Source organism: Mytilus trossulus, chromosome 6 (assembly GCF_036588685.1).
Source record: "Mytilus trossulus isolate FHL-02 chromosome 6, PNRI_Mtr1.1.1.hap1, whole genome shotgun sequence".
Lineage (NCBI taxonomy): Eukaryota > Metazoa > Mollusca > Bivalvia > Mytilida > Mytilidae > Mytilus > Mytilus trossulus.
Window position 1 is genome coordinate 77,173,937 of NC_086378.1, and position 133,476 is coordinate 77,307,412.

At 32.2% G+C, this 133,476-nt stretch overlaps 7 protein-coding genes across 15 annotated transcripts; 4 read left to right on the forward strand and 3 right to left on the reverse strand.

The window, feature by feature from the left end:
• The first annotated feature begins 4,743 nt into the window (after positions 1-4,743).
• On the forward strand, positions 4,744-10,392 carry LOC134721898 (galactoside alpha-(1,2)-fucosyltransferase 2-like). 2 transcript variants are annotated; one of them, XM_063585172.1, is made up of 2 exons: positions 4,744-5,017; positions 9,021-10,392. In XM_063585172.1, the coding sequence occupies exons 1-2, from the start codon at positions 4,987-4,989 to the stop codon at positions 10,067-10,069; spliced, it is 1,080 nt and encodes a 359-aa protein (XP_063441242.1). In that variant the 5' UTR covers positions 4,744-4,986; the 3' UTR covers positions 10,070-10,392. The 2 variants fall into 2 exon arrangements, with proteins under 2 accessions (XP_063441242.1, XP_063441243.1); XM_063585173.1 differs by lacking the exon at positions 4,744-5,017 and adding an exon at positions 7,161-7,988.
• Positions 10,393-13,816: 3,424 nt separating this feature from the next.
• Positions 13,817-19,452, reverse strand: LOC134721899 (uncharacterized). Of its 4 annotated transcripts, none has more exons than XM_063585174.1 (4): positions 19,351-19,452; positions 18,520-18,635; positions 17,368-17,418; positions 13,817-15,388 (listed from the first exon to the last, which is right to left on the reverse strand). In XM_063585174.1, exons 2-4 carry the CDS (start codon positions 18,610-18,612, stop codon positions 14,168-14,170), a joined length of 1,365 nt encoding a protein of 454 aa, XP_063441244.1. In that variant the 5' UTR covers positions 18,613-18,635; positions 19,351-19,452; the 3' UTR covers positions 13,817-14,167. The 4 variants fall into 4 exon arrangements, with proteins under 4 accessions (XP_063441244.1, XP_063441245.1, XP_063441247.1 ...); XM_063585175.1 differs by lacking the exon at positions 19,351-19,452 and adding an exon at positions 19,240-19,348; XM_063585177.1 differs by lacking the exon at positions 17,368-17,418.
• Positions 19,453-33,755: 14,303 nt separating this feature from the next.
• On the forward strand, positions 33,756-36,737 carry LOC134723759 (neuronal growth regulator 1-like). The gene is made up of 3 exons (XM_063587307.1): positions 33,756-33,855; positions 34,685-34,990; positions 36,571-36,737. The coding sequence occupies exons 1-3, from the start codon at positions 33,813-33,815 to the stop codon at positions 36,624-36,626; spliced, it is 405 nt and encodes a 134-aa protein (XP_063443377.1). The 5' UTR covers positions 33,756-33,812; the 3' UTR covers positions 36,627-36,737.
• Positions 36,738-44,669: 7,932 nt separating this feature from the next.
• LOC134723760 (uncharacterized) lies at positions 44,670-47,492 on the reverse strand. Its single transcript, XM_063587309.1, has 5 exons — positions 47,406-47,492; positions 46,951-47,088; positions 46,518-46,634; positions 45,682-45,799; positions 44,670-44,984 (listed from the first exon to the last, which is right to left on the reverse strand). The coding sequence occupies exons 1-5, from the start codon at positions 47,452-47,454 to the stop codon at positions 44,762-44,764; spliced, it is 645 nt and encodes a 214-aa protein (XP_063443379.1). The 5' UTR covers positions 47,455-47,492; the 3' UTR covers positions 44,670-44,761.
• Positions 47,493-56,868: 9,376 nt separating this feature from the next.
• LOC134721901 (uncharacterized) lies at positions 56,869-90,463 on the reverse strand. 5 transcript variants are annotated; one of them, XM_063585184.1, is made up of 5 exons: positions 90,373-90,463; positions 78,944-79,030; positions 60,746-60,865; positions 58,654-58,767; positions 56,869-57,069 (listed from the first exon to the last, which is right to left on the reverse strand). In XM_063585184.1, exons 3-5 carry the CDS (start codon positions 60,851-60,853, stop codon positions 56,986-56,988), a joined length of 306 nt encoding a protein of 101 aa, XP_063441254.1. In that variant the 5' UTR covers positions 60,854-60,865; positions 78,944-79,030; positions 90,373-90,463; the 3' UTR covers positions 56,869-56,985. The 5 variants fall into 5 exon arrangements, with proteins under 5 accessions (XP_063441254.1, XP_063441250.1, XP_063441251.1 ...); XM_063585180.1 differs by having other exon boundaries at positions 56,869-57,072; XM_063585181.1 differs by lacking the exon at positions 90,373-90,463 and adding an exon at positions 90,206-90,306 and having other exon boundaries at positions 56,869-57,072.
• LOC134721900 (uncharacterized) lies at positions 65,198-77,184 on the forward strand. Its single transcript, XM_063585179.1, has 2 exons — positions 65,198-65,438; positions 74,776-77,184. Exons 1-2 carry the CDS (start codon positions 65,399-65,401, stop codon positions 76,755-76,757), a joined length of 2,022 nt encoding a protein of 673 aa, XP_063441249.1. The 5' UTR covers positions 65,198-65,398; the 3' UTR covers positions 76,758-77,184.
• Positions 90,464-101,963: 11,500 nt separating the features above from the next.
• On the forward strand, positions 101,964-107,541 carry LOC134721902 (DNA replication complex GINS protein PSF3-like). Its single transcript, XM_063585186.1, has 3 exons — positions 101,964-102,137; positions 105,288-105,562; positions 106,552-107,541. Exons 1-3 carry the CDS (start codon positions 102,038-102,040, stop codon positions 106,783-106,785), a joined length of 609 nt encoding a protein of 202 aa, XP_063441256.1. The 5' UTR covers positions 101,964-102,037; the 3' UTR covers positions 106,786-107,541.
• The last annotated feature ends 25,935 nt before the right edge of the window (positions 107,542-133,476 follow it).

Sequence of the window (133,476 nt, forward strand, 5' to 3'; positions counted from 1 at the left end):
TTTTATTAATTGAATAAACAAGTTTAACTTAGTTTAAATTAGAAAATATACTAAAGGAATAAACCTGGTAAGACCCCTTTTTTGCCTTTTTTGCCCCTAAACTGAGCATTTTTACAATATGTTTAAAATATAAACTTATTCAAAAGAAAATTACTTTAGAAACTTAAAAATGGGCTGTTTTATTTACAATACTATGCACATTCATCGGGTAATATCGTCATGAGTTCTTCATAATTTTAGCATTTTATAATATTCTAGTTTTTATACGCTTTTTGTCTAAATTCAAAGTGGCCACAATTGAGTTCAGTCTCAAATTTTTAAAACACGTTGTATTTGACAATGATTCATAAAACTGTTTAACCTTTAAAAGATTGAGACTCAACATTAATGCATCCCCTTACAATTTAGACAAGAAAAACTATCGTAAAAGTACTAAAAATTCTAAGCACTTCTCCTTCAGATGAAATTGGGGGAATTTCTTTTCTAAAATAATATGAAAATGCAGACAAAATTGTACGAACTGCGAAGCCTTGTGCATTTATGTTATCTATTACCAGAAAAGAGGAAGATTTGATAGTTTTGAGAATATCATAGAATTGTCCCTCTTTTTTTACTGTTTACATAATATTATGGTGGTCTGCCGTAAAAAAAAAAAGAGGTGCAAAATGATCGAAATACAAGTTTTTAGTCATGAATGAACATGTTGAAGGTATAGGCAAAAAAGAGGAATAAAATTAACGGTACCAATTTTCTTGCACCAGATGCGCATTTCGACAATACATGTCTCTTCAGTGATGCTCGTGGCCAAAATTTTTTTGAAATCCAAAGCTTATATAAAAGATGAAGAGCAATAATCCAAAAGGTCCAAAAAGTATAGCCAAATCCGTGAAAGGAATCAGAGCTTTGCATGAGGGAGATACATTCCTTAATTTATAATAATTTCTAATATTTTGTAACAGCAAATTTTAATAACACAAAAAATCCGTATTTTCATGCCAGTACCGAAGTACTGGCTACTGGGCTGGTGATACCCTCGGGAACTAATAGTCCACCAGCAGAGGCATCGACCCAGTGGTAGTAATAAAATTAACGGTACCAATTTTCTTGCACCAGATGCGCATTTCGACAATACATGTCTCTTCAGTGATGCTCGTGGCCCAATTTTTTTGAAATCCAAAGCTTATATAAAAGATGAAGAGCAATAATCCAAAAGGTCCAAAAAGTATAGCCAAATCCGTGAAAGGAATCAGAGCTTTGCATGAGGGAGATAAATTCCTTAATTTATAATAATTTCTAATATTTTGTAACAGCAAATTTTAATAACACACAAAAATCCGTATTTTCATGCCAGTACCGAAGTACTGGCTACTGGGCTGGTGAGACCCTCGGGGACGTATTGTCCACCAGCAGAGGCATCGACCCAGTGGTAGTAATAAGATTAACGGTACCAATTTTCTTGCACCAGATGCGCATTTCGACAATACATGTCTCTTCAGTGATGTTCGTGGCCAATTTTTTTTGAAATCCAAAGCTTATATAAAAGATGAAGAGCAATAATTCAAAAGGTCCAAAAAGTATAGCCAAATCCGTGAAAGGAATCAGAGCTTTGCCTGAGGGAGATACATTCCTTAATTTATAATAATTTCTAATATTTTGAAACAGCAAATTTTAATAACACAAAAAATCCGTATTTTCATGCCAGTACCGAAGTACTGGCTACTGGGCTGGTGATACCCTCGGGGACTAATAGTCCACCAGCAGAGGCATCGACCCAGTGGTAGTAATAAAATTAACGGTACCAATTTTCTTGCACCTGATGCGCATTTCGAGTAAAAGTTTTGATAGATCTGAAAACAATTAACAAAATTAAGTCATGAATATCTATTTTAACAAAATATCAAACAATTTTGCAGTATCAGAGTTGAGAAAATTTTGATTAAAACAAGCATTTTGTCCCCAACCCAATACAAATTCATTGTAATGGAACAAAATTTTAACTTGATCTATAATTTGTCATGGTGTAAACAAAATCTTCAAGCATAATGAAAAAACTTGTTGAATTCTGACTAAGTAAATTTCCTATGTCCAAAGACCACAACTCTGCACACAAATATCAGACTTGAACAAAATTGAACCACCTAATACCAAAAACATCCAAAATTTCATTTTGTCTTTAAACTAGAAGCTATCAAGAGCCTGTGTCGATCACCTTGATCTACATGTGTAAGTGAATATCAAAGAAAGGACACAGATGGATTCATGACAAAATTGTGTTTTGGTGATGGTGATGAGTTTGTAGATCTTACTTTACTAAACATTCTTGCTAATTACAAGTATCTCATTATCTATAATGAACTTGGCCCAGAAGTTTCAGTATAAATAGTAGACCTTTGAACAGTGAATCGACTATCATTATATATGGAAAATGCATTGCCTTGTATCGTTTCTTTTGTTGACTAGTACATGTAAGTTTATATTCCTATTTTTTAAATTTGTCACAAGATGTTTTAAACATGCTTTGCATTCACACAAAAAAGGACCCGTTCAGCTGAATCATAGTTTTTAAGACAAAACCAAACAAAAGATTTTCGAAAATGAATCTTAACAGCGAGACAACATTTCGACAAATAACACAATATAGCCAAAAGTAAAAAATATCTAGTAGGGGAAGTCTAATACAATGTAAATCAACATGTCATGCATGTTCGAGAACAACTATTGATACGAAAGGTAAGTTCTTAAAATAAAAGTTCTCTGGATGACGGTCATGGAAATTTGGACTGCCTCTGCTTCATTGGATATGGTTAGAAATTTTGCCTTGCTACCTACGTACACCACAAAGAGTTGTTGCAAGGATTCTGCACATGCAGATGGTGTGTCACTTTTTTTCACAAGGCTTCAGATGATCTCGATTCCCCATTCTGACTGGACGAGGCTGTGTACTTGTACATCCCGCACGGCCTAACGGTTGCCAATTTGTGGCAAGGTTTATATTTCCTAGTCAACCTCGGGAGTTCATAAATTAGTTGTTTGTGGTAAAAAGTAATTTAAATGTTTTTTAAATGAAAACATGTATATAATTTAATTTCATCACGTGATTAAACAGAATTGATTTTTAACGGCTTGATAACTTTGGTTAAACAATACAGACTATTTTGAATTCAATATAAAAAAAAGAAGATGTTGTAATGAGACAACTCTCCACAAGAAACAAATGACACAGAAATTAACAGATATATGTCACCGCAAGGCCTCTAACGATGAGCAAAGTCCCTATAGCATAGCTCTGAAATCAAAAATGTAAAATAATTTATACGCGCAAACTATCGGCCTAATTAATGTACAAATAAATCAACTAAAACAAAAAGGTAACACAGCAACAAAAAACAAACAGGTAACACAGCAACAAAAAACAAAAAGGTAACACAGCAACAAAAAACAAAAAGGTAACATAGCAACAACAAAAAGTAACCACTAAGATGCAGGCTCCTAACTTGGACATGCACATACATCCAGAATGTGGCAGGGTTGAACATGTTAGCGGGATCCCTAACCCTATCCCTTACCTAGGACAGTGGTGTCACAGTACAACATATGAACGAACTATAAAAATCAGTTGACAAAGGCTAATTATCGAAATTGATGCAATCGATGCCTTAATGAATTATAAAACTTACACTACCGATCGCAGTATCCATATTCGTCATTATTTTAGGACAGTCGCAGTTTTCAGGCTTTATTACATGATCCACAAATTATGTTTTTTATTAAGACTGACTATTACTTATGCCATCCTTGGCTGTATATATTCTAAAACATGTTTGGACAAGGTTAACTTAGAATAAATTAGCTTTGTCCGTCACCTCGAAAAAATGTGAACAGTTTCACTTTTTGATCGACAACTACATAAACTGTTACGATTTGTGTGAAGATTGTAAAACATCAACGTTATTTTGGGCTTCTACAAATTGATATGGTACTTTTAAGTATAATTGCTTTGTATTTTTATTGTTTGGTATTTAAATAATCGTTATCGTAATAGAACTAACAACTTTCTTATTCTGGTTCTTCCACTTAAATTTGGAGGTTGCCTCTACATTTCTAATTGCACTCTCGATTTTATTTCATTCTCTTATAATATATGAAAATTTGATATTTTTTTTGTTAATCTTTATCTATAAAAGGGTACTGGGAGGATCTATGAGGTCAGGTTTCTTTTAAAAATTACATCCAGAAATATTTGATACAAGGAGCTTGTCCATTATAAATATTGTACAATAATTGTAGGTTTTTTTTTTATCAGACAGAGCATAGAAGTATATGGAAGTATTATATTTATATTTTATATTTTCAATATAATACTTCCATAAACAGAGGTTCCCATCCCGTTTGGAAATATGAAATTGCACTGCTGCAATAATAAGTTAATTAAGCCTGTAACAATTCTTGCAGTTTCACGCTGAATTTTTCTAACACATGTTTGGACAGTCTAACATCGTTTTTGTTGTGTGTAATGCCTTGCTTTATTGTTCAGTAACTGGATATGCAGATTGCAAATCTAAAAACATTTAAGATATGCTTTTGCAATTTAAGCTGTTCTTCTTTCCTAAAAACAAAAGGGGGACACCGGCTTCTGTTTGAATTTATCAGTTTAGACGCTTGTATGAGGAGGCAAATTTCTGTATCTATAACTTGACATGTCTCGTTTCATGACCCTGTACACATGTGTAAAGCCTTTAAATATTATAGTTTTATTCGAATGTGACGCTGTTTAAAATACGTATGTCTACCCGGTTTAAAATTAAACTATTTAAAAAATCTATTTATCTTTCGACATGGTTGGTTGCACTTTTTACCTGTAGACGATTAAACTAATAGAATGGAAACTTGACGAGAAACATAGGAACAAATCAATAATATTGTATGATGGCGTTTCATTTTAAATTGTATAACATTAAACCTGCATTTACCTACCCGTGACTTAAGATGACAAGTGACGGTACAACAATTATGGCGGGTATGTACTTATTTTAAAATGCTTATCTTTAACATTTTACATATTTTTTAATTTCTTCCCTAAATATGGTCATTGATCTGCTTTGAATATTGATGTCAAGTAATAATCAGAAGCATTTACTATTGATTATTTTATACACTGAATAGTCAATAGCTTTTCAATCAACGTTGTTACCTTGTTTTACTTTTGAAAGGGTCAGGCATGTTTTGTTTTTTAATCTATATAAAGAACAAGAGATCACGGTTTCTGTCGGTATTAATCGCAACCCAATTGATCGTTTACCCTCAATATAAACCGAGTGGGAGATAATTGAATAAACGTGAAATTGTGTCAGAACATTTTCAGACGATCTTTATTAATCAATTGTACCTGGTATACTTTTAAAATACAAACAACGCAACGACATTGTTAGATATAAATAACAAGTTTGCAAATCATAAGTTTGTAATTTCTATAGAATATCAAAGTTAACATTATGTTCACACACCCGTAACGTGTATACGTGTACTATGAATAGTTGACCCTCATAGTTTGCATTATTGAAATGATAGTAGCTCTTTTTTTATAAACCGCATGATTTTAAGAATATTACCCCGCTTTAAGATATTTTTGAAAACAAAGTACATAATAATATTTCATTAATTTTGGACTCAATATTTTTCTTTTTCTTTCTCAAAAATAGCCATTGGCACTATTTGTTGTAAACATTTTGATTACAATCCCTTGTTTTCTCTCATGCATAGATTATAGTATTTAATGAAAATAGAATTTGTTATAACAGTATTTGTAATTAAAATCTTTTAATCGAAGATAAAAAAAAAAACATTTATTAATGAATTGTCCTGTGTATGAAGATTTGCGTTGTTATTTGTTTTATAAAGCATCTCTATTTTATGTTAATTTTATGCATAATTGTCTGATGACGAACAATTTATATTTTTATTCACAGATGAAAATATGTACTTTTATGCTGCCAAAATCTGCAATGACATTTTATTGAATAGTAAATGTATTTTATATAGCTAATTTTGGTGTAAACACTGTATATACATTTTAGATAGTCCTTCATAACTCTTTTTAGAGTTGCTCTTGTATCTTTTATGATGTTGTTTTATCAACTGTTTTATATAATGAAGAGATGAGACTAAAATAAAATATTGTCTTGTCCTGTCTTGTCTTTTCTTGCATAGTTACTTAAGTAATGAATAACGGGCGATCTATGAAATGTTATTATTATTATTATTGATGTTTTGGGAGGCGACTTTCCTGCTATGGAACTTGCGCCCTAATTTCACTTATCGTTACTGTTTTTGAAGAATAAAAAAAAACTTAGTGTTTCGTTTTTTGTTCACTACACGTGAGTTCTGAAGTTGTGAGTTTTTTTTTTGTTCTTTTTTTCTAAGTCTTTAATGTATTGTGGTTTGACTTTTGTAGAATTCTGTAGATTTTTTTTTTAAATATTTATTTTGTAGTTCAAACTTTTGTTTCGTTGCATGGCTAATTACTTAGATTGCTTTGATTTGTATGGTAGTAGTAGCTAATTAATATACATGAGTGTATAAAATGAATCTTAATGTCCATCGCTGAAGATAGAGATTAGATAATGCTTCCCGATAGCCCGGTGTCAATTATTTAATGAAAAATTGCCAAATATATGTATGCGCCAGGTAAAAAAAGACTGTCGCATACTTATGTCACCTACATTGGGATTGATAAAAGAATTAAAAAAAAAATAATTATATGTTAAATCCCCTAGATACCAATTAAAGAGACCAGTTTGAGTCATGGTCCCCTTGTTCAGTGAGGATTGTCGTGGTCTGTGTATTGACCCCGACTGCCCTCACTGACCATGAGACCACCGAAAAATCAATCTGGTAATTAAATTTTGAACTGTAACCCACTATTGACACCGTGACTACGGGAACTACTACTACCATACTGTTTGGACCCAGAGATTGGCGTCCTGTGGCCAATGAGGCATAGTGTGTGCAACTTTGCAGTATAATGTATAATGAAAGATACATGTGCGACCAGCAGTATTATTTTCATTTGTTATGCAGCATTTTAATTTTAAAATCTAAAATAAGTTTAACAAACATTTTATCCATTAACAAATTTTCTTTTTTTTTTGTGGGGACAGATCTCAATGAGTTCTTCCTAATATAGGTAGACCCCAATTATTTTATGTAAAAGATAAAATCCATTTCCTGTACAAGTATTATAAAAGTAATACTTTTAGAGTATCATTCTATTCGTGCTCTTTACGTATGTATCAATTGGTAAAAAATTATATCCTGTTAGGATATTTTTTAATTGAAAGTTCTGTATTTGTAACTTTCTTAAACTGTCAAATAAAATAGATCGTTCTGCGTTATATAATTTGCAGTGTAATAAGAAATGTTCTACTGTTTCTTCAACACGACACTCCTCACACAATTTAGTGTCAGATATGCCTATCTTATAAAGATGTTTGTTCAATGGTATATAACCAGTTCTTAATTTAAAAATCAGTCTTTCTTTGTATCTGGACATTTTTGGTATTTTTATGTCAAAATTAATTTTTGGACTTATTTGATACAATGCTCTATCTTTCTCTTTATCCCATTCTTCTTGCCACATTTTTTTCATTAAATTTTTACACAATGTTTTAAAATCATCTTTGAACAACGGTACAAAGATATAAATATTTTGAAAACTTAATGCCTGTTTAGCATGAAAATCAGCCAACTCATTGCCTTGTATTCCTATGAAATGGTTTTTACCCTTACATTATGTAGTTATGTCATAATTGATTTTTTTATGATTACTCATTAATGTCATGGATGACATATTTGTTCAATAATTAAGTGACCGTGAATGACCAGACATTGAGTTTTAACTAATTAGGAATTCGAAGATTTATAAATAAAGCAAACATACACAGACACATTTGTGAGTTTGAGAGGTACTTGTGTCCAGATTTAAAAGATGGGTATGTATATATTGTGATATCGAAATGTATACTTCTTTACATGTAAAGTTGATCAAACACAGCCGCTGTGGCAGCTAGGTGAATTGCAATTGTCGTTCTGTACAGTTTTTCTTCAATTTCACTGTTAAACTAAAGCTGTATATTAACAGGTATGTATTTTATTTTTTATATAAATGAACAGTTGTATGATGTGTTTTTTAAAAAGTGTCTCATAAGTCTATTCTCAGGCTGGATATTTTATCTATGTTTGTATTATGATTAAATTGTTGTTGAAATTATTTTGTCTGATCAAATATGTGACACTATAATAAAATAATTATTCATTTTTTTTTATGTAAAGGAAAGTTTTTAATTGGCGAGTTCAACAGTACTAGTGTGAGGAAGAAATTGTGTCGCTATATCAAATATCATTCCAGTGGGCATGACCAACTAGACCCTGGAAATGATCGTGCACATGACCAACTAGACCCTGGAAATGATCGTGCTCATTTTACGTTATTGACATGACGTTGATCTTTGGAATCACCAGTTTTGAAAATATTGCGTCCAGCGAAACTGTTTCGAGTCCAAAAGGATTCATGGACTCGCCTTATAAATTATTGTCCAGAAACCTTAAAAATCTTATATTGAATATGACGTTTGAAATATACAGAACTTTCAAACAATGCAACCAACACTGAGAAATTAGAAAAAAAGTTTGTTCAGAATTTTATTTCCTACAAAACCTTCTACATTCTTTCCCGTCATATTTGTGTTTTCTTTTTAAATAAACATTGCATGAATCCAAGAAAACTGTGGTCAAGTTTATACGAAAAGTCTGTAATATTGAGTATAGATGGATTACCCGTGTGACAAGTTGTCTTGTCAATATTATATTAAAATACATATGGTAAGTTATCCTGCACAAGACTTCAAAAGTACACTGTTATCCTGCATAAGACTACGAAAGAACACTGTTATTCTGCGTAAGACAACAAAAGAACACTGTTATCCTGTGCATATTTTTATCTTTCCTTTTTTGTATATTTTCAGGTCATAACGATTTCGGAAGATTTGTAGTATTGAGTCTGACGTTCGGATGTTGCTCCATCGTATTTTACGTCTTCACACAGCAGGATGTAATAATACACAAATTTGCGAAAAGCTACTTAGTGACTATAACACATTCTTCAAATGAAACACATTTCACAGGAAGAAACAATTATAAGATTTCTGAAAAGCCGTTAAAATTACAAAATATTAGTACAAAATCGATCAACACTTATGTAACAATGAATTTTAAAGGTCGTCTAGGAAACGAAATATTTGAATATGCATCATTGTATGGTATAGCTAGATATAATCATATGATTCCTGTCGTGGACGATAAATTTCGCCTAAGAAGAATTTTTAAGATATCTCTCACTTCAGTGAAACCATTGGCAAATATCAAACGCTTCAAAGAGGCGAAAGCATGTGCATTTGACGAAAAAGCTTTCGTCTTGGACAGGAAGTATAATTGGACACTTTCAGTATACCTTCAAAGTTGGAAATATTTTATTGAATATAGTGATGATATAAGGAAAGAATTACGTTTTCAAGACGCTATACAGGCTCAAGCGGTGCAAAAGTTTAATGAAATTGTGAAATCTAGAAATGTAACAGACAAAAACAAATTAACATATATAGCGGTTCATGTTCGCCGAGGAGATATGCTGAATAATAAACCTAATGTCAATTTAGGATATACAACCGCAAACGTTAGTTACGTGAATAATGCCATGTCATGGTTCAAGAAAAAGTATCCTAGTGCCTTTTTCATTTTTGCCTCAGATGACATAGCTTGGTGTAAAGCTAATTTCAATAAACCAAACACTGCATTTATAACTCAAAGGAATTCTGCAGAGGTTGACATGGCAATACTTTCACAGTGTAATCATTCAATAATTACAACTGGAACTTATGGATGGTGGTCAGCTTGGTTTAGTGGCGGTCAAACTATATATTATAAAGATTTTCCAAGGAAAGGATCAGGACTCGACAAATTGTTTGATGCAAAAACTTATTTTCCACCAAACTGGATAGCGATGTCACATTTATGATAAAATTGAGAATGGAAACGCTGTATGCGTTAAAGGGTTAAAAACCCGAAAAAAAGGCCACCTATGGGTCTTCAAAACTGCATGAATATCCCGCACCCGGCGGCGGGCTTCAGCTTTTATTTATTAAACTAAACATTGTTATCTGTTGAATATGTGTTATTTTCCGTATTTAAAATAGAAAAAAAACTTCAAAAGAACAAACAATCCAGAAAAGCAGTTGCTACTAATGGGTGGTTATTTTAGAATAAGAAAAAGGCGGTTTTAATAAGACCGGAGGACAAACTACATTGTCTACCCTTTGAAATAAAATATTATGGGTTATTTATCTGTTTGAAAAGTCCATTCCTGTTGGCTTGTGTGACATTTGCTGGTAGAACGGCAACATTTGGCCATGGTTTTGCGCTTATTAATCAAAGGGACATCAAATTCATTTATATTAGCTACGAGCGTTCTACATATATAAAAGAAGATTTGGTATGATTGCAAATGAGAAAACTGTCCACAAGAGACCAAAATGACACAGCCATTAACAACTATAGTTCACCGTTCAACAATGAGCAAAGCCCATACCGCATAGTCAGCTATACAAGGACCAGATATGACAATGTAAAACAATTCAAACAAAAAAAAACTAACGGCCTCATGTATAGTAAAAATGAAAAAACAAAAAAACAAATATATAACACATAAACCAAACAAACGACAACCACTGAATTACAGGCTCCTGACTGGGGACATGCACATACATAAATAATGTGGCGGGGTTAAACATGTAAGCATGATCCCAACCCTCCCTAACCTGGTACAGTAGTATACAGTACAACATAAAAACAAACTATAAAAATCAGTTTAAAAAGGCTCAACTCATCAGATGCACAAAAATACAATTGGGCGTGGCCGGGTACATCCCGACAACAAAAAGACACTTGGAACAGATCTGAGAGTACTCGCAGTTATCTGACATTTGAGACAAAACATGGATATTTATCGTCACTTTGGAGATTCCTGTAAGAAAATATAATCCTTTTTTTTTTCAAACCAACACCAATAATGTCCTTTATCCGGCCATTATTCCATCAAATACAATTATAGATCAAACCAAATCATATCCATCATAGGACCGTCCATCATAACTTGAGAAACAATAGATCAAATCGAAGTACATCTTATAAACGGCCATCCTTGCTTCAGAATCAATATGTCAAATCAAAGTAAATCCTATCTACGGCCCCATTGCGTTAGATTCAATATGTTGAGCATATCCTATTACCGCCTATCATTACGTCAGATTCAGTAGGCCAAACCTAAGCATATCATTTCGTCAGATGCATTATATATATGTCAATTCAAAGGATATCCTATGATCGTTCATCTTTACGTCAGATAAAAAATGGCAAATACCAAGCATATTCTATTGCCGACCAGCATTACATCAGATTCAAGCAAACAATTTGCAACAGCTTCAGGAACAAAGTGCAAGACATCACGACGAACAAAATCCTTCAGGTTTATTTTGTATCGATAGCCAAGTCTGCTTATCATAACTGTAAAATATCATTTGCGAGTTAAAGTATGAATATTTGTATCGAACGAGCACAGCACACGAGCTCAATAAATAAATATAAGAAGATGTGGTATGAGTTTCAATGAGACTCCTCTATATTCAAGTCACGATTTGTAAAAGATCAAGCATTATATGTCAAAGTACGGTCTTCAACACGGAGCATTGGCTCACACCAACCAGTAAGATATAAGGGACTTGATAGCGTGCCGAGCTGATTTTGCCCCACACCATATGATCATTGATTGGTTTGATTGTAATTGTGTCTCATTCATGATTGAAAACTGTAATGTTACAAGTAAACAGAAAAACATATTTTACATAAAGTTTGATCTTGTCTATTCAAAGATATAAGCCATTAAGAATTTGTGTCGCCAATATGACAGTTGTTGTCCATGCATTCGTTTGATGTGTTTTATCATTTGAATTTGCCATTTGATTAGGGACTTTCCGTTTTGAATTTTCCTCGGAGTTCAGTATTTTGTTATTTTACTTTTGAAATTTTAGATTAAATACGCCCTCTACGCTCCCCTCTGGATCCGCCACTACACACAGTTACTGACAGCTTGTTCAAAGCCAATAACAACTAATACAAAAAATCAAGCCTCTAAGACTAAATTCTTACCAAGATTTCTGTAAATCAGTGTTGATTGAGACCCATTGTAAAGAAATGCACCACTATTATTCTGTGTAACAGATTGTCATTGTTGCGTCAACCAGATTGATTTCTTGTTTTACTTCGTTTGAATTTTAAAAGTGTAAGATATATTGATTTCTTGTCCAAAAATACCGTATGTTGCACTTATAAACATTTCTTCCAGTTTTTAAAACATGCTAAATGTTTATAATTACATGATTGTGTAAATTTACATTCAAACATTAGATGAATTGCATTTATTTCCTCATAACAATTATGTAGAAATAGTGGTGAGCAACAGTGATCAACAGTTTTCTCACTTGTTTTAACTGGTCGGCAGATATCCAAACTCAAACACCTGATTTTCGTTTTGAAGATTGTCTTCATGACTGTTTTCATATTCATTTTCAAAATCCTGTAGCATTTCTTCAACAAGTTCATTCTCCTAGAAGTTACATACTTTCCGTCAGATTTACCGTTGTCCCATTGAAAAGTCGCCATTTGAAATTTTAACATTGCAAAATCTGGTCAAAGGGACGTAATTCGTACAAAACGTCGCAATATTTCGCGGAATCCGCTAGACGGCGTTCATTTACTGTTACTTGACCTTAATTCTCTCTAGATTTTTTCATACATGTAACGTTTACACCTTTCTGTCGAAACACTTAAGATTTTCTTACCCAGGAATAGATTAACTTAGCTTAATTAAGCAAAACGTTTCTGAATTTTGATTACTCGATGCTCTTTAACTTCGTATATTTTACATGTTTAACTCTTTAATTTGAGCGTCTGTAGCCTTTTGTAGACGAAACGCTCGTACGATATTGATGATGAGTTTATTGATAAGGATAAGGCAATACAAATATTTTGGAGATTTCAAATATTATGGAGGATCAGGTCCTTAAATCTGTCAACTAACATGTACAGGACGAGTTCAATTGAACCTCGCGAGTTACATTGTACCTCTACTTACTCGGGTTTCAACAATCCGAGCTTACTTAAACCGCTCGAGGCAAACCCTCGAACCATGATTCCAACCCTCACCAAGCCAGCTTTAAACTCGAGAAACTCTTGAATGACGTCAAACCAATGAGATTATTTCATTCTTGTTTTCTTGGTCAGAACCTTACCTAGAGTTGTTTCGAATAGCAACTCTTACTCGCGTTCCCTTGATACTCTTGCCGGAAACTCTGTAGTCGATTCTAGAGTTTCAAGTGAACTCGAACACACACTGTACTTATCTTTCAGTCCCGATCTCGAACGATTAGGCCTCTAATCTAAATCTGTCCAATATCATACTGTACTGGCAATTTGGGTCAGCGTTTTTCAAAATATCAAGACGGATTAGGTTTGAAATATTATCAAACGGTATAGCCCGATTAGATGGGCAATGGACATATTGTTATTTTAAGTATGTTTGCTGTTCTTGTTTTTGACTTTTTGACTGATATTTGGAACCCTCGGGTTCTATCCATCACAGCTGCAGACTATAATATTGTACTTTTTATAACCTACATAAACTGTATTGATCTAGTAAGTAAAACAAATATATATGGAGATAACTTTTATTACGTGGCAATTTAAATTTCTAGTATAAAATTTGAAAAAAAGACTACCTGTCTACAGTCTCTTTATTTTACACTTAACATTAAATGTCCCTAAACTGTCTTTCTATGGCGCACAATACAGCCCTTGGTCTTTGTGTGCTAGGGAAAACATCGAGATACTGACATTATAAGAACTATACATATCTCAAACATTCTTACATCTTTCAAATTTGCAATAAGACGTAAAGGTCTTGCATATAATTTAAAAATGTAAAAATTTCGAAAGAGAATGATGTTTCGTATCCACTCCTTCGCGTCACACACATATAAGTAGAAGAAACATCTATTCAAATTCAATCTCTTTCGTCGTAAGTAGGCACCAATCTTTTTAGATAGTATTTCTTAAAAATGCCTGCTTTCTTCAGAGTCTCTTTGTTTTGTTTTATAATGTCTGCCTGGGATCTTTTAACAATTTTGTGCTTTACCTCCACGTTATTATTTTGATTGTTTTTCTTTTTCATCAATTCCAATTTTATCTTTCTGTCTAGTTTTTCTTTTCTTAATCGGAGTACTTCCACCATTTCATGTTGCCGTTTGCAAAACTTAGCGACTTGTGGTCGTTTCATTAAAACCACTTCTTTTGCCACAGTAAAGTTAAACTCATAAGGGAGACAATCTAAATTTCCGGTTTGAAAATATATAAAATCTTGTTGGAGATCGTTCAGCACGTGTTCATTGTATTTTGGATCGGACAAGTTTGTATTCCATTTTTCTGCTGTCCATGAACCTAAATCTACAGTTTGGTGTATAGCTGTTATTACATCAGAGGAATCTATTGCAGTGTGATTGAATTCGATTGCATTTATTAAAATCCAATTGTCTATTCTCTGTTTTCCCACGACAATTGGTGGCAGCATATCCCACGTATAGTACGAGTCAGTAATGAAGTAATCTTGACCCATCGGTGAATGGCGCTTAGAATGATCCAATTGTATTTGTTTTATTTTCTCGGTAGACGAAAAATCTTTCGTTGTAATATTGTCAACGTCATAACGAGAACCCGATATAAATATTTCATTTTGTTTTTCAACAAATGGTCTGTATTTTTCCATAAGATTTAAAGTCTGAACTAAGTCGTCGTTAAAAAGAATATCTGCGTTAGCATATCCAACATACTTAGACCGGAAGTGTCTACTAATAGCTGAAAAGAAACTTTTTATAACCGGAAACCCTTCCGACATGACATCAACAACGGGCAGCACAACCCACCCATTATCCTCAAACGTTCTTTTTACTTCAGTATATTTAGATTCTAGAAAGAGTACGGGTAACACATCTGATCCCAAACTCTTCCAATTATCCCTAGTATTGTTATAAACAATTTCTCGATGACTTGAAGGAACAAATGTTGTACACAAAACCAGAAGCCATGTTTTTGTATTATCTTCCCTCGTCTCTCGGTGAACATGTCCAGTGGTAAATATATAGATCACAACTAATAATGGTAATGACAAAATCCAAAATGCTTTATTGATGGAAAGAAGTATTCTGGCCACTCTTTGAAATGCGTACACCTACAACAACAAAAATAGTAAAGTTATATCAATTAGTAACATTTTATTTAGTAACCTATATAGATATAGGAAGATGTGGTGTGAGTGCCACTGAGACAACTCTCCATCCAAATAACAATTTAAAAAGTAAACCATTATAGGTTAAAGTACGGCCTTCAACACGATGCCTTGGCTCACACCGAACAACAAGCTATAAAGGGCCCCAAAATTACTAGTGTAAAACCATTCAAACGGGAAAACCAACGGTCTAATCTATATAAACAAAACGAGAAACGAGAAACACGTATATATTACATAAACAAACGACAACTACTGTACATCAGATTCCTTGATTACTATTTGATAGTCGATATTTATATAATTTAACAACATTAAACGGTAAGGATACAGGATCTCTGTATAGATCGAGCTAATAACCGACTCTGATTTTGAACGGATTATTTATCAGGTTTCGTACATTGGGAATCTTTTCTAAATTGATTTAGCATGATAGAAAGATTTCAGTTATTACAGACACGGGATAGCGATCATGTTGTGCTATATGTGTGAAATATACACACCGTGAAGGGGCTAAAGCATATTCCCGTGCAAAAAGGGAAAATTAACAATTGGTAACGAAAACCGTCTCTTTTGTCGTGAATTTTTGTATACAGTTTTCTTTTTTTGATATATTAATATCTAAAAAACAAAAAAAATATCGCCGTAAACTCAGTAAAATAAGGAAATTTTAAAAGCAAAATGTCATCAAGGTAATGTTTTAAAATTTATTGATAAGTAATTCATACTGATCTTTACTGAGTGTGGCCATACACTGTGGTTCATAACAATACAGTATCAATAGGTACCAGGATTATAATCTGTTATTAAAGGGGAGCAATTGGTGCATCTACTAATACCTACAATCTGTCAATTCATTTTATTGCCTAGACGTACACAAGTGTTTCCAAGAAGAATATTCAAAGCTTTAATTATCTTATCATAATTCCAGTAAGTATATCTAGCATTTATACCTTCTTTTTTTTTATTACAGAATGAGTCTTTATATGAGTTGCAGTAAATACATTTGCAACTATATTTTTCAAAGGACTATCTAATGCAATACAATGATTTCTCTTCTGTTTGATGATAGTGTGTAAAAGTGTAAAGATAGTGTATAGAGTCAAAAAATCATAACTGTCAACTGAATAGAACAGATCATCACGAAATGTATCAAATTGAAATATCCAAGGAGTGTTTCACACTTCAAAAATACCGAATTCAATTACATATATTTTCATATGCATTATTACAAAACATGATAACTAGTTCTTTAAGGGAACTAGTAAACAGTACAGCTTATGTTTGCAATTGTATTGCTTATACCGACTCTAAATAAAGCTTCATGTCTTACGTCTAACATAGTGCGGAGACTCAATATAAGTATTACACTAGCAGACTGTAGGTTCACAACACTGGGTAATATTACACTAGCAGACTGTGGGTTCACAACACTGGGTAATATTACACTAGCAGACTGTGGGTTCACAACACTGGGTAAGAGCATAGTTACATTACTTAATATGCATATAAGTACTATATATAATCATAAGAAGGCATATCTTGAACTATCCAAAGTCATAGATAAAAGTATGTTTTTAAATATTTTTACACATCAAAGATTCACTTGTAATCTAATTTTTCATTTCAAAAAAAAATTAAGCACGCTTTAGTACTATTCCAATTATAAATATACGATGCAAAAAGTTAGTACTGCCATTATTTGATAAAACTTTTACACACGCATATAAGGTTACTGAGGAACGAGGAATTTAGTGATGATACTTTAAAATGACAGATGTTACCTTGTATATGGCACTTTTTGTAATGACACAAAGAACAATAAACAATTTGAATCAAATACAGACGCAACAATGAGGTGGGGGAGCAGAAATGCCCTGGAAGGTATGCCCTTCCTTCATCATGCACGTTATGATACTTACCGAGTGTAATCTTTTATATCGTTTTGACTTTCTAACTGTTGGTGGAATATGCTGTGAAAACATGTATCCATTTTAAAGAAATTGAAATAATTTTAAAAGTAAATATTTTAAAGGACTTACGTTAACATGGATATTTTCTTAATTTACGAACTCTTTAAACAATATCAACGTAAAAATTATGCGATATTTTGAGAGTTTAAATTTCAACAGGTGCAGCCACTCTTCAAACCACTTTTATATTTGATGTGGTTTGACACACCTATCCACAAAAGCCCAAATGAAAAAGATGTGAGAAACAACATTTTATTTGTACATCCTTCGACAATGAGCAAAACCAGTAACGTATAGTAAACTAAAAAAGGGCATGGAATAACAAAATATGTTAAACTTAAATGAGAAAAATCTATTAAAATATAAAAATATTTACTTAAGGTTGTCAGTAAATTGTGATACGAAACCCTTGTCGTAATGATTTATAAATTATACGAAGACTGTCTTATTTAAAATCGTAGATGTCACACAAGCAGACTGTGTACCACTTAAATCCCTATTTGTAATAATGTTATCCTATAAATTTTGTATGCACAACCTTCATGCAGTCTTTCGTAGCGATTTAGCAGTGACACTAAATATCACGCGATTAACAGCAAAAAAAAAGGCAATAACAGAGATAGTGCTCGCATCAAAGTATAAAGGGAGTAAAAACAGCAATAAATATCGCAGCCATTCAAATATATTTAGGAATATTGTTATTGAGATATTGTTTTTTGACACAGAAAGTTATAAACAAAAAGTATTAGAGATCTTATATTCTCTCGGGGAAAATGAGGAGAGATGTCTAAAAACCTTCTGCATAACTACTGAAAATATTTTATCAATAGTTGAGATGACCACGTGACAATATGTTCTTGAAGCTGAAGGTATAATATCATTTGGTCTGCAAATTCGACAAAAACAAAGGTTGTCACAGTCATTTTGATATTACTTCACCTTTATAAGATTGATTGATCACTGTTTGTTTACCGTTCAGTGACAAATAGTTCAGGTATGATCAATACGATATCCTCAAAAGATTAAATCACTAAAATACACAATTATAGTTATGTTCGCGATGCAACATAAATTATGATTTACATAAATACAATAACCTACCCTCTTTTCTTTTGACATAAGTTTATTTTCCATTAATTTGCGTATCATTTTCTTGACTATAAAGATACCAACGTGTAAGTAATGTTTCTTCATTCACATACTAGTGTACTACGAGCCTGAAAAATAAATGTATAAATGATATATGGAAATTCTAAAATTATTTAACTGTCGTCGTTCTATATGCTGTTAAATTTTATAAATATAAGCAAGAACTAGTATGTGCATTATATTTTTGAAAAAGTGTACACGAAAATTACCGAGAAAACATTTTTTAAAAGTATTGCATTCCAAAGCTAGATTAACCTTCATCGAGAACACCTAAATTTTAAAATTTGAAATTTAAGGATGTACATATAAAAATTTGTACATATTTTTTTGCACATAAACTATACAAATGTCCCGTTTATAAATCCTTAGTTCTGGTAAACAGATGATTGAGTAATATTTCCACAACGAAAGTATAATTCATTGTGAGATAGTTAAAATGATACAAGTATTAAAATCAATTTTCTTTTTAAGAATGTTCGATAACATGGAAGAAAGAACTGTCACATGAACTCCTAGTAGTTGTCTTATTGCCATATAAATACCACATATTCTTTATATTGTAGGATATAAAAAAAACTTGATCACATATACGTTTGTATTTCAATCACATCACAATAACCGGCAACATTTAGAGTATCAAAACTAAGACATTTTATTTGTTTAACTACTTACTAGACTTCAAGAAGAAAATATGGTTCAAGCAAAACGACCATCATAGTTTACACATTAATAAAACGAATCGAACGTACAGAAAACAAAAAATAAGTTCAATGAAACACCCACCGTATGTATATATATGTTCCGTCTTTCTCAAACATACGTGTTTACTTAAGTGCTTAGATGTCATGAATAATAAAAATCCGGTAGCTTATTGAGATTTTGTCGTGCATGCATACTTATTTATAAAGTCCGGTTACACAAAAGATCGGTCACTGTTCTATAATATATCCTGTGTCACAGTGTAGGAGTATTCAATGATATAAGTTGCTTAATAAAAAGGGGGGGGGGGGTGCATTAACGATATTTAGTTATAGTTTTATGAACGGCATCGGGGAACTGAAGGTCTCAAATCACATTTAGTAAGATGCATGGATCTTGGCTGTATACCAGCTTTGATTATTTGTAATATCTTCAATTTTTCACTTATTCTTACAACATTTGTATAAACTTCAAGATTATAAAAAAACGGTTTTTTTCTAAAGTGAACATTGATTGGTTAAATATTTCTCAGTGTGTTTGAATTTGTTTGATAGCCTTTTGGTCATGACTGTTTGTCTCTAATATTTAATTAACTGTGCATTTGTATTCAGATATCGCGATCAAATTTATTCGTTCTTTGTGTAATGATACGTTTTTTGATTGAGTTAAGTCTGCTAATTGATATTTTATCGTATGTTTTTATATGTTGTGATGTTATGCTATTGTTTCAGAAAAAGGGAGAAGGTTTGGGCCCATTAAAACGTTTAATCCCGCTGCAAATGTTTGCACCTGTCCTAAGTCAGGAATCTGATGTACAGTAGTTGTCGTTTGTTTATGTAATATATACGTGTTTCTCGTTTCTCGTTTTGTTTATATAGATTAGACCGTTGGTTTTCCCGTTTGAATGGTTTTACACTAGTAATTTTGGGGCCCTTTATAGCTTGTTGTTCGGTGTGAGCCAAGGCTCCGTGTTGAAGGCCGTACTTTAACCTATAATGGTTTAATTTTTAAATTGTTATTTGGATGGAGAGTTGTCTCATTGGCACTCACACCACATCTTCCTATATCTATATAAACTGTATACCGGTTTGGAGTCATTTTGGCCGCACTTCGATAAAGCTGCTTAACATGTTTGCTTGATGTACGAATGTAGCTGTGCAGTATTATGAATGCATCGATGGAAAGCAGATCTTTATTCTTCTTGAAATACAGAAAAGAGTCTTCACAAAGATAAGGTCGTTAGTTTTCTCATTTGAATTGTTTTACATTGTCATTTCGGGACCTTTTATATCCGACTACGCGGAATATGCTTTGCTCATTGTTGAAGACCGTATGGTGACCTATAGTTGTAAATTTTTGTGTCATTTTGTTCTCTTCTGGAGAGTTGTCTCATTTGCAATCGTATATACCACAACTTCTTTTTTTATAATTATGGAACGCTAACACGCTATTAACGATTCAAGATTACATAGTAGAACGACACTTGTGTAGAACGACATTCTATGAATTTATTATTCTACAACGAACCTTTCGGAGTGAACCTTATGTTTTATAGCGAATTTCGTGGATCTGATTATCTTAGACGAATCGTTTGGAGTGAATATTTACGGTATTATCGTATGACAAACCACCTGAAATGAACATCATGTTGTCGCTTATAGTAGACATGATTTTCTAAAACGAATTATTTGGAACGAACATTTTTGCATTATCGAACCTCTTTGGTTAGAACAAATCCCTTTGAGTGAATATGATCCCTTTGAAGTAGACATGATGTTCTTAAACAAGTCACTTAGAGCGAAACATGAGTTATATCATCGAACCGTTTGGTGTGGGACAAACCCCTCTGATTGAACATGGTATCAATATTATCATTTCTTCAGTACATTTAGTTTTTAATTGCAAAAAAACATAGTCATTGTTTATACTGATACAAAAGTACACATTATACTGCAGTGGCGGATTCAGAAATTTTCATAAGTGGGGGCCCACTGACTGACCTCAGAGGGGGCCCGCTACCGTCACGCTTCAGTGATTCCCTTTATAAGCAACCAAATTTTTTCCAAAAAAGGGGGAGCAGGGTCCCCTGTCCCCCCTAAATACGCCTCTGTACTGCACACTAGATAGTTTTCAGTGTATGCAGGGTTTGGTAAACACTGGTTTGACTGTTTATAAGAGATCGTTGAAGCTGAATGCAACTCTCGAATACATGCAATGACCGCGTGCTTCTTTTCCTCCGTTTATTTCCGTCTTTTCACAATACGGAACTGACTTATTTTATAATTTGACTAGTGATACATGTACATAATGTTAAACTTGGTATATAATCTTCAATACGTGTAGACGAGTACGTATTTCCGTCTTAAAATTTTACATATCTTTATTCCTAATAAGAGATCGTTAGCGATATAAAGAAAAAGGAAATAACGGGGGTCTGTTCAATTTTAGTCGGTTTAAAAGGGTATACAGAATCTTCTCATTAGAAGGGTAAAATTGAAGAGTCAATTAATTTTAAACTAAACATGCTAAAATAACACTTAATCAAATACGACTTTCTGACTGACTTGAAAATATTTTCAGAGAATGCTGAAGAATTGAATAATTTATGATTCTTAGATAAAAACTACAATTTTGATAGATTTTATTTCATGAATTGACATAATTAAGATAAAAACGGGGAGAAAAGGACATACTCAATCAAATCAAATATTTTATAGAAAGTTATGCTTTTTATTGTATCTTAGAGTTATAGAAATATTTTTTTTCTTTTTATTATGATCTTATTTACTAATATTGCAGTTTTCTGGTATTAACTCTGTGTTGAAACAAATACAAATTGTGACTTGGATGGAGAGTTGTCTCGTTGGCACTCATACCACACCTTCTTATATCTATTTACATAGAAAAGTGGATCGTCCTGTTTATTTTTCATATTTTTACAATAATATTTTGGAGAAAAAGTATTATCAACATTACCGTTTCAATTTTTTATATTCTTCCTACTGAATTACATGTGTATTAAAGTAAGCAGATGTGGCATGACTGCCATTGAGACAATTATGAGCTCCCACTTGTCAAATTAGTGAATACAGGCAATTAAACATATCACTGAAGGGTCTTTAAAAAAGATGAAAAAACGTATAGTCGGCTATAAAAGGCACCGACATGTAAAAATGTTAATCAATTCAAACGAGAAAAGCTAATTAATGGTTTAGAACCAACGGCAACCTCTGAACAACAAGCTACTGAAATTTGATAGGCACACTGTGTGTGATTTCTTAACAATCCTCTTTATATTGGAAAGTGATGTTACAACAAATACGATTTGTCTGTAAGACAAGACTACTTCGAAAGCAGAGTAGTATACCTAACCTAATACTTATTACATGGTTTAGATAACCAAAGATATTACCTTTACCTACACGCTCAATGCACTTTGCTGTGAACAGTTAAATCCTCTGCATTTGTTTGCACCGGTTTTTAGTAAGGAACCTGTTGTTAAGTGGTTGTCGTTCACTGTGTTGATGGGGTTCATAATTGTTTCTAATTTCTTGTTTTTTAATTTTGATTATACCGTTGGTTTTCCTGTTTGAATGGTTTTACATTGGTCACTTTTGAGGCCCTGTCATTTGAAAGTTAATAAATAAAGGATATAAAGTAGAAAAAATTAATGGTCCATGCGTGTTTTAGAGATATATAAGCCATTGAAAAGTTGGCGGGAAATAATTCTCTCTAAATTTTTCATGTATTTAACAATGTCCGACATTTTTCCTTTCAAAAGTTATGAAAACAAACCAAGGATTTTATATGAATTTCAAATAGGGTCTTTTAGTTTATTTTTAATTTTAGTTTCTTGTGTACAATTTTGAGTTTAGTATGAGGTTCATAATAACTGAACTAGTATATATATTTGTTTAGAGGCCAGCTGAAGGACCCCTCCGGGTTCGGGAATTTTTCGTAGCATTGAAGACATGTTGATGACCTTCTGCTGTTGTCTGTTTTATGGTCGGGTTGTTGTCATTCTCAATTTTATTTTAAACTATATGTACATTTTTTTTTTATAATCAATGTATGAATAGGAAAGTAAGGGTTAGCGGGGAAATTATTTTAATGGCACTACATGGATAAAACCAGAAGATATTGAACATCTGGCAAAAATTCAAAAACAAGAGGTGCAAACATCCTAAACAGCCAAAACAAGAACAAACTGTAAAAATCAGTTGCAATTATCCTATTAATAGCTTAAAAGATAGACAAAAACTACCAAATAAAAAACAGTAGACACAAATCACTGATAAAAGAGTACTCGCAGTTATTGAGCGTTAGTTGAAAGCCAATTATTACTGATAAATAAATCATATTTTCCAAGACAAAGTTATTAATCAGTACACATCCAATGAACTTAGGATAAAGACGCCAAAACCCACGACCTTGTGCAATCCCATATTCAGAAATTAATGCGATTTTTTTTTTATTATTACGAAAAATGCGACAGAGTTGTAAAAAATTAAACTCGCATTGACATAATCGTAAAAATTAAAATCGCATCGTAGTCTAAAATGTCAAAAACGCAATAATAAATGCACGCAATAATTTCTGAATTTACGGTATAAGTTAACAGTAACATTTGAATGTAGGATCACGAGTTTGCATACAGTAGTATATATCATTATCACTGAACTAGTATATATTTGTTTAGGGGCCAGCTGAAGGACGCCTCCGGGTGCGGGAATTTCTCGCTACATTGAAGACCTGTTGGTGACCTTCTGCTGTTGTTTTTTTTATTTGGTCGGGTTGTTGTCTCTTTGACACATTCCCCATTTCCATTCTCAATTTTATTCAGTAAAAGTTGCAAAAATTACGCATCGTTCGTCAGTGTTAAGTTTAAACATAAAATACGTATGTACTATCATGTTCCCTGTTTTTAAAACCATGTGAACATGATTTAGCAAATGCAATTATATTTACGTTTCTTACTGAATACAATAAAACGCGAACACATTGTTGTAGTCCGATATTACTCTGACGTCCAACGGCGGTTTCGCCAGACAAGCTGGGGCCGTGGGACGACAGAGCTCGTCCCGTATCAAAAAATGGATATTTGCCCACCCAAAATAGATGCGCTGCGTCGGCATCGATTCCGCCATTTTGCCTTTAATTTTCAAAGATTATCACGTGACCACGAGAAAACAGTGATGATTTATGCAAATGACCATAATATAACACCTCGTTCATTTACGATGCAATTTATCTTAATGTCCGAGAGCCGATCTCCTGTAAAGGAGGTGAAAAATCGTGGTTAGCTACTAAATGTTAAACATTGATCTCCTATAATGGAGGTGAAAAAATATAAGTATTTGCATATTTTGAGTCTCGAGACCACGAACTCTCTCGTAACTTGACGTCCATTTGAAAGTGAAAGTCAAAACGCCGAAATCGATGGGTCTCTGTGAAAACTATTAAAATATGGCAAAATAAAGGTTGGCAGGTAGGTGAATCTTACATAAATGAAGAGATACATGAAAAAGGAACAGATTGATGCCCGATTTATATAATTCCATGGCCGTAAGTCGACACCAGAAGCGACGAAGCAGCGCATCTATTTTGGGTGGGCAAATATCCACTTTTAGATACGGGACGAGCTCTGACGTCCCACGGCCCATGCTTGTATGGCAAAACAGCCGTTGGACGTCAGAGTAATTAAAATTAGAAGTCTCAATTAACACAAAAGAATCTGCATAGCAGAATCCTGCACGTGTTCTGTAACAAAAAATCTACAAAATAAAAACAACATATTAAAATAGTTATACTTAAACAATATGAAAACAAAATATATAAATATTTTTAAAATTTCAACTTTTAACTATGAAACGTTTGCTGGTTTTGTCACTCCCCAATCCTCGATAACTCAAAATTCGTGCAGTTAACGTATACACTAACCGTCAAACCGAATTTTAACAATTGATACACAACCTATGTACACTATCATTGCGCAAATCTCCCACTCATCACGAATAACGCACATTATTATCAATTGAGATATCAAAATAAGGCAACCTCATCATAAACTTTTGATTACTATGGCAGTATTTTACTCTGAGTATATGTATACAGACAAACCTGTGCACATAGAGAAGTTTTTAGTCTTGGCAGGAACTGAATGATTGAATTACAAATGTATTTTAAAGAGGCACTAGCTGTTAAATTCATGTTCACTGATTTGACTCAAATTCTTATATTTGTATTTTTAACATTTCTCTTACCTATCGATCGTCTTTATGAACGCTGATAGAAATTTAAAATTTCCAATTACGGCGCAAAAATTACAAAGATATGCCAAATGAAAATAGTTATATTCGATGTGAACTGGCACAACTCTAAATTTCCGAAGGTTGTGACATTTTAGATGTTATAACTGCATTGAGGACAGTCCTCAAACTAAAAAATCAAAAATGTCCTAACCGATCCAAGTTGGTATAACATTTTAAATTTGACAACGGTAGGACAATTGCAACAGAAACTACATATTTAAGCCTCCCAAACGAATAGCAGTCTAATAATGATTAGAAAAATAAGTTTTATCTAATGAGGTAAACTAATTGAACGTGGCTACGTACTTATAAATCCATCCCGAATGAATGGAGCCCTGTAACTTAAACTGGTATTTAAAAAAAATCGATCTGTCAAAGCCAGTTCTAAAGCCGGAGTTACTGGAAACATGTGATGACAGGAAAATAAGGGACTCGTTCTAAGTTTGGATATATATATAAAAAAAATATGAACGAGTCTAAATTGAAAACTACGTTCAACCCTATGATTGCGTTGGATAAAAATAGCAATTCCTATACGTGTGCATGTAAAACAAATTTCGTTGTAGAAGGGTCTAAAAACAGCACAAACAACATTTTCAAAAAGACCAAAAAAGTGAAAAAAAGTATATTTTAACAAAACGTATTTGACTAACAGGTCGAACAACTGATGTTCTTTCACTCTACTGACTGCCATTGGCGATTGCCAAATAAAATTGATCACAAGATGTAACACAATGGATCTTAATTTAAATTTAATACTAAACAGGAATATTTTTTTTTTAACTTTGGGCCACGATGTTATGCCACAAACATACGGTGTCAATATTTTTTGTACACCAGATCCGGATTTTGACATTAAATGTCTCTTCAGTGATGTTAGGGATCGAAATTGTATTTGAAAGGCCATATAAAAAGTCCTCTCATTTTTAGAAAAAAGTACCCTCATTTTTAGATAAACTCTTAACTTTTAAGAGTCAATATAGGATGAACGGATCGTATAAACCAGAGGGAAAATATGACACAAGCCTAAACGAAAAAATATAAACGAGTCTAAATTGAAAACTACGTTCAAACCTATGATTGCGTTGGATAAAACCGCAATTTTATACGTGTGCATGTAAAACAAATTTCGTTGTAGAAGGGTCTAAAAACAGCACAAACAACATTTTCCAAAAGACCAAAAAAGTTTTAAAAAAAAGTATATTAATAAATATATATAGATTAAAACTGACGTGGAAAGGTAACACATGCCCACCAAAAGCTCTTTTATTGAGAGCCCAGGTGGTCGTGTGGTCTAGCGGGACGGCTGCAGTGCAGGCGATTTGGTGTCACGATATCACAGTAGCATGGGTTCGAATCCTGGCGAGGGAAGAACCAAAAATTTGCGAAAGCAAATTTACAGATCTAACATTGTTGGGTTGATGTTTAGACGAGTTGCATAAATATATATATATATATATATAGATTAAGCTTTATATTTTAATAGCTCTGTTTAATTTTATATTATAGATTAAAAATATATGTTTATCATCGTTTTTACCTGTAAAAGAATTATGTTTCGTGGGTCAAATCAGTCAATCAAATGATTTGTTTCAGTTTCAATGTTGACATTCTTTTCCTTTAAATAACTTTACACGGACAAATCATGGATTATCCATCACTAGCTAAGGGTCTTAATTGAAGTTCAAACGAATACGGATTCAATGAGTTCGAATTATTCACTTATTCATCATCAATGTTTAATAGCTTATTTGGACAAAAATTGAACCGTACTGCCTGCTTAAAGCAAATTTACTTTCACTATTTCACTTTCATTAAATTAAAGGATTAACAATAACAATCAGATTTTAGATTTTTTTTATCTATCTCATAGCTAGTGCCACTTCAAATTTCGGAAAATTATAAGTTTCATGATTTTGCCTTTTCAATATTTTCATTCCTGCAGAAGGTGCCAAAAATAAACTAAGTTTGGAAAGAGGTTTGAGAAGTTCTCCTCATATAGAAATGAGAGTATAATGATCCAAAGAATTACAGAGGTATAACTATTACCAGTAATTTAGGCTGGTGTATAGCTATTGTTGACATTTCACCTATTATGACTGCATGTTTTGTTCACACAGCGTTGTCAATATAAACGGAATTTTATGCTACTGTCATACAAATGACAGGTTTAAGGTATTCGGCCCATAATAGGCCAATATACAACAAGCAAAATAATTTACATTTTTATCAAGGATTGTCTAAGCGTTCTTACTATGAAAAAAAAATCCGCAAACTATTTCAGGTTAACAGCAGAGCTGGGTTACAGTGCCCCCTTTTTTGTCCTCAAATGCCAAATAAGGGGTTTAAATAGCAAGTAATTTAAAAAAAAAATCTATATAGTATAATTTACTAATCTATCTTTTAAAAGGAACCTTACATGTAACCTTGTAAAATTGAACATAAAAAATAAATTGTATTTTTGCTATTCTATTTTTAGAACTGTGTTATTGTTACTAATTATAGAAAAAGGAGAAAAGTCTAAAAATTGTCAATTTTATATCTTCACTAGTTCAAAAGTGAATATTTTAGCAGAGCATTAAAAAATGACATTTAAATTAACTTTACATATTGTTCCATCCTAAAAAAAAATTTGGAAACTTTAACCGTACCAATTTTGAGAAATTTTGATTAAGAATGTCAAGGTCACAGTTCGTAAATGGAGACTTGGTATCCCTGTTCTGATGTTTTTTGGTATAATTTATGTGAATATTTAGCAAAACTAACTATACTTCATATAATCTTATTATAAGAATAAAATATGATATTTATGACATATAAAGTTCAAAAGGTCAAAGGTCAAGGTCATTTTTTGGAGCTAAAATGAACAAAAATCTTCTTTTTTGCTAAATTTTCAAAAGTGTATCTACCTATTGGTCCCATAATCTTCACAACCTTTGTAAATAAAGACCATTTGATGATATTCAAAAGATCATGGTTTAGTTTCAACATTTAGGGGTCAACAGGTCAAAAGGTCAGGTAATTTTAGGAGCTAAAATTAGACAATGACCTTCTTTCTTGCTCAATTTTCTATAGTAAACTTACCTTTATGTACCATAATCTTTCATTTCATTTGTTAATTATGATAACTTTATGATATGCATTAGATATAAGATTAACTTCAACCTTGAGGTGAAAAGGTTAAAGGTCAAGGTAATTTTAGGACCTGAAATCTGAAAATTCTCTCGTTTTTGCTCATATTTCAATAGTATATAATAAAAAGAAGATGTGGTATGATTGCCAATGAGACAACTCTCTACAAGAGACCAAAATGATACAGAAATTAACAGTTATAGGTAACTGTAGTGTACAGCCTTCAACAATGAGCAAAGCCTATACCGCATAGTCAGCTATAAAAGGCCCAAAATGACAATGTAAAACAATTCAAAGGAGAAAATTCACGTCCTTATTTAAAAAAAAATGATAAAAAAACAAATATTTTACACACAAACAAACCACAACCACTGAATAACAGACTCCTGACTTGGGACAGACACATACATACATAATGTGGAGGGTTTAAAAATGATGGAAAATATTTATGATTTTGCTACATTTCTTCGATTTTGTCCAATGTGCAACACCAGACATCATATATAATATGACAGCATTAGGGGTTCAGACTGAGGATGCATTGTCTTATATTTCACACCAGCATTTACTAGAGCTTATTAAAAAATACCCCATCATTCCTGTTCAACATTGAACTCAGTTAGGTTACTTGTCTGCCATGAAATATTTCAGAAAGTATTTATCCTACTTCATGCACATCTTCTTCAATGATATAAATAAACTCTATACATGTAACATTTCAATATTTATTTGTACATTATCATGAAAGTATAACATGGTCATGATGGTTCAAAAGATACAAATAAGTATTATTATATCTATATATACAATGTACAATCAATATTACATCTTTTGTATATTAACATTGATCAATAAACGATGACAATGAGATCAGGATCAATCATATACGTAATGCAGCAACAACTTTTCTCTTTAGTCTAAGGTTGGTCAAATCCCACACAATTCCTGTTATGTCTTCATCACCTCATGGTATTGGAGCTTTAAGTACCACACTATATCAATACTGGCTGCCAGTTTCATATTCTATCTCATATTCTATGAGAGATAACCGAGCTGGAAGTAAAAAAGTAAATTCATTACAAATTAATTAAAACTTTCAAATTTAGCATTCTGAAGAAGAAAATTATCACTATACTAAGTATATGGTTGAAAGCAATCTGACTACTAAATGTGTTTATGTGTTACTATACTGAGGGATGTTCCAGAAATAAATGTAAAGGGGAGAGGGGGTCAGAAGACACTTTTTATTTCACCCCCACCATGCATATTCTTTCATTTGCCATTTCAGTGCCTTTTATAGCTGAATATGCGGTATGGGCTTTGCTCATTGTTGAATCTTTGGCAATCATACGACATCTTCTTTTGTATATAAAAAGGGGTTATAAAAAAAGATTGTAAAGTTCTATATTTCTTCTTTTTTTTTTATTAGAAGTCATTGACTTTCAAATATACACTACAGTTCAGGTGGATTTTGCTTTGTCCACCCGTCCACAGTGGGAGTGGGCAAACTTTCTAGCTTGTCAACTCTGCCCACCCATAGGAGTGGCCATGCAATATCTTTTGTTTTATCAAAAGACTTGCAAGTGCAATCAATTGAAAAAAAGCAGATAAGTATTCGATATCAATATTTTAACAAAAAAGATATTATAGCTGGAGTGGGCCGGTGGAAAAAGCAAAATCCACCCAGGTTGTTGTGTAGCACTGTTCAAACATAATTGATTAAACATTAGCTAACAAACTCAATCAGTTGTTTCAAAGTCCATTACAATGAAGGATGTAGATGTATTCATAGGTCCCTCAACATTTGAAAATGTCTGCTTTGGTGTGGTATTTGGTATCTGGTGGATATATCTGCATCTTGATCTCACAGGCTAATTTCTACAAGAAGCAAATTATAGTTTAACGAATATGTAAACAGCAGAGTAATCTGAGTCCACTTAGTAATAGGCATTTTTAGTTTGATAATGGGTAATTTTTTTAATAAAGTTCAATCTAGTTATCCCTGCCACATTCTGTATGTGCCCAGTGATATTGTTGGCTTTTTTCAAAACTACCTCTACCCTTTTTTATTGGGAAAATATGCGTCATTTTCATCAAATTGGGAAATTTCTAAATTAACCCAAAATTTGAATGAAACTTCAATTTACAGACCCTCTTTCAAGAGTCTACCCTTGCTACAGTTATATTGCCATGCATATAAAATTAGAAACTTAAAAGCCTTAAGCTTAAAGGTATCTGGAATAAAGACAATAATGCAATATCCCGAATTTATTGACCTTATAATCAAGTATATGTTCCCATGAAAGAAAACCGACAAGTACGAACATCTGGCCTTGCAATGGGAAAATCAAAAGCACAGACACATCCAACGAATGGTTAACAACTGTCATATTCACAAGAAAATACCTGTACCAAGACATGGCAATATAACTGTTTATGGTTTTTAAAGTTTTTATATTTTCCTTTGAATGTCATGTGATTTCCTTTGACAAGGAGCCCGTTCTATGTCTCTTGTTTGGCCTGCTGGCAATACCGTTATTTTCTTTTGAGAGTGCATTTCCTCAGTTGTGTTTGTAAAAGAGGATTCTGGTTTTTACAGTTTACCTTCCATAATCAATTTGTCTCGTCTTAGACAAACTCTTTCACATTTCTTAATTGCGTCTTTCATTACAGGATATAATTTTCTTTTCCGTTCTTCTATTTCACTTTCTCGTTATTTTTCTCTATAAATAGCAATTTTGGTAAATCATATAGAAAAACTATTTGCATATCTAGTAAACTATGTGAATATAAAGTAAACTATTTGCAAATCAAGTAAAGCTTAACTATGTATATATCAAGTAAACTATCCGATATCAAGTAAACTTTGTGCATATATAGAAAAAGTATGTGCATATATAAACATATATACAAACCCCGCCACATTATTTATGTATGTACCTTTCCCAAGTCAGGAGCCTGTTATTCAGTGGTTGTCGTTTGTTTATGTGTTACATATTTGTTTTTCGTTCATTTTTTTACATAAATAAGGCCGTTGGTTTTCTCGTTTGAATTGTTTTACATTGTCTTATCGGGGCCTTTTATAGCTGACTATATGCGGTATGGGCTTTGCTAATTGTTGAAGGCCGTACGGTGACCTATAATTGTTAATGTATGTGTCATTTTGGTCTTTTGTGGATAGTTGTCTCATTGGCAATCATACCACATCTTCTTTTTTATATATGTTCACATAAGTCAGATACGGCGTTCTAAAGTATTGACTTAAATGAACAATAGACATCTGTATACACACAATAACTAATTTAAACTGTGTAACTGAGTGGAGCGTATCAAATGAAACTCGCGTGTGTGTTTATTCTGCTATTTCCTGCAGAATGGAATAAAATGCACATAAAAATCCAGGTAAGATTTTAATTTTTTAAAACATAACCTACATAAAACTTTTATATATCTATAGGTCCTACCATGCCATAAAATTTTCATTCAAAGATGCGACAGTTTGTCTGTACTCATATAGTAGATTGTGTATAGAAATACGGTCATATTTTCCAATTCCCTTTGATGAATCTTAAGTCAGCCATTATTACTCACTTAGTTTTTCTGTTGTTTTATTTTTTCAAGTTAAAAGTCAAATTTGAGCAATAGATTGATTTGTTTTATATATATATATTTGCAAACAAAGGACTTCATTAGAAATAAGCTATACTATAAAAGCTTTTATGTAATATATCAGGTCTTTTTAAGCACTGTTTTTAGAATATATTATGATACTATTTTAAAAGTATGTATATGCATAATATAATATGTCTTATGATGCGAATTTTTGTATATGATCTTTTTGATGAAACTTAAATTGGAATTTACCTGAATAAAACTATACAATTGTTTGATCTGCAGGTATACGCGTATGTCTAACAATCAGAAAGAACATAGTCAATTGGATTTTTTTGTCAACCTTTCAAGTACACACAAAAGAGATATACTAGAAATACTTACAATACAAATCTTTAAATGAAGAAAACGTGCTAATATTTTAGCACGCATCAAAAAATTATTATAAAAATCAGATATCACTTGTCATGTACGAATCAGACATTTCTTTTTATGTATATATCTATGTATCAGTCATCATGTTACAAAATATTAATTCTGTTTACTTGGTTTATACTTTTATATTATTTGAAAGATGCATACCAAAAATATTTGAAATGCGAGCCTATCATATGTTCAAAACGTGTATTAGAATTTTTGTTATGTTAAGGGGGCATTACCGTTAAATTTTGTATTCAACGATTTGACTCAAATTCTCATATTTGATTTATATCATACTAAAACATATCCAAATTATAAAAAGTACAAACAAAATGTTTACAAGTCATGGACACGATGATATTTGTCATCGTTTCGTGTGTATTTAAGTTTACACGCCCTCCAATTGACATTCGAAGACTGCAGACGTCAGACATACATGTAAGCGATTTAAATATAAAGGCAGATATGAATAGAAAGAGAACTCTATAAAGTCTAGAGTGCTAGCTTGACAAATTGCAGGCGGTGTTGTATTGATATCCCAATAGCATGAGTTTGAATCCTGGTGAGTAAAGAACAAACATTTGCTTCCACAAATTTTCAGATTTGACATTGGCGCTGATAATAAGAGTATTAGGAATATAAATATTATTTTTTAGCCTTGTATTATCTTCACTGATGATCAAATGGATGGAGTTGTGGTAGAGTTATCTTTGTTTAGATAAATATGCACATACAAAATGTCTCTGACACTTATTTATGATTTCTCATTTGAAATAAATTAGTTTGCTCCTGGCAAATAAACAAATAAAATTGTGAAGCATGCTAGTATCTTAAACAGAAGTAATTTTTGAAGGAAGTGATCAAAAACTGATTTTAAAATACAAGTATCTAAACTATATTAGTTAGCGGATCTACAAATGAATTATGATTGAATACAATATTTGAAGTGAAAGGATGTTAAAGGTGTCACTTGTTGGAGATGTATGTTATATGTTCTACTTCTTATTCCAGGATTTTAAATTCAAGAAGCAAATGAGCACAACTTGGAACTTAAGCATTTTCATGTGAATAATGGTCATGCGATTGTTGCTGATATTTCTGACAATTGTGGAAAGTGAGAATTATGTTTTTGAAAATCGTATGAAGACAAAAATTCCCTTTTGATTTTTGCATGAGTTCATTAGACAATTATTTTAATACTAGACTACTGTAGTTAACCAAAGTCGAATGAATTGAGATCGCCAAAGTATAAATGTATCTGATATAATGTTAAGTCTATTATCTAAGCAGTTTTGGTGACCTTGCAGTTAGGTGTGACCAAAGGCCGTACTTTAATGGTTCACTTTTTACAAATTGTCACTTGGATGAAGAATTGTCTCATTGGCAATCATACCACATCTTCTTATATCTAATTTATCGTAATCAGGTTGCTTGCCAAATTCAAATAAAATCTATGTGGTCGCCAATTTGCATACCTGTTAATACATGTTCTTAGAATATGAACTGAACAAATGATAAGTTTAAGAAACATTTTCCTTTTGTTAACTGACAACTTTAAAACGAGTTAGTTTTCTTATGTTATTGTTATCTTTTTTTATTGAGCTTCATACATTTAGGAAGATTATACATGTATATCATCTATGTAGTTACTAAACAACTAAAAAAAGTAACAATGCAAGGGATATTTATTATGTATATAATGTTTATAGTGTAATCAGAAATATTAGGTAACAATAAGCATTTAAAGGAAATGAATAACACGAGGCAAACCAATATTTTATCAACATTAAACAAAACCTGTAGCAAAATAGCAATCACAAAATGCATAACAATGTATACTATGTAAAGAACGTATATTAAGGTAAAAGTTTCTTTTAAGCTTTATGAAACACTAACTGAGGTATCGTTATATAATATTGACAACTAATTATTTGTTTTAAAAGTCGTGACAGGTGCATCATGGGAACAGAAACCAACCGATGTCTCTGCATTAATTGGTAGTACTGTCACATTAAGATGTAAAGTTGTGGGTGATCCTGGTTTTGTGACGTGGAATACAAATGGTAATACACTTGCCGTGGGAACCAGTATAGTATCAAGTGATACTCGTATTACTGTACCGTTAGCTTCTAAATTTAATTTTCAGATAACCAATGTGCAAAAAGGCGACGATGGCGATTACACGTGTAATGTACAAAATATACAGCCAGACTCTCAGAAAGCTGTGACTGTTCACCTGACTATTCTAGGTTAGTATCTGCCTATGAGTGTACATAATGAAACAATGGGAAAACAATTTTTGAAAGTTAGTATCTGTGTTTTACATTTATTCCACCCAGACCACTTGATTACAAGGAAACTGGTGCAATAAGTAAAATCTCAAAAATACTGAACTCCGACAAAAATTTTGAACGAGAAGTCCGTAATCAAATGTCAAAATCAAATGTTCAAACACATCAAACCAATGGATATCTAACAACTGTCACATTCCTGACTAGATACAATCATTTTCTTATGTCGATTAAAGCTGTTTTTATAGCTCGCTTTACCTCTCAGTTGTATAACAGTCGCAAAAAAAATCCATTAAATCGACAACGATATGTGAACAAAATAAAACAGACGTAATAGGTAAAAATGTCAAAAATAGGGTGAATAAAATTCAACATTGTGTTATTATCTTTGTCACTAAAAAAAGAAATATGGCGCGAAATATCTATGATCAGTTAAGCAATCAACTTCATAAACCAAATCCATTATGTTGAACGTACATAAACGTATATTGTAAGAAGAGAAAATGGTTCTGACTTTATGAGAGAGAAAACAATCTTAAGAATGAAAACATTTTTGACAATGTCAAAAATAGAGGTACAGCAGTCAATGTTCTGTTATTATCTTAAATCAGAAGTAAATTTAAGTTAAAGGGTACTAGATACGAGAAAAAAAAAGTGTGATTTTTTAGTGGTTCAATCATCAATGAAAGTTAAATAGTGACATAATAACTTGCGATGAATTATTCACTTGAAGTTAATTCGACCTCATTAAATCTGAATTCATGTGAACTTCAATTAAACCCCTTAGACATAACGCATGTAGTAAGCGTGTTCGTTTATTCAAAGGAAACGAAGGTCAACATTGAAAGTGAAACAAAGGTTAACCTCAATACTCTTCAACTTTGTTCTTGTTTGGCTTTATAACTATTTTGATATAAGCGTCAATGATGAGTCTTATGTAGACGAAACGCGCGTCTGGCGTACTAAATTATAATCCTGGTACTTTAGATAACTATTTATCATTGACTGATTCAATCATCATAAAATGGGCGTGTTCGCTTTGTATTTAGATCTATGTCTGTGTCGCTTATATGACCATTGGAAGTCTTCGGAAATTAACTCGACAGTTAATTAGATGGCATGAAGACTAGAAAACACACGAAACAAAGCTACATGTTATCGTGTTCATGCCCTGTAAATTGTTTATGTTAAACATTTTATAATTTGGATAATAATTTTGCATGGTTATAAATCAAAAAAGATAATTTTATCAAATCAGTGAATGTGAATATGACAGCTAGTGCTCCTTTAAAATGCTAGGATTAAAGAAATAGTATGGTATTTTGTAATTTGTATCCGACTGTATTCAAGAAAATATGCGGATTCTCCTTTTCTTTATTTAGTGTTTACTTGTACAGAATTTTACGAAGATATTACATTAAAATAACATCAGGGTGTTTAATTTGTAGTGTGAAATTATTTATATGGCTTATTTCTTTCACCATTTATTATAGATATCAGAAGATATAATGTTTATTATAAGTATTAAATTTTTCCAGGTAACTCAGGATCTACATACATTCTGAGTGGGTCTACTGTTTTTTTGCACTATTAGTATGCTTTTTGAAAAGATCGAGTATATTTTGAAGAGAGAAAAAGAAAGAGTTTTATTTTTCTTGTTGTATATAGTTGCTATGAGAAGTTGTGTAGGTTTAGAAATTTTTATTGGCAGCCTTGCAAGCTAGGTTGACTTTTTACCAAAAATATGCTTATATATCCATTTTATGTATTTCATTCATGTATTGATATATATTATAGTTTTTGTAACATTGAAAAAAATGATTATGAAAGATAATACAAGTTATACATATTGACTTGCTAGTTGATAATTAAATTGTATTACGACATACATCGTTTAATTAGGTCTTACGACAGCTTTTAATGCATTTATTTATTTAAATGTCGAAAATAACATACGATGACCTATAGTTGTTAATGTTTGTGTCATTTTGGTCTTTTGTGGATAGTTGTCTCATTGGCAATCATACCACATCTTCTTTTTCATATGTTAGAAAACAGCAATTAAGTACGGTAACATACATTGGGCATTTTTATTTCACAGTCCCAAAACCCGTGAAATACCTTTGTCCCCTTTTTAATTCAGAAAATTATATAAAAATATCTGCACACCAGAAATATTCTTTTGGATGTATTTAAACGTTTATACGGTATATCAACCTCTTTAATTTTCTTGATTAAATTTTTATTATAGCAATAATTTCTTTTGTTTTTTGCTTTTTATTTCTATTTTATTACAAGTGTGGATATATGAATGATAAAAGTTGAACAATGGAAGATGTTTTAAGGAACTGACTAGGCCTTGTGAGTTTCGTTATTATGTATGAACGAATGACCAGTTACACACAGGATTCTTCAGTAGAAAGTAGAGACTATTTAAGTATCACAGCTTGTCATATCTAGATAGTATTGTCATCAGAGTATAATTTTTGTGGTTCATGAATAGCAGGCTCTGTTCACCCCTCCTAGAGTACCTGCAATCACCACAGGTATTTGCGGGATTCTCTTGTTACACCGTCCTTGGTTTTCGTTAATGTGCTTTTTGTACTGCAGTTTGTTTTTCTTTGTGAGCCGTGGCGTTGTCTGTTTATTTTCGACGCATGAGTTTTAATGTATCTTTGGTGTCCTTGCCTGTCTTCTACTCGGATTCGATGTAGTGATAGTCACTGACACCGTCATACACGTAGATTTGTTCACATTATCCGGGGAAATTACTATACAAGTATTGTAATAAAAAAGGTGGCTGTTCGTCTTGTAATTTGTTCTGCTACTTGTTCTTTGTCCTCAGCCTCTCAACAGACGAACGACATCTGTGAGAGTTGGGTCTTGATTTTTACATGCTGGCGATGTCAAGGCAGTCCGGCGGGCTTTGTTGCCGATGTAGAGGCAGGCCGGGATCGACTAGCTGACACCTATAAGATTCAAAATTCAAACTCTTTTAATAAAATAAATAAAAACAAAAATAATACAAAACAGTTACAATCACAAAAAAGTAAAACAAATATTGGCAATTATTTCTTTAAAAGAAAACAATGGATATTTTATTAAAACTTTATTTATGAAAACTATTAATTATCTCTATTTCAGTTAAACTTATTTAAAAATAATTTACTTTTAATCTTAATACTTTTTAAATCATGACTTACCTATAAGTTTCAAAATTCAAACTTTGACGTCTCAAAGCAGAATTTCTACTTATATAGCAATCATTTAAATGATGTTATGCCAACGTGGCTTTCTTTGTCACGATTTGATTAGAAATTATCTACTATGTTTATTGTCCGAAATAAGGTCAAAATGTTGCATAAGTGAATGTACCATAAATAATAGAGAGGTCAATTTGACTTTGTTGATAATAAATAATGTTTAAATGACCAGAGAATTGTTTACATTATTCCACTGTATACATATTGATTAAGATAATCAATACCTTTCTTATTTAAATAAAATTTAATTAATAATTTTAACGTCAGCTATGTCCAAAAATGTAGTTCAAATATCTGTCACAATACATCACTCTCCTTAGAAATTTTGGACTCCAAAATAAAATAAATAATAAAGAATATTTTAGAGAAATTGTGTAAAATTTTATGTTTACTATATTAATTTGAAAATGGATTTATAACTTTTAATTATTAATGTAAGTAACTAATCAATATCCATATTAAAACCTCAAAACAATATAGAAGACAAGCAATTGAGTGGCGAAAAATTAATGGATGTATAAACATATAGCATTTAGAATTTGATTTTAAGCGATAAAAATTTTGAACTTATTTTTAATATTTTTCTTTTTTTTTTTTCTTTCTTTTTTTTAGATTCCTTAATCATACTATTCAATTGGTGTTTTCTTTTTCCTTTTTTCTTTTTCTTTTTTAATTTAATTGATGTTACAAGTATGATGATAAAATACTATTAATTATTAATAATAAATCGTTGTTATTGAAAGTTTGTTACCCACATGCTTACAAAAGAACGTTTATCTTTACAGTTGATGAAATGTAGTTATAAATATATGAAAAGTGTTTAAACAAAATGTTGCAAAAATATATGAAATATGAAATTTTGAATAAATCTTAAACAGAATTTGATTTTGCTTATTGCAGTCTCTAATTAGTTATCAAAGGTACCAGGATTATAATTTAGTACGCCAGACGCTAAGTCACTGTCTTATCATTTTGATGGTGTTCCTACTCCTGAGGTAACCCATTTGTCAATTGATTGTGGCGTCCCTGCTCCTGAGGTGACCCATGCATTTATTTTTGATGGCGTTCCTTCTCTTGAGGTAACCCATTATATCTATTATTTGTGGCGTCCCTGCTCCTGAGGTGACCCATTATCTATTATTTGTGGCGTTCCTGCTATTCAGGTAGCCTGAGCAATATGTTTGCCTACATATGTATTTATTAAACTATTATAACTTTGATTTTTCAAAATGTACAGTAAACGGCAACAAGAATTTGACTAACTTGTTCCTAATAGGTAACTTACAAACAAGGATATTTACGTTACGTAACTCTTAATGAAGTTTAAACCTATTCTTAAAGACGACTCATTGCAAATATTAATATTGACATGCGTTTGAAATACAAACATTCAGTTCTAATTAACATCATTCATTCTGAAAAGTTATTCAATGGATGATTTAAATGAATTAAATTTTACAACATTTTATGAAAAACATAATTTTAATAATTTTAATATTTAAACAGTCTTTTAGAAAAGTTTATCTTAAAATTTTAAGACATGAAACGCAATAAGATTTGTGAAATGAAAATGAACATTTTGTTTCATATTTAAAAATTTAAATTAAAAATTTATATTTTAGATAAGCTTTATGGTGTACTTACAGTTTCATGCAAATATATGTTTACAATCAAAATACACAACAATAATAACTTTAGAGTTCTTAATGTCACTGATATTGATAAATGTTCACGTATAATAAAATGTTCTTTGATAATCAGCTGATGTCGTTGTTCAATGGTGTATTTTAATAATTCACAGATATATCATCTACTGGAAACATATAGAAATAAATAGTCCGAACGGTATAAAAATAATGTCCAATTGTAAATCTTCCATTCTAATTGTCGAAACACTGTATTAGTTTCTGGCATGCTTTAAGTTTAGATGTTAATGTAGGTGTCAGCGTTGAAAAGGTCGTCCACCATATATTATATCAAAATATGGTTGAATATTCCGTGTACTGGATACATGATCTGTTTGATGTTCTTTGATCTTCGGACTCTCGACATATGAACTACATGTGTGAGAGCTGAGTCTGGAATCTTACATTTTGTGGGAGAACTAGTCGTGGACAATGCCTTGGATGGTATTTGGCATTGCCGCTGGCAAGCCGCCGGGCTTTGTTGGCAATGTAGAGGCAGGCCGGGATCGACTAGCTGACACCTATAAGATTCAAAATTCAAACTCTTTTAATAAAATAAATAAAAACAAAAATAATACAAAACAGTTACAATCACAAAAAAGTAAAACAAATATTGGCAATTATTTCTTTAAAAGAAAACAATGGATATTTTATTAAAACTTTATTTATGAAAACTATTAATTATCTCTATTTCAGTTAAACTTATTTAAAAATAATTTACTTTTAATCTTAATACTTTTTAAATCATGACTTACCTATAAGTTTCAAAATTCAAACTTTGACGTCTCAAAGCAGAATTTCTACTTATATAGCAATCATTTAAATGATGTTATGCCAACGTGGCTTTCTTTGTCACGATTTGATTAGAAATTATCTACTATGTTTATTGTCCGAAATAAGGTCAAAATGTTGCATAAGTGAATGTACCATAAATAATAGAGAGGTCAATTTGACTTTGTTGATAATAAATAATGTTTAAATGACCAGAGAATTGTTTACATTATTCCACTGTATACATATTGATTAAGATAATCAATACCTTTCTTATTTAAATAAAATTTAATTAATAATTTTAACGTCAGCTATGTCCAAAAATGTAGTTCAAATATCTGTCACAATACAAGCTCCTTTACCATTCATTTTGAAAAAATAATAACATAAACAAAAATGGATGTGTTGTCATACATTTTACGTATTGGTGCATGTAACTGAACTGTTTCGTTTCCACGCTATTTGCAATTGGAGACGGTTGGTTTATTTACTCATTTGCAATCATACCATATCCTTATCGTTATTTTCAATAATTCAAAATATATCATAAAGATACAAACATATGCAAAAATTTCTTAACTGATGGAAAAAGGAAAAAACAACGTCCATGTAGCCATCATCTTTAATCGAATATTCTGAGGTATTGTTGGCTTAAAGTATATCAAAAATATTGTAAATACATGACTAAAAATACAATGGGTGTAGTCTAAATGGACCTTTCTTTATAGGTTATAAATGTTTACATTTTCCATGAAACATATATGTTCATTATGAAGAGAGTATACCGATGTTAGTAAAACTTATACACGATTTTTAATTCTTAATCATCTGCACACTAAAAAATGAATGTATATCTGTGGGAAAATACAAGTTAACATTTAATTTTGACCACCCTGCTTAATATGACTTAAACAGTTTCCACACACATGATATATAATGAAAATTACAGCAATTACTAAAAGTATTTAAAATTACAACCGACCACACCAACCACTATCCACCGACTTTTTCTATATAAAACAGACAACACAGAAGAACACAGTCCATATATATCTGTATAACTAGTAATAGTGATTATCCGGCTATACGGTATGATTTTTCCATTGTCGAAGGCCGTACGTTAACCTATACTGGCTTATATCCTATTCACTTCAACGTTAGCACCAAATGTTTAGTTGTCTCATTGGCAATCATACCACATCTCCTTGTTTCTATAAAGATAAGCTCAAGATGTGATAAGGTTGAGAAAAAAAACCTTCATATAAAAGAAACTGAATTATAAAGAATAAATATCGCTTGAATATAGTAAAATGTCTAGACAGTAATTTGTTTTGAATTTGAATTTTTGTATTTTATACTATCATTTTGGGATATTTGACAGATAACAAACCCTGTCTGTTTCTCAAACTAATGCTGTGTTGTCATTTTAATGTTATATATTAAATTGCCATAAAAGAGGGAGGTTTGGCATATCACAAAACCAGGTTCAACCCACCATTTTTTCCTTTAACATATCATGTACCAAGTCAGGAATATGACCATTTTTATATTATAGTTCGTTTCTATGTGTGTTACATTTTAACGTTGTTTTTACGTTGTGTCGTTGTTCTTCCCTTATTTTTGAGTGTGAATTCACATTAATATAAGACGTGTGACGGTACTTATCTATCCCAAATTCAAGTATTTAGTTTTGATGTTGTATTTGTTAATCTCATAGGATTTTGTCTAATGCTTAGTCCGTTTCTGTGTGTGATACATTTTAATGTTGTTTCGTTGTTCTCCTCTTATAATTAATGCGTTTCCCTCAGTTTTAGTTTGTTACCCCGATTTTGCTTTTTGTCCATGGATTTACGAGTTTTGAACAGCGGTATACTACTGTTGCCTTTATTATTCGTCAATTTGTTTGGCCCTGTACCAAATCAAAGTTATAACATCTGTGCACTGAGTTGAACTTAATTGAGTGAAGGTCAAGACAAATTATTAGAAAATAATTTTTTAAAATAATAATACTCTGAAAAAAGGAAATAACAATATATGAGTGTCTGGATGGAGTTTACAGAATAATGATTAATGGGATAACCGTAAGGTTTAACACTATAAAGAATAACAGAAAATAGGCTAGAGATTAATTGTGGGCTGAATTATAAAGAATGAAGCAAAAAGTGAATTAGAAAAAGTACTGAAATTCAAGGAAAATTCAAAACGAAAAGTCAATAATCTAATGGCAAAATTAAAAACAGACCAAACATAGTAATTTTGGGGCCTTTTATAGCTTGTTGTTCGGTGTGAGCCAAGGCTCCACGTCGAAGGTCGTACATTGACCTGTTTAAATCGTAATCACCATAACCTAGATCACTAGACTAATTTCAACACAAAGAATACATAGTTTACAGACTAAGTACATGAGCAAAATGGAAAGACATGAATATAAAAATTACCATTACACAACAACACAATAGCGGTATGTATAAGTGGCGATTCACGCCAAAATTATATTACTAAAAAAAAAATAGATTAGTCAGGAAAGGCTAGAAAAATATACAAAGACATATAAAAAGAATACTATAAAGATGATAAATAGGTCGCACCTAGATTTTTAACTTCAATGCCATCACTTAAACATTATTTGTGAAGTTGATACGGAGAATTATCAACAAAGTTCTACGCATCTTCCTATGAACTTTTTTTTTAAAGGACGATACGTTCTTTGAGATAACCCCTATTCGTCAACTTTCTTCTCAGACACTGGTGGTGTTTTATAAAAATCTAAATAGCATATGAAAACACTTGAATACCAAATGAGTTTGGAAATGTAAATCTCATATGCAGGTGAAGTTGGTATATTAATTATTAAAATTGTCTTGTGTGTCATTGATTCCAGTTCTGAGATTTAAAAAACAGTTTGCCATCATGTCAGTTCGTGTCACACTAAAACCATATTTGTAGGATTGATTAGTGGATTTATAAATCAAAACCAAATCTTAAAAAGACATTGAGAGTGACCTCCACAAAGATGGCCTATATTTACCGGTATTTACCCGGAATACAATGTGGTTTGTAAATGTAATGACAATGACACATATATGTTGTTCCATCATCCGTTTCCTACAATTGATACAACAAAATACTTTCCGCTATATCTAAATTTGTAAATTAATACTTCGTACGTAGATAAAGAGTGAAATATGTAGGGCCTTAGTAGGAATTGAAATATAAAACAAACTATGATAATGATATGAGATGCACGAAACGTACAGCATAATTTAATAAAACTACCAATGATGCCGAATATTAAACAGTAAACAGAATAGAATATAAGCAAGGTTGCTCAAAGGTAAAACAATGTCACAGGCAAATTTTAAAAAAGTTAAATAAAAAAAAACGAACAACAAGAAATTCAAAACGGAAAGTCCTTAATCAAAGGCAAAATCAGAAATTCAAACACACCAAAGGAATTTAAAATAACTGTCACATTTCTGATGGTCGAAAATAGTGGATTAAATTTGGTTGTATATCTAAACCTTTCACTTGTATGACAGTCGCATGGAATATAAATCCAGTACACTGCCAACAATATGTGAGAAAATAAGCAGATGCAATAGGTACAAACGTTGGTTACAGCAGTCATCATTGTGTTATAATCTAAATCACTATAAAAAAAAAAAAAAATATCTTTAAAAAAAACACCACAAAAAAATGGAATATGAAAAGGAAAACTACATGAGGAAAATTATAGACAGGAATACAGAAATGACCTAGGCACAATAACACAATGGCGGGATATTTAGATGTTTGAAAAAGTTTAGCCATAAACTGAACTCGGGATAGCAGCAGCAAAAAATAAATCTGCGTATTTAAAATTCTGTTTGACTAACCACTTGATGGCATTTTTGTTATTACAAAAACAAAATAACCCCATCAAGGAGAAACTTTTATTCAAGTTTGAAATCATAAAGTTCAGAAAAAAAAGAGAAAAAAAGTTAGAAATAAAATGTTGAAGTCAGTGGTTTCTAATAATAGTAGCAGTAATGAAGTTGTGTGTTTCTTGTCCCAGATTTCAAAGGATGGCTTCCACTGACGCTGTTTGCATTGTTGTTGTCTTCGTCATCAGTCTTCACGTACTCCTCGCTTACGTTCATCCCAATCACCCTTTGACAGTTTGACGTAAATCTCAACAGGTAAAAAGCTTGACTAGTTGGAAGCCTAATAGCGGTACTGTAGGACCCATCAGACCTGTTTAAATAGAGTACACGGATGACATTGTCATTTTCCTTAACAATATGTTTTCTATTCAATATAATTAAAAGCGGATCATAAGCATACAATATGTGTCATTCATTCGTTTTAAATTATATTAAAAAGTGTACATTTTGTATTTTGATAAATTTTTTATATCTTTTTTTAAACATTAAAAATAATGAACATTTTCCAACTTGTTTAAGAAAGCAAATTCGGTAAATAAATATAATGCATATTGTCATAAAGAAATTGCCTTGTGTCAACAAAATCATTAAAAACTAAATAAATATACATTCTGTCGTTGGTTAATGTATGCCATATTTGTATTTCGTAAATTATTTTGTTCTGAGTTAGGCCGCATCTCTTATAGACGGTTTTACGGCATGTTTTGTTTTATCTATTCTACTGTTGAAGGCATTCGATTGTCTATTAAAATTGAAAACATCAACTTCATTTGACCTTAAATGGATAGTTATCTCATTGGTTATCGGCCTATCATTTGATACACCAGACGCGCGTTTCGTCTATATAAGACACATACGTCAAAATAGTTAGAAAGCTAAACAAATACAAAGTTGAAGACCGTAGATGATCCAAAATTCCCAAATGTTGTTCCAAATACGGCTAAGATAAGATATGCCTGTCATAAGAAAATCTTTAGTTATATTCTTAGAAATAGATAGATAGATACCTGCAACAGTAATTTATCCTGGTATTTCTGTCGTATGTTCCACTGGGTAGTACTCCACTTTTGTCGTTAGCATTATTAGAGTCCTCATCATCCCAAAAAATACTTCCGGTACTAAATCCTACAATACACTATAAATTTACTTCTTTGTATATGTTACATAGAATAAAGGAGACTGTATACGAAACCATGAAGTTCATCTTCGATCAAAGAAGTTTTCAGATGATTAATAAACTTACGGTAGATACCAGTATCATATGCGAGTTTCGTCAACAAAAAACTCTCGGTAAGCACTGAAAATGGCAAACATAAACATAAATGCCTATTTAGGTTTTCTGCCTTTGTTAAAATATTGTGTTTTGTTAAATAAATTCATGTGAACATTAACTGCTGAAGGTTATATAATAATCACATGATGGTCATATTGGTCATGTTTGTCCGACTGAGATTCATGTACTGTAAATAACTGAAGAAATATCCAATTGGAAAAATTCAGAGATGGTCACACTATTGTAGAGTTGAATGCCCAGTGAATTTATTAATGATAATTTTTTAAATTAATATATTGATGAACCATGAATGAATAGTTTTCTGAAATAATATTTATATGAATGGACAAAAAGAAAAATCAATCAATAAATCAATCAATCAACAAATAATTGATTTAACGAATGAACAAGCGAATAATGGCATTACACAATAATTATCAATCATATATTTTAAATTTTAAATCACTCATCTCTTCAAAGATAAATCGTACAGAGCTGGCATAACATATACAATAAAAATATATCATTTTCATGTGCGATGACATGCGTAAACAAATATCTGATACGTACCAGAGGGACAATATGAGCCATATTTGAGGATACAGTAATTTCCTTTCGGCCATGATACTGACCCACTGTATGTGTTTTTAGTACAGTAATACATCTTTGTGTTCCTACCAAAGGATCCTAAAAATAACAACAGATGCAAAATAACCAATGACTGGTACACAGATGTATTGTCTGATGTTTTAATTGTTATCTTACAAATTAAATGGATATACAAACTATGTTCCGAACATAAAAGGAAGATAAAAACTGAAAGGAAAACAAATTAACAAAAAAATGTGGTGTTGATAAATTATTTCAAATGTTTTTTGTTTACTAATACATAAATTATTTCTTTTGCTTGATTATAAAAAGTAAAATGACAAGACTAGTTACTGACATAATATGTAAGAGTACTCGGTCTGAATAAATACATATAAAAGTTTTGACTGCTTACCTTCAAAGTGATGAGGACTGCTCACAGAATTTTGATTATTTTTATCTTCGTTGTCTTGGTGTCGCCATCCTATTTGCCAGTTAGACGGACATCCAGATTGTGGCTTTATTAAGGTATATGTACCAGAAGGCCAACTTACTGCAAAAATAGAATTATAAAAAGAAACTAATACAATGTATAATTCAAATGACCGACATACTTGCACGTATATTTGTTTACATTATCCGGGGAAATTACTAAACACGCTCTATAACAATTCATTTTATAAAATAAAAAAACAAGAAAAATAAATATTTTGTCATACCTTTACTTATTTGATGCATATATAAAATGAACTTTAATAGTTATTTGAAGTAGGGTGGTAATTCGTCTCATTTTCGATCATTCCATATCCATATCGTTATATTTAATATTTATAAATATTTTCTGAATTCAAACATGCAAAATGTAATTACCTGCCATAACTGTTGGAAGAAGGAAAATCAACGTCCATGTAGACATCATCTTTTTAAATAATCTGGGGTCTTGTGGGCTATACAATATGAAAAACAGTATTAAATATATCACTCAAAACACAATGGGTGTAAGCTATATGGACGTTTCTTTAGTGGTTATAACTCTTCAAATTTTCCATGAAACATATATGTTCATTATGAAGAGAGTAATTACATCGATGTTTGTTACAATTAAATGAATGTTTATCTATGGAAAAATGTATATCTATGGAAAAATACGAGTTAGAAATAAATTTTTAACCACCCAGCTTAAATTTAAACAGTTTCCGCACACATGTTACATAAAAGAGATAACAGCAATTACCAAAAGTATTAAAAAGTACAACCGACCTCACCAACCACCGACCTTTTCTATAAGACAGACGATGAACAAGAACAAAACACAGTCCATATATCATAAATACTTGTAACAGTGATAAACCGAAAATACGATATGACTTTTCTCATTGTCGAAGGCCGTACGGTAACAAATACTTGCTCAAATTCTATTCATCATAACTCTAGCAGCAACTGTTCAGTTGCCTCATTTTAAATTATACCACATCTGCTTATTTCTATATATAAACGTGCAAAATGGGATAAGGTTAAAAAAAACTTCATATAAAAGAAACTGAATTATAAAGAACAAATATCGCTTTAATTTCAAATGAGTAAAATAAAAATTCAATACTTACAAGCCTTCCAGACAGTAAATAGTTTTGAATTTGGATTTTCTTATTTTATACTATCATTAGGGGGAAAATTGACCAATGAAACTACAGATAAAAACCTATGTCTGTTTCTTAACCTATGTCGTCAATTTGTTTGGCCCTGTATCAAAGAAACTATAATATTTGTACACTGAGGTGACTTTAACTGAGTGAAGGTCAATACAAATTACGAAAAGAGATAATAATAATAATAATTAAAACAAGAGGCTCTAAAGAGCCTGTGTCGTTAATCTTGGTCTATGTGCATATCTGTCACAGATAGATTCATGACCCAAATAAAATATGTTTTGGTGATGGTGATGTGTTTGTAGATCTTATTTTACTGAACATTCTTGCTGTTTACAATTATCTCTATCTATAATGAACTGGGCCCAGTTGTTACAGTGGAAATTATTTTGTAAAAACTTACAAAAATGTACAAAAGTGTTGAAAATTGTTGAAAATTTACTATAAAAGGCATTATATAATGACTATATAAGTACCTATAACGGTTTACTTTTATAAATTGTTATTTAGACGAAGAGTTGTCTTATTGGAACTCATACCACATCTTTCTATATATATCTAATGACTCCTTAAAGGGTCAATTGACCATTTTGATCAAGCTGACTGATTTGTGCATTGTAGGTCTTACATTATTGCTGTTTACAAATTATATCTACCTATAATAATATTCAAGATAACAACTAAAGGCTTCAAAATGTTCCTTTAAATTACCAATTCAGGGACCGCAACCCAACAAAAAGATGCGGGATTGGTCTGAAAATTTAAGGGCATATACATCTCGATCTAATAAACAATTTAATTTCATCAGATTTGCTCTAAATGCTGCGATTTGATATAAGGGAAAAACTGCATTCTACCCTTTTTGTACTATTTTTAGCCATGTCAGCAAATCTGGTTTTTGGGCGTGGTCATCTGAACATTCATTTTTTTTAAACTAGATACCCTACTGATGATTGTGGACAATATTTGTTACATTTGTCTTAGTTTTGGTCATGTTGACTTATTTGTAGATTCTACTTTGCTGAGCATTATTGCTGTTTACAGTTTATTTCATCTATAATAATATTCAAGATAATAACCAATAAAGGCAAAATTTCCTAAACATTACCAATAATGGGGCAGCAATCAAACAACGGGTAGTTCGATTCATCTAAAAATTTCAGGGTAGAAAGATCTTGACCTGATAAATAATTTTACCCCATGTCAGATTTGCTCTAAATGCTTTGGTTTCTGAGATATTAGCCAAAATCTACATTTTACCCCTATGTTCTATTTTTGGCCTTGGCGGCCGTCTTGGTTGTTTGGCCAGGTAGTCGGCAATTATTTTTTTTAAACTAGATACTCCAATGATGATTGTGGCCAAGTTTGATTAAATTTCGACCAATAGTTTCAGAGAAGAGGATTTTTGTAAAAGTTAACGACAATCTTATCAAAATAAGTTCTCATCACTTGCTCCTCGATTTTTTATATGTCGCCGTGTGCACGCGACATATAAAAAATATAGGAGCAAGTGATGAGAACTTATTTTAATAAGATTGAGTAATAGACGACAGACGGCGGACGATGGACGACAGACGGCGACGACGGACTCCAAGTGATGAGTAAAAACTCAATTGGCCCTTTGGGTCTGGTTAGTCAAAAATGATACTTTGAAAGTAGGCTGAAATGACGGTAAACGAGTGTTTCGATGGAGTTTACAGAATAGTGATTAATAGGCGAAAATAAACAGAAAAAAATCTAAAGAATACTGAAATCGTGAAAAAAAAGAATACAGACAAGTTTTCTGCTAGATTAAAAAAAAAGTCAAATAACTGAAACACCGTACTCCAAGGGAAATTCAAACGGAAAGTCCTTAATGAAATTGCAAAATCAAAAACATAACAATCGAACGAACGAACGGAAAACAACTGATGGTACAGACATAATAAGTACAAAAAGTGAATTAAACCTGGTTTTATAGCTATCTAGAACTCACACTTGCATGACAGTCGCATGGAATACATACCATTATATTGACAACAATGTATGGGCAAAACAAAAAGACAGAGAAACAATAGGTAAACAAATCAATTTGATACAGCAGAGAACATTATGTCATAATCTTAATCACGATGAAACAGAAGACTAGACTGAGTTAAACAAAAAAAAATGGCATTTACATTTGTATATACTATCTAGACAAAGTATATGAACAAAACATATCACAATAACGCATTGGCTGTAAATGTAAATACTCCACCATTGTGTTATTATGCTATTGTAGAATAATATTAACAAAAATTATAGTTTAAAATGGACTCCCTTTAAACTGTATACCTTACAACAAAATTATTTTCTTTTACATGTGTACATTATTCTATTTAGCTGCTTTTGTTCAGTTAATTTTTTTTTTATTTTTTTTTTTTTTGACATCTCACAACAGTATACTACTACTAGTATTGCCTTTATTTATAATATTTATTTTGTATTTATTCGTTCCTTATATGTTATATGTGTTCATATGTCTTTTGATGAGTTATACCATTTTAAATGATATTTTATAGAGTGTCGTTCTATACTGTGAAGTTTCGCTATTGTTTCAGATTAGGGTGAAGGTTGGTAGCTATTAAAACGTTTATTATGTACCTGTCCTAAGTCAGGAATATGAAGTTCAGTAGTTATCGTTTGTTGAAGGGGTTCATATGTGTTTCTCGTTTCTCGTTTTTTTAATAGATTATATCGTTTATTTCACCGCTTGAATGGTTTTTCACTGGTCAAATTTGGGGCTCTCTGTCCCGTGTTAAAGACCGTACTTTGACTAATAATAATGATTTACTTTTACAAATTGCGATTTGGACAAAGTGTTGTCTCATTGGCACACATACCATATCTTCATATATCTATATCTATAGACAGTGAAGGTTAAAAATATACAAAGACACATACAAAAAGTCGGGAAATGTATATGCGTGTGCTATGTTGTGGGGATTTATAATTCAAAAATTAAAATGGTCTTGTTTGTCATCGATTCAGGTTCTGAGATGACCGCTTATGTTAAATTCTATGTATAAGTCTAAAACTGAGGCGATGAAAACCGTTTCTGCTGTTTTCTTGAATTTCTAGTTCTGAAGGATATGTAAATGAATCCAAATCTGAAAAAAATGGATTTTTAATGGAAAGAATACTTATCAACATTTCTAAACATGACATTAAATGATCTGGCTTATTTGATCTCCTCGTGCGTGATAAGTGTCTAAAGGAACACCGATTCATATGAAAAAAAGGAAGAGGTTGAAAGGGAAAGGTACACGGTTCGTTTCTATATGAATGGTTCTAGAAATTTAAGGAACAAAGAAATGAAGACAATCCATCTAGATATACAATAGTCGCCAAGTGAATAATTAGGTACAAGTTAGATACTTCGTTACAAAACACATCTTGCGGATTATCTCAATAAAAATGCACAGAAAAACTCAAATGAAAGGAAGTCCGAGTTCTTTATTTTAACTTTAGAAACCTTTAAGCGTTTCTACTTTAACATTTCAGCTCAATACCTTATTTTCTTCTTGTGTATATGAACATATTTTCCTTATTTCAATTTTATCACAGTTTCGATTCTCAAGACTCACCAATGGCCCTAGAAAAGTTGGAAATCAAATCATTTACAGATTAAAAGCGTCGAAAAAAATCAGAAAGTTGTGACAAACCTATCTTATGCCTTCCATGCCTAAATAAAGACGGGAAAAACATCAGTGTTTCGAATGCTATGAATGTTTTATGAACAGTATACTAGTATTAAAAGAAAAAGATCCCGTAAAAGACATCATGTTATTAACATTGCAAAAAAAATGTTTATTCATGGTTTATGTGACGTATTAAAAATTTCTGACGTCAAACACTCTATTTTATTGTTTACTTAACGCATCAATGTAAATATAACGTAATTTGATAAGACTATCAATAAAGTGAGAGGGTTAGCGCTATAGAACAAGGTTTAATCCACCATTTTCTACATTTGAAAATGCCTGTACCAAGTCAGGAATATGACAGTTCTTGTCCATTCGTTTTTGATACGTTTTGTTATTTGATCTTGCCATGTGATTATGGACTTTCCGAATTGATTTTCCTCTAAGTTCAGCATTTTGTGAAATTACTTTTTACATGAAAATATTGTATAGGTAAAAAAATAAAGAAGATCAGTGACGGGATGAGGGTTGACAATTTAAATATATAACTAGCCATCGTGTCAAAAAGAGGATCAGTGACGGGATGAGGGCTGACAATTTAAATATATAACTAGCCATCTTGTCAAAAAGAGGACCAGTGACGAGATGAGGGCTGACAATTTAAATATATAACTTGCCATCATTTCAAAAAGAGGATCAGTGACGAGATGAGGGCTGACAATTTAAATATATAACTTGCCATCAGGTCAAAAAGAGGACCAGTGACGAGATGAGGGCTGACAATTTAAATATATAACTAGCCATCATGTCAAAAAGAGGATCAGTGACGAGATGAGGGCTGACAATTTAAATATATAACTTGCCATCAGGTCAAAAAGAGGACCAGTGACGAGATGAGGGCTGAAAATTTAAATATATAACTTGCCATCATGTCAGAAAGAGGATCAATCAGTGAAGGGATGAGAGCTGACAATTTAAATATATAACTTGCCATCATGTCAAAAAGAGGATCAGTGACGAGATGACGGCTGACAAATATAACTTGCCATCATGTCAAAAAGAGGATCAGTGACGGGATGAGGGCTGACAATTTAAATATATAACTTGCCATCATGTCACTTCGCAGCAAACAATTAACTTATCCGTGAAATTGATTCAAAGATTAATGATTAAAACAAAATCTAAAAAAAAAATATTGTAATGTAAAAAGACATTGAGAGCAACCTTCACAAAGATGGCCTATATTAAATGGTGTCTGGAAAACCGGGATTACATGTGGTTTGTAAAGATACAAACAATGACAAATATATGTTATTCCATCATCCGCATCTAATACTTGGTACAACAAAATACTTTCCGCTTTATCTAAAACTGTAAATTAATATATGTCAAGAACATTTCAATTTTTTGCGTAAACAAAGAGTGAAATATATAAGGCCTTAGTAGGAAAGGAAATATAAAACAAACTATATATGATAATGCTATGCGATGTCCGAAACGTTCAGCAAAGACTTAACAATACTATTAACGATGCTAAAAAATAAATCATACACAAGAATATTATCAAAGAGACTCAAATGAATAACAATGTCATAAAAAAAACTGATATAGAGTAAAATTGAATTATAAATACCGAACTTCTACTTAAATTCTTATGTTGAATGGCAAAAATCAAAAGTTAAAACACTTCAGATGATTGGGAACAAACGGTCATATTCCTGATGGGGCAGACAGTATCTTATGTAGAAAATGATGGATTAAACTTTGGTTTATATCTATATATAAACCTCTCACTTGTATTACAGTCGCAAGGAATATAAACATGTACCAAATAAATTGACAACAATACGTGAGGAATACACATACAATAGCTAAAAATGTCAAATATTTGGACACAGCAGTCAACATGGTGTTATAACTTTATCAGTATAAAACAAATAACAAGTTCAAAAGAGAAAATCCTAATTGGCATATAGACACTTTTAAGACAAAGTGCATAAGCAAAATTATAGACAAGAATAGAAAAAAGGCAATAACACAATGGCGGCACTTTTTAATACCGAGCCACGCTCAACTCATATTATCAAAAATTAAAGGTTGAAAAAATAGAAAGACAAATAAAATTATTATCTAACAATAATGTTCTTTCATAAACACAAACTAATACAAGGTTAGAGTATTACAGAGTTTATTAAGTGTTCATTTTCTTTTTAATTCAACCAATGTTTTGTTAGTTGAGACTGTTACCATCGACTTCGACGTAAAAAGTAAAATCACAAAAATACTGAGTCCGAGTAAAATTCAGAAAGGAAAGTCCCTAGTCAAATGACAAAATCAACTGATAAAACACACCAAACGAATGGACAACAACTGTCATATTCCAGAACAAACCATATAATATTCTTCAATAGATTCATAGAATCAAAGATTACGACCGATGCCAATTCGCCTTTACAACAGGTTTGAAGATTTTAAAAGGCTGTACTAATGAAATGTTTATTGTAGAAGATCGGTATTATGCTCACTCTTCCGTCATTTCAATACTTACTCTACAGGTATATCTGTTTTTAGAATATTAACTTCTAAAACAAAAATTAATCTAATTTTTTTTTCTGTACCAAGCTACATTTTGTATTTTGATCATGTGATATTCTTTGTTGGCTCCCTTTTTTGTACGTCATATTCGAATAGCGCATTCTGTTGATCTACCAAAAATGTTTGATGCAACCTGTTTACTTTTATTTGTTGTTTTTTAATCATATATTTTTCTTAATTTTTAAAAACAAAAGCATTGGTTTACGTGTATTTCTAAATATATTCCATCGTTATGCTTGTGTTCGACGTAAATCACTTCCAAACTTGCACTTTTTACTGGCGAAACTTCGTTAACGAACAAACATTGTGACAAAGGTATCCCTTTGCAATATCTTGTATATATATCTGACTATGGAGCCTTATTTTCAATATACTAAGTATTCTGTCTGGGTATTTAAGTCTATAATTTTCATTGATTCTTCTTTTCAATGATCGAATGATTCCTCTTCTTGATATTAAACTTCATTCCATTGAAAAAAAGAAACAATCGACTTATCAATTAAAATAAATTTGAACTACTACAATTATCATAGGGATAATACAAGTGGACACAGTTTGACAAATAAGCTCATACAAATCAAACAAATGAAAACCAACTTTCAATTTTCTAACTTCGAACAGACATTTTCTTTTGAAGAAAATGGTGGATTAAACCTGATTTTATAGCTAGCTAAACATCTCAGCAAAACTAACAGACGTACCGGTAAAAGGTAAACATGCAAAAAATATTGGTGCAGCAGTTAATATTGTATAATAATCTTAAGCATTAAAAAATCTGTCAACAGCTCAAACTAAATGGCACATATAAACTCTTTACCAGTAAATGTATAACATTTAACGACATACCAGATTACACTGTCAACAAATCTATGTTTGCCTATTTGCCGATGATTGCGTTCGGTATATGCCCAAAAAAAACATAACAGAGATGCAGACATACTTCACGACGATCTGGAGTCACTACAAACATATGAGAATTGCATCCCAACAAATACTAAGACACACATCACCAACTAGAAAAAAACCTATAAGACAACCATATACATTCCATGTCCATTTGTTTGAGGAAGTTGAATCCGCAAAATATTTGGGAGAAAACATCCACTACACACTGGACTGGAATACCCACATCGACCTATGTTGTGCGGGGAGTCATTAACATCAGAATTATTTACAGAGAAAGATATACCAGTACTGCCGCAAATTCAAGATCTCTGCTATAAGAACATTGCAAGACAACAGATGGAGTATGTCAGCATCATATGGATACTAACAAGGCCAACAACATGTATTACCTAGAAATGGTTCGACGTTGGGCGTTGAGATTTGTAACTGGTGACTACTTGTATCAAACATTTTATAACAACTTCTAATGGTCAACTCTACAAAAGCGCAGAGCTATAAGTAGTTCATAATGATGTATCACATTGTCAACCTGCGGTTTGCAATATCAACATCCGTTAGTACTGAGTGTGAATTTGCATTGTTACATGTATGCGACGTGTCTCAGTATTATGTACATCCAACATTCATGTATTCATTTTTTATGTTTCAGTTATGATTTCGGTTCCATTATCTGTTCTCATTTACCGTTTGTAGTCCAAAAAATTATAAAATTCCCTTTCCATAATATCATTATCATGAAAATCCTTTGGAGAAGAATTGTGAAAATTATTAAAAAAAAAATCAATATTGCATGTTAGTTACGTAAGCGAGTCACTGTTTTTTTTATTATATCTTGTGGTGTTTGTCGTTTATTAAATATGTTCGTTGTTGTTCTGCAGATTGCATATTCTGTCTTCTAATATATTAAATGGTTGAGCGTTTATCTGTGATGAATGTTTTTGTGTGTTTGTGCTGTATTTCTGTCAAGATGGTTCAACCAACCATTTTTTCTTAAAATGTACTGTACCCAAGTCAGGAATATGGCAGTTGTTATCAAATAGCCTGTTTCTGTGTATATTAGTTTTTTTTGTTCAATTCAGTGTTCCTATTGTTCGTTTATTTTCTTATAGTTGATGTGTTTCCTCGGTTTTAGTCTGAAGCCGTGTTGTGGTATCGCTCAATTGATGTATGAACTTTGAACACCGGTACACTACTGTTGCCTTTATTGAATCAACCTTAGCAATCTGCAGTGGACATAACCAAATTTAAAGGTTGAAGCTAAATTAATCACTCGAAAAGCTTACACAATATATCCACACTTATCATAGATTTTTATCGGGGTTTTTTTCACTGCAAAAATTGCATTAGATTAAGATTTTGTAAAATAAAAGATTCATATTTTAAACATTGATACTATCATTCAATACAACTTTTCCTGAAATCATAATACTCTATTGAACAGTTTTGTTAATTTTCCAAGAATAATAATAGTAAATGTATGAAGAAATTCCAAAATATGTAGTCATTAACAAGCATAACATGTAAGTATCAAAATATTTATTATATATTTCAATTTATGCAAGTTGTTTTTTTTCTATTGTGATATTGGATACATTGTTCACTCCGAAAACAATCCTTTTCACCAATCAAACAGCTTCTTCAAGTAGCACTAGATCCCAATTTGGCAAACTCTGTTGTTGCATCTTCCATATTGACACTTGGATTTAAACTGGAGGTCTTTTTCTGCTTGAAGAAAAATCACAAGGCATTACCACAATTTTAATTATATATTAACTCTTCCTGCATAAGAACTCAAACAATACAAAAATAATCCTTTTAACAATAAAAATTTAGAAATCTTTTAATGTTGTCAAAAAGCTCCCATTATTATTTCTTTCTTTCCTTTACAATGTAACAGATGCATATCATACTAAACATCTCAAGTTTATATAATAATCTTGGGACCGTTAATGGTTAATTATACAGCACGAGTTTTGCTCATTGTTGAAGGTTTAATAGTAGTCTCCTTGGCATTCACATCGAATATCACAAATATCAACTCGACGCGGGTGTCACATGTAGAGCAGGATCTGCTTACCCTTCCGGAGCACCTGAGATAACAACCAGTTTTTGTGGGGGCCATGTTGCTTAGTCTTTAGTTTTCTTTGTTGTGTAATGTGTACTATTATTTGTCTGTTTGTCTTTGTCTTTTTCCTTTTTACCAGTTTGACTGTCCTTTTGGTATCGTTCGCCTCTCTTTGATGGTGTACTCCTTCTATTGAATTTTTGAAAAAAATCCCTAATTGGCAAAAAATGTTGGCTTTATATTCTATGACTATTGCATTTGGTCGCTACTACAGTCACGTGGATCTAAAAGGAATACTACTCAATAATATTGCCCACAATTGATAATACTTTATCTTATTTGTTAATTACCAATTAAGTGAGTTAGTTTTTATCATGTGTCTATCATGCATAGTTTTTGTTTTAATCTATGTATTCTTTATTTATCTAAATGAAGAAAGAGTCTTGATTTTTTTTATGAAACAAATGAAACTTCAATTTCTTAAAGTCAGAAACTACGAGCATAGTTGTATACTAAAATTAGTCAGTACAAAATGATTTTAAAGTTCAAATTAATTGAACTTTGAAAGTTGGGAAAGTTTAGGTCAATTTAGTATTTAACCTGATTACTTTCATTTATTTTCTATTTTTTTACCGTGTTTGATCTTCTTTTTAGTGACAAGGTAATTGAAATATGCAGGTAGCTAATTGCAATCACAAATATAACCTAAAGTTTGTACAGATCATCTGTGCATAAAAAATATGTTCACAGACATGATAATTGTTGGAACTTTATTTCAGGGGATGTAGATTCCTTATGGCGTAACTACAATCCCGTTCCCTTCTACGGATTATGACCTACCGGGTTAGACTATTTACTGAGTTTGCAATAACATGAGCAACACAATAGGTGCCACATGTCGAGCAGGATCTATTTACCCTTCCGGAGCACCTAAGATGAACTCCAGATTTTGTGGGGTTTGTGTTGCTTAGTTTTTAGCTATCTTTGCTGTGTTTTTGTGCTATTTTTTGTCTGTCTGTCCTTCTATTTTTTAGCCATGGCGTTGTCAGTTTATTTTCGATTTATGAGTGAATATTCCTTTGGTATCTTTCGTTCCTCTTCTTTAACATGTGATCTGGCTATTTCCTGTTGTTTGATGTTTACTTTTGACCTATTTTCAAATTCAGAACTGAAATGAACAGGATATAACGTTTTACTGTTGGGTACTTCCAAATTGATGTAATAAGTGACCTTGACCTTACCTGTGTATTCTTTACTGTTTTCTCTTCTTTTTTTGCATCGCCTATCATTTCTTCTCTCATTTCGTCAAACTTTTTATCTGCCTCTTCTGTTTTTGATTTATTATTTACATTTATCTGAAATATGATAAAAACAGTTCATCATATAACATAATTATAACACCTACTTGTTTCAACAGAGGTACTTAACATGACATATATTCTATGGAATACCAGAGCTGACTTTCAATAAAAAAATATGCATGCAAGTTTAATAGCATTGAGTTGATAATCACAGAAAACGATGATGATGACGTCACAGTATGCTCCTTTAGAATTCAACTGTTTTTTTATTATTGTTTGTAAACCAAAATGAATCAACGATACGACTTTGGTCTGAAATGCATTTACAGAGCGCTGTTGAAGAATAAAACAATACTAGGTGTATGCTTTTAGAATATTTGCGCAGAGTGCATTAATAAAATTACTCCTGTGAATTTTTAACAAAATAGACAAACTGCTTGAAGTCTCCGGGGACAATACAATACAAAACATAAATTAAAGAACGCATAACACCACGATCATGAAAGTGAAGAGGCGGAGGACAATTACACCAAAGTTTTGAAACAAATACGAAAAGATAAACAATAAGCCATAAAACTCCATAGAAATTAAAATACTGAGCATTACGATTTATAATTCTTACTTTCTAGGCACTGGCTACGGTTACATGGAAATGTAACAATAATAAAAATATTATTGTTACATTGGAGACTAATTGCCGGAATGCAAAGTTGGGTCAGGAACTGATAAATTACGAATGTAACAATAATTATTGAGGTTACGGTTACATTGCGTTATTGTTACATGAAAAACAGTAATTTACGATGGGACTAGTAATATGTACTAAATAATAAAAGTTAAAGACATTTATTTTATATTTACATTACATACCATTTATTTACTGTAATTTTTAATTTTTAATTTACAATGACAATTTCTACAAATCCAGTAAGTGGTTTTTAAAGTCCGACACATTTTTGATGAACGAAATTATGTCCTCCACGGATATGTGTACATACAGAAGTTCTTAATATTTAAGTTATAGTTAGCAAACTTTGCTTTTGATGTATTAATTTGTGTCAAGTTGTATAGCTGTATAATGAAATGTATGTCTTAATTTTTTGAAAATTGGTATAAAGTATAATGACAGTAATAAGAGTAGGTGTGCAGTTAAATACTTTAAAAAAAAAGTGAAACCATTGAACTATATTTTTCGCCTTTGAACTCCTAATGATGAGTAGTATCTTTAAGAACATCAAAACCATTAACACGTAAAACTATTCAAGTTATACACCATTTGTTGAACAATATTATACTATTGTATTATTTATAAGTATTACAAATATTGTATAGTACATATGAAAGAATTAAGCAATACAACTATAGAAGATTTAAGTTTAATAAATCTAGGGTGCATTGCTGTTTTTCATGTAACAATAACGTAATGTAACCGTAGCCTCAGTAGTTATTGTTACATTCGTAATTAATCGGTTCCTCGCCCAACTTTCATTCCGGCAATTAGTCTCCAATGTAACAATAATATTTTTATTATTGTTACATTTCCATGTAACCGTAGCCAGTGCCTACTTTCTATTGAACAAAAGTTTGAATACGCAATTCTTTGTTGCAAATTATACAGTTCAATCAATAATCACTACAAATGGAGGCAATAGCTGTAAAAAGTATGGTACTTTTTATAAACAATAAGAAGCGAAAGATGCAATTACAAAAGGTTACAATTAAGAATCACTAAAAAGAATAGGTTTACAATATAATGGAATTTTATCATGACGACTGCGAGAGGTTTAGCTAGCTATAAAACCAGGTTTAATCCACCATCTTCTACATAAGAAAATACCTGTACCAGGTGGGGGATATGACAGTTGTTAACCATTCGTTTGATGTGTTTGAGCTTTTGATTTTGCCCTTTGATTAGGGACTATCCGTTTAGAATTTTTTCTCGGGGTTCAGTATTTTTGTGATTTTACTTTTTACTTGATCCTGACTTTTTATTTGGCAAATATGTGAAATTTTTTAAATAGATTTTACTCACATGCTTTAAATTGGTTTTTACTGCTTGTGTCTTTGCCTTGTTGACACCTCCAGTTTTATTTGCCTTCTTTTGTTTTGGTTTTCGTCCTTGCTCTCTGGATCTCGCCATTTTCAGTTAAAACTAGAAAATGCAAATAAATTACTAATGTGCATTGCAGTGTTTAAACAGAGACATATAGTATTATATGTCTCTGGTTTAAAGAATTCATACTTCTAAAATCTCTTAATTTTCAACAGAATTACAATGCACAATGTTCCAAATATAGCAAGAACTTATGTTTTCACAAAACATTGTTCTTCCTATTTTCTCTATCTCACATCGACTGTATAACCAAAACAAATTACATCTTGTAGAAATGTATTCATTGATGCCCTAAAATATTTGGTACGAAGAAAAGGTAAGGGAGATAATTTTGTTGTCATTATTCTAAACTTGAAAATAACTCGTGTTAACTCCCTTTGAAATACGCATTAAAGTAAACTGCATCTTGAATAACGAGGTAGTATACAAATTATAAGTTGAAATGAATATACATAGTAGTTTGTTCGTTCGTCTGTCTATTCGTTCGTTTGGTTTTCGATCATTGTTAATCATTATACGTTAGCTGCAACCTGTAATATTTCCTAACGAATAGATCATATGATTTACAAGCAAAGTGCGACCATATTTCGATGATTGGGAAAATAAATTACTGTATCACTGATGTACAATTAACACTGCAAAAGAAAAGCCCATGAACGTGATTGGTCATGTAGTGTTCAACGAGTACATCTGTCCGCGTTGGGTTTTTTCTTTACATTAAAGAAGTTACTTTGATTTAAAGAGATATGTTGAAAATAAAAATTGTAGATCATTGCAATTATATTATAATTATAATTGTATTTTCTGCATCGTATCAAACGTTCTTGTATAATGTTTTCCATTTGTTATATCTGAACTTTTTATAACTTGCTATTTGCTATGCGGTCATTGGTTTTGCTCATTGTTGGAGACCCTATTGTTTCCCTTTGACCTATAATTTCTACGTCATCTGGTCTCTAATGTAAAGTAATTTTGTTGGCAATCATATCACATCTTATTATTTTATACTACTTGGGATTCATTTTGATTCGTTTGGTACCAATTTTAGTGGAATTCGTCCTCTAAGGAACTACGAAATTTAAGGTTCAACGAATTTCATATTTTTCATAGAAATGTATGCAGGCTTTAGCTTAAAAACACGAAATCTACTATCCACGAACATTTCATTTAGTTTGTAAAAATTAAATTGTTAACGTTATAGCAAACTTTTCATTCACGTTACTCGAATTCAAAGTTCCAATATCCCATCGGACGTAATACTGATGTGTGCGTTTAACATCAATATAAGCAAAAATGATTCCTCCCATAGAGGTCAAAAATTGTAAAAGTTCTATACCGCGGCTAGTAGTTGAATACATTTTTCAAATATTCTTCAAACACCTTTGTGTTTTACTATCAAAGAAATTTGTAAAAAAGGCGTATTTGAATCATTTGAAATTATAATTTAAACTTTTCATTTAACCATTTAACAAAAAAGGAACAACAGACAAATATTTGAACAATTTTGTATGAACAACCATTACAGAGTGAACTTCACAGCAAATTGAAGTTTTACAAAGATTCCAGTATGTTCCCCGTATATCAAATGTCCACTTAATAACATGTTTACCTTCAAAAACATAACTATTTGTTCTGATTAATGGGCTTATTTCAACACTTAAGATTCGTTTTTCTGATGTCTTGAACAGTATAGCCTTTCGTAGTTCTAAAAAATTAGAAATGATTTACAATAGATGTCGATAAAGGTTAGGTCGTAAGTCATGGATGGATTAACCAAGGTCAAATTTCATTCATAAAATTAAATTTGATAGCAAAAATTTTAAACCTACATTTTGTAGACGTTCTATCTGATAACTTAACAATGGTCACTAAACAGTGGTGGTCGGATCTGTCAAGATGGCACGTATAGTGTTTATTTTATCTAATGACAAAATCAGTGCTCTACTCATATAGCAATTCATTGAACATATATTTATTTATTTTTCACTTCAAATCGTTTAGTTGTAGAAATGTTTTGGTGTCAAAAATCTCGACAAAATGTGTGTACTTTTCAGAAACATTTAAGGACAAGTATCTCCTTCTTATAACGAAAACAATTGCAATGTCAATCACTAATTTGCAAAACAAGAATATAAACAAATATAGAATTCCATGAAAATTTCTGTAAAGCAGTTGTGCCCTTTTTTCCTTTATGAGGGGCCTGATGGATTATTTTCGTTCTTCGTGATCGGCGCATTTTCGCTATCGTAATCCGTTTTTCTACAGATTTTTTTTCGTGATCCGTGATCATGGAAATATATTTTATGTGAATCGTGATTGAGAAAAAAATGCTCGTGAATCGTGATGAGATCCACCCCATCAGGCCCCCTTATGAGATGTAAGCCGTTCCTGCTATCTTCAACTCAATCTTACGTTGCATCGATTGAGTTGAAACGCCAAAAAAAAAGGGAGCAACCAGTAACATAATTATATAAACTTGATTCAGTCTGACCAAAATTTATTGTAAATTACAGGTGTTCCACAAGGTGTGTAACACCTCACTTTTATGTTGAGTATATGACATACTGTACAGCTTTTAAGGGTGTTTCTTGTGCCATCATTGATAGAGACCAGGCGACGCTGCTGAGTAGCTGTTGGGTAAGGATCTGACCTTGTTTCATAGGAGCCTTGACCATTATAAGGAATTAATCAATATATCAAGAATTAATTACATTTCTGTAAAGTTAAATATATTGCTCAACTTATGAATTGTAGCCTGTCACGTATTTTTTTTAGAATGCACACGTGTATCTTACTTTGTTAATAAAAGCTTCACCAATATAACTTATTTTATTATCCCTATCAAGGATTTTTATTGTAAAAACTATAAAAGAAAAATCTCCACCCCATGCCTAACAATAAAAAAGACATATAAAGACATAATTATTTGACTGAATGAAATTGTAACCATTTGACAAACGATTTCATTACAAGCAGTTAATACTGTGATACTTTTACTATACCAATTAGGCTATTATCGGATTTCTTGTCTAAAACAGGACAAACAGTTCTGTGTGTGTGATTGTACTATTGTAAATGAACCTGCGCAACACATACACAGTCTGGTGCAAAAGTTATTAACTATACTTTTCAATAGACTTTGAAATATATGTGTTGCCCCAGTCTTCAAATTAAGTTGCTAATATACATCAGTTGATACAATAACTCATTAAAACAAGTTAAAAACATCGTAGAATGATAAGTGGGTCCAATGCATACACTAGAAACCTGATAGGGGCGGGCAAATGCATACCACAGATACATGATAGGACCTATATGCATACATCAGAAACATAAATGGGGCCAATATATTCCATTCACACATGCTGGGGTCAAAGAGATAGTTCACGAGTGCTTGAATGGATTCGTAAAGTCGGCTCGGGGAATTCAACTTGTTGTTGTAATGCATACCATAGACACATGATAGGAGCATATGCCTAAGCATTGTCATATTTCTATTCATCTTCAAACGGTACAGTTACATGTCTGAATACACAATTTTACAATGTCATTCTTAATATGATTCTTGATGAATACAAAGAAATGGAGGAATACATTAATGAAACAACAAAAAAATATTGTTCCTGACAAGCATCGAACCATTAAGAAACTAAATTTCATGACTCCAATCATATTTAGAAGCAAGAATATGTATCTCTCTGAAATATCATTTGATAAAAACTGGTTGGAATTCATTTTTCCTTCGTAGAATTTTGTGCTCCCGACGTACCCTTTGGCCGTCTGTCCGCCTGTCCTTCTGGAATTGTTCGTCCCATTTTTGTTTCCGCACTCTAACTGAAGTTATTCTCATCAAATTCAATGACACTCATACACAATGTTAAGAACAGGCAGGGTTCGAATTTTGGATAGTTAGTCTTTTAGAGTAATGCCCCTTTTTAACTTGGAAAATTACAAACTTGAGCGAGGGATCAGCCTCGGACACATTCTTGTTTTATTTTGGGTATATATATATCTATCGAATATTAACACTAGATTCTAAAATATTTCATTTTAACTATCTAAAAGTATCCTACTTTATCAAGAGTTATATATGAACTTTATTCTTTTATAACTACAATTCCAACAATAAAACTGAAATTAAATGAAATAACTGTGAAATAAAATGAAATTCCATCTACTTAATGAGATTTTTTTAACAACGTTAATACAGTCGAGATAATGTGTGTTACAAAGATCCAATCATTCTTTACCTATACAGTCGGTTTCTTGTTTAAAAAATGTGGGTTAATATACTTTATAACATTTTAAATGCAAGAATTCATAGTTGAAAACTTCAAAAGTTTAATGGTTATTTTTTAACTTGTAAAATGATTTATACCACGTGATACAGGTATACACACAATACAGTGCATACGGTTAAAACTGTCTTCACCTGTTTGGATTTATTATTACTTTTGCAACTTTTATATCTTTATTCCTTGTGGATGTAGACTTTTAACTTTTATTTCTGACAGATGGTTTTATAACAAATTATTGCCATGTGAAGTTTTCATAAGAAAAAATAATACAAACATGCGGATGTTAATATTTGTCTATGTATTCCTTTCTGCAGGTATGTAAATTATAATATGCAATTTAGAGTATGCTATCATGGTTTATTCCTAATTGTTTGAAGGCTTGTGTTCGGCTCTTTTTTTTTTTTTACCTTTACGGCTTTAGAGCATAATATCAAACAAATCATTCACAGCGGATTAAATCAGGTTAAAAACGTTTCTTTTTACAGAGCCAACTAAGTCATGCTAAACGCCGTTTTCTCTATACATTTGACTCTATTCGATGAATATTATATATCTATATTCTGATAAATTTCATAATTGATAAACGCTCGTTATAACCCCCTAACTCGCATATTGTCTCCCTATTTCATTTTTTTCTCCATTAATTTGAGAAACGTATTAAATTAAAATGTACTTTTAATCCATCAGATAAGATGCTTAAAAACAGCAGCCCCTTTGACCTTCCATGCGTGGGATTGTCCCCTTGAAGGATATACGTGTTTTCAGAATACAGATCAAAGGGAAAAAACAACTAGGTGCACTCCAAGCTATAAGAGGGAGCTTTTAACTTTAACTTTTGATTTTAAAAGTAAAAAAAACAACAATCTGCACGTCGGTATATATTTTAAAGTATACATCCATCGGGGGATTTTCATATATAGTACATGCATATATTATCATATTGTTTAGTACGTATCTAATTAATTCGGTTGGATGTAACGGTGTCATTTCTTTCCTTATGAGTTATGTAAGATGTCAAGCCTAAGAAAAAAGGCAAGATTTATTATCAGAATTAATTATGTTCGTGTAATAAACTTCGACATTATCATACAATACAATGATCTTGCAGTATTTTCTATTATAATAGAAATTGTATTCAACTAAGAGTGTACACGTTAAAATGTCTCGTCTGATAATCATGATAATGATAGCATTTTATGTCAAGTTTTTAAGTTAAGATGCACCTTACCAGACAGACCATGATACCCTTATTGCATACACCAAAGAAGTTGACATATTGCTTATAATATAATTAGAAACGAACACAATCACGAAAAAGTTAACGTTGACCAATGAACCATGAAAATGAGGTCAATGTCAATTGAACTCTGCCATACTGACATATGCACCTGACAATCAACATGTTTGACCAATCGCGTATACTATCTGGAAAATCCGGATTTTATCACGAAAACTAAAATATGAGAACTGATTTATGAAATAAGGACCAGGGTCAAGTGAATCCAATCTCGGACTGAAAAATATACCATGTTATCGTATTGCGGCTCATATCGAGAATATTACACGATGAAAACCCTATTTTAAGCAATAGTTGTCTGTGTTATGATCTAGGGTTTCGTTATGTTTTTCTGTTGGCCATGGGTAGGGCCCGTCTTTCTCAAAATTAAGGTTCAAGTCGATTTTAAATTGGTCTAGCCTGCTTTGTTTGCATGATATAAACCTGATGCTCCGCAGGGCGTAACTTTATACGACCGCAGAGGTTGAACCCTGAACGGTTGGGGCAAGTATGGACACAACATTCAAGCTGGATTCAGCTCTAAATTTGGATTGTGATTAAATAGTTGACACAGCATAGGTTTCTGACACAGAATGAATGTGTTCTAATGAACTTTAAATTTTTGTTTTCTCTTAGAGCAATTCACTATGCTGTTGAATATCAATCCTCTCAAAAAAATGTTTGAAGAAATTTTCTTTTTATTTATGAAATTTCAAATGAGAAAAATTGAACCCATTTTTTTTAATCACATCCCCCTTTCCCTTATTCCAAAACTAATCTCAATTAAAATTTCTAATGGAGTTTGCAACAATAACTACTCATTTAAATACATCATAAAATATTAAGATGTAAAAAAAACTGCTTGTTATCACTGAATGGTAAAGATTATTCTAATTTATCAGTTGGTAGTAAAAAGTGAATATACATTGTATATTGAATATAACAAAGATTTAAGTTGATTCTGGACAAAGAAAGATAACTCCAATTAAATAAAATTCTTGCTATTGCACAAAATAGTGAAATTAGATATTTCTTGCTTACTATTCTGGACAAAGAAAGATAACTCTAATTAAAAAAAATTGCTATTTCACAATGTTGTGCTATTAGATATTTCTTGCCATTGCGCAATACTGTGCAATTGAAAAGACTTGCTATTTCACAATACTTAATATAATAATTTTTTATCCTGATTTGGACCAACTTGAAAACTGGGCCCATAATCAAAAATCTAAGTACATGTTTGGATTCAGCATATCAAAGAACCCCAAGATTTCAATTTTTGTTAAAATCAAACTAAGTTTAATTTTGGACCCTTTGGACTTTAATGTAGACCAATTTGAAAACAGGACCAAAAATGAAGAATCTACATACACAGTTAGATTTGGCATATCAAAGAACCCCATTTATTCAATTTTTGATGAAATCAAACAAAGTTTAATTTTGGACCCCGATTTGGACCAACTTGAAAACTGGGCCAATAATCAAGAATCTAAGTACATTTTTAGATTCAGTATATCAAAAAACCCAACTGACTGATGTTTTGTCAAAATCAAACTAAGTTTAATTTTGGACCCTTTGGACCTTAATGTAGACCAATTTGAAAACGGGACCAAAAGTTAAGAATCTACATACACAGTTAGATTCAGCATATCAAAGAACCCCAATTATTCAATTTTGATGAAATCAAACAAAGTTTAATTTTGGACCCTTTGGACCCCTTATTCCTTAACTGTTGGGACCAAAACTCCCAAAATCAATACCAACCTTCCTTTTATGGTTATAAACCTTGTGTTTAAATTTCATAGATTTCTATTTACTTATACTAACGTTATGGTGCAAAAACCAAGAAAAATGCTTATTTGGGTCCCTTTTTGGCCCCTTATTCCTGAACTGTTGGGACCTAAACTCCCAAAATCGATACCAACCTTCCTTTTGTGGTCATAAACATTGTATTTAAATTTCATTGATTTCTATTTACTTAAACTAAAGTTATTGTGCGAAAACCAAGAATAATGCTTGTTTGGGCCCTTTTTTGGCCCCTAATTCCTAAACTGTTGTAACCAAAACTCCCAAAATCAATACCAACCTTTCTTTTGTGGTCATAAACCTTGTGTCAAAATTTCATAGATTTCTATTAACTTATACTAAAGTTATAGTGCAAAAACCAAGAAAATGCTTATTAGGGACCTTTTTGGCCCCTAATTCCTAAAATGTTGGAACCAAAACTCCCAAAATCAATACCAACCTACCTTTTGTGGTCATAAACCTTGTGTTAAAATTTTATAGATTTCTATTCACTTTTACTTAAGTTTGAGTGCGAAAACTAAAAGTATTCGGACGACGACGACGACGACGACGCCGCAGACGACGACGCCAACGTGATAGCAATATACGACGAAAAATTTTCAAATTTTGCGGTCGTATAAAAATTAAAAAAAGTTGGACAGACGTAAGAAATGTTGGTGATGTTGGACTAAATTATAAATCACCACAAACGTGAAAGTATACAAAAACAGTTTCGGCAATTTAAAAACCATATCCTGTTTATACAAGCAAAATGAATAAATCACCTGAATATACAAGTTTTGATATAAATTGGAAATTTCATAATTATTTTCGACAAGGTGTAAAAACTATGTTTAACGAGGCTAGCAATTAATTACAGTAAACAAAGTAGTCTACAAAAATAGCTTTTTATTGATGTACTCTTGTTAAATTCCACGTGCCTCCAATTAAATATCGAATCGCTTAAGTCGCTTATAAATTATTATTGCGTGCATTCTTGAAAGTTTTCATGGTTTTACGTCATATCAACTTCAATAAATATGTCCATGTTTTTTCGTTTCTGTTTGCACCAAAACTTTGTGCACGCAAACCACAAAACAAAATGTGCAAAATCTTTAAATGTAATTAAAACTTAAAACAGGTTTTGAATGAGTAATTACAAAGTCGAATAAAAGTCGATTGAAATAACAAATATCCTTTCTCGTCCTTTTACTCGCGGAAAAGTAAGAATAATAGATTTCGATCTCTCTATGCATTTGTGTTTGTGTAAAATGTATATAAGACCACAATGTCATTAGACTGGTACATACTTTATCCGCGATCTCTTTATTCTGTAACAACCACGAACGGGTTTGAAAGAATTTTCTTTACAATATTTAAATCTGATGTCCCAAGACCCAATTCATCTGCCAAGCTAAAAATGTCACAAGTCGATTTTAAATATACAATATGAATGCACGACGTATTAAATGAACCAAGAAACGACAAATAACCTGGCAGGTCTCATTGTTATACGTACAATGACGTCCGTTTTATCTTTAATCGCCGTGTAATTTTTTGGTGAAATTGTCTGATAGAATTACTAAAACAGACTTACAAATTGAAAAATATTAGACAGAACCACACCTTTAATAAAAGATGCCATATGAGATTACAATGCAATCGTTCAATCATGTGTTACCACAAACTAGGCCTCAAAACAGACAATGTATATGATAGATATGTACCTTATAAAACTTCAAAAAGCTATTATTAAAGTTCAGGTTGTTTTTTTCAAATATTGAAACTTTTAATTAAAATATGGTCTGGTCCATTTTCCTATAAAAGTTTATCATATCAGAATGATTAATTCACATAGAGCTCAAATGAACAAGAAACACAATGCATGTTCACACCAGCACAGATTCATTTTACTTGGCTTTAGTATATATCTTACTTTAGATAAATTTTCACTTAACCTTTATACTGGCTAAATCTGATCCGATGATATTAGCATTTTTAACAGTCACTGACTTTAATACTGCAAGTGATATTGCAATATATAATAATGATTTGTGTATATTTATTGTATTAGATATAGGAAGATGTGATATGAGTGCCAATGAGACACCTCTCCATCAAAATAACAATTTATAAAAGTAAACCATTATAGGTCAATGTACAGCCTTTGCTTTTCTTTCTCTATATGCACGACTGTAGTACAACTTTGTGGCTAAGAATTAGATATAAATTAAAAATGATTTCATCTTCTATTGTCGTTTTTGTATTATCTTATAATGGACGTTAAACAGATTGGTGATTCCACATTCAACGTATGACAGCAGACTACCGACACACACAAGACAAATGAAAACTTTTATATGATTCTGAAATGAAGAAAGAGGGAAATTGCACATATTGTTCCATTCATCACTGCCTTAAATAACATATACCGTGTTTAATACCGCAATACAACTTTATGAAAGTAAACATTCCGCTCAAATGTTGAATTTGTGTTATTCAAGATAAACTTGCTCTGTGCTAAATCAGAGTAGTGGGATGCATTCTTTAAAAGGTACTGTTAACGTTTTTCAGGACAAATTTTTTTTTCTCTCCGACTGTTTACGATGTTCCACTAAATAAATTGGATGTTGGATGTGTACTGATTGATAAATTTAGTCTTAGATGCAAGATTTTTTAATTAGTCGTTATTGGCTTTGAACTAGCTGTTCGTAGCTGCGACAACTCTTAGATCTGTACTGTTGTACTGTCATACATCATGCACTGTCACAGGGTAGAGGGAGTACTGAAGGACTGGGATTCCGCTAAAATGCTTAACACCACCACATTCTACATGTGCCTGTCCCAAGTCAGGGCCCTGTAATTGAGTATAGTTGTTGTTTGTTGCTTTTTATCAAATGCGTTTTTGTTCTTTGTTTTGTACAGTTCTTGTATTGATCTGTTAAATACCTGTCCCAGGATTAGGGGAGCTTCCAATTATATGTTTAATCTCCCCATATTCTGTATGTGTCTGTCCCAAGACAGAAGCCTACATGTATCAATGGTGGTCGTTTGTTGCTGACTGTGTTTTTCGTTTAATATTTTGTATATAAATTAGGCCGTTATATTTTTCGTTGAATTGTTTTACGTTTGTCATTTAAGTGCATGTATAGCTGACTATGTGGTATGGGCTAAGCTCATTGTTGAAGGCCATATGGTGACTTATGACTGTTAATGTCTGTGCTATTTTGGTCTCTTGTAATGAATTGTGTCATCATACCACATCTTTCTTTTTTAAATATCCCAACAAAGTTCCAACAGAAAACTATATAGTACCCAACCGACGTTTGGTTTCAAAAACATCTACTGGTTTTCAAAGTACTCATTTTGTCATTTCGAATTAATACAGTTCAAAATTTGGTAAAAAGTAGAACACCATTAATTTTGTAGCTTTTATTCTACATTCAAACACGACACTCATAATTAAACTTTCTCTAAGATCAATTGTTTCTGAAATTTAGTTTCAAGTTATACTTCTATTCTTGCATTGAAGAGAACTAATGCTAATGGCCAGTAGACTTAGCCGTTGACAGCCTTCATATATTTGATAGTTTACATTGACCTACTTAGTAATGCATATTTACAAAGGCAATGATTCTTTACACTTTGTGAACAATATGAAAAGCTCCAACCGTTCATTATATCTTATGTATATACAACCTTGTAAGTTATACAAGCATAATTCTTGTTGACTGAACCCTTTGAAGTATAAAATTTGACTTGCACCTATTATATATATAATTTATTGAAATAACATATTAGGTTATTATTAAAATCTCTTGTGCGTCTATACGCAAAAACAGGACAAAGTGTGCATAAACCGTAAACTCATTCACAAAATCACAGGGAAGATATATATAACATATATGAATGAAATACTTATATCTTTTCAAAATAGAAAATCGGTGTGTACATAACTCAAGTTGAGAATAAATGTTACTTTTATTCACATGCCATATTTGGTTAAGAAACTAACATTTAAAATTTCTGTTCGATTTTTATCTATTGCATCAAAAACCGATTTTTTTGTCAACGCATATAATCTGTGTATCAATTTGCATTTCAAATTGCTGTTTACGCATAAACTCATGAAAGTGTTTGTGTGTATTGCCATTAAAACCAATCCCATCCATAAATTAGTTATTTTAAATGCACGAAGGCTCTGTCATATTAATAAAAGAAGATTTGTGATTCAAGTATAAAGGAGACAGCGCCTTAATGTCAAAATAAACCAAAAAAAACCCATCTAGATCAGCATTAAATCATTCCAATTACATTGTAGAGTTAAGATCATCGAAGGTGAACATTGTCCACAAATTAATTTCAAAAAGAAAAGATGTACATATGCATTTCACCTATTTTATGGAACATTGATCTCGTGATCGATTTGAATCGTCTGGACAGTTTTAGTGCTTTGAAAAAAGATGGACACAAATGGACTAACCAGTTGGATGTTAAATTAAATCAAGAAAAACATTTATAGCACTATTTCTAAACACTTGATATCACTATAAATTGCTAGTTTTGTTGGAAATCTATCAGCACATACATGTAGTTGGTTATTCGTTTTAATTTTTTTTTTCTTTCTGTTTTTGATGTTCCGAAACGTTTATTTACCTGGTAGTCAAATTTTGTTACATAATCACTGCATTATATAACATTTATCAAAACTGATTAAAGAATAGATTTCTCATAGTTTCTTTCTAATCTAGAGTAACTAAACAAAGAAAATATCCTGGGTATTAAAACTGACATGTTTAAGTTCGTTTTATTTAAGTATCGACGGTATTTTAATATCCTTTTATCAAATTGTTTATCTTTTTGTCGACCATTCCTTCAAAGAATACGAAAAAAAGATTTTTTGAGTATTAATTTTATCTACGAAAGAAAATTTGAATGAAATATGACAAGAATTTTTTCTTCTGTTACCTCCTGCAGAAATGTTGTTTATCTTTCTCTTAGGCCAAATAAAAAAAGATGTGAGTTACCCATTACTCTAATCTTCCTAATTTTTAAGCAACAAATGGCATACTCTTTAAGATTGTTTCTGGTCATTTTTCAATAGAAGTACTGTTAAAGTCAGAATGTCCCTCTAATAGACGCATCATAAAAAAAATAATGGCAGAATAAAAAACAAGAATGTGTCCTCAGTACACGAATGCCCAACTCGCATTATCATTTTCTATGTTCAGTGGACCGTGAAATTGGGGTAAAATCTCTAATTTGGCATTACAATTAGACAGATCATATCATAGGGAACATGTGTACCAAGTTTGAAGTCGATTGGACTTCAACTTCATCAAAAACTACCTTGATCAAGAACTTTAACCTGAAGCGGGACAGACGGACGAACGGACGGACGAACGGACGGACGAACGGACGCACAGACCAGAAAACATAATGCCCCTCTTCTATCGTAGGTGGGGCATAAAAATCCCTACCTAGCTATCCTTTACAGATACAAAAGGAAACACATTTTATTTTTGTCACGGGCCTTATCAGTCCATTCTCGGTAGTCACGACCTAGTTATATGATACGGTGTCCGACAGTCGAACTCTCTTTCACAAGACGAAGTTGATCGATTCATTTCTAAATCTCCAAAATAGAACCTCGAATATCGCTTTCGTATGACAATCTGACAAATATATATTACTGGACACCATCACATAAGGGCCCTCGACCATTTCCTTCGTACAATGTTAAGTTGCGCGTTTGGTGAAATTGCCAGAGATGAATAAAGAACAAATTCTAGCCTTTTGTCCTCATACATATGTACACTCACTTTCTTATGAAACAAATTGCTACATTGAGAGCTTCTGCAATCGTTTTGTGAACATCAAAAATGTTCACAAAACTGAGTAGTTAACTACCCTGACTGGAGAAACATGGAACGTTTTTGCTTTGGGATCGCAAAGTGCCTTTTCGGTATAAAGTAGCTATTTTTGCCATTATACGCGGTACTAGCATGTTTACACAATGTATTCACAAGCAAGAATGTGTCCATAGAACAATATCTTTTTCTATGTTCAGTGGACTCCAATTTGGTAGTAAAATTAGAAAATTCATATCATAGGGAACATGTGTACTAAGATTCAAGTTGATTGGACTTCAACTTCATCAAACACTACCTTGACCAATAACTTCAACCTAGAAACTTTATCCTAAACGGCCGGAACATTTGAACGAAAGGACGGACGACCGAACGGACGCACAGATTGAAAACATAATGATACAAAACCACTTAGCTGTCTCTTAAATAATTATTGTTGTGCGTATGGAAACCATATAATACAGTTTTGATATGATGAATTATGATTGGAACTCACATACTAAAACGATGTTGTATAAGTTATTCATTGATGCATCTATCAGCAAATATGCATCTATCAGCAAATATGCTTTGAATATGAAACATCAATCCTTGTGTCTGCATTAGGATCATGGCTAAAAGAATTTTTGTAAACCAAAGATATTTTTCATCACTATAGCATTTAGCAGTGAATGATCATTGTAAAAATAACCTTTAATGTATTTCTTTATCTACTTTCAGCTACTGCACAACAACCAGGCTTGAAATTCGAAGAAGGCTTTCAAGAATTTCTGAACACAAACAAGTATAATGGTGCCCAGGTTGGCGTGATGGTAGCCAACAGGCTTGCCTATGCAAAAGCTCATGGAAAGGGTCATGACGATACAAACTTAGAACTTTTAGCTAAACATCAAATCTCAGCCATATCTAAAGCTTTCACATCTATAGCAATTCTTAAACTGTACGATGAAGGCAAACTAACTTTAGATTCCAAAGTGTTTGGCACAGAAGGTATTCTACCGGAAGTCAAACCATGGAAAGAAGAAAATATAGACAAACGAATTTACGATATCACTGTTGAAAATTTACTGTACCATACAGCTGGGTGGGATTATGTCCATTCAAGTATGGCAGACCCAATGCTTAATTCAGCATTGCTAAAAAGAGGTGAAACAACAAAAAACATCAGCAAGGAAATGAAACTCGTAACAGATGAAACATCGCGTGACATCATACGGTACATGTTATCTGCAAAATTGGATTACACACCTGGAACAAAATCCGTTGTTTCTAACTTGGGGTATGTGATTCTTGGTAGAATTATTGAAGAAGTTTCGGATTTTCCATATGAGGATTATGTAAAAACGAACATATTATTTCCATGTGGAATGATGCATACACGGATTGGGAAGATACATCGTTGTGTAAAACATGACAACGACCCTGCATTCAAATGCGAGGTCGCCTCGCGCCTCGTCGATGCTGCATTGGGATGGGAATCTAATATGTACGATTTGGCGCGGTTTTCACAATGTATGGACGGATCAGTTGATTTTTCTATCATCAGTGATAAAATGGCAAATTTGTTAATACGTAAACCAAAAGCAGTCCCGGTTCAACACAGTGACACGTGGATAGGTCCCGGATTTCATGTTAATAATAAAGGAGCGATCTGGGTAGAGAGTGAGCGTTACACGAACGATCTGCTCTTCTATCACACGGGACCTTTTCATGGAAAGTTAAAGTCAATTCTAGAGAAACATAAGCCAACAGCCTTGATCGTTTTGCTTGAAGGTCAAAACTACGCACCAATCAAATATCTCGTTCGTGAAATGGTGCACGAGGAAACCAACTGGCCATTGGAAAACCTTTTATTTGATGACGTAGCTGACGTCACCTTAAAAGTTGGGAACATTGACAGAATAATCAAATATGAGATTAATGAACATCATATTAAACCGTACACGCATGCGATTGGACAATTACGATATGACATCAAATGGATTCATGGTCACATGTTTTCCGGGTCTTCTATATTTACTGTGATTGCCGAAAAAACTAATATACCCATTTATGATAAAGTGATTGTTGAAAGCGGACTAAGTGAAAAAAGACTGCAGACACAAAAACTTCACCTTGAAAAGTCTAATTATAATTTGACTTTTCTGCATACATATCGAAGTTACACACATGATAAAAGAGCGGTTTTCTTGGCCATTTACAGAAAGCATGCGTATGCAAATACAACCATCATCCGATACGGAGAGGAACATTACACACAACCGTATCGCAAACTACTCCATCTATACGAGGAAAGAGGGTTTTATCCCACATCTCAATCTATTGTACACAGTGGCTATGATGGTCTAGTTTCGTTCATACTTGAAGAAGACCTCACATCAAAAGAAAAGAAGAGTTTTAAATCTTATTGTGAAATCGGTCACCATCGACTGAACAACCTCGTCATGTCCAGCTTTCGCCATGGACGCCGTTTGAAATATCTCGACTCATCGAACTACTTCGGAAAACCAGTGTTTTCTGCCATTTTTATAAAAGAGAAAATGAACAAAATTATGTTCAATAGTAACATTAACGAAGCAGAGCTGATGACACTATTGACCGACCAACAAAGAAACGGACTTCTTCCCTCAATAATTGTTGGATACACAGACAAATACGGCGATCTCAAATATGCTACATATTTAGAACCCCCAAAGGAATAATGTTTTAAACACAAGTGATCATAACAATTGCATTTCAAGCGCTATAATATGCTCATTTGTATTATTCGTGAATTGTCGGTTCTGTCATGGCGACTGTAAATAGTTCATCGGAATGCAGGTGCTGAAGAATTGTGAACGGTTTAATAATTGTTTTCTCCACCTATTAAATATATTAAGACAGAATGGAAATAATATATGCTTGTTATGGAAGAATAACGAAAATCAGCTGGGCTGTAAGCTGTTTATAAGCTTTTAAAGAATGATGAGAATTATTTTCACATTTTTTGTGTTATTAATTTGTACGTTTAATTTTTCATCTGTTATACTTCATTGCTTTGGAAATTGCGCATTCATCAAATTACAAAGTGAATCGGGTTTTTAACAGTTTTGTTGAATCTTACTTCAAAATAAATCGCTATAATAAACATACCTGTTTTATTATATCGGTCCATTTAATGGAAAATTGATATAAAATTATTCAATATATACTTTATTACATACCAAATTCATAAATGTTATTTCGTGTATTCTATTTCATTACATCAAATGAGTACTGTGGATAAACAGATTGATTGATTGGTGTGTTGGTTGCTTAACATCCAATGGCAAAGGATAGAAAGAGACCAGCCGCAAGCGTCGTATACAGTGGATGAGAAAACAACATTACACACAAAGAGAACGCGATAGTAAATAAAAAGTCTGATAAAATGTACAATTGCTAAAATTATAATGCAATTTTCAAAATAAGTAAAAATTACCGTCGAATCCAGAATTGAAAATATTCAGAATTAAGCCAGAATTGAAAATATTCAGAATTAATCAGTAGTATTAGAGCAATAACTCCAAAACGGGTGGTCAAATATATTAAGTAAATAGATTTGTCATGCAGCATTACTGATAATTTTTGAAGTGTCAATTTGAAGCTTTACTTGCTTCTTTAGTTTTCAAAATAAATGCAAACTAAATTTTCAAATTAATTATAACCTAGACGAAGTGATGGCCCCGCATTCCAGTAACAAAGCCAATGCAAGACTTTCTTTGAAATATTACTGTGTCGTGAAGACACAAATAATAACTCCGTAGAATCGATGCAAAGTGTTATTTCAAAATACACAAAGTTGGCCATGACAAGTTAAGCATGCCTGATCACATAGACGTCAAGCACGATATTGCGTCTCAAATAGTAACGTCAAATTTTAACGTCAAAGGTCTATCGAGTATCGTTCACTGTATGGTGAGTTATCAGGAAACGCTATGCACCTCTCATGCAAGTACATGAATAAACTCCAAAAAATACAAAGTTCAAATGACTCCCATAAGAGCAAATATCAATAAACCAAAACCGTGACCACATGCACACCTTCAACACATGTACAAACAGTCAGCAAAGTGAAAACTTCTTATCATTCAAACTGGTTGAGGAGTTGTCCAGAAACGATATGCACCTCTTTTGATTCAAACTGTAAAAGGGTTTATATGGAATAGCTATGCTACTCTTATGCAAGTATATGCTTCAAAAATGAAAAAGTTCAACAATCTCCCAAAAGAGCCAATATTTAAGAATTGAATGCTTCTTTTTGTAACTTTATTGGGGTGTCACAGCATTGACTATAAAGTACATTTTGTATGAAGCGCAAATAAATGTGCGAACGGTCAACGCTTTTACAATCCTATGAAGTTTCAAAAAGAAGCATTCAATACTTATAATTACATTTTTTAGCTATGATCATGAAAACATGAATTTTATAATTTTTTTATTTAATTCACCTGTACATTTTATTGTGGGACCACGTATTAACATGAATGATAAGTTTTATTGAGTAATGCAATTGCTTAAAAAAAAAATGCTTCAGGGAGACCACGTGATGTGCAGTTAGCCAATCAGAAGTATTATAATGAAATATAAATCTAATGTAATTATTAATACATATCAAACTCTGACCACATGCACACTTTCAATATTATATAAAAACAGCCAGCAGGATGAATACTTCATAGCATTTAAAAACTGTAGGAGGTGTTATCTGGAATAGCTATGTGCCCATAATAGGACGAGCAAACGGACGGACAGGGGTAAACAATATCATGCCCCAACTTGTAGTTGCAGACATAAGGAGGCATAAAAATAAACAAATTATAAAAAAGAAATAGACGAACATGATAACAAAGGATATAATTAGCATTACCTGATAGAGGAAATATACGGCGGCTGCGATCTGGATTGGATAAATTTGTCCTGCTGAAGAACTCCCAACAATTCTAAAGTTATTAACCTGGAAATTAATTTATTAATATTATCAATATTATATTTCATTTACTGTATTTATTTCATTGGTAAAAATCATCAAATATATTTGAAAGTTTAAAGTTATTAAATCAAGGTTGGATGTGTACTATATAAATCCTTAATTAAATTATAAAGATCAAAGTTACAATGATACATTATATACGTAACTATTATATATGTATTTACAATTACACTAATCCTGAGTGATTGAATATCGGGAAATAGTATACAGGTTAGGATTTTTTTTAAATATGTCGAAAGATGATGAATTTAAACATGTTAAAACAATAATCAGATAATAATTTGTTACCGTAAAATTGGGCGATGATAAACGCAAATTGATGTACATCACCTTAGACAATCGTTTACGATTAAAAGTGTCAAAATGAGTTGGCAATGCACAGTGAAAGCTCATGTCACGGTGAATTAAAATCACTAAAGTGCTTCTGGTATAAAACAAGGAGAAAAACAAACTCTTTACAGAAAAAAGAAGACAACTGATTTACTCAGCAAGAAACCAATCAAAACTAGGGGGAATCCCAACGCTGAAAAAATAGCAGACTTTAACACAATTATTGTCAAAATTTCACGGAAGGAGTCTAAGACTGTGTATTCATATTATGAAAAACAATTAGGTAATTTTGACTTATCCTACTGCACAACATATAAAAGCTGATGGCGGACAGACAGACAGACATAGCGCAAACTCGAATATATGTGTATATAATAGATGAATACATGTCGATCCGATAATGCAAAATATCATACAATTCTTAAAAGTCGACGTAATCAACAATATATCACATAACGTGTCATCAAACACATTACACTTAAACAATCCTCTCTGATATCGAAAAGACATCATACCAAGAGAACAAAGAAATTTCTTATGAAATTCTAAGTATCAATTATTACTTCGCCTCGCAGTCAATCACAAAGTACCCAAACTGCTGAAATAAAGTCATGCCGTCCTTAATGACACTGCAGTGAATTAAATTTAACACCGCATCGTATATATAAGTGCAGGGCGATGCGTGCTTTTGTAAGGGTATTCAGTACATAATTTAAAATGCAGCCAAAAAAAAACCAACCAGATGCGTTTAGTGTTGTTTCATAGTATTAATGAAATTATTAGGAGTACATCATGTACATATCACAAAAAAATCAAACGCAGTGAAAGAATAGCATAAATATTATGTATCAAAAGTTTCTAATCAGTCCACTAAATTGTCATTAAAAAGGACAGGCGAAACAGTTTGGTCAAAGGGAAATAATCAGTATAATTTAATATGACACGAATAGTCGGAATTTTGAGCCATTTTAAATTTTAAAAAGTTAAAAAGGAATAGCAAAATTGTGTTAGTGAATAGCATTCTGTACTGAAAATACATTTCAAAATGCATTTTATTTTAGTTTTTGTTGTATTTAGTACCTGGTACCAAGGTTACGAAGGAACTGAGGTGATATCTAACTCGAGATATCTTAGGTGATTTCAAATCCCGCACGTGGCAGGAGCTATCGACGCCAATGCTCGGCAACTATGCTATTATTCCGGTTAATATAAAAAAAAAAAAAAAAGAAGCTGTGGTATGATTGCCTATGAGACAACTTTCCACAAAATACCAAAATGACACAAACATTAACAACTATAGGTCACCGTACGGCCTTCAATAATGAACAAAGCCCATACCGCATAGTCAGCTATAAAAGGCCCCGATAAGACAGCTATAAAAGGCCCCGATAAGACAATGTAAAACAATTCAAACGAGAAAACTAACGGCCTTATTTATGTAAAAAAATGAACGAAAAACAAATATGTAACACTTAAACAAACGACAACCACTGAATTACAGGCTCCTGACTTGGGACAGGCACATACATAAATTAAAATTATTTTATTCAGAGCCTTTTTTCAATTTTGCAGGCGCATAAAAAATAAAAACTGCCTTGACCGTATTAATATGTCGCATTGTCAAACAAATATCAAAACTGATGAAAAATCACTCACTGTGACAGTAGGAAACCCGGTTGAAATAGAACAGAAGATTCTAGGCTCTTTGTTAGAGAAGGCGATAAATTCTTACTGTAATAAAATTGAGAATGGAAATGGGGAATGTGTCAAAAGAGACAACAACCCGACCAAATAAAAAACAACAGCAGAAGGTCACCAACAGGTCTTCAATGTAGCGAGAAATTCCCGCACCCGGAGGCGTCCTTCAGCTGGCCCCTAAACAAATATATACTAGTTCAGTGATAATGAACGCCATACTAATTTCCAAAGTGTACACAAGAAACTAATATAAAAATAATACAAGACTAACAAAGGCCAGAGGCTCCTGACTTGGGACAGGCTCAAAAATGCGGCGGGGTTAAACATGTTTGTGAGATCTCAACCCTCCCCCTATACCTCTAACCAATGTAGAAAAATAAACGCATAACAATACGCACATTAAAATTCAGTTCAAGAGAAGTCCGAGTCTGATGTCAGAAGATGTAACCAAAGAAAATAAACAAAATGACAATAATACATAAATAACAACAGACTACTAGCAGTTAACTGACATGCCAGCTCCAGACTTCAATGTTTACTATAGTGACTAAAAATTTAAAGTTAATAGAAAGAAACAAAATTACACAATTTTCTTCTCAATTACGAAGTGTTTTATTTTAAAAACACCATTTGAATAAGTTTACAATTTATCTAGTACATAGTTAAACAGAACAATTAGATATCTAGTCGACGACATGGGGTATCTTTCAAGTTGGATGATGAAAATGCATAACCTCCGAATTGTTAAAATAATTTACCACGGACGGAAAACATATCAATCTATTAGTTCAGTAATTTTCGTGTCTGCCCTTCCACTTTGTGACACGAGAAAAAAATCCCCAAAATGGGTAACAATTGCATCAAAAAGAGAGAATCGAGTGCACCTTTTTATGTTAGGGCGTGTTTGAGTTGAATATTTCGTCTTGATATTATACAAAGCAAGAATATTTCATACATCGTCTCACTTCAGATTCTATAATTTCTATGGGGTGGGTCTTTTCACCACCGAACACCACCGCACACCACTAAACACCTGAAAATCCACCAACCACTAAGAAAAACTTTGATATTATACAATAAAACGATAAAATAAATTAAATTGCATATAATTTAATCAATTTTTCGATTTTTATGGGCATCATGTTAAAATTGAAAATCAATTTAAATATAAAATCTTCGGATTCATCACTTTCCGGATTACATTGTGTGTGTGTTATAAAATTCAAATATATGTATTCATAATTAGTAATCAGTTCAAGTATCCTGTATCTCTGTTCATTGGTTAGATTTTGATATTTTTCTCTCTTATTATTATTGGTACAACTATTTTATAGAAGAGTTAGAAGAAACAATGGGAAAAAGTATATTTGAGGTGTCCATGAGGGTCAGCGGAGTTCAAAAAGTGGGGTGTTATATATGACTCTTCCTTTCTGTTTTCTGAAGATATTTGGACTTTAAATCTTCTGATTGTTGATTTAATAACTTCAATATTATATTTAATTCACATTGATAACGATAAAAGACAAAATACTAATCTTTTGTGGTGTTCAGCGGCGTGCGGTGGTGTTCGGTGGTGAAAAGACCTACCAATTTTTATATATCAAAGCTACAGGTTGACTTAAGCTTTATAACATAAAAAAATCACAGAACTAAAAGATGAAATATATGGGTCAAGTGAAATACCTATCTAATAAATCACAAAAACGGAGTAGGTGTGTTCGAATAGCTATTTTTTTTTACTGAAAGTACTTGACGACAGTCTTTCAAGTTGGATGATGAAAATGCACATCTTCGAAAAATTATAATTTTGTGTGATAAACATGGTAAATAGAGTTTATAGTATTCAACCACTAAAAAAATCTGGTCTGCCCTTCCACGAAATATTTAATTAGAATTTTTTTATGAATTTTCGAAATTCCACCTGACAACCGATCAGACAACAGTTTTAAGTTTAATCAATGCAGACAAGATCAATAACTGATGCTCATTAGCTAGTTAATACATTTGTCTTTCAAAATACAGCTGACATAAAAGGATCACTGAAGCATGACTGGAGCGGGCACCCCTTAGGTCAGTCAGCCCCCCCCCCCCCCCCCCCCCCAAGGAAAAGTTCTGGGTCCGCCACTGGTATGCAGCCCTCTTTTTCTTTCTTTTCTTTTTCATTTTCCACACAATACAAGGGAAGCAAGTCGCAGCTTATATTTAGAACTGTTTGGTAATTGTCGTATGTAGGAAATGAAATAGGAAACAAGCGCTCTGTCAAACTCTTTTGCTGACTAGGAAGACATATATAGTTAGTCTGAGGCAGTAATATTGGTAGAAAAACAAATTTTTCTTCTGTTATTGAGAAAACATCGAAATTAAAAATCACATACAATTTAGCTTTTTAAAGACATGAAAGATGTTATTCCGAAATTTACAAATTTAACTTTATATAGATACATGTATAGGAAGATGTGGTGTGAGTGCCAATGAGACAACTCTCCATCCAAGTAACAATTTAAAAAGTAAACCATTATAGGTTAAAGTACGGCCTTCAACACGGAGCCTTGGCTCACACCGAACAACAAGCTATAAAGGGCCCCAAAATTACTAGTGTAAAACCGTTCAAATGGGAAACCAACGGTCTAATCTATATAAACAAAACGAGAAACACGTATATATTACATAAACAAACGACAACTACTGTACATCAGATTCCTGACTTAGGACAGGTGCAAACATTTGCAGCGGGATTAAACGTTTTAATGGATCCAAACCTTCTCATTTTTTCTGAAACAATAGTATTACATCACAACATAGAAAAACACACGATAAAATATCAATTGTCAGACTTAATTCAACCAAAAAATTTGCATGTTTAGTACCAGTATTTTACTAAAATAATATGGAACAAAAGAATCAAAGTCCTGAATCATTAAACTTCTGTTTTGTCTGAGGGTAAAGGAATGGGTACAAGATAGGCTCTTGCTCCCGAATCACCATCCTTCTGGATTTTAGGAAATTTGTCATTTTATAAGATGAACATATTTTCAAATATGTCTTTACTCTATTCTGTAAATTGTTCATTTCAACTCTGGCATGTTCAAGGGGAACTATACGACTTCAATCAAACTGAGGATAGAAAATGTGATTATTGAGAACCTCAGTTGATTACAAAATTGATTACCGGAGATTCTGTTTATAGTAATGTCAGATTAAAATCATGACAATTGTAGTACGGTTTGCTTGTTTTGAAAAGACTAAAATATTACAAATTTAATAAAAGTCATGAAAATTAATTCTTTCTATAAAATAAATCATTAAATTCCTTAGTCCGAGATTACTCTGATGTCCAACGGCTGTTTTGCCAGGCAAGCTGGGACAAGCACGGCCCCAGCTAATGTCTGGTAAAACAACTGTTGGACATCAGAGTAATCTCGGACAATAAAATCCTATGATATTATTTCGTAGTGTTTACTTTCAACACCCTTACCTAGTATGTATGCAAAAATGAGCATGTACTTGAATACATGTACATGTAGTCCAAATCTTGCAAATATGACCTGTTAAAAGGCTATATTTTAATATCCACTTTTTGATATGGGACGAGCTCTGACGTCCGAAGGCCCGAGCTTGTCTGGCAAAACAGCCGTTGGACATCAGAGTAATCTCGGACAATAAAATCCTATGATATTATTTCGTAGTGTTTAACTTTCAACACCCTTACCTAGTATGTATACACAAAATGAGCATGTACTTGAATACATGTACATGTAGTCCAAATCTTGCAAATATGACGTGTTAAAAGGCTATACTATATTTTAATATCCACTTTTTGATATGGTACGAGCTCTGACGTCCGAAGGCCCCAGCTTGTCTGGCAAAACAGTCGTTGGACATCAGAGTAATCTCGGACAATAAAATCCTATGATATTATTTCGTAGTGTTAACTTTCAACACCCTTACCTAGTATGTATACACAAAATGAGCATGTACTTGAATACATGTACATGTAGTCCAAATCTTGCAAATATGACGTGTTAAAAGGCTATCCTATATTTTAATATCCACTTTTTGATATGGGACGAGCTCTGATGTCCCACGGCCCCAGCTTGTCTTGCAAAACAGCCATTGGATATCAGAGTAATCTCGGACTATAAAATCCTATGATATAATTTATTTCGTAGTGTTAACTTTCAACACCCATACCTACAAATGACCTAGTATGTATACAAAAAATGAGCATGTACTTGAATACATGTACATGTAGTCCAAATCTTGCAAATATGAACTGTTAAAAGGCTATATTTTAATATCCACTTGTTGGTATGGGACGAGCTCTGACGTCCCACGGCCCCAGCTTGTCTGGCAAAACAGCCGTTGGACATCAGAGTAATCTCGGACTATAAAATCCTGTGATATTATTTCGTATAGTGTTTCAACTTTCAACACCCATACCTAGTACAGTGGAGATCAGTTCTAACCTCTCATTAGAACTGTCAGAATAATCTGTCATAGAACTGTTCTAACCTGTCCTAGAACAGTTCTAGCTAGAACAGTTCTACCCTAGAACTGTTCTAGGTAGAACTGTCAGGATCAGTTCTAGGTAGAACTGACTAAATCAGTTCTAGGTAGAACTGTCAGGATCAGTTCTAGGGTAGAACTGTCTAAAACTGTTCTAGGTAGAACTGACCAAATCAGTTCTAACTGTAGAACTGTCAGCAGAACTGACCAAATCAGTCAGGACTGAAGAACAGTTCTAAATGACGTCACTGCAGGAAGGGCACTTTAGAATTTAGAAGAAAGAATCAGTTCCAATTACTTTACTATATATAATAGCGGATTTTTCTATATTTTTACTGATCAAAATTTACATTGAGGGGTTCAACAACCCAATTAATTCAACGGAAAACCCAATTATATGTCAAAACCATGAGTTCTCAACCCTTTTATTGGCTATCGTTTGGGTTATTTACCCTTATCTATTTACAGTCGTCGCGTAAACTATTCTTATAATATTTATAATTGGAAATTTCCTGTCATTCTAAAAATAGATCCCTGCATCAAGTAGCTGAAATGGGTCCCTGTTTGAGTTTTCCGTTGCTCAATAGGTACACATGTTTTTGTAAACATTTCGATCTTCTCTGTGTTTATCCAAATAGCGTGTGTCATGTAGTCATATTTTTTTCGCTTGCTCAGGATTTTTCACAACATACATTGAATTAAAACGAAAGTGAATGTCCGGTGAAGCATGTTTTCGGCTTCTTTTGGAAAACTGAGGGAAAGTTATAATGATAACAAGACTCAGCCAGTGTTTTTAGGAAGCGTCCAGTTTTGGTTGATGCAATCAAATAATTTTGTTATTAAAACGACTCAGTCTGATATATTGAAACTTCTGAAATTTGTTAACAATTCAATATTTTGAATAAAAAGAGGACACGCTGTCATTTGAATTATACAATCCATCGTGATCGGTTGTTGTCTGCTCTATGGTTGGGTTGTTGTTGCCCAGACTCATATTTTTGTTCAATGAGTCAGTCTGAGCTATGAAAACTAGCTGATGTTTGTTTCTGATGCGATATTTTGAATAAAAGTAGGAAATGATGGCACTCTCAATCAATGCGATTTTTTTTTGTGGTTGTTGATTTCCAATATATTGCAGTTATTTATAAACTACAATCCCTCTGGACCTAAAATTATAACTGATGTACTGTCCAACTATATAGACTTGCATAAAAAAAAAGAAAATATGGTTATTTTTGGTTGATGCGGTCAAACAATTTATTACACGACTCAGTCTGAAGTATGAAAACTACTGATATTTGTTTATGATTCAATACTTTGAATAAAAAGAGGATATGCTGGCACTATAAATTCATGCGAACAAAATTTTGAGGTCATTGTTTTCCAATATTGCTGTAACTTGTATATTATAGTCCCTCTTGACCTAAAATTATAACTGAATTACTGTGCAGCTATATACTAAGCAGATTTGTAGAAAGAAAGAGCAAATAAGGTCAGTTTAGATTGGTGCAGTCAAAATATTTTATTACACGACTCAGTCTGAAGTATGAAAACTACTGATATTTGTTTACGATTCAATACTTTGAATAAAAAGAGGTCATGCTAGCACTTTAAATTCATGTGAACAAAATTTTGAGGTCATTGTTTTCCAATATTGCTGTAAATGTATATTACAGTCCCTCTTGACCTAAATTTATAACTAAATTACTGTGCAGCTATATAGATTTGCAGGAAGAAAGAGCAAATAAGGTCAGTTTAGATTGATGCGGTCAAAAGATTTTTGTATAACAGGTCCGTCTAAGGTTTGAAAACTACTTGTAAAAAGATATCACATTTGTTTACAATTCAATATTTTAAAAATAAAGAGGACATGCTAGTACTATCATAAATTGAGTGCAAATAAAATTTTGAAATCATTAATGTTTTCCAATATAATTGGTATCCTTGCCTAAAGATAAACTGGATTCCTACAGTTTGCAGCTAAATGTATATAGATTTATATGATGAAATCAAATATGATCAGTTTAAGTTGATAGTGACTCAATGGCAGATCCAGAGCGGTGGGGGACCTCCTTTTTGACGATCAATGCATTTGAATGAGGACATTTAGTTGGACCCCCCCCCCTTTTAAAACTGCTGGATCCGTCCCTGGTGGTTTGGGCCAGAATAACATTTTACACAAAGATTAAGGTCAGATAATTTTTTTTATGTAAAATGAGCCATCCTGACTCCCCAAATGACAAATGTAAAACAATTGAAATAAAAATGCCCCCACTTTTCCCAATATTAACGGCTTAATCTATGTTCAAAAATGAAAGAAAAACAAATAATTTATGTAACACATCAACAAAAGAAAATCACTGAATAACAGGCTCTAGACTTGGAACAGTCACATACATGCAGAATATGACGGGGTTAAACATGTCCTCTTGCCGACGAAAAATTTGAAATAAAACCGGCAAAATAGCAAAACTCTTTATAATATTAATCGCTATTTTGCCGAAGCCTTTATATTTAGACAAAGAGTTCTTAAAACATATAAATCAATTCTAGACGTAGAATTTATAAATCAATATTTGCCGTCGGATTTAAAAATCAATTCTAGCCGTAGAATTTATAAATCAATTCTAGCCGTAGAATTTATAAATCAATTCTAGCCGTAGACTTTATAAATCAATTCTAGCCGTAGAATTTGTAATCAGAACTGTTCTAGAAGTAGAACTGACTAAAACTGTTCTAGAGTAGAACTGTCAGGATCAGTTCTAGGTAGAACTGTCCAAATCAGTTCTAGGGTAGAACTGTCAGGATCAGTTCTAGGTAGAACTGTCCAAATCAGTTCTAGGTAGAACTGACCAAATCAGTTCTAGCTAGAACAGTTCTAACCTAGAACTGACTAAAAGGTGTCAGGCTGACAGTTCTACGTACTGTCCTAGAACAGTTCTCCTGACAGATTCTGACAGATTTAATGAGAGGTTAGAAGTGATCTCCACTGTATGTATACAAAAATGAGCATGTACTTGAATACATGTTCATGTAGTCCAAATCTTGCAAATATGACGTGTTTTAAACAAGAGGCTCTCAAGAGCCTGAATCGCTCACCTTAATTCTTTTGGTTAAATCTCTCATCAATGATTATTTTGGCTTTTCAATTTATTTAAATGTTTTTTGGATCGTCCTATTTTCTTCAAAAGCCAAAAAAAATAATCATTTTTCTCCTATGTTCTATTTTAGCCATAGTAGCTATGTTTCTTGACATACAAGGAAATTAAATATAAAATTTATACTAAATACTCTGAAACTCATTTAGCTTAAGTTTGGCTGAAATTGATACAGCAGTTTCAAAGGAGAAGATTTTTTTAAAGTAAGTCAACATGATGAACAAATTGCGAAAAAAGTCCTTAAAGGGCAATAACTCCTTAAGGGGTCAATTGACAATTTTGGTCAAATTGACTTAATTGAAGATCTTACTTTGCTGAACATCATTGCTGTTTACAGTTTATTTCTATCTATAATTATATTCAAGATAATAAACAAAAACAGCAAAATTTCCTTAAAATTATCAATTCAGGGGCAGCAACCCAACAACAGGTTGTCTGATTCATCTGAAAATTTCAGGGCAGATACATTGTAGATCTTGACCTGATAAACAATTTAACCCCATGTCAGATTTGCTCTAAATGCTTTGGTTTTTGAGTTATAAGCCAAAAACTGCATTTGACCCCTATGTTCTATTTTTAGCAATGGCGACCATGTTTGTTGATAGATCATAACTTCGGATACAATTTACAAACTAGATACCCTAAGGAACATTCAGTTAAAGTTTGAAAGTATTTTGCCCAGTAGTTTCAGAGGAGAAGATTTTTGTAAAAGATTACTAAGATTTACGAAAAATGGTTAAAAATTGACTATAAAGGGCAATAACTCCTAAAGGGGTCAACTGACCATTTCCGTCATGTTGACTTATTTGAAGATCTTACTTTGCTGAACATTATTCCTGTTTACAGTTTATCTCTTTCTATAATAATATTCAAGATAAAAACCAAAAACAGCAAAATTTCCTTAAAATTACCAATTCAGGGGCAGCAACCCAACAACGGGTTGTCTTCTGATTCATCTGAAAATTTCAGGGCAGATAGATCTTGACCTGATAATAAATATTACCCCATGTCAGATTTGCTCTAAATGCTTTGGTTTTTGAGTTATAAGCCAAAAACTGCATTTGCCCCCTATGTTCTATTTTTAGCAATGGCGACCATGTTTGTTGATAGATCAAACTTCGGATACAATTTATAAATTAGATACCCTAAGGAACATTCAGTTAAAGTTTGAAAGTATTTGGCCCAGTAGTTTCAGAGGAGAAGATTCTTGAAATAGTTTACGACGACAGACGACGGACGACGGGCGACAGACGACAGACAACGGACGACGACGGACGCCAAGTGATGGCATAAGCTCACTTGTCCCTTCGGGACAGGTGAGCTAAAAAGGCAGTATATTTTTTGGTTTTTTTTTCTGTGACGCTTGGCAGTTGGCGTTAGGGTTGGACCCCCCTGTTTTACGATAGAGGCATATGAATGGGATATCCATTGTCTTATCTGCCATTACTTCAGAACAGTGGTGTCATATGCAGGTTAACTTCGGGTTCCTAAGAGTTTTCCCTCCTTCAATACCCTAATCTGGTTAAAAAATGAAGGTTATAGATAAAACTTTCCACTTAATTCTTTATTAATTGATAATAATTACAAGCGAAATAAAGATGTATACAAACTTACCACGTGTTTGACGTAAACAGGAACTTACGAAAACTTTAAATAAAGTGTTTCGGTTCCGAACTATTACCCGTTCAAGTTATGGTGTTGGTCTAAAAAAAAAATTCTCGGAAATCTTTGTATCTATTTGATTTTATTTGAAAATTCAAGTGACTTAAAAGGACACATAATATGTACATGTGTACATTCTTCCTATATCTATTTGGCATTGCAGTCAAAGTTTGCTACCATACCAACCGTCAAGCCTGCAGCTGTTCACATCAGTGTCGGACAAGTCATCGGCTGAAAACCTCGATGTTATGAAGAAGAATATTAACAATTACTTCTAATTTATAACTGCAAATAACGTGATATTTTTATCTAATCATCGGGTTTAATTATTCATTGAATATTTTATACATTAAGAAACTCGACTAAACGAAATTTATAATCAATTATTTGAAATTGACATGATTATAAGATTTGAATTTAGGAGCTGTGGAATGGTTGCCCAAAAAAAGATTAAGTTATCCACCAGAGTCCATAGAATAGAATAGAATAGAATATTTGTATTTCCCAAATTACAGGGCCCATAAAGGGCATAAAATCAGATACAATTGATTTACATAATTAGTAACAACAGCAATAATAGAGGCATATACATATATAATTGGAATATAAGCATTGGTCAGAATCAAGCTAAAAACCACATATATATTTTGAATAAAAGAATAATAAAATTACATTATACATGTTAATGTATTTATTTTCAAATTATTTACTTGACTAAATGTCAGTGTTCATGCCTGATCTCCTTAATTCAAAACAGTCACAAATATAACAACCTAGTTTTTCCATAAGGGTAACATTTTCTTGGGTCAAGAGCCATAAAAATTTAGAAGATTTATTTAAGTTTATAAAATTATAACAATTGTTAGAAATGTCTTGAAAAAAATCGTCCCTTTGACTATATAAAGATGACATTCTAATAAAAAATGAAGCTCATCTTCAACTTTACCAAGTGAGCAATTAGTACAAAGACGCTCAGATCTTTCTATATGCTTTTTTGAATATCTGTCTGTCTCAATTTTTAAAGAGTGAGCACTTATTCTTAATTTACAAATTGAGTCCATATAATCCAAATAGCCAATAAGAAGTCACCGTACAACCTTCAACCATGAGACAAAATGTAAATCACATAACGATATAATAAAAAAAAAAACATAATCATGACAAAATAATTACTAAAGTAACCTTAACAATAAGCCCTTGACAGACATCGACAACACTATAAACACTGGATTACAAGTTCCTGACTTAAACAGAAACTAGAAGAATGTACCGAGTTTTGATATATTTGCCGTATTTTAAGACTTGAGCACTAGATAACCTCATGCAGCTGTCTAACAATACAACATAAGTATAAATGAAAATTGTTGATATGTAAACTTAAATTGTCCTGAATGTTTATAAAAACAGGAAAATTACGGATTTGTTGTTTCGAATTAAATATTACTATACCTTGCTCTAATTAAGTCACATGCAGCCACTTTTTTCGTGATTTACGTGGAAATAAAACATCATTTTAGATAACGTATGTCATTGAGTGTTGTCTGGCTTCCTTATACAATCATTTTCTATGTAGTATGATTATAAATCAATAGCATGTCTTACACGTCATGATCAGCGGATACCCGACATTTGAGTAAGTAAGAATGTAAGAATTCAATCTTCACGGCCGACACTCGGCTAACCGAGAGATAGGTCGGTTAATCTATATTGAGTATACGGCTATATCGGCGGTGGGTCTGTTAATCGGGTTGGCTAAAGTGTTATCGTGAAAAACAGTGCAAGGTCATTATGTTTCATTGTATAACTTTTTAATTATATTTATATCATAAAAACTATGCATGTCTGACAAAATGATTTGGAGTACCGAATCCAGTGGTGTATTTTTTTTTTCTAGCCTCAATAAACGATCTATAAAATAAAAAGGCGAGTGTTACTCATCAGTAAATTTATACACATTTTACACACACAAAATGTACACAAAAATGACAAGTTGGTTGAGTTTACTTGCATGCAATCTGTTGAACATCGAAAAAAAGACTGGCATTATGTTTGTTTACCATATTAACATCAATATGTGAAAAATCTACACGAAAAACTGTATTTTGGTGACATAAATCAATTTTTGATAAAAATATGGTCTGTTATGATGGGTCGGATGTATAAAACTCGGTCTGTTAATTGGTCTGTTAAGAGTTATGAATGACATTACAAGTATAATTTAATTGCTATATGGGGTGTTATCTGAATAAAGAGATAGGCTCAAGATTAGTGGCTAGAATAAATGGAAACAACACATGAACAATGAAACATAAGTTTAGACAATAGAATCTGAAAATTGATAGAAATGATTTTAAAAAGTGTAAAATCAGAGTAATATTATTTTTATCAAAGAATGGTCGCATATATCATGTGGATTCTGTTTCATTGATGTGAATGGCATCAATTTGTCATTTACATATTTAAAACAAGAACATAAATCAAAGATAAACTTCGTAATGTTTTGATTTTTTTTTTATCAAATGAACTGAAATATCTATAATACTAAAATTACGAGGTCCAATTTGTCAGCCGTCATCACGTTAAAACGACGAATCAAAGAATTCAACTTTATATATAACTAATATAGTACAAAGGTGTAGATTAAAAATTACACCACTCCAGGCCCTTTTGTTTTCCACGTAATTAATATTGCCAATAATTAGGAAGTTCCGGGTCGAGTCCGATACCGATACCAATAGTATATTCACCTGTTACCTATTACCTTATATGTACGTTCCACATCTGACAGGTGCACCACCAAACGGTGTATTCATGATTAATATGCTATATACACGGGTCATAATCACAGGATTGACACTACTTAATTGTCAGATTGTTACCTATTGTAGTATTTTAATCAGTAAGACTTTCTAAGATAACAATACAAATACTAAAAATATTGACAAAAAATAAGGCGTAAAGGTACAGTTTTCAATTTGTTAGCAGGCAAGACGTAATTAAAACAGCGAATCAAAGAATTCAACTTTATTTATAACTAATATAGGACAATGCTGTTGATTAAAAAATGCTCCATTCCAGGACCTTTTGTTTTCCAAATAATTAATATTACCAATAATTGATAAGTTCCAGTTCGACGGGTTCAAACAGAAAACTTGAAAGCAGAGAACAGTGTGTATCTTATAATCGGCATGACTTTATCAGATGTCAATACTAATACTAAAATAAGACTTGCGCATAATTATATATTTTAATTTAGTCACAGACCTGCGATATCACGGGTGTGTTCTAGTGTTTATAATGCAAACAAATATAGACAAACCTTTCAACATCAACCTTTCTCTACACCACCTTGAAGGTCACTCGATTGAAAAACAAGCACGTTTGTGGACTGTGAGTCGGCTAATTGACTTACGATATCATAGGAATACATTATTACTCGAAAAATGAAATTAATATTATGCATTTATTGTGATTTATAGGAATATAAAATTGTCTTGATGTTTAACTTTAAATCAGCACCCAACACTAATATAAAAAAAAACTACTTATGTCTATATCTTGTTTATAACCACGGTTTAGAACTTAATTGGTACAGACATTTCCTTAGGCGGCAGAAAATGAGAATGATGACTCCGATACAAAGGAAAATACATACCGGAAATAAACTCCTCATAGATACCAGGATTTAAATTTGATATTTACGCCAGACACGCGTTTCGTCTACGAAAAACTCATCAAAGACGTTCGAAAAAAATTGTTCGAAAGGCCAAAAACAAAGTTGAAAAGCATTGAGGAAATACAACTAATACCGGTGTCACACATCAGCCTATAGATCCGGCGTGTTAAAAATCATTTACGCTGCCAATATACTTTAAGCGTGTATTGGGCGTACTAGAAGTGTACAACGTACCTAAGGCTAAGCGTTTATCCGGCGTTCAAGAAACGTATGTTGGCGTATGTTGTATGCTTTTTATGCTGCATAAAACTTTCCTCGGGTTGTAGCGTTCATCAAGCGTATTTACTTTCGTTCAGAGGCTAAAGGTATAGGGGGAGGGTTGATATCTCATAAACATGTTTTTCCCCTCCGCAATTTTGCGCCTGTCCCAAGTCAGGAGCCTCTGGCCTTTGAGAGTCTTTAGTTATATGATTTTTAATTTTAGTTTTTAGTGTATAATTCGGAGTTTATTATGACGTCCAATATCACTGTTAGTACTAGTATACATATTTTTAAGGGGCCAGCTGAAGGACGCCTACGGGTGCGGGAGTTTCTCTCAACATTGAAGACCCATTGGTAGCCTTTGTCTGTTGCCTGTTCTATGGTCGGGTTGTTGTCGCTTTGACACATTCCCCATTTCCTTTCTCAAATTAACCTTTGTATTTCGACGTTCTTCAAACTTATGCAACGAGCTTTGAACGATTGCTAAGAAACGTCGCACGATACTGGTGTCACCTAACGTTACACACTCAAAGACGTAAGACAAAATAAAAACGTTGGAATGCATGTTGTTCAGATGGCTTTTTACAATAAATTTAAAAGGATCGATTTTTTTCCTAAGAAGGAATTTTTTCTTAGATAAAAGATGTTAAGCTTTAGTTTTATTAACAAATTAAAAATAAAAAAGTAACTTGAATTAAAACCATTTAATTGTATACATTTTAATTATAAGGGCAATCGATTTCTTTTTTTATGGATAAACTATGCACTGCAAATGCATTCATTTTTGCACTCCAGAATGTCAAGGCAAAAGGACTACGGCATATCTAGCATGGCAGTTCTGCACAACTTGAATATATGCAAAGGAATTAGCGGGAACAATTATTATAGCTGTTTTTATCTGTTAATTTGTATTCTAGCGGATCCGACTATTATAGTCCGGAAAACACTTCAGTTCCGCGAGGAAATCTCCGAGTCTCCCCACCCCTTCTTTGTGAATCGGAAGAGCTTCAAAATAAAACATTAATTTTAAAGTTTTTTTATTAAGCAACAAAATAAAATAGCCGTATTCCAAATCGTCTGTGAAAAGTGCAATCATGACAATTGGACGGAACGTTAGAAGCATATTTTATTAAAAATAACGTCAAAATCGTATGTGGGGACATTGTATCGGACATTTTAGTTTTATCTGATATCTTGTATATTAGATATAATTTATGGGAATTTAGTATTAAAATAGAGATAAATGTTTGTACTTTTATCCATTATAAAAAAAAATATGTAGCGAATGGCACTGTATTAAATAAACATCCTGAAAACACAGAAAACGTAACCCTACGTTAAATTTGGTTTGAAGGGGACAAAATGTCGGACATTGCTAATCAACTCGAATAAAAAGAATATGTTTTAAAATTTCCTGATTATTGCATGAGGTGAAAGTGTGATCTTTGTACAAAATACTAGTATAAGAATTATTTACTTTCGACTCCGGGATTGCTCTGGAATTCCCTTTTTGGGACAATTTATAAAAAATTAAGGCAACCTTTTTTGCATGGGACACATAATTTGTATCATTTTGATCCCTTTTTCTTATATTTCCGTCTTTTCGAGAGAGAAAAATCGACAGTACGTCATCGCCCACTTATAAATTGCTTGTTCTAGACAAACTTTTATATCGTTTGGTAAAAAAGATTATATGTTTTTTACGGTATTCAGAATTTCACAAAACTAAAAGTGTAACGCGGGACAAGGAAATCATATTGCAAAATAAAGGTTTTATTGAGTTTTTATTAATGAAAATGGTCTGTTACATATACAAAATTGTAATAATCTGAAAGAAGAGTTTAAAAGCTTTAAAATGATATACAACACTTTATAATATCATTGTTTATGTTTAAAAATTAACAAGATGAATGTGTCTTGTCCATGATTTCACCAAAGTAACACCAGTAGCGTGCGACGTTTCTAAGCATTCTTATGGCGTGCAACTAACGTATAGACCACGTCCAATTGTATTTTTTGTCTATCTGATGAGTTAAGCCTTTTTCAACTGATTTTTATAGTTCGTTCTTATGTTGTACTGTTATACCACTGTCCCAGGTTAGGGATCCCGCTAATATGTTTAACCCCGCTACATTATTTATGTATGTACCTGTCCCAAGGGCTGTAATTCAGTGGTTGTCGTTTGTTTATGTGTTACATATTTGTTTTTCGTTCATTTTTTTTTTACATAAATAAGGCCGTTAGTTTTCTTGTTTGAATTGTTTTACATTGTCTTATCGGGGCCTTTCATAACTGACTATGCATAATGGGCTTTATTCATTGTTGAAGGCCGTACGGTGTTGTTAATATTTGTGTCATTTTGGTCGTTTGTAGATAGTTGTCTCATTGGCAATCATACCACATCTTCTTTTTTATATTTGTCAGTTTTCTCTGAACCTTTGGTGCACGCCGGTCTATCCGCCAATGTGTGACGCCAGCATAAGGTAAAACAAACAAAAATAAGGCTGATTGATAACTTGGCGTAAATAATAAATTCATGCGAATTCGAGCGGTCAATCAGTCCATATAACGCTAATTTGAAGTGACACACCCTTTTAATGAAATGCAGAGAAAAAAAATAGAATAAAAGTGCTCTTTCTATAAGGATACTGTTGCACCGTATTCTAATTTTTTCGTCACAGGTACATCTCATTTTTGTTCAATGTGAAAATATAAACTCAAGGTATTAAGACTATTGTCGTGGCTAAATAACTCTTAACTGACACGATTTAAATTGTCCAACCCATTAACAGACTGTATTCCCCTAATATTCATTAAAATGTGGTATAACTCAACTTATATAACAATTATGAAATATTTATCAACGACAATTGACTTTTTAGAACCAAAGTACTACCTTGTGTCCTTTAAATCATATCTAAAAATGGTTGTGGCCTTTTATCTAAAATATTGCTATGCGTACAAGCATAAAAACCACATACTTGCGCGACGCCTTTTCGTTTTACTTAAAATTGCGCAGGCTATGCATTTTTTTTAATATTGGAAAATGTTCTATGATAGATATCATTTTGTCAGACACTTTTCTTTTTTTTGATGTGATTTTCATAATATGCAAAAACATCTGTATATTTAACAGAGTTTAACATTAAATTGTGAGTTTTACTCTTAACAGACGTATAACCAACCCGATTAACAGACCCACCGCCGATATAGCCGCATACTCAATATAGATTAACCGACCTATCTCTCGGTTAGCCGAATGTCGGCCGTGATCTTAAAGTCATAAGAAACGAGTGACCGGTGAAAAATAATGTTCTTCCAATTCTTGAACCGATGCATACAAACATCATAAACTTAGTCTTCTGTGCACGAATTTCTCATTTTTTTCGTGTAAATTTCGTATAATCGTCATTTTTTTTTAAATTGGCCAGTGTTGGTGTGAAAATATGGCAGGTAATTAAAGTTCATGTTTTGAATCCGAAGTTTAACGATTGTCCCCTGTTTGTCAACAATCGACATAAAATCAACAAAAAGCATGGAAATTGAGCACGTGTTTAACATGTAAATTCAGATAATAGTTTATTTTGAGGACATTCATGCGTATTGTGATCACCGGATTTTTACGAGGTGGTTCACACTGAGGTCACTTTGCATACGGAAAATATGTCGGGGGAATTGCTTGCTGGAAGCTGGAAGCAAGCAATTGAAATAAAGTAAACTTCTTCTAAATATGAATAAATTAAAGAATTTCCTCAGAAAAAAGTATATGTACATAAGTTTTATAATGAAAACTATCCATTGAGTTATAAAAAACATATGCATTATTATTTTTGATTTGAGGTTTCTTATGACTTTAATTCATGATTTCTTGGTTTTGTTCATGTGTTGTGACCATTGTTTGTATCATGTAACAGCTTAAGATACTGGCAAGGAAAAAGTAAAAAGGCATACAAAGTTAAAGAAAACAGGAAAGAAGACAAATCAATATCCTCATCCTGTCGGCCGTTCTTCCACAATAGGCCGAGTTCCATTGAAGACTCATCCAGTCGACCGATCTACCACAATAGACTGAGTTCCATTAAAGACCCTCATCCAGTCGGTCATCCTTCCACATTGCCCGAGTTCCATTGAAGACCGTCATTCAGTCGGCCGTTCTCCCACAATAGCCTGAGTTCCATTGAAGACCCTCATCTAGTCGGTCGTCCTTCCACAATGACCCGAGTTCCGTTGATGCATGCATTGATTAACACAGTTTGTATTTTGAAATCTGTATTTTAATTAGATTGTATATTTTGAACTATTTTCTCATTTGTTATTTTCCTCCCAATATCAAATCAGAAATGGGGTCGATTACTTTGTAGTGTAATCGACGAAAATTACCATTACTTTGAAATTGAGAATGAAAATATGTTAAAGTGACAACAACCCGACCACTGAAGAGCAGACAATAACCGAACGCGGAAAAAAACACACCTTGGGGTTGGCTTCGGCTGACCTCTTAACCATGTTTTGTCACATCTCAACCTCCCCCTATACATCTAGTCAATGTAGAATAAAGAAACACACAATACTCATAGAAGAACTCGGTTTAAAAAAAGTCCGATGTCAGAAAAAGTGTAAAAAGAAACTAAGCAAATAAACTCATCATAGCTGATATCGAGACAAAATTTTGTATTTACGCCAGACTCGTGTTTCGTCTATAAAAGACTCATCAGTGATGCTCGAATCCCAAAAAGTTAAAAAGGCCAAAAAAAAGTACGAAGTTGAAGAGCATTGAGGACCAAAATTCCTAAAAGTTTTGCCAAATCCAGCCAAGGTAATCTATGTCTGAGGTAGAAAAGCATTAGTATTTCAAAAATTCGAAATTTTGTTAACAGTTAATTTATAAATATAACCAATGACAATGATGCATAAATTAACAAGGGACTACTAGTAGGTACTGACATGCCAGCTCCAAACCTCAATTAAATTGATTGAAAGATTATGTCTTCATAAATGAAAATCAAGCAAATATAACTATATAGTAAAGGTTATGTCTACAAAATAAGCACATAATGGAAACTGTTTGGTTCATAAAAAACGTTTGTGAAAAAACTGTGAATATATGTGCAATAAGGGTATCCTCACGTTACCAACTTCACACCTACAAATAGATTTCATGACCAAAATTTAAAAAAAAGAACAAACCAAATATCAATAAAATGCTTCGTCGAGCTCAGCCTGATACAACTGCAGATGTAGATTTAGCATATAGAAAACACCAAGTATTGTATGTCAGTTGAAATCAGTCATATTTTAATTTTGGACCCTTCAAACTTTAATATGGACTTATTTGAAAACAGGTATCAGGTGAGACCGAACATCTCAGTTGCAGTAGTCTAGCAACTACATATCTCTTGAATTTCATATAATAGTCCCACAAAAATGTTGAAAATGTGTTAAAAAAAATCAAGCTTCTCTCATGTGAAAGTCACGGGTACCTTTTTGGTCACTACTTTATGGGTTGCGCCTAAATATGAATTATTACACTTTATAGTGACTAACCAGCTAGGCCAAACAAATAATTCTCAAGAAACATGCAGAACAAGAATCACTCAATGTGTCCACAGTACACGGTCGGATTCCCCACTCGCACTATCAATTTCTATGTTCAGTGAACCGTGAAATTGGTATAAAAATCTAATTTGGCATTGAAATTAGAATGATCATATCAAAGGGAACATGTGAAATCAGTTTCATGTGGATTGGACTTCCACTTCATTAAAAACTACCTCGACCAAAAACTTTAAGCTGAAACAGACGGACGACCGAACGAACGAACAGACGGACGAACGGTACAACGAATGAAATTACAGACGGACCAACGGACGCACATACCAGAAAACATAATGCCCCTCAAATATTGGAGGTAGTATTTTTTTTAAGAAAAAAACTAAAACATTGTGGTAAAACAATCCATACAATGTTTTTAGACCCTGATACCTAAACTGTTGGAACCACTCAAATCAATTTATTATAACCTTTCTTTTGTGTAATGAACCTTCTGGTAAAATTTCATAGAGATCCATTCACTTTAACTAAAGTTACTGCACGGAAACCAAAAGTGTCTTCGGACAACAACGACGTAAAACTGACTTTAAATTCTAATATGACGTCCTTATTACGCTTTGTGAACAAAGCCGTGTTCTAATGAGCACACAAATATGTTTGACACATGCGCACGGACTTACTGTTTATATTTACGTTATTTTCATCGTTATCCTTTTAAATATTTACATTTAAGCAGCTAACATACACTTTTATTATATATTTTTATCAAACAACATATATTTGCCCTGCTCGTAGTTTTTAAACTTATCAAATATGAAATGTAATATACAGACTCCTCGGGGATGACACGGGAACAGCCAAACATTCTTACGGTATTTTCGTATGCTTCGACCTATAAATATATTGATTTTGTCATATTAGAATCGAAATAATTTCTTCATGTCATACTCTATGCTCATTTTAACATGGGTAGGCATTATATTTGACCACATTTTACACCTCACTAACGCTCAGTGTAAATATCGACAAATATAATGCCTACCCATGTTAAAATGAGCATAGAGCATGACATGAAGGAATTATTTCTTAATTATAACATGAAGTTGATGTAAAAACAAAATCATTTGGTCAAAATTTAACACTAGAAAGTATGGGGAATCAGAATATATATTTTTATCAACTATGGGAATCAGAATATCTTTATTGAGAAAAAAAAACATACTCCCTCTAGCATTTTGAAGTTTAATGATCGTTCCCTAAACATTTTTCATCTGAACCTATTATTTTATTTTAGACAAAAACTATATATGGGACATTCGTCCGGAACATGCATGAATTATTTGCCACTGAACGTTAAGCAAACAAACAATCAATCAATATGTAGGTTATAGTCTTTGTATGCTGGCATTTAAGGTAGCACCTTCCTCAGTATTACAAAGAGCAGTTTAAGGTGGTACCTAACACTACAGGGAGATAACTCTGTAAAATCAGCTAAACGTTTTAATTACGTTGTGTTGTTATGGGAATATTAAGCTTCTCAATGATCAAAATGTGTGTTTGTCAAATTGCTATATAACCAGTGTAATTTTCCTGATAAAACGCTTGGTTCAAATATTTTGAAATTTTGAAATTTTTGTTAAAGGGTCAAAGTAAATACTTTGTCAAAATTTTATGAAAATTAAACGAGCCAAATTAATTTTAGTAAAAGTGTTGGGTACCACCTTAACATTGGGATTGTTTGATTGTCCTTCTCTTTAGTATAATTACCTTTTTTATAAAAAGAATCTTAGGTCAGTGCAAATTTTAAATTAATAAAAATGATTAAGGAAAATTTAGTAATGAAAAATAACCATCAAGTAGTTTTATAATCTGCAAAGAAAAACACAATAAATGGCTACGGTCACTGGTGTTCTAGCAGTTTTAGCTCATGAGTAAACCATAACCACAAAATACAGCACTCGGGATCAATATGCATAATGTATCTACTGTTGCTTTGTCCTTAGTGGGACAACTTTGTTCACACAGACTGCACCGAGTTCGGAACTGTGAATCAGGTTTTAGACAATTTTAACATACCGGAAATGTCAAAAGACGGAAGCGCGGAATTTTAAAACGTTGAAACACAAAGAAATGACAAGTGAAAGTGTCGATGATTATTTCAGTATTAGTGACATTCTTACAACACAAGAACGATTGCCATGCAAAGTTGAACTACCTATTTACAGATTAGGCAAGAACACCGCAAATATTCCTTAAAGACCAACCTTTTTGGTGTTTTGAAAAAGGGGAGGGGAGAAATTATTTATCTTGCCTCTGATCCTGTCGCTCTGTTTTAAGGGAGACACAAATAGGAGCTAATGCCATCAGTATAAGACAGGTGGTCTGAAAAATACTGTACCTTTTTGAAAACCCAGAGTGACCTATGAAAATATATTTTAGGACAACAGGGTACTAGGTACAGTTTTTGTCTGGATGGTATCAGATCGTTCTGGCCTCAAGTCGGTCTGTCCCAAAGTCTATCGGCCCACACACATCAGGCCCCAAGTTGAACCCTCCCAAAGTCCATCAGGCCCCAAGTTGAACCCTCCCAAAGTCCATCAGGCCCCAAGTTGAACCCTCCTAAAGTCTACCCCCACACACATCAGGCCCCAAGTATATCCAGCCCCATAATATTAATTAGGCACTGGCTACGGTAACATGGAAATGTAACAATAATAAAAATATTATTGTTACATTGGAGACTTATTGCTGGAATGCAAGGTTAGGTAAGGAACAGATTATAACCGATGAATGTAACAATAATGATCAAGTCTACGGTTACATTGCGTTATTGTTACATTAATTCACTTCAATGTACGTGGGACTAGGGAGAAGTGATGTGTATTACAATAAAACTTGAAAACTTTACTAGTCAGAGATATAACTATATAGGGTTATTACAGAAAATAACTTGTGTGTGTTATTACAGATACTTTTCCTTAAATTTTCTAAATCTTTAATAACATTTGTTTGTTATATGTAAAATTATTTAATCTATAGTGGGCCCTTGGGAACTCTTGAGACTTTGTGCAGAAACTAAATGCATAGCCTTGATAATTAATTTTTAAATTGAATTTATACATTTTTGATTAACCATGGTAAATCAATGAGACTAGGCTATTTAGGAATTAACTTAGCTGTGATATAAACAAGGCTAAGTTATTGAAGGAATGTAACTTATTATATAAGACACTTGGGAATTACTGAGAAACTTGCGCTGAACCTCATTACATGTACATGCTCTGGTCATTAGTTCTTAAAATAAATTAAAATAATTTTTTATAAAGCATGATTTATGTCTGAGCAAATGCAAAAAGTGATAAAGAGAAGCTGTGATAACACCCTTTAGTTATTACAGGCATATTTTTTTCTGTGATAACATATAGGTGTACTATCCAAAATTAGAATATTGTGAACTGTTACATCTTTCAATAGTTCAGTATACACAAAGACAATATCAATAGAACGTGTATACATTTTAACTAAACTTATGATGTATATTGTCCCTTTGAAACATGTAACATACATATGTTATCACAGTTCTTTGATTTTTTAGTCCACAATAACAAATGTATGTTATTTTCCTGTAATAACCCTATAGAGTTATATCCCTGACTGTTTACTTGAACTTTACAAAATTGCATACAATTTAAAAAAAAATTATTTGCAATATTACATTTCTACAAATTCAATATGCAGATAACAAGCGGTGCTGCAACATGCTCGTCTGTTTTTCATACTGTACAATTCCATTATGTACTATACTTTTTTTTAAGTTTGAAAAACTTTCAATGTCTGTCATGCAGCAATGCTTCAGCTGAAAAATTATGTTTTTACTCTTTGATCAAGTATTTGTATATTAAACATGTTAAACTCCTTGTTGGGATGATCATATTAGTTATTTTCATAATTTTTTTGGTTGGAAGTACATGTACATGTGAGGTTGTAATGTAATATGATTTCATTAATGTCCATTACTGATTTTATGTTCACCTCCAATTTCCATATCCAACTTAGTATATCTTAAAAACCCAATAAAACATAAAAATACAAGTCTACAACTGTCATGACTGTGAAGGCAATTGATGTTATAAACATTTGCCGACATGTTGAAACTGGTAGAATCAGTGTTTTCTGTTTCAGAGTCTACAAATGTAGATATTTTGTGATAGTAATTTCATTCTTATATTGTAAAAAAAGGAAGCAACAGTTACACATTGTTACACAACTGTAGAAGGTTTAACATGATTTTGAAATTGGTATAAAATTGGAGACTTACGCTAGCGTACATCATGTACATTGAAGTGCATTAATGTAACAATAACGCAATGTAACCATAGACTAATTATTATTGTTACATTCGTAATTAATCAGATCCTTACCAAACCCTGAATTACGGCAATTAGTTGCCAATGTGACAATAATATTTTTATTATTGTTACATTTCCATGTAACTGTAGCCAGTGCCTATATTAACATGATTAATGAAATAATAAATAATATTTAAAATAGGTAGAAAAATGTAACTGAGGAACCATACATGTAGCTCTTAGGTCCTTATGTTATTTTTTTTACCATACATATGACCACAAATTGTAATGAAAATAACATAACAGCGCTGGGTTTCCAAAATGTTGTAAATTAAAAAAAATCAAGATATAGATCTCACAAACAGGCTTTGAAAGTTTTGAAAAAAATCCAAAAGTTGTACATGTATGTGAACATGGAACAATTTTGTAGATAATAGTGAAATAACAACCTTGACATTTCTGCATTATCTGAGAAACTGCATAAATTATTTTCACAGAAAAAAAAAAATACAATTATTTTATTACCAAAGCCATTATACAACGATTTTCAAGTTTTCATACAACATTTTGTAAGCAAACTTTACAAACAACTGACATTGGCAATTTTGTAATATGTCTTATTTCAAACGTTTTGATTGGTTTAACTGTATGCTATTTTGTAATACATGTACCAAAGAGACAAAAAAGTATTTTTAGCCAAATTGTCATATACGACATTTTAGAAGCCCAGCGAAGAAAGGACTTAAGAGCTACAGTTCCACAGCTACATGTACATGTAGCAAAAAATTGAAAGGTTTGAAAATTTGTAATTTCTGCATATATACTTGTATACAGGTATATGAAGTAATATACAAATTTAGTGCATTCTTTTTTTCCCTGCAGAAGATGATAAAATAAATGATTATCTGACAGTTATTTTTACTTTTCAAGTACATGTGTATACAATGTATAGTTTGTGCATGTAATATTTGCAACAGTTTCAGGCCATATTTACTCCATCAATATCAATGAAATGTACAAATCTATTTTAGGGTACCTTGATAGCAGTTCTACTAGTGATGATTTACAGCCAGGAACCAAGCTAGATTTGTCATTCTGGATGGCCAGAGCTTTGTGTAGCAGGAAACGTCATATTGTCAGTGTAGAAATGCCACGACCGTACAGAGAAGGTTATAGGGAAATATTAACAGCAGATGCTAATGTGGTTGATCTCCATAAATTAGGACCCTACTATTATAGCTATGGGTCACAGTTACTGAAGTTTGAACTGCCAGAAACTGCAGATGTAGCAAAAAGTTTAATAAAGGTATACTGAACATATGATAAAAACTTCATTTGTGCATATATACAATGTAGAAGTTAAAATAAAAATTGAAAAAAAAATCCTTCAAATGGAAAGATAGAAAAATGGATATCCGTTTCATACTTTGGCAGACAATCCTGCTTTAGATATCCAAATGGACATAAATTTTTATGTATTAAACAAGAACATTTCTATTTGTTTGTGGATACATGTACATGTAGATGTACAAATGATGTATCTGTTACTTTTCATTTGACCTTTAAAATTTATCTTTCATGTTTGGATGGGTCCATTTCATTTATGATAAATGTATGATTTGTAATTATGAATATAAGGAAAAGTAACTAAACATACTAAATGCGATGAGCTTTTATTAACATTTGTTAAGTTTAGCAAATAATTGTGCAAATCAACATTGCAAAGTATGCATGGCTATTAGAAAGCTGTTGTTGAGAAATTTAATTACTTTTAATGAACACATGATGACATTGGGTATACAGAGACAGTTCTCCATCAAAACAGTTACTGGTACTGTAAATTCAGAAATTACTAGGCATTTATTTAATATGTTTATAATGAAGATATTTCATTAATGGACAAAAATGCGGGTTTGATTGTTGCTATTTATGTGATTTTGAAAAATCTGCATACAGATCTGTTCCAAGTACATGTATCAGTTTGCAAGTTCTTACATGTATTATTGCAATTTTCACCCAGTTCTATTATTCACATAAATTATTTGTTTATAAAAAATCTCATAATAATTTCTTAATTTACAGTTGTTTTAGATTTGGCTTTTGTTCTGTGTAAACCTTATTAAACCCTTTTTCAAAAATTTACATTTATTATGTTTCTGATTTAAACAAAAAAGAAATGTTTGGTTACATTTAAATTCAACAGCAGCTCAAATACAAAATTAAACAACTGTTTTAAAGTTGCAAAATTCATACCATTTACTTCTAATAATAAATTGAAATAATTCTTTTTTCCAGTGCTTTCAGACAAGGATAAGGAAAATCATGGACTCGTCTCAGAATGCTTATAATGAAGACACTACAAAATTAACAGAGAAATTAGATGAGACAGAGAAATGTTTGTTTAAAGCAGGACAGATGGGACTGAACGATTTTCAAAGGTGGGAAACCAGACAAACAGAAAAATTAACAACATCAGAAATGGTTAGAAGTCACAGAAAACGTAAAAGAGCTTTAATGGATGATTCTTGACCAAATTTTAATTTTTTCATTTAATATATTTTATATTGATTTTAAATCAGATGAACTTATTTAAATCTTGTTGACTATTGAAATATGCATCACTGGTAAAAATAAAAACAATTGTATATATGACAATGTGGTCACCAATAAAGTGTCTTTTAAGTTTGTTTAATACCTTCAATGTATTCTGTAAAGACTAATTTCATTGGATAGCTGTCTGGCTCCCACAATATTATTATAGTCAATGGTGCAGAGATTGATTAAACACCAACAATTAATTTATGAGCTTCAAATGCATGGTAACAAAGTTATTTATAATGTAGAAAGTTGTTTAAGAGGTTATGACATTGAATTCCTATACATGTTCATGCAAATAATCTTAAAGTGTAACTGTTGATATTTTTTTAAATGATTCTATTGATATTAAAACTCCTTCTTTCACAAAAAACAGACTAAACAAATTACGTAATGAAGGTAAATATATGTGTATGGCAGAGTTTGCACCTTAAAATAACCTGTATTAATATCTGATGAATATTGAATGATAGGGCAGTTACAAGTTGACGGTTTTGATTTTTACATTCTTTAACACTTTATTATTGATATTTAACCATTTTTTTCCGATTGTCTCTGCTTAGAAATTGGGGAATGATACAAGACTTATTTGATGATACTTAATAATTAAGTTATACTGTAGCAAGTTCAATCAATTTTTATTTTATATACATGTAGTTGAATTACAATAAAAAATGCATTTATTCACAACTCGTTGTTTTGTTTAATTTGATGCTTATACTTTCTGCTTTATTCTCTTAGTTTTCTGATTGATGCATGTGTTTAAGTAAAAATTCTATATTTATTTCTATCAGGTTCATTTTGTCTCACCTTGATAAAGTCAAAAGGGAGACATAGGTATGCTGTTTCCAGCAGCAGTGTCTACAACGTTTTAGTTTGTGATTAGGCCTAGTTTAAATGTATGTTGAACCACAAGTGGTAGATCAATCATATTTTGTATGCAGTTATATTAGCATTTTTACATCTCATTAACATGGAGACTATTTCACCCTACCCCTCAGTCATGGTCTATTGACTTTGAAACTTATGGTTAGTTTTCATGTATTAGTTTATGATTAGGTCAGTTTATTGAGAACCACTAGTGGTAGGTCAACGATATTTGGTGTTCAGTTTTATAAGCAACTCATTAACATGGAGATAATTTGGCTCAGCCCCCTTAGTCATGGTCTACTAACTTTCAAAATTTTGCTTAGTTAACATGTATTAGTTTGTGATAAGATCAGTTCAAGTGGAACCATTAAATAAGGGCCATCTGTGATGCTCAGATCAAAATAGTCAGAAAGCCAATCAAGTAGAAAGTTACAGTGCAAGAAAATTGGTACCGTTAATTTTATTACTTCCACTGGGTCGATGCCTCTGCTGGTGGACTATTAGTCCCCGAGGGTATCACCAGCCCAGTAGCCAGTACTTCGATACTGGCATGAACCTACGGATTTTTTGTGTTATTAAAATTTGCTGTTATAAAATACTAGAAATTATTATAAATTAAGGAATGTATCTCCCTCATGCAAAGCTCTGATTCCTTTTATGGATTTGGCTATACTTTTTGGACCTTTTGGATTATAGCTCTTCATCTTTTATATAAGCTTTGGATTTCAAATATTTTGGCCGCGAGCATCACTGAAGAGACATGTATTGTCGAAATGCGCATCTGGTGCAAGAAAATTGGTACCGTTAATTTTATTACTACCACTGGGTCGATGCCTCTGCTGGTGGACTATTAGTCCCCGAGGGTATCACCAGCCCAGTAGCCAGTACTTCGGTACTGGCATGAACCTACGGATTTTTTGTGTTATTAAAATTTGCTGTTATAAAATACTAGAAATTATTATAAATTAAGGAATGTATCTCCCTCATGCAAAGCTCTGATTCCTTTTATGGATTTGGCTATACTTTTTGGACCTTTTGGATTATAGCTCTTCATCTTTTATATAAGCTTTGGATTTCAAATATTTTGGCCGCGAGCATCACTGAAGAGACATGTATTGTCGAAATGCGCATCTGGTGCAAGAAAATTGGTACCGTTAATTTTATTACAGAGCATTGATAACCCAAAATTCTAAAAAGTTGTGCCAAATAAGGTTAAGGTTATCTATGCCTCGGATATGAAAATCCTTAGTATTTAGAACAAATCATACTTATGCAAATATGTTCATTGTCCTTATTTTCATGGTTAAAAAAAGTTAGGGCTCTTAGTATTCTGATTTTTTCTTATGAGTAAGGGGCCAGGAGGATTTTGAAAATAAATAACTCAGCCTTGATAATCACAAAAAATAAAAGGTTTGTTCTGTAATAGTTTGAAAATAAATTACTTGACTTGCAATATGTATTGAAAATAAATAACTCAGCAGGTCTAATCGAAAGTATGAGATGGTACTCATTTCTTCATAAATTCATCTTTCTTCCCCCCCCCCCCCCCCCCCAAAAAAAAAAAATTCGTACAACACTTCCCAAATCTTTTATAAAGGCATATTAAATATTATTTAAATATATTTAAAAATTACTGAAAATTGGATTCATTTAACATGAGTTATATTTTCCAGTTACGCTTATCTCACTTTTACTACAGGGCCATAACTTCATTGAGGCAAATGCCTCATGTAGGAAATTTCAAAACCAAACGCTTGTCTCCATATCAAATTGTGTTCACGTCGAGTGCCTTGCAAGAAGCAAGTTGTGTTGTCCCTCAGACGTAGCCCCTGATTTTTCGGGAACAATGTTTCTAATTTATTTGTCTTTTGTTCATTGATTGCCCTTCTGTATTCTGTTAGTGTGACATTCCTTTTATAATTTTGTTATTTTAAAACTTGATCATGAGTTAAAAAAAAACCAGAAGCCACAGACTAAACTATGTGAATTACATTTTTGCTTTATCATGCATATTGGTCTTTTAATGTTGTCCCTTGAAACATAAGTCTTACACTGAATAGTTTTCAAAGGTACCAGGATTATAATTATGAATCTATTCATTTTGCCTTGAGAGACCAAAAGATTGTCAAAAAATTATGAAGCAGAACTTACATTTTCAGATTAACAAAGGGTTTGGGGAACACACAGGAAGAATGATTTTGCATCATTTGTTCTATAACTTCGCGGGGTTCAGTGGCTCCAAAACCCTTCACAAATATATTTGCCAATACCTTTAAAAGATGCTAGGTACAACCACACTTTTATGTACGCAATACATGTATATGCAGTTCAGAATATAGAAGATTCATTTGTGCAGAAGAAGATTATTTCTGATTAAATGGTACATATTGACTTGACTATACATGTATTATTGATTATAAACAAATAATTTTAAATTGTATGTTTTCGAATATTATAAACAGTTGTGAAAATAAGTAAATAAAAAATCAGTCCCTTGCTTTAATGAAAATGAAAAATCTTGCTTTAATAGTGCAGAAAATAGATGACCTGTCCTCTTAGTTTATAAAAATAAATAACCGATCCAAAACAAATCCTCCTGCCCCCGCCCCAGAATATCAAATGGTCGTCCTCTAATATGATAAGTATATTTGATATATGCATATCTTGCAAGACAGTTTTCACTTGACCTTGGTCCCATTTAAATGAGTCAGTGAACACGGTAAAGTTTTCGAAGCTTAGTCCATATCTTAGATACTACAAGCAATATGTCTTCTATGCTTGGTATATGGAATGATTGTAAGGTGTACATGTCCGACTAGCAGGTGTCATCTGACCTTGATCTCATTTTCATGATTCATTGGTTATAGTTAAGTTTTTGTGTTTGGTCTGTTGTTTTTGTGTTTGGTCTGTTGTTTCAAAACTGTGTGCGAAAGGTCCACTATAATTGGTGTGTAAAAAATATTTACGATGTACATGTCTGTCTGGTATGTTTTATTTGACCTCATTTTTCTGGTTCATTGGTTATAGAAAAAAAAATGAAAAATCTTTTATTTTTTTTTCAATAGCTATAGGTCAACTATATCTGGTGTATGGAATGATTGTAAGGTGTATATATCTGTGGCAATTATCATCTGACCATGACATCATTTTCATGGTTCATTGGTCAATCTTAAGTTTTCCTAGTTAAGTTTGTTTCTTAGATACTATATTCAAAAAGTCAATTATATTCAAAACATGTAATTGTTAGGTGTACATATCTGTCTAGCAGTGTTTATCTGACCTGGTCATCATTTTAATGGTTCATTGATGATGTTTTCCTGGTTAAGTTTGTTTCTTCAATGTGCACAAGGTCAACTATATTTAAAGCATTTTGTATATAATTCTTGTAAGGTTTAGTTCTTCCATTTTGGTTTATCCGACAATGACCTCATTTTCCTGGATCATGTAAAATTGATGTGATAGTTGTAGGAAAGCTTTATATTTAGGACTTTCAACATATTATCAATGGTTAATAAAGAAGGTGAGACACTTCAGTGTGTACACTCTTGTTGTCGTGTTTTAAATTGTACCACATACGACGAAAGTCGCAGTAAATAAGAAAAATGAACTTCAATCAAGTTGCAGCGTAAAACTTCTTATTTCAGAAGAAGGTATCAAACATAAATGCTTAAAATTTGTATACATATGCCTTTTATTACATACACTTCCGTCCGTCATATGTCTGTAGTCCTTGATATCATTTTCATAGTGCAGCGACTACTAAAAAAGTTTGAGCTTCATTATTTGAATTTCAAACTTATTAAAATTATAAGGATAACTATATTTGGTATTATGGGTTTTGGCATCGTCCACACGTCCTTCAGACAGGGCTCACTTAACCTTGACCTCATTTATGGATCACTGATTAAGTTTGCAGTCACGTGATAAGGTTCGTTTCTCATACACAATACTAATATGTCAACTCCATGTGGTGTATTCAATAATTGTGGGAAGTCCATGTCCAAATGACGGATATTATTTGATCTTGATACTATTTTCATGGTTCATTGGTCAATGTTAGGATTCAGTGCTTTGGTCTGAAATTCAAATACTATGAACAAGAGATCAACTATATTTGATAATGGCATTACTGTAGGGTGCACATATTTATTTCTGTCAGCTATCATCCGTCATACCTCATTTTCAAGGTCCATTATTTAATGGCAAGTTTCTGTAGTTTGGTCCTTTTTTTAGATACTTGGGTAGGGTTAATCTGAACTTCATCTTAAATTGTGGATCACTGACAATGTTAAGTTCATGGAATACGTGCAATAAATTTATCTGTAAAATTTTTGCAATGAATTTACTCATAGCAAGTAAAGTTTGCGGAACAGTTGAGTGTGTGCAATCTAGTTAAAAAGTTTATCAGTTCACTATTGGTTGTTAGAACAAACATATCCTAAATGATCCAAATGTAAACTATTACGTCCTTATGTATAAGTTATCAGATGGTTTTTGGGTTCAAACAGAGAAAACATGATATTAAAAAATGTACACACACACACACATTTTAAAATACGTATTACACCGAAGACTCATAGCATTTTTTTACAACGTACTGAAGCATTCACTACATTTTTTTAGGAGTTTGTTGTTTTGATACCATTTTATACCATTGTCAATGAAAAAAAAATGTGTTCTCTCTTTAATTTTATGAAGAAGTATTTTTACTTGATTCCAATACTAGCATCCATGAACAAAATTGCGTTTGAAAAAAAAATATCATTACAGTTCTCTACAATGACATTTATGAGATTTATTAGAGATTATTAATTTCTTTAGGAGTATCTTTAAAATAAATATGAAATTAATTCATTTGTTTGTCATAATATTATCATTTAGATGGCTTAATAGGAACTTTAACATGTGCACAATCACTCTAATTTAAACTGATAAATATTGAAGGTTATTTTTCTTTCCCTTTTGAGAGACCATTTGGGATATCACAATCTATACTTTAAGGTCAAGTTACAGTAAATGGGCTATGTCACAGATTTCAGTAAAATTTGGCATACAACTCTGGCTCGATGAAATTCAACTGAAAATCGAAAAAATAATGCATTTATCTCATTTATTATTTAAAATATTACTGATTGAATTCTTACAAAATGGGTGAACATTTGTATAGAAAGCACATAAAATCGACGAAAACCCTTCTAAAATTTGTCTTAAAATCGCCAAATCTCTAATTCTACGCCATAGATTTTTCTTAAAAAACTATATATGGTGTTGATACATAAATTTCCGTTATAATGATGCAAAATAAAGATAGAGTCACCGACTTCGTTTTTACGGTATTCATCATTCAAAGTTGCGTTCTTTGTGAAAAAATCCAACAAAATGTCGAAATAATCGTAACGTTATCGCGTTATAGGCCGTAAAACGTTGATTTTTGACGTTTTTCACTACCAACATGGTAGTAAATTGATTATAAGACAAAAAAACGAAGTCGGTGACCCTATGTTTTTTTTTATATCATTAAAACAGAATATAGTCAACAATATATAGTTTTTTAAGAAAAATCTATGGAATAGAATTAGAGATTTGGCGATTTTGAGACAAATTTAAGAAGGTTTTTCGCCGATTTCATGTGCTTTCTATACAAATATTCACCCATATTAAAAGAAATCTATCTGCAATTTTTTAGATAATAAAAGAGATAAATGTAAAAAAATTTTCGATTTTCAGTTGTATAGCTCAACGAGCCAAGGTTGTATGCAAATTTTTAGCAAAATCTGCGACATAGCCCATTTACTGTTCCTTGACCTTAAATATGATAACAACAATGTATATCTTTTGCGTGTATGGGCTGAATACAATTTGTTCATGTCTTGTGCATTTCGTCAACCAAATAATACAATCTTACAATTTTTTATGACTGTAGTTCTAGTTGATTTGACTTTAAAATTTATTATTTCATTATTTGCGTTTTTTTTAATCGGTGTTTTAGTTTCGAAGATTTATTCAATTTTATCTTATTTTCAATTTTCAATGATTTCGGTTTGGTATATCTTTTCTTGCTTATCTAAATAAAAAAATAAAACAGTATTCCACTGCCGATTCAGTGGTACAAGTCTAGACTATTACCATGGAATTTAAAGGATGGTTAACCCAAACTAAATAGCTAATTATAATCCTGGTACATTTACACCACTGGGTCGATGCCACTGCTGGTTGACGTTTCGCCTCCGAGGGTATCACCAGCTCAGTAGTCAGCACTTCTATGTCGACATGGATATCAATTATATGGTCATTTTTATAAATTTCCTGTTACAAAACTTTGAATTTTTGGAAAAACTAAGGTTTTTCTTATCCAAGGAATAGATTACCTTAGCCGTAATTGGCACAACATTTTGGAATTTTGGGTCCTCAATTCTCTTCAACTTTGTACTTATTTGGCTTAATAACTGTTTTGATAAGAGCGTTACTGATGAGTCTTATGTAGACGAAACGCTCGTCTGACGTATATAATTATAATCCTGGTACATTTGATAACTATACTATAATAGTATATTTTGGAAATTCTGATCATTGTTAACATGGGTGGATTAAGGCTGGGGCGTGCGACCCCCCCCCCCCCTAAAATTTGCAAAGTATGGGATGTCTTCAACTTATTTAAGTATCAGGTGACACCATTCCATCTTTTTTTATACATTCAAAGTATATGAAACAGTCATTTTAACCGAATAAACGCGACTATATACTAAGCAACTAACTTATGATTTATATAAGTTCTATAAATATGTATTACATGTGTCTGATCCGCAGAACATATACATATTAATTTCGTAAAAGGCATCTCATTCTGGTTTTAGTGGTGTTGTGGCGAACACGGTATATATAAAGTCTGACACGACCTCCGAAAATCAAAAAAGCAAAAACAGATATTACGAAAACAATCACTTAGAAAAATACTTTCGTTTGCAAAATGTAATACTAGTATTGGTCAGGTGATCTGTCTCTCCTAGTCTCACTTGCATTCGTCGGTCCGCCCATCTATCTGTCAACTCTTCACATTTCCATTGTCTTACTAAAGTAACTAGGTTTGTCGGGGCTGGTTTTATGGAGTATTAAAATAATTTTTAAGTGAACCGGTTTCATTTCAAACTATTGACACCATGTACAATTGGCTTAAACACATTGACGATCTGCAAACAAAGGTTATTTATTTTTGTGATGTTTCTGTATTGCTTTTTGACAAAATTGCCAGCACCATTTCTCTCAAGGATAAGTTGAGATATTTATTACCTGATATTGCTATATAGATCACAACAAGTGCAGGTGTCTTGATTGTAGCTTGGTTTGCATAGGAACACAGCTGGATCAAAGTAAAATGTTCGCATAATCTCCAGTTTCTAGTTTTTTTTGGCTGCAGCTTTATAACTGTAGCTTTATAAACTCCTATATGCAATATGAATCTCTTAGTGCGTAAGTAAAAGAAGTGTTAGGAGATTGTTGTAGATTTTTCTTATTTATAGACCTTGCCATTATAGGGTCTTCGTGGAATAGGAACAATTTATTTTACCTCTGTCCGTCCATCCGCCAATGAGTCACTAGTGATTGTAGATTGATGCCAGGTTGAATGTAGGCGGTTTCTGCTTGAAACTTTAATTTCTCGCTAAGTTTACCTCACAATAGTTCGAAATACCTACATTTTAGAAGAATATTTCAACTATTTTGGCTCATTTTTTTTCGCCTCGATCCGCTCAGCGAATATAAAATTTTGCGCCCCTTCTCTCCTAATCTGAAATCCTGGATCTGCCCCTGGTTAATGTAATTAATGATGATTTTTTTTAACTTCTAATAATAGTCGCAACGTTGATAATGATAAGCAAACAAATTCTTAAAATTTACAGAAAAATCGAATCCGTCACAATATGAAAGTAAATGTAAAGGAACACGATTATTTTGTGGAAATTTACTTACTCTTAACCTCGGTACCATAAACATGATACACTCTTTGTGGGAATGACTGCAAGACCAAGTTGTAAAAAGATTCATCGCGACGTAATAACATGAAAAAAAAAGAAATGGGATCTACAGCATTAGAAATTAAGATTTTTCTATTTCTAGCTTAAATGAGCACATGGACCTAAAAAGTGCCTTGCATGCTACGAAAGTAGCAGAATATGAAATATGCGGATATTCATTCGGCGGTGGTATAAACTAGTGTTAACATCTTCAGACTGTAACAGTAAGGACATAGATGCTTCAGACCTTGTATGCATATACTTTATGTTAGTATGTTCAATGTCATTGACCTCGTTTTCATGGTAAAACGACTGATTGGAAACAAATTAAAAAATGTTCATGTGAAATATTCACTAATTATGAGTAATATGATGCTTAAATTTGATAGATAAAACCCTTTGAGATCTATAATCTGTCCGCCACACAGGGTTCACCGGAGAGCGACTGCATTTCATGAATCAGTTAAACGAGGATATATCTACAGGATTGTGTCATTTCCTCAAATACTTCGAGCAAAGGGCAGCCATATTCGGTGTATGGAATAACTGTATGATGTACATATCTGGCCAGCTGGTATCTTATGATTTTAACCTCATTTTCATGGTTTATTTGCCTATTTCATGATCATGTTTCTTTCTATAAACAAAACCCTTTTTTTCGTATGTACTGGTCTGGAAGGTGCACCTGACAGTGACCTGAATTACATTGATCATTGATAATAAAACGTGTATGCATACCTGCCAACTTTTCAAAATAAGCATGGGGGTTTTACGTGCAATATGGCTCTTGTTGTCATACAAAACCTTTAAAGGGGCCTTCAAAGGTATTTTTATGTTGTTTTTTGGCTTTTTCATACTTATACAATTATTTCAAATTTTGGACAAAAGTGCTCATTCAAAATTTCCATTTTAGAGCCACCATGGGGGAAAACCCCCACAAATAGTGACAGTTGGCAGGTATGTTTATGTGATATTTGTAGTAGAATTGTTATCAGAACGAATTTCCGAATGAAATCATTTGGGATCAGCAAAGCACGCCAAGTAATAACTAATTTCTCTGATTCCTTCAAACATTTTCATTGCTCAATTTTTTTTAGTTCTTTGGTTCCAAAATATACAGCAAGACTTTCAATAATATTTGATCTACTAGTATTAGTTTCACTCTTGTAGAGTTCTAGATACTTCAATTATAATCAAAGCCAGGGTTACTTGTCGGTTTGGTAATGTGTTATATCTTATTATTTGTGGTTTGAATTCTGTATTTTCGGTACTTTTCACAAATGTCATATTTGTCAGTATAGTCGAGTTGATTTCCATTTTCCATAAATAAAGTTATTTTGGTTCAAATAATTATGACGTCATCACGAGTAAGTTGTCCGTTGTTGAATATCTGTTTTTGAAATAACGACGAATCAATTGTATACAATAAACTATTTTCTATATTTTATAAACCATTTACATTTTATCAAAAGAAAGGCCAAACTCATTATTCAGTTCAGGATTCGTGCTTTTCATAAGATATTTTGCTGATTCATCTGATAGCTTTAAAACTGTTTTTCTAATGAGGAAAAGGAAGTTATCGGGACTATGATTTAAGTTGATATATGATATATCCAACGAAAACATATTTTAAATAAAGCTTTGTTTGCGTTTTAAATACCGTATAGGGTATACAACAGATTTGTTTGTGGGGCTCGTGTTGCTTGGTCTTAAGTTGTCTATGTTGTGTCTTCTGTACTATTAATTGTCTGTTTGACTTTAAGTTTTAGCCATGGCTTTGTCAGTTAATTTTTAATATATGAGTTTGACTGTCCATCTGGTATCTTTCGTCCCTCTTTTATACGAATATACACAAAATGTAATAAACACACCTTTACATTTGTATCATTTCATCTTCAGGTTTCAACAATATACAGGAATTGGACACATGATACTTATATTCTACTCTAATAATGAACAATTATGAATTAATAGAAAGTAAAACATTATATTTTTTTAGTCTTGCAGAACAGTACTAATATGTAATAGGTAGAAATGTACAAATAAAACTTGGCTTAATAACTAGTATTGGTAGTTTAATTACTATAATTTATTACTAGTAGGCTGATTACAACGAAAACTTATATAAAAACGTGGCTCATTGAGTATATAATACCATGAAAGATGATCATGTATGTACGGTAAATGTCCTGTTTATGGACACAAAAAAATGTACCTCGATTATTTCCAGATAGGTTGATTTTCACATATGAAGATAAATTTGTTGGGTACATTTTTCTGAATTATTCTTTGTTGGATGCGATTCATATCGACTACGGGGGAAATTGTTTAAAAACCTTATATCCTCATAGAATTATATCATCTTATTTTTGATGATTTGACATTCTTCTTTAATTTAAATGCTTATTCAAAATTTCCCCAGTTTCATACATTTCTTTTTAATGCAATACATATCTGATATTCGTTTTCTCCCTAAATTCAAAAGACCTACAAAACTGGGTGTTTAATAACATTGATCAATTCGGTAAAGGTTTAAACGGTGTCTGCAATTTGAAAGAATATTGTTTGATATATTTCTGTTAATTCAGGTAGGACATGTTTATCAAATATATATATAATGTTATAAATTTGATTCTGAACGTTTCTTTTAAGTATTTCATAATCATAGTTCTGTTCCTAATTACTTAATAATGTTTATTTTGAATTTTATTTTCACAAACATTTTATATATGATGAATGTGCATGAAATTTAGTTAAGACATTGTACAAGTTATGGATTCAGCCGGGGATTATGCCAGGCAATGGGCTTAACTCGGGAAAGAAGACGTAGATACTCTTTCCAAATGAATTAATGCTGTGAGGTCGTTAATACAAATCCGAATTAAGAAAATTAATGGGTCTATCAATACCCATGCTACGTCAGTTTTTAAAGACCCAAATAATGCAAAACACTTGTCCTACCTCCATGACAGATATGTTGTTGTCCCCGCAGATAAAGTCCCAATAATATCGCTTTTGTGTGTAAATATCCTTACATAAACTGCTTGATAAACAAATTAGGTATTGCCAATTCACTTGAAAACTGAACATATATCCTCACGGCACTTACCAAAGAGGAAATTCTGGATAATCATAAGTCTGTTCTATGTTTCTGTCGAATTTCAACCAAAAATGAAGAACTAGATCTTCCATCACTGTAGTAGATACCTAAATAAGTGTCCTTACAAACAATGGTATATTGCTGGTTCTTCAATGTGCTCCACAAAACCTTTTTCTAAGTTATTAACATCTATTTTATCAGCAATTCAAGCTGGACTACAAAGTTATTGTGAAATTGCCTTTTCTAAAGGTGGCGTTAATCAGATGTGATAACTCTAAGATCTCTTAGAGTACACACAATCTAAGACTCTCCCATCTTGCAATAGTATTAACACATTTGATTTTTCTACACCTTACACAAGTATTCGCCATTCCAAACTAAGAGACAAATTGAAAGATTTGGTATTACTCTGTTTCATCAACAAGAATGGCGAACGTAGATACAGGTATCTTGTCTTTGGGAGTGATAAATCCTACTTTGTAAAGAAATACTCTGATTCAAATAAAAAATTCTGTAATACTGACATTATCAAGATGCTTGATTTCTTGATTGACATCATATTTCTTATGTTTGGAGGACTTGTTTTTTAATAGACTGTTGAAATACTAATGATTACCGATTGTGCCCCTTGCGACTTGTTTCTTTATTATTATGAGGCTAACTTCAGACAGGACTATTCTTTAACATTGCGTTCCGCTAAAAAGATGATGTATTCTCACAGATTAAAACAAAATTTGGTGTCTATTTTGAACGAATTTATTTTGTTATTTTGATACCATTTTATACCATTATCAATGAAAAAATCTGTGTTCCCTCTTTAATTTTATGTAAAGTCATTTTACTTGATTCCTAAACTAGTATCCTTGAACAAAATTGCGTTTGAAAAAAAATATCATTTAAGTTCTCTACAATGCTCTACTAAATGACATTTATGAGATTTATTAGAGATTATTATTTTCTTTAGGAGTATCATTAAAATATGAAATTAGTTCATTTGATTGTCATTTAAATGGCTTAACCGGATTTTAACATGTGAACAATCTCTTTAATTTAAACTGTTAAATATTGAAGGTTATATTTCTTTCTCTTTTGAGAGACCATTTGGGATATCACAATATATATATATTTATCTTTTGCGTGTAAGGGCTGAATACATATTTTACGACTGTAGTTCTTATTGATTTGACCTCAAAAATTATTATTTTATCATTGGCAGTTTTTTTTAATCGGTGTTTTAGTTTTGAAGTTTTATTCAATTTTAAATTTTTTTCAATTTTCAATTATTTCGGTTTGGTTTTTGCTTATCTAAATAAAATGTAAAACAGTATTCCAATGTCGATTCAGTGGTACAAGTCTAGATTATTACCATGCAATTTTAAGGATGGTTAACCCAAACTAAATAGCTAATTATACTCCTGGTACATTTGATAACTATTTACACCACTGGGTCGATGCCACTTCTGGTTGACGTTTCGTCTCCGAGGGAATCACTGTCAACGTATATTTTCTCCGCCTAACAGAAGTTCCAATGGAAACTTTGTTATTAACATTGTCATAATATCTACTCCTGTTGGAACAAATATAAAAAGTAAAATCACAAAAATACTGAACTCAGAGGAAAATCAATTTGGAAAGTCCATAATCACATGGCAAATACCATTTATTCCGTTTATTCCGTTTGGAACATATACTGTAATATTTATTCCTGTGAAAATAATTTTCTAGAATATATTTTCCTTTTGGAACTTATGTTATGAAGGAACTTCTATTCCGTGACATCACTAGCACAGTAGTCATCACTTCGGTGTTGACATGAATATCAATTATATGGTTATTTTTATAAAGTTCCTGTTACAGAACTTAATTTGAATTTTCGGAAAACTTAGGATTTTCTTATCCCAGGAATAGATTACTTTAGAAATTCTGATCATTGTTAACAGGAGCAGATTTAAGCGGGGGCGTGCGCCCCCCCCCCCCCCCCCTACTAAAATAGCCTTCGTATTGGGTTTATATGATCATCAAGATTATGTAATGCATGTAATATAGGCTGTTTTCTGTATGACAGTCCGTATTTGCATGCCCATACCCTACATTGGTCCGGCAATTATTGTAATGTTTTTTTCCAACTTTTTGTGGCACGAACTTTGTGATTAGATTTAACGAAAAAATGAGGCGAAAGACACCCATTTTTTATTTGATCATTAGGAAGATCTATGCAAACAGTTTCTAAAAAGGTATCACTCAAAGGCATTGAAATTCTAGTTTGATCAAAATTTGGGGGGGATATGTGACATGTTTACCCCCCTTTTTGCAATATTTTATTGTAAATAAATGCAGAATGTTGCCATGGATACACATAAAATGAATTATTTTTCACCCTTTTAACTTTGAAAAATGAATTCTATGGAAGATACTGATTACATACATATGCACATGTACAACACAAACAGTAAGGTTAATGTATTAGAAATCCAGGAATAGGAGATGATAAAACATTTTGTGGCTCATTTTTAATTTTATTTTCTAACTGTGGAGGGCTACCTTATGGCACATCAGAAAGCACAGAAATGCACTTTTTAAGATAAATTTCACCACAAGTCTTAAGTCTTTTATGTTCTTGTTTTAGTTCTGAAGGTAACAACTCTGCTAGGATTGCAATTCATGATTATTTGATTGTTTACTGTCCTTAGCAACCAAATATACACATTTTGACACTTAGACATGTTGCGGTCTTAAATTTGTACTCCATTAGCTTTGCTCTTGTAACCAAATATTGCGCTTTATATGATATCCTCAGAATGTATCGCTTTAAATTTTTGAATGCGAATAAGTCAAATAAACATTTTTAGCAAGATTTTATATTATAATTTGGCATTAATTAAATTTAATGATGCCAGTACTGTTAGAAATTTATACCCTGCTTGAGAGTTTCTAAAACAAGGTTAGGTATGCTATTTACAGCAAAATTGACATATAAGTGCATTCAAATACCTAAAAGTTGAATAATTTTTCCTCTTTTGATGTAGTTTTATGATTTTAAACAGAAAAAAGGGAAAAGTTTTTGAATTTTACCCCAAAAATGAGACAGACTTGAAGTTTTTCACTATGATCCAGCATTTATTTTTAAATCACTTTTTGTCCCGTTTCAACATCAACTGCTAACCTTCATAAAATCTTTATTCCTGAACCAATTTTGAAAACTAAGGTACCATTTTAGTCGTAACAGCTAGAAGAACATAGAAAATATACTAAAAATTTAGGCAGGAGGGGGAAAATTTCACCTTAAGGTAGCACTCCACAGTTAGGTGTGTAGTTTCGCATTTTGGCCCCTGTGGATTTTTAAAATATGAGAGCTAGTGTGAAATAAAATTCATTTTTGGATAGCTGAGTACTAAAATAGCCTTCGTATTGGGTTTATATGATCATCAAGATTATGTAATGCATGTAATATAGGCTGTTTTCTGTATGACAGTCCGTATTTGCATGCCCATACCCTACATTGGTCCGGCAATTATTGTAATGTTTTTTTCCAACTTTTTGTGGCACGAACTTTGTGATTAGATTTTACGAAAAAATGAGGCGAAAGACACCCATTTTTATTTGATCATTAGGAAGATCTATGCAAACAGTTTCTAAAAAGGTATCACTCAAAGGCATTGAAATTCTAGTTTGATCAAAATTTGGGGGGGATATGTGACATGTTTACCCCCCTTTTTGCAATATTTTATTGTAAATAAATGCAGAATGTTGCCATGGATACACATAAAATGAATTATTTTTCACCCTTTTAACTTTGAAAAATGAATTCTATGGAAGATACTGATTACATACATATGCACATGTACAACACAAACAGTAAGGTTAATGTATTAGAAATCCAGGAATAGGAGATGATAAAACATTTTGTGGCTCATTTTTAATTTTATTTTCTAACTGTGGAGTGCTACCTTAACTAAGTTTGTCGGGGCTGGTGTTATGGAGTGTTAAAGTAATTCTTAAGTAAACCGGTTTCATTTCAAACTATTGACACCATGTACAATTGGCTGTAACACATTGACAATCTACAAACTAGGGTTATTTATTTTTGTGATGTTTCTGTATTTCTTTTTGACAAAATTGCCAGCACAATTTCTCTCAAGGATAAGTTGAGATGTTTATTATCTGATATTGCTATATAATATCCTTGACCCGCCCCTGATTTATGTAATTAATGATATTTTTTTTAACTTTTAGTCATTGTGGCAACGTTGATAATGATAGGCAAACAAATTCTTAAAATTTGCAGAAATTCGAATCCGTTACAATATGAAATTAAATGTAAAGGAACACGATTTTTATTTTGTGGAAATTTAAAAGAACAATTACACTTAACCTCGGTACCATAACCATGATACACTCTTTGGCGGAATGACTGCACTATAGTGTTGTATTAAGATTCATCGCGACGTAAAAACATCAAAAAAGGAAATATGATTTACAACATTAGAAATTTAGATTTTTTCATTTCGAGCTTAAATGAGCTCATGGACCTTGAATAGCGTCTTACATGCTACTAAAGTACCAGAATACGAAATATGAAATATGCGGATTTTCATTCAGCGGTGGTATGAACTATTGTTAACATAATTAGACTGTAACAGTAAGGAGATGGATGCTTCAGACCTTGTATGCAGATACGTTATGTTAGTATGTTCAATGTCATTGACCTCGTTTTCATGGTAAAACGACTGATTGGAAACAAAGAAAAAAATGTTCATGTGAAATATTCACTAATTTTGAGTAATATGATGATTGCATTTGGTAGATACAACCCTTTGAGATCTATAATCTGTCCGTCAAACAGGGTTCACCGGACAGCGACTGCATTTCATTAATCAGTTGAACGATGATATATCTACAGGATTGTGTCCTTTCCTCAAATACTACGAGCAAAGGGCAGCCATATTCGGTGTATGGAATAATTGTATGATGTATATATCTGGCTAGCTGGTATCTTATGATTTAAACCTCATTTTCATGGTTTATTTGCCTATGTCATGATCATGGTTATTTCTATAAACAAAATCCTTTTTTTCGTATGTATTGGTCTGGAAAGTTCACTTGACAGTGACCTGATTTACATTGATCACTGGCAATAAAACGTTAAACTTTATGCATACCTGCCAACTTTTCAAAATGCCCATGGGGGTTTTACGTGCAAGATGGCTCTTGTTGTCCTACAAAACTTTTAAAGGGGTCTTCAAAGGTATTTTAATGTTGTTTTTTTGCTTCTTCGTACTTATACAAGCATCTAGCCATTTTATAATTAATTGTTTTATTTCAAATTGTGGACAAAATTATTCATTCAAATTTCTATGTTGGAGCTACCATTGGGGGGAAAACCCTACAAACAGTGACAGTTGACAGTTAATGTGATATTTGTAGAAGAATTGTTATCAGAACGACTTTCCAAATGAAATTATTTGGGATCAGCAAAGCACGCCAAGAAATAACTAATTTCGCTGATTCCTTCCAACATTTTCAGTGCTCATTTTTTTAAGTTCTTTGGTTCCAAAATATACAGCAAGACTTTCAATTAAATTTGATCTACTAGAAGAGGGACGAAAAATACCAAAGGGACAGTCAAACTCATAAATCTAAAACAAACTGACAATGCCATGGCTAAACATGAAAAAGGATTAGAATTAGTTTCACTCTTGTAGGTGTGATACCACCAAATCATGGTAAGTCACATCCGGTTGCATACGAAAGTAGGTCTAAAAAAATATTCCCTTGAATTTGACCGTTGTTGGTAATTAATCCTACATGTTATTGCAGTACAACTATTTCTGTGTCATAAACATATGTCTTGGGTATTTCAAAACACCATTATTTTTTATTTGTGATTTCTATAGAAAATTTTGTAATCTTGAGGTTACATGGTGACTAAACCTTGTACACAGATAGAATAAGGGGAGAAATGTGATTGGTTAACTTCCAATGATGGTTATTTTCTTATATGCAATGAAATGTTATGTGAAACTTTTTCTATAGAAGTGGACAGGATAAAACTTTACTCATGCCAAGTATTTCTTTACTTGAAACAAAGATAAATTCTGCACAATTTTTTGAAAAGTGCAAATTTAACAAAGACTAATAGGGGAAAATCAATGGTGGTATTACACCTGTAGAGTTCTAGATACTTCAATTATAATCAAAGCCAGGGTTATTCATCGGTTTGGTAATGTGTTATATCTTATTATTTGTGGTTTGAATTCTGTATTTTCGGTACATTTCACAAATATCATATTCACTGTGCTTAAACGGCCGTGGGTAACTTAAGTTACCCACAGCCCAAGATGGCGGACTCTAAACTCGTTGAGATTATAATTGATACGAAATCTACTTTTTGCAACGTTTTTCATGATCAATGTAAATATTGATAGGAGTTTTGAATAAAGAAACCACTTACCATCACTACAAATTTGTTAATTTTGACTTCACTTTAGCGCAAGGCCAACTTTTAAAAAATGCATAAGATGTCCGTAACTTATAAGTCAAAAATAATCAGACTGTCCGTAACTTTATTTTCGGATGTGGGTAACTTTTTTTCAAAATTGTAAGATTAACAATTTCAACACTTAAAGGACAATAAGCACTATCAAACTCCTTAACTATTACATAGATTTATACAATAACGAGATGCTTCAAACTAAACAAGAGAAAAGGCAAGCCAGAGTGTCACGAATTTCCGTTTAATTTTTAAGAATTATTCCCGGGATAAAACAGGATCTTACGGTATGGCAAAAATTATCTAACATTCTTGTGATGATGTCTTGGAAAACAATGATATATGATATCCTTTCCTTTAAATAATTTCTGAATTGTTAGCCAAACTGAAATGTATGGTCTCTTCACTATATCTAGTGTGGTGTGTTGTTGATTGTGAGAAAAAACATATGCAAATATCTAGGAGTAGATGAAAGGCTATAGTGTTGAACAGGTGTCAGTTTATCATACATGTAACGACAAAAGTTAATTTAAAATCTTCTAAAAGTTTCATTGACCTCAGGGATTCAATAAGATCGGGTATCAAATCACATATTCGTTAGAGGTTTGGACTGATTCATCTATGTATTTCTGCTAAGGATCGACCTCCGAACTTGTTCTCCTAAGGTGATGTTCATATGTTCACAATTAATGTAATTTCTAGAGTTGGAAATGGTGAGATTTATAACCTGCATGTCATGACTCGTCATCTAAAACTTAAGCAGTTAACAATCTATAAAGCAAGTAGAATGCCGGTGAGATACGTTAATTTTGCCGTACAATTTTCTACATAAGAAAATGCCTGTACCATGTTAGGAAAATGACAGTTGTTATCCATTCGTTTGAGCTTTGGATTTTTCCATTTGATAAGGAACTTTCCTTTCTGAATTTTCTTCAGAGTTCAGTATTTTTGTAATTTTACTTTTTAATGCCTGTACCAAGGCAGGAATATGACTGTTGTTTTCCATTCGTTTGGTGTGTTAAATTGAGCTTTTGGCTTTGCCATTTCATAAAGGACTTCCCGTTTGAATTTTCCTATGAGTTCGGTATTTCTGTTATTTATCATTTCTTTTTTTTTTATAATTACATCTACGAATAGAAATTCGTTGAAAGCTACTGACATTATGCTAAAGTTACGGACATCCCTATTTATATAAGGAAAAAAGTTACGGACAAGTTGTTTTGAAGTTACGGACATCATAAGTGTTTTGGAAAATCGTGCTGTAATCGTTTATTTTGTAGTAACAAATCACGTTTTACATTGCAGAGTTTCCCTAAAAGATTTATATAACTTTTTAATTACTGAACATTTCCTTTGTATTCATGGTATTGTCATTATATAGGAGCAAACTTCCTAACCGATGCCAGGCGGCTCCATCTTGGGCTGTGGGTAACTTAAGTTACCCACGACCGTTTAAGCACAGTGATATTTGTCAGTATAGTCCAGTTGATTTCCATTTTCCATAAATAAAGTTATTTTGGTTCAAATAAATATGACGTCATCTCCAGTAAGTTGTCCGTTATGAAATATCTGTTTTTAAAATAACGATGAATCAATTGTATACAATAAACTATTTTCTATATTTTATAAACCATTTACATTTTATCAAAAGAAAGGCCAAACTCATTATACAGTTCAGGATTCGTGTTTTCAAAAGATATTTTGATGTTCTCATCTGATAGCTTTAAAACTGTAGGAAAAGGAAGTTATCGGGACTATGATTTAAATACCTTAAGTTGATATGATATATCCAACGAAAACATATTTTAAATTAAGCTTCGTTTGCGTTTTTAATACCGTATTGGGTATACAACAGATTTGTTTGTGGGGTTCGTGTTGCTTGGTCTTTGGCTGTCTATGTTGTTGTTATCTGTACTATTATTTATATGTTTGACTTTAAGTTTTAGCCATGGCTTTGTCAGTTTATTTTTAATCTATGAGTTTGACTGTCCCTCTGGTATCTTTTGTCCCTCTTTTATATGAATATACACAAAATGTCATAAACAAAAATATAAATGTGTATCATTTTATCTTCAGGATTCAACAATAAATAGGAATTGGACACATGATACTTATATTCTACTCTAATAATGACCAATTCTGAATTAATAGAAAGTAAAACATTAAACTTTTTAGTCTTGAGGAACAGTACTAATATGTTATAGGTAGAAATGTACCAAGAGACTTAATTATTAGCATTGGTTGTTTACTATAATTTATACTAGTGGGCTGAATACAATGAAAACTTATATAAAAACGTGGCTTATTGAGTATATAATACCATGAAAGATGATCGTATGTACGGTAAATGTCCTGTTTATGGACACAAAAAGTTGTACCTTGATTATTACGAGAAAGGTTGATTTTCACATATGAAGATAAATTTGTTGGGAACATTTTTCTGAATTATTCTTTGTTGGATGCGATTTATATCGACTACGGGGGAAATTGTTTAAAAACCTTATATCCTCATAGAATTATATCATCTTATTTTTGATGTTTTGACATTCTTCTTTAATTTACATGCTTATTCAAAATTTCCCCACTTTCATACATTTCTTTTTAATGCAATGAATATATGATATTCGTTTTCTCCCTAAATTCAAAAGACATACAAAACTGGGTGTTTAATAACATTGATCAATTCGGTGAAGGTTTAAACGGTGTCTGCAATTTGAAAGAATATTGTTTGACATATTTCTGTTAATTCAGGTAGGACATGTTTATCAAATATATATATATAATGTGATAAATTTGATTCTGAACGTTTCTTTTAAGTATTTCATTATCATAGTTCTGTTCCTGATTACTTTTACTTAATAATGTTTATTTTGAATTTTATTTTCACAAATATTTTATGTATGATGATTGTGCATGAAATTTAGTTAAGAGATTGTACAAGTTATGGATTCAGCCGGTGATTATGCCAGGCAATGGGCTTAACTCGAGAAAGAAGACGTAGATACTCTTTCCAAATGAATCAAGGCTGTGAGGTCGTTAATGCAAATCCGAATCAAGAAAATTAATGGGTCTATCAATACCCACGCTACGTCAGTTTTTAATTTCCCAAATGTTGCAAAACATTTGTCCTATCTCCATGACATATATGTTGTTGTCCCCGCAGATAAAGCCCCAACAATATCGCTTTTATGTGTAAATATCATTATATAAACTGCTTGATAAACGAATTGGGTATTGACAATTCACTTGGAAACTCAACACATACCATCACGGAATTTACCAAAGAGGAAATCCTGGATAATCATAAGAAAAGTCAATTCTATGTTTCTTTTGAATTTCAACCAAAGAGGAAGAACTAAATCTTCCATCACTGTATTGGATACCAAAACTATATAAGTTATCCTTACAGACAACGGTTTATTCCTGTTTTTTCCGAGTAATCCACAAAACCTTTTTCTAAATTATTAACATCTATTTTATCAGCAATCAAAGCTGGGCTACAAAGTTATTTTGAAACTGCATTTTCTAGAGGTGGTGTTAATCAGATGTGGATACTCTAAGATCGTTTAGAGTACTTACAATCTAAGACTCTCCCATCTTGCAATAGTATTTAAACATTTGACTTTTCTACACCTTACACAAGTATTCGCCATTCCAAACTAAGAGACAAATTGAAAGCGTTGGTATTACTTTGTTTCATCAAAAAGAATGGCGAACGTAGATACAGGTATCTTGTCTTTGGGAGTGATAAATCCTACTTTGTAAAGAATTACTCTGATTCAAACAAATTTTTTTGTAATACTGACATTATCAAGATGCTTGATTTCTTGATTGACATCATATTTGTAACGTTTGGAAGACGCGTTTTTAAACAGACTGTCGGAATTCCAACGGTAACCGATTGTGTCCCTCTTCTTGCAGACTTGTTTCTTTATTATTATGAGGCTAACTTCATACAGGACTATCTTTTAACTTTACCGTTCGCTACAAAGATGATGTTTTCTCACAAATTAATACAAAATTAGGTGACTATTTGAACAAATCTATCCCATCGAACTAGAGATAAAGGAAACTACAGATACAGCTAAGTCTGCCTCATATCTTGACTTACATCTAGAAATTGACAATGAGGATCGGTTGAAAGCAAAACTTTATGACAAAAAAATTTATTTCAGCTTCCCGATTAGTGAACTTTCCATTTTTATGTAGTAACATTCCAGCAGCGCCTGCATACAGAGTATACATCTCCAAATTGATACGATATGCCCGGGCTTGTATTTCCTATCTTCATTTCCTTGATAGAGGATTGCTACTCACAAGGAAGCTATTAAGCGAAGAGTTCCAAATGGTGAAGTTGAAATCTTCCCTTCGTAAATTTTACGGACGCCATCACGAGTTGGATGCCCGTTATGGAATAACTGTTTCACAGATGATATCGGATATATTCCTTATGTCGTACCAACAATACCCTTCCCTTTGCACGAATGTGACCTACTGAATTAGAATATTTACCGGATTTGTAATAACATAAGCAAACCACACCTCTTTTGAAGAGATCTTGAATATGCATAAAAAATAAATTTTGTTTACATACTGGTTCCCAGTAATGATCACTGTGTTTAATCTCACAGAGACATAACTTGGTAATGATACCAGTAAATATACATATACATATTGTTTATATTGAAATCTATTGTAAACCTTTATTCGAGGCAGGGATAGTTAAGAAAATTAGTGTAAGTTAAAACTCTGAGAAGTTCAGGGCATATAAATGTTGAAAATATGCCGAACAGCCTTATATTTTGACCTTTGAAAAAATTGTAGTGCATCGGAACTTTCAATTCTAGGATTAGATCTTTTTCAAAACTTAATGGTAAAAGTGGTACAGTTTTAGCCGTAGCAAGAGTTCCTATGGGAAATCAATATTTACAGAAATGCAACCTTTAGACTTTAGATCTAGTAATCAATGACAAGCAGAAATATACTCTTTGTCATGAGCCTGTTATTCAGTGGTTGTCGTTTGTTAATGTAATGCATATCTTGTTTTCGTTCAATATTTTGTTCACAACTAAGGCCGTTAATTTTCTCGTTTAAATTGTTTTACATTGTCATTTCTGGGACGTTTATAGCTGACTATGCGGTATGGGCTTTGCTCGTTGTTGAAGACCGTACGGTGAACTGTAAATGTTTATTTCTGTGTCATTTTGGTCTCTTGTGGTGAGTTGTCTCATTGGCAATCATACCACATCTTCTTTTTAATTTAAGAAAATTCCTATGGAGTATTTTGGAAGATTCTATTTGGTTGTTACATATTGTTTTGCATATACATTTAAGACAACCAGTTTGTTGTAGTTATCTGTCTGTATGTTAAACATTGGAACAAAGACATGAATATAACATTGGTAATACACAAGATCGCCCCAGATGTAGGTCATGGCTTCTGCTTACGCGTTTAAAAATCTCGTCCTTTTTTCCGCCTCTCTTTGATTATAAAAGAATGTTTTCTTAGTTTTACACTTTTGAAGCTTTGCATATTATAGGCGGTGCACTAACAAGTATGACAAGATATATTGGTAGGCAACAATGAAAATTCGTTTTATTCTGTTCACTTATGATAAAAGTATTACACTTTTATCATAAGTGAACAGCATACTGTTAGTGTTATATATAAATGTTTGGTTTTTAATTGATTATCAACGATATATTTTAGGTTGTTGATAGATTAATGTAACAGCAGTCAATACAAATATGGCATCAAAGTCTACAACAGTTAACAGGGAAATACATTTTTACCGTCTTATTGCACTTTTAATGGAAGTGCCCCCAGAAGTTATTCGAAAATATATATCGACAAATATTCTATTGAACGGAGAAAAGTTTCAGGAGTATCTCGAAAAAAATAAACACATCCTATTTCATTTTTATGAGTCTATGAACTGTTGTATGTGTGTTAAAAACGGGAAAAGGAAGCTTTCAAAAATAATATCAAAAGAGCAATTTAGAATTTTATTTAAATCTTATCATGACAGACAAGATAATTCTCTTAAAAAATATTCTGGCGAAAGATTAGTGCAAACATGTATTTGTCATCATGTCCCAATACAAGATATCGATGTATCCGTCCTTGATATAACATTATCCAATGTCATATTAACAAAATGTGAGAAAATTCCACAAGAACAAGGAGTGTATAACTGGTTAGAGCAGATTGTTAAAGTGCGAAACGCACTTTTTCACCTAACAGATGTACGTTCAATAGATGATAACATGTACGAATATTACTGGAACCTTATATCAGGTTCCGTAGATGGATTATCAAACTTGGTTGGAAAACAATTTAATGAATATGTAAAAAATAAAGTAAATGAAATAAGGAAAAAGTTTGTAATATCCGGTAAAGAACATATGGAAGAAAGGTTATGTCGTGAATACTGGAGAGATAAATGTGTTAAGTTTGAGGTAAGATTATGTTTGAAGAAATGAATGAGCCATGTTTGAGGTAATGATATGCCGTTAATACCAGATTGATAAAGGTGTTATGTTTGAGTTAAACATGTTAAACATAAAATAGCTAATAAAGAGGAATAGCAGTAGTCGTCAAAACGATCACACAACATCAACGACAAAAACCACACACAAATGAAATAACAACGTATATACACGGATAACGCATTCTTCATATCCCACAAACCGATATTACCTCTTATGTATGATGGTGTTTAATCTGCGCATCCAAACTTATTTACTTATACAATATGTCCTTATAAATACAAAATTAAATTTTCCGCATTGCAAATACAAACAAGATGACCACTTAGTTATACAAGTAAATAAGATGATTTGAAAAACAAGGTTAAAATATGCTTGCTACTTCAACATGTTCAAGAAGCTAGAGAACGTTGGTTAAGTTGTTGGAAGGATACTGCTGATTTAGAAACACAGAAATGAGTACAACACTCCTTACATGTTTCATAACGTTTAATTGATTTCAGCAGTTTTCATTAATATTTAAATTCGGAAACTTCCAGCTTTACTAAATAAGGGAGTCTTTCGCAAATTTTTTCAAGTTGTTAATATAGCAGATATATCACGAGTTTGAATATATAACATGTATAATACTGTCGATATGAATGTTATACCTAAAAGAGTATGGCCACGAAGTGCCGATATTGGCCCTGTGAGGTGACAAAAAATAAAAGTCAAATAAGGTGGATCCTTTATAGCTAAAAAATATCTATGCATATTGTTATTTTTTATTTTAGTTTTAAATCACATTTTTGTGACGTCATTAACGTGACGTAATACCTGGAATCGAACTTGGCCTGATTCTGGTTTTCCTGCAATCTCACTGAGGGGGGGAGGGGGGGGGGGTTGTATCATGCCAAATTTTTATCCGGGGGGTAATTGGCACGGGTAGAGAATGGCTATAGGTCTTTGTAAAGAGTGAATGTTAACTTTAGAAAAGTACTACAAATATATGCATTGTCATAAAAGAATTAAATTATTATTCGACATTTAGTTGAAGAAGATAAGTGTAACAATATTTGAGATACATGTAATCGTGTAAAAAACATTTATGAGTCCAAGTGAAAGTAAACATATGTAAAAAAAAAAAAAAAGGAATAAAAATAATAACTATTGTGGATCTATGTGTAGCGATGAACTTATATAAAAATTGTATATGAAATTATTTCTAAAATCATGCTAATGATACATGTATGTGCATAAACATAAAATGTCAGAAGTATGCTGTAAAAACAAATGAAGATAAAAATCTAAGAGCATAAAGATCTGGAATAATAGCCACTGCCTTTGAATTATTACTTTGTCTAACAAAAAGGTTTTGCCGGAAAATGTAAAAAAAAGTATTCATTGAACCATTTGAAAGAACTAATTTCATTTCACAGGGGACTATATATTTCATGCACTTTAGGTACAAAGGGAGAGAGCAGTACTATATATAATGTCAGTAATGTATAAATGGCAGTATTTAAAGAAACTAGCGTTATTTAAATGTTTAATTCTAAATATTGATTTAAGAGTAGATATATAAAATAGACATTCGGTATGATCGCCAATGAGACAAAATTACACAGAAATTAACAACTACAGGTCACCGTACGGCCTTCAACAGTGAGCAACGTCTATACCGCATA

Excerpts from the sequence above, each read along its gene's own strand:
- LOC134721901 (XM_063585180.1), bottom strand. The coding sequence starts at position 60,853 with ATGGCGAGATCCAGAGAGCAAGGACGAAAACCAAAACAAAAGAAGGCA. Across the intron at positions 58,768-60,745 it reads TAAAAACCAATTTAAAGCAT|ATAAATGTAAATAATAAATC; the intron begins GTGAGTAAAATC and ends ATCATATTTCAG. Across the intron at positions 57,073-58,653 it reads AAACAGTAAAGAATACACAG|CAGAAAAAGACCTCCAGTTT; the intron begins GTAAGGTCAAGG and ends TTTTTCTTCAAG.
- LOC134721900 (XM_063585179.1), top strand. The coding sequence starts at position 65,399 with ATGCGGATGTTAATATTTGTCTATGTATTCCTTTCTGCAG. Across the intron at positions 65,439-74,775 it reads CTATGTATTCCTTTCTGCAG|CTACTGCACAACAACCAGGC; the intron begins GTATGTAAATTA and ends ATCTACTTTCAG.
- LOC134721902 (XM_063585186.1), top strand. The coding sequence starts at position 102,038 with ATGACAAGTGAAAGTGTCGATGATTATTTCAGTATTAGTGACATTCTT. Across the intron at positions 102,138-105,287 it reads ACTACCTATTTACAGATTAG|GGTACCTTGATAGCAGTTCT; the intron begins GCAAGAACACCG and ends AATCTATTTTAG. Across the intron at positions 105,563-106,551 it reads TAGCAAAAAGTTTAATAAAG|TGCTTTCAGACAAGGATAAG; the intron begins GTATACTGAACA and ends TCTTTTTTCCAG.
- LOC134723760 (XM_063587309.1), bottom strand. The coding sequence starts at position 47,454 with ATGATGTCTACATGGACGTTGATTTTCCTTCTTCCAACAGTTATGGCA. Across the intron at positions 45,800-46,517 it reads TGGCTCATATTGTCCCTCTG|GATTTAGTACCGGAAGTATT; the intron begins GTACGTATCAGA and ends AGTGTATTGTAG. Across the intron at positions 44,985-45,681 it reads AGGATAAATTACTGTTGCAG|GTCTGATGGGTCCTACAGTA; the intron begins GTATCTATCTAT and ends CTATTTAAACAG.
- LOC134723759 (XM_063587307.1), top strand. The coding sequence starts at position 33,813 with ATGGTCATGCGATTGTTGCTGATATTTCTGACAATTGTGGAAA. Across the intron at positions 33,856-34,684 it reads ATTTCTGACAATTGTGGAAA|TCGTGACAGGTGCATCATGG; the intron begins GTGAGAATTATG and ends TTGTTTTAAAAG. Across the intron at positions 34,991-36,570 it reads TGTTCACCTGACTATTCTAG|GTAACTCAGGATCTACATAC; the intron begins GTTAGTATCTGC and ends AAATTTTTCCAG.
- LOC134721898 (XM_063585172.1), top strand. The coding sequence starts at position 4,987 with ATGACAAGTGACGGTACAACAATTATGGCGG. Across the intron at positions 5,018-9,020 it reads CGGTACAACAATTATGGCGG|GTCATAACGATTTCGGAAGA; the intron begins GTATGTACTTAT and ends GTATATTTTCAG.
- LOC134721899 (XM_063585174.1), bottom strand. The coding sequence starts at position 18,612 with ATGAAGAAACATTACTTACACGTTGGTATCTTTATAGTCAAGAAAATG. Across the intron at positions 17,419-18,519 it reads TTATGTCAAAAGAAAAGAGG|CATATTCCACCAACAGTTAG; the intron begins GTAGGTTATTGT and ends ATGTTTTCACAG. Across the intron at positions 15,389-17,367 it reads GATATAAAAGATTACACTCG|GTGTACGCATTTCAAAGAGT; the intron begins GTAAGTATCATA and ends TTGTTGTTGTAG.